The sequence below is a fragment of the Neophocaena asiaeorientalis genome, unplaced genomic scaffold (assembly GCF_003031525.2).
Source record: "Neophocaena asiaeorientalis asiaeorientalis breed wild unplaced genomic scaffold, Neophocaena_asiaeorientalis_V1.1 scaffold171, whole genome shotgun sequence".
NCBI lineage: Eukaryota > Metazoa > Chordata > Mammalia > Artiodactyla > Phocoenidae > Neophocaena > Neophocaena asiaeorientalis.
This window is the reverse complement of record NW_020174013.1, coordinates 11,228,800-11,358,394: the sequence shown is the minus strand read 5'-3', so window position 1 is coordinate 11,358,394 and position 129,595 is coordinate 11,228,800. Positions and strand designations below refer to the sequence as shown.

Here is a 129,595-nt window from a genome sequence, read left to right as displayed (position 1 = left end):
ATTTGTAATAAAGTAATATGTATTTCAATATGGAAAAGCTTGGGCCCAGCTACCTTAGAAGATAAGGTGAAGGAGACAAATGTAATTATTCATACATTCACCATGAACGGGACAGCTATAAACGTAGATCAATACAATTGTGTCATGTTGCATATAATTAGTGCTGTGAACAAATCCTAGTAAAGGTCCAAAAAACAAAGTACAAGATTTCTTTGTTTCACATGGCAGTTGCATTCCTGGAAAATTAAGTGTGTCTGAAACCATGCAAATTATACATTTTATCTATACGTAAAATATAGTTATGTTTGAGGCACAGGTAATTATAAACGTTGTTGTCATTTTAATTCTGCATGAACATCTATGACAGCACATCCCAGGCTCTTATCTACTAAATACAAGTAGTGTCATTTATTGTGACAGCAAAAAAGTACAACCAGCCCCACCCCTCAAAATTTCCAAATGCCTACTGTGCCCTTCATCCCATAGAAAGTCATCCCCATAGCAATTACAGTTAGCCTCTACTAACAGAGTCAAGTGACAGTCGTTAAACAACATAGGGGTTTGTTTTTCTCTCAGGTAAAATAAATCTGGAAGCAGGCAGGCTTGGGCTGGTTTTTCCAAATCTCCTATCCTTTCTGCTCTAACATGCCTAGTACTGATTTCCATCCTTAATTTCATGGTCACAAGATGGCTGCTGGAGCTCCAGCTACTGTATCTGTGACCTAGGTAACAAGAAGAGAGAAGGGAGGAAGTCATGAAGAACAAAACCACATAGTAGATGAATAGGGCTCCTTTAGGAGTGTTCCTGGAAGTCTCACCCAACAACTCCCTTTATATCTCATTGGCTACCCCTGTCCTCAAAGCAGGCCTAGAAATGTAATTTTTTAATTAGGTACTTTGCTGTCTCTAATAATAATGGGTTCCATAGTGAAGAAGCAGGAGTGAATGGACACTGGGTAGGCATCCAGTCATCTCCACCATATAGCTTCACCCACTGACAACGTCCAGAGAACGTGCCGAAGCCCCGAATGCAGATTCAACATACAAGTGCTAAGGGAGATATGCAATCTTTTGGGTTGCTTGGCTCAGGGTCTCAAGCTTAATGTGGGCTTCAATATTTGTCTGCTATTCCACATAAGGGAGCAGAGTGAAACTTCATCACAGTCATCTAGTCTAACTAGATCCTGTTACTGAACAAATCTGGGTCAGAAGACCCATCTGAGAAGGGGCTCAAAACTCAATATCTGCCTGAGCTTCTAGTGTGAGAACTCAAGATGACAGCAGTTGAGCTTCTCACATTTGGCATTAGCCATTCAAATGTGTGTACACGTGTATGTTTTCCAGACTTTGTGCCAGCCCCTCTAGAATTTTCCTAGGGGGAGTTCTGTTCAGTTTTACAAACATGCATTGCATCTACTGCATGTTTCCTGTTGTGTGCCAGGGATGCAAGATGAAATAAACAAAGGCCGTTCCATGGAAAGCTTACATTCTGGGCATGGGGGCTGGAAGGCAGGGAAAGAAGGAAAGGGAGGGGGTAGCAGAGAGAGTCCACCGCGTGCTGAAGTGGTCAATGCTGTGGAATAGCACGTACTGGGCATCGTGTGCCCGCAACAGCCAGAACAGTGCCATTCCTCGTGGGTGCTCAGTAAAGTTAGCTGTATTCTTGACTTATAATTCTTCTCTGTGATGCCTAGAGAGGAATCTGTTCTCTTCCAAGCTGAGGCTTCCTGGGCTGTGGAGTTACTCATCGTGGCTGAATTGCTTTGTTTTCCATTCCATTTCATTCAGTCAACTATGTCCTAGAAAAAGTTCCCGAAATGTGTTTTAATTTTCAACCTTGCAGAAAGCCTTCTTGGTTGAAGCCACGCCAAAACTCTTGGAACTGGGAAATATCAGAGCTATACAAAGATAATAAAAATAATCTCTGTACTTGGAAATTCCTAATTCTTCCATAGTCTCCCTCCAGAGGGCAAGTTGGCAATTTTCAAAGTTTTAATAAAACATTCATACCCTTTAACAGCAATTCCTCTTCTAAGAACTTATACCAAGAAAATAATGAAGGAGGTACACGAAGATCCAAAAATATGGACATTTGTTAGAGTTTGGTTTATCATCATGAAAGATTGGAAACCACCTAGGTGTGGTTGTTTCCTATGTTTTCTAACCAATAACAGGAGATCAATGAATAAATATAGTACATTCCATACAACAACACATTAGAGCCACTTGAAATGATTCATTTAGCAATTGATTACCTGCTATGTGCTAGGCACTGTTGTAAATAGGATACATTAGTGAATAAAACAGACATTGTGGATCTCATTCTGGTTATGTGCCATAATTGTACTTATTAACATGAAAATATATTTAGCATATATTGCTAAATTAAAAAGGCAGGTTAGAATGTTAGTATTCTTATTAAGAAAAATAATAGCTAACACTTATATGGTATTTATTATGTGCCAAGAATTATGCTATTATATGCCAAACATCAAACATTTAATTTACATAAGAACCCAGTATGATCCAATACTTGTTTAAAAATATTTCTTATATTTGTTACCATTTTGTTGATTAAGATGGGCACAAGTGTGATAACAAAGCAACTGTTTTCCTTCTCCCACATTTACTTCAAACCTACTTTTTGGATTTGTCCTTTTCCTGTGCCTGGATGAAGTCTCAGGCAGGTCTCAAAGCTTTTATGATCCCTTTCAGTCAGTTGGGCGGTCTTAATTCGATAATTCAGTCCAATCTGAACTTTTCCACTTAAAGGGAATCTTCTCCTCCAGGCCAACCTGCTGCGAACTTGGACTCCTGGAAAGCTTAGTAGTGCTGTCTTCCCTCTCATAGCGCCTCATCTTCCCTTCAGCTCCAACCCCATCCAAGGCAGGGCCCTTGGGATGGCAGTGGGGGAAGGGCAGTCTTCCCTGGCAGGCTCATCCAGATCGTTCATTGGCTCCTGCGTGTGTGGTAGATGCACCTTGCAGCCTCTTTCTCTGGCACATGCCTTTGCAGGTTGCTCCCAAAATTCACTGTTAAGGATGCTGTCTCTCTTCCAGGTGGAAGCTTCCAGTTCTCCCCTCCACCCACGGGGTTTCCAGCCATCTCCCTTACACTAACCCTATCCTTTGGGCCCTTTGCCCTCCCACTCAGGTATCCTCTTAAGTGGTCCCCTTTTTATTATTCTTTCCAATTTTGGCTGTGACCCACAACATGCGGGATCTTATTTCCCCCACCAGGGATCGAACCCGCGTCCCCAGCAGTGGAAGCTTGGAGTCTTAACCACTGGACCGCCAGGAAAGTCCCTGTGGTCCCTTTTTTAAATAACTCAGGCTAGATCCCTCCTCGGATCCACATGGCCCTGGCAAAGCTCACACATCTTGGCCTGCCACCATGGCAGTGCAGCCCTTCTCTCTCCTTGCTGTCGTGTAGGTTTAGGTCCAGCCACAGTCTCTCATCTGCAGGCTTTTCTTGATAAAAGGCAGACACCAGTTCCCAAGCTCCAGAAGGACGTGTCTAGCTCTCTGAGTGGGTCTTGGAAGCCCCTCTCGCTTGGTTTTGGATGAGGGGATGTACTTCTCTCCCCGCTGGGAGGTGGGGTGGGACCCAGCCCACCAGCAAGGCCCTCCATGACATTTTCTCTCACTACTCTTCAACCCCTACTTTTTAGGCTGGTGGGGTGATTGCTCAATTCTGGCAGAACCTGTTTCATAATCTCTCAGTCTACCCTTGCCTAGGCATCACAGCACCTTAATTTGAATATTTAGGATGTGGAATTCTTGGGTACCTATTGTATTGTTATCCATCTGTTGGGCTTCAGCCAAAAGTAAGCAGAAAGAGTCCCTTTTTAACATCCTGTTATGTACATATATAGCACATATTTGAATGTTTACTTCAAAATGCTATCAATTCTCTTCGGATCATGGAGTTATTTTCCTCTTTTTTGTTTATCTGTACTTTATCTATACCTACTTTGAACATTGGAAGAAAAATGATTTTTTTCAAAAATTTTATTGGAGTATAGTTGATTTACAACGTTGTATTAATTTCTTCTGTATGGCAAAGTGACTCCGTTTTACATATATATTTTTTTCTTTTTCTTTTTTTAAAAATTATTTATTTATTTAATTTATTTTTGGCTGCGTTGGGTCTTTGTTGCTGTGCTCAGGCATTCTCTAGTTGTGGCGAGCAGGGGCTACTCTTCATTGCGGTGTGCAGACTTCTCATTGTGGTGACTTCTCTTTGTTGCAGAGCACGGGCTTCAGTAGTTGTGGCACACGGGCTCAGTAGTTGTGGCTCGCAGGCTCTAGAGTGCAGGCTCAGTAGTTGTGGCACGTGGGCTTAGTTGCTCTGCAGCATGTGGGATCTTCCCGGACCAGGGCTCAAACCCGTGTCCCCTGCATTGGCAGGCAGATTCTTAACCACTGGCCACCAGGGAAGCCCTTCATATTTTTTTCTATTGTGGCTTGTCACAGGATATTTAATATAGTTCCCTGTGTTGTACAGTAGGACCTTGTTGTTTATCCATCCCATATGTAACAGTTTGCCTCTGCTAACCCCAGACTCCCACTCCTTCCCTCCTCTACCCCCTCTCTCCCTTGTAACCACAAGTCTGGTCTCTATGTCTGTGAGTCTCTTTATATTTTGTAGATATGTTGATTTGTATTGTATTTTAGATTCCACATATAAGTGATATCATATGGTATTTGTCTTTCTCTGACTTCACTTACTATGATAATCTCTAGGTCCATCCATGTTGCTGCAAATGGCATTATTTCATTCTTTTTGATGCTGAGTAATATTCCATTGTATATATATACCACATCTAGAAGAAAAATGATTCTTAAAAGGAAAATATTTTTCCACATGTAAAAAAAACAGAATCTGGACACAGACCTTACACACTTCACAAAAGGGGTCACAGACCTAAATGTAAAGCACAAAACTGTTAACTCCTAGAAAATAACAGGAGAAAATCTAGATGACCTTGGGTGTAGTGATGACTTTTTAGATACAATACCAAAGGCATGATCCATGAAATAATTGATAAACTGGACTTTGTTAAAATTAAATCTTTCTGCCCTGCGAAAGACAAGGGTGAGAGAATGAGAAGACAAGCCATAGACTGGGAGAAAATATTTGCAAAAGACACATCTGATAAAAGACAGTTATCCAAAATATGCAAAGAACTCTTAAAGCTCAACAATAAGAAAACAAACAACCCAATTTAAAAATGGGCCAAAGACTTTAACAGATACTGCACCAAAGAAGATATACAGATGATAAAAAAGAATATGAAAAGATGCTCCACATCATATATCATCAGGAAAATGTAAATTAAAACAAAGATGTACCACTACACTCCTATTAGCATGGACAAAATCCAGAACACTGACAATACCAAATGCTAGTGAGGATATTGAGCTACAGAAACACTCAGTCATTGCTACTGGAAATGTAAAGTGGTACAGCAACTTCAGAAGACAGTTGGCAGCTTCTTACAAAACTAAATGTACTCTTGCCATACAATCCAGCAGTTGAACTCCTTGATATTTACCCAAAGGAGCCGAAAACTTATGTCCACAAAAAACTTCACGCAGATGTTTACAGCAGCTTTATTCATAACTGCCAAAATTTAGAAGCAACCAAGATGTCCTTCAATAGGTAAATGGGTAAATCAACTGTGATACAGCTAGACAGTGGAATATTATTCAGCGCTAAAAAGAAAGGAGTTCTCAACCTATGAAAAGACATGGAGGAAGTTTAAATGCATACTGCTAAGTGTAAGAAGCCAATCTGAAAAGGCTATGTATCCTATGATTCCAACCATAATACATTCTGGAAAAGGCAAAACTATGGAGACAGTAAAAAGATTGGTGGTTGGCAGGGTTTGGTGTTGGAGAAGGGCATTGATAGGCAGAGTGCAGAGGATTTTAAGGGCAGTGAAGAAACTCTCTATGATTCTATAATTATGGAGATATGTCATTATAAATTTGTCCAAACCCATAGAACGTACAACACCAGAAGTAAAGCCCAAGGTAAACCATGGACTTTGGGTGATTATGATGTGTCAATGTAAGTTCATCAACTGTAACAAATGTACCACTCTGGAGGATGTTGATAATGGGGGAGGCTATGCATATGCCAGGGCAGGAGGTATGGGAAATCACTGTCACTTCCTCTCAATTTTGCAGTGAACCTAAAACTGTTCTAAAAACATCGTTTTTAAAAAAGGGAAAATATTCTTCCTGAAAAAAATATGTACACACATTTATTTTCTATTTTCTTCTTGAATCAGCTTTGGTTTTGGGTCTTCCTAGGAATGCATCCATTTCATCTAAGTTATCTAATTTACAGACATGCTGTTGCTCAAGTGTTTCTTTATAATTCCTTTAATTTCTGTAAGATTGGTAGCAATATCCTATTTTATTCCTTATATGAGTAATTTGTGTCTTCTCTCTCTATATATATTTTTTTCTTGGTCAGTCGAGCTAAAATTTGTCTGTTTTCTTGATCTTTTCAAATAACCAACTTTTTATTTCATTACTTTTCTTTATTGGTTTTCTATTTTATTTATTTCCATTTTAATCTTCATTATTTCTTTTCTTCTGCTTCATTTGGATTTAGTTTTCTCTTCTTTTTCTAGTTTCTTAAGGGAGAAGATTAGGTTATTGATTTGACATCTTTCTTCATGTCTAAAATAGGCATTTAGCTATAAATTTTTCTCTTAGTACTGCTGTAGCTGCATCCTGTAAGTTTTGGTACATTGAATTTTTTTTTATGTATTTATTTTCCTACTTTTCTTATAAATTTCACTTTTAAGAGTGTTTAGTTGATCAGACTCAAATTAATGAAGCTGGAGGCTATTCTATATTCAATCCACCCTGTAATGCCCTTTAGACAGTGTTCTACCCGGTTATGATATTTTGGCTGTTCAGTCTCCCCTTGGGATTGGTTTGAACAGTGAATGCTGTTTTACATATCCATTTGCTGCTTTAAATTGCTCTCAGGGCTTCAAAGGCCCTTCTGTTCACTGGTTCACATGGCTATAGCCAGCTACTTCTTCAAAACTTAAAATACAGACAAATCTCCCCTATAACAAGAGCTTTAAAAACTTATTCTTTTATTTTACCCTTTTATTCTTTCAACAAAAATTTATAGAGCACCTGTCATAAGCCAAATATTGAACCAATCCCTAGAGACACAAAAGTCTTAAGACAGTTTTGGGGGCTTCCCTGGTGGTGCAGTGGTTAAGAATCTGCCTGCCGATGCAAGGGACATGGGTTCGAGCCCTGGTCCAGGAAGATCCCTCATGTCACAGAGCAACTAAGCCCGTGTGCCACAACTACTGAGCCTGAGCTCTAGAGCCCGCAAGCCACAACTATGAGCCCATGTGCCATAACTACTGAAGCCTGTGCCTAGAGCCCGTGCTCCGCAACAAGAGAAGCCAGGACAATGAGAAGCCTGCGCACTGCAACAAAGAGTAGTCCCCGCTCACCGCAACTAGAGAAAGCCCGCGCACAGCAATGAAGACCCAACACAGCCAAAAATAAATACATAAATAAATAAATAAATTTATATATATATAAAAAGACGGTTTTGGGTTTATGGCCCTGATGAACCTGTTTACTTCCGAACAAGATCTGACTTTATTTTTTAAACCTCAGTATAGTCCTCAAATATATGAGCACCAACATGTTGAAGACATATTTTTTTTTTTTTGAGGACAGATTTAACAATACTAGATAAGGCATGTAACAAGTCAGTGGAAATGATCTTTGCCCCCTACGTGTTTGCGAGCTAAATTAACTTCACATTGACTTAATTATAGGGAAATCTGGTCACACTTTTAACTAGATTATGAATTGGTTAGTTATTTGAGTCTCAGTTTCCTCAACTGCAAAATGAGTCTTGTACTAGTTAACTTGCAAGCGTCTTACAATTCTAATGGATTATATATAATTCTCCTATTGGAGTCCCCCAAGTGAATACCATTAATTAATTATGCAAAGATATATGTGCATTTACTATGTGCCAGGCACTGAGAGAGAAAACATGGTACCGACTGTCCTCATGAAACTCACTTAATAAGTGTCTGCTAATTGATTTATTATCTGACTAAAATAATAATAATAATAAAGATTTCTGTTCTTTAGACCCACTCACCTGCGGTCAATTAATCTTCAACAAAGGAGGCAAGAATATACAATGGGGAAAAGACAGTCTCTTCAGCAAGTGGTGTTGGGAAAGTTAGACAGTTGCATATGAATCAAAGAAGTTAGAACATACACTCACTGCATACACAAAAATAAATTCCAAATGGCTTAAAAACTTAAATATAAGACATGACACCATAAAATTCCTAGAAGAGAATATAGGCAAAACATTCTCTGACATAAATTATAACAATGTTTTCTTAGATCAGTCTCCCAAGGCAATAGACATAAAAGCAAAAATAAACAAGTGGGACCTAATCAAACTTACAAGCTCTTGCACAGCAGAGGAAACCATAAACAAAACGAAGACAACATGTGGTCTGGGAGAAAATCCTGCCACTATGGACAACAGTATGGAGGTTTCTCAAAAAAATAAAAAGAGAGTTGCCATATGATCCAGCAATCCCACTCCTGGGCATATATCTGGACAGAACTATAATTCGAAAAGATGTATGCACCCCTATGTTCATAGCAGCACTATTTACAATAACCAAGACATGGAAACAACCTAAATGTCCATCGATAGATCAAGAAGATTAGGTATATATATACAATGGAATATTACTCAGCCATAAAAAAGAATGGAATAATGCCATTTGAAGCTACATGGATGGACCTAGAGATTATCATACTAAGTGAAGTAAGATAAAAAGAGAAAGACAAATACCATATGATATCACTTATATGTGGAATCTAAAATACAACACAAATGAACTTAACTATGAAACAAAAACTGACTCACATAGAGAACAGACTTGTGGTTGCCAAGGGTGTGTTGTGGGGAAGAGTTGGAGTGGGAGTTTGGGGTTAGCAGATGCAAACTATTACATATAGGATGGATAAACAACAAGGTCCTATTGCACAGCACAGGGAACTATATTCAATATCCTGTGATAAACCATAATGGAAAAGAATATATTGATATATATGTATAAACAAATCACTTTGCTATATAGCAGAAACTATAACATTGTAAATCACACAACATTGTAAATCAACTATACTTCAATTAAAAAAAACTTTCTCTTCTTAAGGAAATCGTTATACTGTATAACTGGGGGCAGAAAAAAAAGGTAAACAATTAGGGCTCTCAAATTAACAAAAAAACAGTTTCATGAGAGAAATTCTAAAAGAATATGCTTTTTGGGAAACAAACCAAACAGTCTGAGCAAGATGATTCTGGAAATCCAGTTTGGAAACAATATCGCCAGTCCACACCTGGGTCTGTCCAGCCCTGTGCTAAATTCTCTAGCAGAGTCAAGTGCAAAAGAGGAGGGACAATCTTGCAGAACTTTCTGACTGCTTGGAAAACTAAGATATACTTGCAAGGCCCCCTACCTGAGAACTCATACAACAACTTTGTGCAAATTAGGAAAAAGCACTACTCCAGGCAGACAAATTACAAAATGGCATCAGGGCGACAAATCAGTTAAAGACACATTTCTTGAGAATACCTGAACGAGGGTGTGTGCGGACGTATGGAGCATAGGCTGACTTCAGCTCCACTCACCCCCTAACTCTGTGTTGGACACAGACCATACACCTGTGTGACAGCCCAGCTTATGGGGAGCAAGAAAATAATGGGTCTAAAGACACCAAGGAGATAATCATGAGTTAAATCATGACCCTTGTGAAAAAGAGGTTTTAAAAATTTCCAAATTTACCGGTCTTTTCAAACCAAGTAAGGTCCTTAGTCTAAATAGAAAGTTTCCTCTCATGGCCTTTAGAAAGATAGCTTAAAAAAAAAAAGCTGCATTATTCATACTAAGCCATTTGTCTAGAGATTATTGCCATATCAGCAACAAGAAACCCTGACAGTGTGAGGGTTAAATGTTTGAAAATTCTCTTCCACTGAAGGCTGATCTTGTTGCCTAGTGACTGATGCATCGCTTGCTGCTGTCACTCACCTTTTCTCCAGAGAGTTATCCCACAGTCTCATAAGGAAGGTTATGATTGGACAAAGGTGACATCATAGCACAGAGAGGAATGGCATCTCTTTGTCAAGACAGCACCAATAAGATGACTCAAGAGTTGGTGGCCAAGTGTTTTGGTTCCTTTGTTTTTGTTTCTTTAATATAGAGCTAACAAATTTGCTGAAACATTTTCTTCTTTTCTTGCCGAGCCAATTTTGCAGGTGTTAGTAGTAGTGAATTTTTGCCCATAAAAATATTCCTAGACAGCATATGGATTATCTTCCCACCCATTTAATCAACACTATCCTTGCCAAAGCCTTTCCCCCGCCCCGCTCAAGCACTTGGTCAGCACTTGAGAAGCTGAATAGATTACAGGCAGAAAATGACTACCCCAGAGCTCATTATCACACTACTGGTTGCAGAGTGGAATTTCATACAAGGCAGGTTCTTCTGGGTGCTTATCTGAGAAGTACCTAAAGTGGTTCCAAAGCATCAGTTTCAAGGACAGCACTGTAATAAGCCTTCAGCGCACATACATAAGGCATCAAAAAAGTTTTTAAAAAACTAAAGTTGAAAGCACACCTATTTTTAAAATCAAGCAGTTGGAAAAATCTCACGCATTTTAGATAATAAACAAACATAAGCTCTTCGATTACTTTTAAAATTTACATCACACATGTTTGCTCTGCTTTGAAAATCAAGCCTGATAGTCTTTATTTTTTGTTTTGTTTGTTTATTTTTTGCCCTGACTTCAGCTACACATGTACTCTTGAATATTTCAGGCATTGAAGACATTAGCTATGTGATTGGAGTGTCCGTTGCAGGTTCATTATGCCAGTCTGCTATATTAAATCATCTGTTGAATGTGCTCTTTTCTTGGTAAAAATTGGGTATACAGCATAGTCACAGCTGGTATAATTGGATAATTGCTTCCAATTAACGCTCTATTTCGAAAGCTGCAACTCCATATAAAGCTTAGAGTTAAGCTTTAACAAAGGAAACCCCCAAGGGGAAACAGAAGAGAGTGAGAATTCCTTTCTGCAATTCTACTGGAAAGCAATTAGAGAGAGAGAGTACTAATAAATTATATATGGTCCTGCTTTTACCTGCACTGGTAAAGAACCTGTAGTGTGTCAGCTGAAATGTGTAAATACACCACTGCCTCTCCAAAGAGCTGGCTGCAAGTGTTTGAATGTTGCAATTTCTCATTTGAATAATCAACATTTTTCTTAAAGTGAATTCAAGCTGACCATACATTTCCTGGGGAGAATTCATCTAAAAGAAGGGAGAGATAGTATTTACACAGAATCAAGTTACAAGGAAATATTTAGTCTCAGAATTATCATCAAACACTGATTTTCAGGAAAAACCAATTTCATTTGTAATACAATTTCCTTTAAGAATTCAGATTGGTGTGTAAGTGAAAGCAGAAAGTGGGTGGGAGTTCTTTTAAATGGAATCTTAATAGATGTAAGGGGCAAATTCTGCTGCAACATGGTTCTTGCTCATTTGACTAGAAAGATACCAAACATCTTGGTTCTTAAAGTGTTTACTTGGTAACAGTGAATTAGGCTCTTGTAGAACTGACATTGCTATAATTTGATCAAGATTCAGTTTTATATTTACTTTTACTCTACTTATTAAGAGATTTAATGCTGTAAACAAGATCTTAAGGGAATGCTTGAATTACTTAATGAAACCTCTCAGATAGGCTAATTATAAAATTATTCCTCTCTATTCCCTTAATGCCATAAAAAACTTGGGTGGCTTAGATCCAATTATATTTAAAAGTAATAATGATGTATTTTAATAGACTTTGCAGTAATGTAGCCTTATAATAATGAGAAGAGGTAAGATTTTTACCCTATGAAACAACTTGTTAATAAGATACAGTAATATATGTGCCAGTTTAGAGAAACACCACTACTATCTTTTTTTTTTTTTCACCACTACTATCTTAACTTCCTGGATTTACATACATTTCTTGGTTTTGGAGTTATTTTGGCTTGAAGGGTAACTGTAACAGGTGATCATGTAGAGGATGCCCTGTTTTGTCAGAAGGTATTTAATTAAGATTTTGGATTTAAGCTTTGCTATGGACAATCTCTAAATCTCAAGGTGTGGTAGCGACCCTTAGAAAAATATCAATAATTTGATTACATTAGGCGCAGATCTGGGATTCTAAGCTCTTACTGTGGTGGCCACAGAACTCTGCAAGACATGGCCCCTGGTACCTGAATACTTCACAGGCCTCAGCTCCTACCAGTCTTTCCTTTGCTCTGGATGCTCCAGGCAAATAGCCATTCCTCTTGCTAATGCTGTAAAAACATTAAATAGCTGCAGCCTCTACTTTAACCTTCACTGTTCCCTTCCTCTGGGTATTTGTGTATGTTGCTCCCGCACATCATTCTAATCCCTGCTCAGAGCCACCTAGGTAAGAGGTCCTCCCCATCTAAAACAGCAACTGTTAGGCTGCACCCCGCAGGCCTGCAAGCCCTGTACTTGCCTAGTTTCAAGATCGGAGAAAGAGCCTGGAGTCAGCAACAGAGACATCTATGGTTTAATGGATTGGGGAGCTTACACGTCTGAAACAAGGTCCTGGAGCAACGCCCCACCGTGTGCAGCAGACAGTTGGCAGGACATGGCGGCAGTCTCCGCTCTTGGTGGGAGGGGGAGGTTACCAGTTATAGGGGAAATGACATCATGTTTGCTCATTGGTTACTAGGGAAACTAGCAGAGGGGGATGCCCTTCATCACCCCTTTGATAAGTTATCCCAGTGGAGACGGTCTGATCTAAAGTTAGAACAATCACTAGCTGGGCCCAGGGCGAGTATGTAGGAAGACCAGTCATGTGACTAGGATATAGGTGAAGAACACACTGCTTGAGCAGGGGATGTGCAGAGAGCAAGAGAACAGCCATCTTGGGTGGCCTGACCACACAGTAGCTGTCACCTCTCCTCTTCCTCCCGTTTTTCTTCATAGCACTACCATTTCCGGTATTCTGTTTCAAATTTTTATTTTGCCAGTCTCCTCCCACTAGAACGTAAGCTCCATGAGGGCAGAGACTTTCATCTGTTTTGCTCACTGCAGATCCACGAGGGCCTCGGCAAAAATTTGTTGAATAAATGAATAAAACGCCAATCATTCTTCTTGTGCTTGGTTGGTCCTATAAACTAGAGGCAGAAAAGCCGGGTAGTTAAAGCACAAATTTAGGAACCAGGCTTGGGTTTTTTTAACCATCTACTAGATGGTGTAACTATTGGCAATTTAAGCTCCTTGAGTGTGGATTTCTTTGTCTATAAATAACATTTACCTCATTAACCTCAAAGAGTTGATGTGAGGATTAAATGAAATAACAAACAATATCTAAATGCTTGGCTTAGTACTTGCCATGCCTGTCAAGTAGAAAACACTCATTAAGTAGTAGTTATAGCATTCCAGATAATACCCTTCATAGATGACTAAATCAGATTCAGGTAGTTCTTAATTTAATTAAAATTTAAAAACCATTGAACTCCCAGCAACTGATTTTCCACACCCACCCAACCCTCCTCAGAGAATATTTATTTCTCTCTGATCCATCTCATACTTTGTATGGGAGCCATCCGTCTGACTTGAGGTGACTTTATTCAACTCTCAGCTCTGAAAGTAATAGAATCTGTTGAATGTATTTCAGCTTCTCATCTGTTCCTTACTAACGAATTTTTATTAACTCCTTTACTCTGCAGTTCAAATAGGACAACTTATTTTTGGTTTGCTAAAATGAGTTAGGTCAAGGAGCTTTTCTCCCCAATGTCTGTGTGTTTTAGCTCTCACTCCACCCACCCTGCCCACACCTCTATCTTGGACTTCTTACCTCCAGAACTGTGAGAAAATAAATGTATGTTTCTTAAGCCATCCAGTCAGTGGCAGTTTATTGTAGCAAACAGCCCTAATAGACTAGTACACTGGGCTATATAGTAAGTGTATGTTTAACTTTATAAGAAACTGCCAAACTGTTTTTAAAGTGTCTGTGTTACTTTATATTCCCACCAGCAACCATGAGATTTATAATTGCTTCACATTTTTAAATTCACTTGTATTGTCAATCCTTCTAATTTTAGACAGTCTATTGGATGTGTAGTAGTATCTCATTGGGGTTTTAGTATGCGTTTCTCTGATGACTAATGATGTTGAGCAACTTTCTGTGGTCTATCTGCCATTCATATATATTTTGCTATTTTTCTGCTATTCATATATATTTTGGGTTAACAGTCTGTTCAAATCTTTACCTGTTTTTTTTTTTTTTTTTTTTTTTTTTTTTTGTGCGGTACGCGGGCCTCTCACTGTTGTGGCCTCTCCCGTTGTGGAGCACATCCTCCGGACGCGCAGGCTCAGTGGCCACGGCTCACGGGCCTAGCCACTCCGTGGCATGTGGGATCCTCCCGGACCGGGGCACGAACCCATGTCCCCTGCATCGGCAGGCAGACTCCCAACCACTGCGCCACCAGGGAAGCCCTCTTTACCTGTTTTTTACTCGGTTTATGTCTCTTTAATATTGACTTGTAGGAGTATTTTTAATATTCTGAATACAATCCTTTGTCAGATATACATGTGAATATTTTCTCCCAGTATGTTGTTTGCTCTTTCATTTTTTTTTTTTTTTTTTTTTTTGTACGTGGGCCTCTCACTGTTGTGGCCTCAGGCTCCGGACGCGCAGGCTCAGCGGCCATGGCTCATCGGCCCAGCCGCTCCGTGGTATGTGGGATCTTCCCGGACCGGGGCACGAACCCACTCTTTCATTTTCTTAATGGTGTCTTTCAGAGAGCAAGAGTTTTTAATTTTGATGAGGATCAGTTTATAAATTTTTTTCTCTTATGGTTTGTGTTTCGTGTGTTTTATCTAAGAAATCTTTGCTTGCTCTGAAGTCAAAAAGGTTTTCCTCTGTGTTTTCTTCTAAAAGTTTTACAATGTTAGTTTTAACATTTAGGTCAATGACATTGATTTTAAATAAATTTTCATGTATGGTGAGAGATAAGTCAAGACTCATCATTTTCCACATGTATATACGATTGTCCAGCACCATTAAAAAAAAAATTATCCCTAGTTCTTTGAATTAACTTGGCACCTTTGTCAAAAATCAACTGCTCATATATGTGTGGATTTTCTTTCTGGACTATTCTGTTTCATTGAAATATATGTATTAAACCATACTGTGTTTATTAACTTTATAGTGAAATTTGAAATCAGGTAGTATAAGCCATTCAACTCTTGTTTAAAAATGCTATTGGTTATTCTAAGTCATTTGCATTTCCATATAAATTTTAGAATCAGCATGCCAATTTCCTCAAAAGAACCTGCTAGATTTTGATTGGGACTGAATTGAATGTGTAGATAAATTTGGAGAGAATTGACATCTTAACAATATTTAAGTCTTTGGATCCATGAACACAGTGTATCTGTCCATTTATTTAGATGTTCTTAAGTTCTCTCAGCTAGGGTTTATACTTTTCATTGCACAGGTCTTGCACATGTTTTGTTAAATTTTCTCCTTTGTATTTCATTTCTTGCATACTAATGTAAATTGTATTTTAAAATATTTCATCTTCCAGAAGTTTGCTGCTACTATATTGGAGTACAATAGATTTTTATAAATCATTCGACCTAGTATCCTGTGGCCTTGTTAAATTTATTAGTTCTAGTAGCCTTTTGTAGATTTCTTAGGATTTTTTATATACACAATCATGTTGTCTGTAAATAAAGGTGACTTTATTTCTACCTTTCCAAGCTCTATGCCCTTTAGTTATCCCACCCCGCCCCTCCTCCCTCTATTTTATTTTTTGGCCTTACCAAAGTGGTGAGGAGGCCCAGTAAAATATACAAGGAATGAGAGGGGACACCCTTGGCTTATTCATAATTAAAGGGGAAGTGGTCAGCCTCTCACCATTCGATACGATGTTTGCTGTAGATTTTTCAGAGATGCCTTTTATCAGGCAGAAGAATGTCAAGAACTGTGAAGGATGTGAGCCTTTACAGTACTTTCAAGCTAACAAGCTTACCTGCTACAGTTTCATGGATGCTGGCAGAAAACATGAGACTCCTGGGTCAGAGACAAAGAAATTTATTACTTACAGTACAGCAAGCAACATGAGCTTCTCAGTCACTTTGGATTTCAGTTTTCCCATGGGGCTGTGCAGAGCAGCCCAGGTGGATGCTGCTTAGGAAACCCTAATATTTTATAAAGGCTGCAAGCAAATGTGTCTGACCTTTGCCCCAAAGTGAGCCATTCTCTTTATTATGCTGGACCGCTAACAAACTTGTCCTCTACTCTGAAGGTAGACACTATATCCATCTTCCACAGTCATCCACTATAAAAATATCCTTGAAAATATAGTTTTGAAGAAAAGATTGTCAGTGCCTCTGTTTGCAAGACATGGGAAAGTGTGAGACACCCTACTTCACCTCCATTAGGATGTTTTAGGATTACTATTATGAGAGAGAGAGGGAGAAAGGAAGAAAAGAACAAGTGTTGGAGGGGATATGGAAAAATCGGACCATTTGAGCATTGCTGTGGGAATGTAAAAGGGTACAGCTGCTGTAGAAAACAGTATCATGGTTCCACAAAAAAATTGAACACAGAATTATCATATCATCTGGTAATTCTACTTCTAGGTATATACCCATCAAAATTGAAAGTAGGTATTTAAACAGGTCCTTGTGCACCAATGTTCACAGCAGCATTATGCATAAGACCCAACAGGTAGAAACAACTCAAATGTTCATCAACAGATGAACAGGTAAACAAAATATGGTATGCATTATGGTATGTATATACATTGTATGTATATTATATTATATATTATTTATGGTAAGTTTATAGTGATACAAGCCTACCTCAACAAACAAACAAAAAACCTCATATAACCTAAACTTACACCTAAAGGAACTAGAAAAAGAACAAACAAAACCTAAAGTTAGAAGAAAAGAAGTAATAAAGATCATAGCACAAATAAGTGAAATAGAGACTAAAAGACAATAGAAAAGATGAAGAAAACTGAGATCTGGCTCTTTGAAAAGATAAACAAAATAGATAAACTTTTAGCCAGACTTATCAAGAAAAAAAGAGAACAGTCTCAAATAAATAAAATCAGAAATGAAAGGGAACTTACAACTGACACCACAGAAATATAAAGGATCATAAGCGATTACTATGAACAATTATACACCAATAAAATGGACAACCTAGAAGAAATGAACAGATTCCTAGAAATGCGTAACCTCCCAAGACTGAATCTGGAAGAAATAGAAAATATGAACAGACTGATTATCACTAAGGAAAGTGAATCAATAATTTAAACACTCCCAACAAGCAAACGTCCAGGACGTTTCGGATGGCTTCACAGGTGAATTCTACCAAATATTTAAAGGAGTTAACACCTATCCTTGTCAAACTGTTCCAAAAATTGAAGAGAAAGGAATGCTTCCAAACTCATTCTTTGAGGCCAACATCACTCTGATACCAAAACCAGACAAAGGAACTACAAAAAAAGAAAATTACAGGCCAACACAGGAACATAAATTCAAAAATACTCAACAAAGTATTAACAAACTGAACTCAACAATACATTAAAAGGATCCTACACCATGATCAAGTGGGATTTATCCCAGGAATGAAAGGATGGTTCAATATCTCAAATCAATCAATGTGATACACCATATTAACAAATTGAAGAATAAAAATTATATGATCATCTCAATAGATGCAGAAAACTTTTGACAAAATTCAATATCATTTATGATAAAAACTCTCAGTGAAGTGGGTGCAGAAGGAACATAACTGAACATATGACTTTTATTAAGTCATATATGACAAACCTACAGCCAACACTTACAACTACATCAAAAAGAATTAAGTACCTAGGAATAAATCTAACTAAGGAGGTAAAAGACCTGTACTGGGAAACTATGAGACATTGATGAAAGAAATTGAACATAACACAAACAAATATTCCATGCTCATGGACTGGAAGAATTAATATTGCTAAAATGACTGGATTCCCCAGGCAATTTTTCAGATTCTATGCAATTCTATCAAAATACCAATGCATTTTTCTCAGAACTAAAACAAGTACTTTGAACTGAAACACAAAAGACCCTGTATTACCAAAATAATCTTGAGAAAGAACAAATCTGGAAGTATTATGCTATTTGATTTCAAGGTATACTACAAAGTTACAGTAAATAAAACAGTATAGTACTGGCACAAAAACAGACATATACATCAGTGGAAGAGAACAGAGAGCCCAGAAATAAACCCATGCTTATAATATCAATTAATCTATGACAAAGAATCGAGAACACACAATGGGGAAAAGACAGCCTCTTCAATAAATGGTGCTGGGAAAACTGGGCAGCTACACGCAAAAGAATCAAACTGGACTACTTTCTCACACGATATACAAAGATAAACTCAAAATGGATTAAAGACTTAAATGTAAGACCTGAAGCCATAAAATTCTTAGAAGAAAACTTAGTAATATGCTCTTTGACATTTGTCTTAGCAATATTCTTCCCCTCAGGCAAGGGAAATAAGCACAAAAATAAACAAAAGGGACTACATCAAACTAAAAAGCTTTTGCACAGTGAAGAAACTATTAACAAATGAGAAAACAGCCTTTTGAATAGAAGAAAATATTTGCAGATGATATAACTGATAAGGGATTACTATCCAAAATGTAGAGGACTCATACAAGTCAACATCAAAAAAACAAACAACCTGATTGAAAAATGGGTAGAGGACCTGAATAGACATTTTCCCAAAGAAGACATACAGATGGCAACAGACACATGAGAAGGTGCTCAGCATCAATATCATAATGGAAATGCAAATCAAAACCACAGAGAGATACCACCTTACATCTGTCAGAAAAGCTACTATCAAAAAGACAATAAATGACAGGTGTTGGGAAGGATGTAGATGAAAGGAACCCTTGTGCTATTTGTGGGCATGTAAATTGGTACAGCCAATATGGAAAACAGTATGGAGATTCCTCAAAATATTAAAACTAGAACTACCATGATCCAGCATTTCCACTTCTGGGTATCTGAAGAAAACAAAAACACGAATTCAAAAACATATATTAATCTCTATTTTCATTGCAGCATTATTTAAAATAGCCAAGATATGGAAGCAACCTAAGTGTCCACTGATAGATGAATAAAGATGTGGAATATATACATACATACACACACACACACACACACACACACATAAATATCTACCTATCTATATATGCCATAAAAAATGAAATCTTGCAGCCTGTAACAATATGGGTGGACCTAAAGTGTATTATGCCAAATGAAATAAGACAAAGACAAATACAGTATGATTTCACTTACATGTGGAATCTAAAAATCAAAACAAATGTAACAAAACAGAAACAGATTCATAGATACGTATATAGAACAAACTGGTTGTTGCCAGAGGGGAGGTGGGATGGAATAAATGAGTGAAATAGGTGAGGGAGATTAAGAGGTACAAACTTTAGTTGTAAAATAAGTAAGTCACAGGGATGTAATGTACAGCATAGGGAATATAGTAATATCGTAATAACTTTGTATGGTGACAGATGGTAACTAGGCGTATCGTGGTAATCATTTTGTAATGTATAAAAATATTGAATCACCATGCTACGCTGTACACTTGAAACTAATATAATATTGTAAGTCAATTATACTTCAGAAAAATTTGTTCATTTCATCTAAGTTGAATGTATTGGCTTAACAGTCTTAATAGTACTCTTTTATTATCCTTTTAATACCTGTAGGATCTGTCCTTATGTCTCATTTCATTTCTGATTTTGCTAATTTGTGTCCTCTTTATTTTTCCCCATTAATTAATCTGGCTAGAATTGTATCACTCTTATTGACCGCGTCAAAAATATTTCATATATTTTGCCCAGTTTTCTGGTTGTTTACAGAGGAGCTTAAATCTGACCCTGTTACTTCATTATGGCTGCAAGTCAAAGTGGCAGGGTGAAATAACGAGGACCTATTGTATAGCACAGGGAACTGTATTCAAAATATTGTAATAACCTATAATGGAAAAGAATCTGAAAAGTGTGTGTGTATATATATATATATATATATATATATATATTCAGTTATATACATATAATTGAATCTCTTTACTATACACCTGAAACATTGTAAATCAACTATATTCCAATACAAAAAAAAAGGGGGGGGGGAGAAAACCAAGTCATGGAATAAAATTGGGGGAAAAAACCCATAAACAAATTGTTAGGGTGATTTCTTAAACCACATGCACCTTCATCGGCTTCCCTAGGTACTTAAAATAAAAGCCCAAATCTTTAATTTGACTCACGTGGCTTTGCAAAGTTTGGCCCCAGCTCTTTTGCTTTGTAAGACTAGCCTGTTACTTCACTGAAAATCTCATGTTTCCTCCAATCACAGGGCTCTTAGTGAATGCTATTAACCTTGCCCAGAAGAATTTGCCATGCTTTCATTCCCAAATTACCTGCTTCTTTCAGATTTCAGATTAAATTACATTCCTCAGGGTAACCTCCCCTGAAACCCCAGATTAAATGTTATATATTTTGAGAGCTCCTTATTTTCTTCTTTCATGGCAATCACCACAATTCACAATTGTGTTTACATTTTTGAGAGGGATTGTCTATTTTTCTTCTTAGTGTGTATTGTATGTCCAACACTTAAAACCCAGTGCTTGGGATTAAGCACTGAAATACTTCAGTGAAAAGATGTTCAGTTCACAAAGGGTGTGCAACTTCTTGTCAATTCGTCTCAATATACAGGATTATCATATGAATTTAGTTCCATGGCAGAGCACTTTATTTAGCCTCGCTTAAAACACCAAGTCCTAACCACTGGACCACAAGGGAATTCCCGACTGCAGAGTACTTTAATCTGGCTGCAGTCTCTATTTCAAATTCTCAACCAGCAGATAGCAATTTTGCTTCAGGTTCTTAAATCTCCCCTAAATTAATAATTTTTACAATCTTTCTTTCCTGAACAACTCCTAGTTTCCTCTATTATTAAAATTTCCCAACAAGGTGGATTTGTTAAGTATTTACTTGAACCAAAACCTCACGGTTAAGGAAAATCTATAATGGAAGAAAATCCACCTAAACAAAATTTCTGTGTAAGAATCATTTTCAGTTAAGAGGGGATTGTTGTTTATCCACTATATTATGAGGTACATAACTTGCCCTGAAGTTCACTGAAGAGTATTTCTAGTTTTCCAACAATCTTTGGAACACAAACTATCCTTAAATATAAGTTATATTCTCTGTGTAGCACATGGCTATTTTAATTTAGAGGATGACAGCGTCTAAACATTCCTCTACTTAAAATTTCATGGAGCATATTAATATGGCTATTTCTAAGATTAGTAATTATTTTCATTCTTAAAGATTCTCAACACTTTTATATCTAAATTTTTGTATTTTGCTAGCTTCATTTCCCAAAAAAAAACCCCAAAAAACAAAGATCCATGTCCTGAAATTCTTGAGGAAAAGACTAAACATGTTTTAACCTATATTTTAATATTTTTCTAAAAATGGTGTATAAAAATTATACTAGCTCAGAACTTGTATGAGTGAGAAAGTGGTGAATCTAATAGTGAGAATAAGATTCTCTTTAAAAGGACAAATACATGAATCCCAAATGGCTATTTTTAAATGAATCTGGATTTCAAAGGGAGTTTAAAATCAATATGGCTGTCTCACCAACTCATTTTGAATACACAACTCTAGGTAGATACTACCGTTTAAATGACCAGCACAGAACTTCAAAGAAGTGACAGGGGAAATTAAAATCAAAGTATTGGTTGTAGATTATTCCATTTTACAATGGATGCCCAGTTTTTAACAGGTGGTTATTATGGGTATTTTTGAAGTAAAACTACTGTACAGTTGACCCTTGAGTAAGGTGGGTTTGAACTTCGAGAGTCTACTCATACTTGGATATTTTTCAATAGTAAGTACTACAATACTACACAGTCCACGGTTGGTTGAATCTGCCTTTACGGAGGAACTGAAGATACAGAGGGCTGACTGTAAGTTATATGTGAATTAACCTCCACGTTGTTCAACGGTCAACTGTATTTAGAAATAGTCTTTTTTTTTGGCCGTGCCGTGTGGCTTGTGGGATCTTAGTTCCCTGACCAGGCACTGAACCCAGGCCCTCAGCAGTGAGAGTGCACAGTCCTAACCACTGGGCCACCAGGGAATTCTCAGAAATAACCTTAATAATTACATATTCTACTCAATTTTTCTTAGTTATATTTCAAAATATCTCATTATATATACGAACAGGAAAAGTTCAACTTCAGGAAGAGAATAATGTAATTCACACTATTTTAGCTTTCAATGATTAAGATGACATATAAAAACCAGGAAAAAGAATACTTTCAAAAAATAGCCTTTAAAAAATTCTGAAATTAAAACTTTTATTCTTCATCTGCATGACTCCAACTTTGTAACACTGGAATAGAAAGAGTGTGTCAGTGTAGGAGTATGAACCACCTACATCTATACTACCAACCCCCAAAGGAGAGAGAAAGTACAAGTATGTTATAAAACAAGGTTTATTCTGTAATACTTTATCATAATGAATTGCATCTCTTTGGTAAAAATAAACTTTATAAACAATTTAATAATCAGAGATTAGATACAAAAACTAAACATTTGTTAAGTTGTTTTTAATATGAGCAAAGACTGGCAACTGAGAAGTGGTTCACTTGGACTGGTCATCTACTTACTGGCAATTATAACTCAAACTCGGTAATTTTTATGCTACATTAGAAAAGAGGATAAGGACAGTTTAATAACTCAAATTTCTTGAATCAGAAAGCATTCTTTCACTTAAAAATAAATAATAGTTACAATGAATTGGCAATTGTACATTTTTATACACTATATAATGGCAACATAATACTTTAAAATTAAGCACTTAGTTTAATAAGAAATGTACAACAATTTTAAAAATAAGTTTTGACAATGGCACTGGCAGTTAGATGCAAAAAATGTGCTTTTAAAAAAATGGCAGGTATAACATTAAAATACTCTACTTTGTCTTTCAATAAATATTTTGACTACATCATTAACATACTAAAGCAAACTTTAAATCAAAGCTTATATAACATTTCAAACTAACAAAAAACTATAAAATATATGTAAACTAGAAAGCCTCAAAGTTTCTTAATTAAATGCTATGGTCTTCACAAAAGGTTGTTAAGTTACTGTAGTATTTAAGACAATAGTCTTCACAGCTTTGTGAAGTACTCACACCTGTTGCTTAAATTGCTGGGAAAGGCCTCCTGGTCTACCAAGACACACACATTCCCCCCTTAAAACTTTCTCTAGTTTTGAATTCATGCTAACATATATTTAACTGACGACCCAGTATGACACTTTACATAATGCCTCAGAAAGTAGCAAAAGAAAAAAAATATATATTCTAAACTTTACTATATACAAAGGAATCTGAATTAAGAGAAGTCACTGGTTACAAGGAGGACATGAAAGGCTCAAAGGTGGAAAAAAGGAGGTGATCCACCAATATTAGCTTCTCCATGTAATACTTTCTTTCTCTGAATTTGAAAAGTAAAATAAAACATGAACTAACTTAGTAATATATTGCACAAATAAATTTCAAAAATACATATTCATGAAACACTGATTCTATTTGGGATGTGAAAGATGAAGATTAACTGTTAAAACTTCTACTAGGGATCTATTATAAACTGGAATTGGTTTTAACAATTTATATTGATGCAAGGCAAATTATATGTTAGTTTAAGTCACAGTTTTAAAATATAAAATCTCTCCAGGATTGCCAAGTTGTTTTTATTATAGTAAAATTTGCTAGTAATATATTCTTAGAAATACAATTTCCAGTCCATAGGACTTGAAATGACTTTCCTTAACTGGGTGGTTATTAGCTATGTTTTTATCTCAACAAACCTGAGGAATGGGATGTCTATGGAAGTATTAATGGCGGACCATAATTAAAAAGGTTCTTCACCCTAAAAATAACTGCCTTGGTAAATCAGCACATGGAAAGTGATGCACTGAATTCTACATAAGAATTCAATATAAAATATCCTATAACTTCTTCCTGTTAGGTTTTAGTGTGAAAGTTTATTGACCTTGCTAGTGATGAATAGAACTTTTAACTTTTAAATTTGTGGGAAGAGTACAATGAAGAGGGAGAGAAAATCAAGTTTAAAGAGTTATTGTTATTTACATTAAGACAAAAATAACTTTGAAGATCTCTATTTGAACTGGGAAGGACTTTCCCCCTCATCTTATTTTCCTTTACTTCACAAATACTAATTATCTAACGGACTGGAACCAGACAGAACATTTGCGGTACAGAATTTCAGCTGAACAAGATAAATTGGAACCAGATCATTAAAACACTGTTAATAAGGTCTATACAGAGGGCCACAGTAAATAGCTTAAAAACATTTTGTTATTAAAATGATTTTTTAAATCTCGGTACTACTTATACCATGGTAACAATTTTTGGTGTTATAGGCACTGTCTACAGTAAAAGATGTTAACTTGGGTTAGCCATTTTCTGTAGCAGATGATGTGACATATACAAAGAACAAAAAAATCCAATACCTCATCCTGCACACTTATTCATTATCAACAAATTGAAAGATTACTATTTTTCAACAGCACCGATTCTATAAATGTGGCTATCCAGGTTCAATTACAATTAACATGGGAACAGGACAGGTAATATTAATGTTGTTATCCCTGGCTTAAAGTCTTGCCAACTGAAAAAAGACGTTTTCATTATGCTTCCCGTTTCAGTTTTGCCCAAATAAACTCTACAAGTTAAAAATATTTGTTTAAAACAAAATCCAAGAAAATGCTTTATTGTCATAGAAGTAGCTGAAAGTAACAAACCAAAATCGTGAGCTTATGTGTGTATGTACGTATATGTCTGTATGTATATGTATATATGAAATTATCAGAAAATGAAAACAAGGTCATTATCCATGAAACAGGATGTAGCATGAGATAAGACTGAACTTTTGGAAAGTTGCTTCTGCCGTTGTAAAAAAATATATAGTGAATAAGTTGAGTTTTATTAGTATCCCTTGTTCCTTTTGAATGATATAGTCACATTATATAAATGATATGAAAAAATGTATCATACAAGCAGATTTGTTCAAATACTGAAAAAGGCCTTGGTCAATACACATTTCGAACAGTAACAAAATCTTTTAGCATGGATTTAATGGCACATAATAGGTATTATACTGCCTCCTCAAAAGGATGTATTATATGAGATTTAATTTTATATGAATTTTGAAATCCACAAAGGCATTTTGTCTCTATAGTTTTGTTAAATCCTTTACCTTAACTGGGTGCACATACAAATTTAATTCATACAAAGTTTGGGCAGAATTTTTTTCCTAAATGATCTACCTTTATTTACGATAACATAAGTAATACGTATTCAAAATGTTTATATTAGATTACACTCCATTCGTACTACAAGATTCTCAGAATGCAGGACATTTAACAAGCAAATGAAAGATCCTCTTATTGCAGAAGTGTGCCAAAATGGGTGTTAACTTCCTAATACACTCTATGGCTATATCCTCTCATTGGATAGTTCCTCCTCAACAAAGACAGTTAGTGGCTAAAATTTAAACAATGGTTGCAAAGCACTTTGGGAAAGAAGAAATGGCTCCAATAAATGCTATGCAATATCTGGGAAGTTAAAAAATTTCAAAGATAATATGGTAATAGGAATTACAGGGTTCTTAAATGAAATTACATCACAAAATTGCCTTTTCTAAATCTTAGAATTTTTGCTGTACTGCCTATGTACCCAAAAGGAACTTTCTAGACATCTAGGATCTTTTCCAATTTATATTCAACTTTGTTCATGTGTCAACAAAAAATAATTAAAAACAAAAACTAAGACAAAATAAAAAATTGAAATCTCATCCTACTGGATTGCATTGTGTCAAGAGAGGAGTATGTGAGAAAGAAAGCAGCAAAATTTTTAGCTGGATCAGCAACTATAATTAATTACAGATTGGAAGAGAAAACGAAAAAAATGTTACAGAGTTGCCAATTCATTCATTTGCACACATTTTTTAGCTGGATCAGCAACTATAATTAATTACAGATTGGAAGAGAAAACGAAAAAAATGTTACAGAGTTGCCAATTCATACATTTGGACACATTAATAGAATAAATGATTTTCCCTACAAGTTTAAGACAGAGGCTGGGGATTTTTTTTTACATAATATTTCCAAATCTTATCACACTTATCACAGAAATTATGCTTTTAGGACTTCACATCATATTTATGATTGGGCATGATCCTAACAGCAATTATTTAATAAAAATTTAAAAAACAAAAATGTTTAGAAATAAACAGGTAATTAGCACCCCTCCCCCACCCTGAAACAAAAGAAGTCCATTATGGCTTTGATATCCCTTGTAAAGAATTAAGTAGAAGAGTATTGCCACATTTAAAAATAATTTCACACTAATAAGTATTTCTATTTTTTCCGCTGCTTTTGATTTTGTGTCTTTGCAGTACTTATTAGGGAACCTAGACATGTACGAATTCCAGCAAGGTGGAGCAGAGATCCAGCTGCCTCTTTGAGCTCCTCATCAATTTCTTGACACGACTGTTTTCGCATCTTTTTGTCTGGCTGCCCTTTTTCAGAGGTATCTGCACAAGCCTGTGATGCATAGCCACTGTCTCCAAGAGGATCATCTTCATAATCAACGTCTGTATCTTCTTCACTGTGAAATCCTTCACTGCCATCACTTCCTACATGGCTACTCTTTGGGATAAATTCATATACCTCATCCACAGAAGACAGGGAAGACACACTAGACCTGGATGCACAACGCTGTGCTGTCATGCTACTTGCACTGTAATTGTGGTCTTCTTTTGGATCAATGCTGGTGGCTAAAGAATCACTCTCGTGTAATCGCATAGCACTGGAATGATTAAATGCATTGCTATAACTCCTTTTTTTTTGCACTGCTGTTTTAAGAGGAAGCGGCTTCTCACCTGTGGAAAATAAAGCTTCCATCAATAAATCAAATGCATTTGATTGCAGAAACAGGCCATTTAAAACTACTACATCACTCCTGAATAAGTGCTTTAGATTGGTAATGTTTTGTGGATTTTTAAATTTTATGCAGACCATATCATCCTGTAGGTATTAATGTGAAACATTTTTAAACCACTTAATGGTATGTCTTGACCTTTCCATGGACAATATAATTACTTTGAGCTGCTTGCACAGAATGCCTCAATATCAATGTGCCACTGGTTAGCTAACCATTTACTTATTGATATTTAGGTTGTTGCCAGTTTTCCACTATTACAAATAATACTGCAATGAAAATCCATCCACAAGTCTTTTCTTACACATACGCAATATTTTTCTAGGAGAGGTAACAAGAAATACAATTAATAAGTAAAAGAATATATACATTTTAAGTTTTAATTGGTATTTCCAAACTGCCTTCCAAAATGGTTGTACCAATTTATATTCTACAGTGTATGACACTACCCATTTCCTATACTTAACCCCTAATATTATCAACCATTTTAATTTTTCATAATCTCATGGACAAAAAGATAGTATCTCAATATCGTTTCATTTTGTATCTCCCTGATTTCTAGAGAAGCCGCATCTTTTCAAACGTGTGTTGTCCATCTATATATTTCCTCCTCTGAGGCCCACCTATTCATATATTTTGCTGACTTTTCTGTTGAACTGTTTCCTTATTTCTTACTTATAAAATCTTTTTTATATACACATGTATACTCAATATTATTTCTTTGTCTGTATATAAAGTGAAGAAATATATTGTCCCAGTGTTATGCTTAAAGATATCTGCTGTTGTCAGAACTCTAAAATTTTGATGTTTAATTAAATTTACACAGCTTTTATGGATTTCGCATTTTGTATCTCACCTCAAAAAAGGCTTTTTCCATTTCAAGGTTATAAACATACTTTTCTATGTTTTCTTATTCATAGCTTTCATTTTTACTTTTAAATCTTCAAGCTTAATTTCTAAGTATGCTATTTATTTCTTCATTTCTTGGTCAATGTAACAATATCTATCACAGCATTAACCTCGATCTCTCAACTGCTCACATAAATTAAAAGAAATATAATAAAACAGAAACTAAGTTATTCAGATGAAAACACAATCTAGTTAGAAAGAAGTAATTCTGCCTGCAACACTGTAATATTTTGCATCCTAAATGACATTTGAGGGACTTCCCTGGTTAAGACTCTGTGCTCCCAATGCAGGGGGCCCGGGTTCTATCTCTGGTCAGGGAACTAGATCCCACATGCTGCAACTGAAAGACGCTGCATGCCACAACTAAAGAGCCCACATGCTGCAACTAAAAGAGCCTGCATGAAACAGCGAAGATCCCGTGTGCCGCAACTAAGACCTGGAGCAGCCAAATAAATAAATATTAAAAAAAAAAAAATAACATTTGAAAGGCACTCACAAAAAATGTATTTTAAAAAGAAAAGTGTGATTGCTTACATTCCAAAATTCCTTGTTCTATAGAAGTATTTAAAAGCATCATTGCAGTGGCAGCGTCAATATCAGATTCTGAAAAAGGAAAAGAGTGATAATATTCATGTTCTTTATAAAAGAGAGTCTACTATAAAGGAGAATTAAGAGGTACTAGAGATAAAGAAAGTTCTCTTCTTTAATTATTCACAATGAAAATAAGAACCTGACCTGCATTTCAATAAGGATTGCCCTTAAACAGATTAAATTAGCCAAGAAAACACAAAAATATTAATACTGTCTTTAGTCATAATTATATACAAGCCTACAAGTACTACAGATTTATATAATACTCAAGAGCTCAAACATAATTATGGATATTCCATAAGAAAAATGGGTTTTAAAAGAAAGGCTGGTAAAATCAGCAGGTTCTATTCCAGAGGTCATTATGCTCTCATACCTACTTCTGTACTAAAAGTTCACCCCTCTCCATCTTAGCCATCTCTGTTAGTCTGAACAATCGTGACTGAATAAAAGTAAAATGGTATAATCTAAAATGTGAAGGAAAAGTTAGAAAATGTTTATAAATTTTAGGTTATAAAGAATAAGTTTAAAACAAGACTGATATGAAACCCCCCATTTCTATATCTCAAAGCTGGAAAATTTTTATTACCCCAAAGTTTTGCATTTTACTTGTAATATCTAATTATAAAGTTATTTTTGATAATAAATTCATGAGGATAGTGACTTGCTTTCTCCTCATCTTGACCATAAACTCTGTGAAGGCAGGAAATGTTTTTGACCTTAATAAACAGGCTTAACTTATCAGAAGATTGTTGCTATGAAGGAGCACATAATACTATACTCTTTTCCCTTGAATAAAATGTGATCTTATGAATCAGAGTCTCTAGATGAATGTCTTTCCAATTAGACTGTCAGCTTCCTTAAGATAGGAATCATGACTTATCCTTTTTATGTTCCATAATGCCTGGAACAAATAGTGGTTCCTTGATAAATGTGTAAAGAATATATTACATCTTTGCCCTTCCTCCTTTCCTTAGATTAAGCTGATTATCACCAAATTACAGAGTCTTTGGCATGTTCTAAGTATTAGCAACTTAGAAAATGGACAAAGATGGGCCTCTAAGAACAATAGAGGTGGGATTTAAACCTGTGCAGTCTACCTCCAGAACCCAGGCCTTCAATTTGTACTCTATCATCATCCCTTAATACTTACTAAGCATCTATAATTAGAGTAGGAAATTTTGTAGAAAATTACCGAGTATACTGGAAATTCTCTATTCTGTTATTCATTCAATAGAGTGTCCTGTTATAAGGCTGACATCATTCCAGGCTGTGAGAATATAGCAGAAAACAAAACAGGAAAATCCCTAACCTCTCATAACACAAAGAAATACAGTATATCAGAGTGAAAAACACTAGGGAGAAGAATTAAGGGGGAAGGGAGACAGAGAATGAGGGGAAAGGTGGTTGCAATTTTAAGTAGAGGTTAGGGAAGGCCTCAAGGAGAGGAAACAGTTGAGCAAAAACCTCAGGGAGGTGAGGGAATGAAACCATGAAGACATCCAAAGGAAAAGCATTTCAGGCAGAAAAAAACAGCAAGTTAAAAAGAATTTGAATCAGTGATTCCCACATGCCACAGCCACAGAGGCTAGCAAAACAAAGACCTCTGCAATTCCTATCTTTCAGAATGAGACCTGACTACAATACGATCAGAGTTCAGTATTCTAACATGTCTTTGAAGAATAAAAGGTACAGCTATAGCTCATATTGTATCTCTGTGTGAACTGGAAAAAAAAAAACAACTTGCCTCCAGGTGAATGTTTCCCTATACCCAGGCACACAGCTTGGGGACTGGAGTGCTGGCTGATTTCAAAGCCCATTCACTGCCTCAGCCAGGTGTCCTTGTGCAGGGCACAACTTGCATGGCATTATACTAACAGAGAGACTCCTGCTCCATGAAATAATTAAATATATACCTTGTTGCCAACTTTATTAAAAAAAAAAAGGGAGTGGTAGTGAGGGAGAGAATCTAATACTGAAATGCATTCTAATGAGGAAACAATTCCAGGAAATTTATTAATCTTATAAATGAAGCACCTATAAAACATTCTTAATTTCTGAAATACAATACCTAAAACTAAAGAAAATTGATTAAGAGACTTATCCTGACAAAATAAGAAAGCTGCATGAATACCATTTCCTTTCTTAAAATAATAACAAAATTAGGTACTGTTTCTACAACAGTAGAATGATAGGAAAAGTGTTCCTTAAATACCCTTATTTCTTGTAGGAATTTGTTACAGGCAAATTAATTTGAATTTTCCCACATGAAATTACTTATTTGCAAAAACTTCTTTGCAAAAGGATTTTATCTACATCTGATTTGTTTGGTTCAGAACATTTGCTAAGTATGCTTCCCACAATGCCTTGCCAATTAACTAAAAAAAAGTTTAACTTCAGTGTTAAAATAAGCACCAGAGAAATGATAGCAGACACTCGGTAATCAAGAACACCTGGTTATCAATACAATCTTGAACTTCTTGGAACAAAAACTGTCTGTGTAGATTTTACAAACAATTTTTATTTATAGTACCAAATCAGTTTTGGTATTAAAATTAAACTTAAGACTTATTTGTTTATTGTCACAACTGAACATACTTCATAATGCTTTTTTTCATTAGTAAGTACTTCATGCTGTTTTAAAGATGGTGCTGTGGTTTTAACAAACATACTATTAGCTATATTATTTAACATATTCAGTTCATGAAGAATGAAAATTTGGTTCATTTATAAAGTCTTTTGTATATATTTTCTCTGACACTATTTAGTTTAATCCTATAATTCACTTCCAGTTTACAGTCATTTGTCGTTAGAGCCATGAGAGCCATCAAAACAGTGAATTAGACAATAACAACAACAACAACTTAGTTAAGTCATATTATTTCCCTTTTTATCCTTCATAGTTCTGACTGGGGTTCAAAATATGCTACTGATTTAATAACTGGTTCAAATAAATCTCTGTAAAAAGTGTTAATTTATGCCTCCTGGTTTATATTTTCTTAGCCTTGATGCTAAGAAATTATTAACAATAATTGAGAAAAAAATTTAAAAGACATCAGTCTTAACTATGTGAAAGTGAGGGTTATAATAAGACAAATAAGTTTCTATCATCTGATTCTCAGTCCATTTGCTTAAGGAATGATATGAGAACCAGAGGCAGAATTTAAATGGTTATAAGCTAAGTGATAAATATAATAGGACTTACTGCCTTTACCAAACCAATATACACATTTACAGAGCATCCAAACAGAGAACCTGTTTCTTGTGATTCTTTAAAGAAGTAGGAGAGCGATTTCAAAAAATTACTAAGACTTTAAGCTGCTTGGACCACCAGTTTACTTTCATTTCAATTAAGATAAAAATTATGCTAATTTGTAACCTGAAATTTGAACTTAGATATGCACTTAGCCCCTAACTTCATCATTAACTGTCTAAATTTCATATTTCCTTGTAGTATGCTAGTGCTTAAGTATAAATACTAAAATTTACTAACTAGAATATAGTTCCGTTTTTGTCTTCTTTGTTCACTGATATATCCTTGGTGCCTAGAACAGTGCCCGGCACACAAGTGCGCTCGATAAATATTTTTAAACAGATGAATTTACTCCAAACCCACACCAAATATTGACAAAAACAGCTTCTGTTTTGCTATCTCAGTATGAGATTCCTGTGCCTCCTGCTGCCCGCTATACAATACTGTAAAATAGTTATTGGCAAGATGAGCAAAAAAGATTAGACTTTAAAAAAGATAATTCTGTGAAGTGACAGATGAATCTTATATTGGATTCTAATACTGGAGCCAACAATGAAACTTCTGTGATCTTTACAAAACACAAAACTGACAATGTCATCTCATTCTTTAAAGACCTTCAGCAGTTCCTCCAACGCCTCATATCTGGTAGGAGTGCAGGCTTTGAAATCAGAGTTCCTTCTATACCATTTACTAGTTGTGTGACTTTGAGAAAGTTACTTAATCTCTCTGAAGTTCAGCTTCCTTATTTGTAAGAGAGGGTAACAATACCTCAAAGAGTTGCTGTAATGCATACGAAACACCACAGTCAGGAATTCAGTGCGAACTAATGTTATAGTTATAGGAAGAAGTTCAAACTCATTATGCTAAATAAGCTCTCCTTGATTTGGCTAATGCCTGCTTAAACTTCTTCATTTGCCTTGTCCACACTAAACGATCATATCTACAGCCACTGGACGGAGGCTACCTGGTCCTCTTCTACGCTCTTAGGTTTCAGCCACACTTACCCACCTGCAGTTCCCAGCAACTGTCCTCCACCAAACCTCTACCCAAAAATATCCTCCCAACTTCTGAGGCCCAGAGCTCAAGCATCACAGCTTCTTCTCTAAGAGGCCTTTCCTGACCCACCTCTAAGCTTAATTTGCCACCCACTTCCTTTTCTCCCAATGTACTCTGCATAATTCTAGTCAACCTTCTTCAGTTAAACTCTGTTTTCTGAGAGTAGGGCCTGGGTCTCTTTCATCTCTGCATATCCCAAAGCACCCAGTTCAATGCTTGGCACAATGGAGGAATTCAGCAAGTACTTGTAGAATAAACAGTTGAATGTTTAATCGATTTATCATTGTATTTTCAAACTTTACCCTAGAAATAATATCAAGAGTTATGAAAAAGCAAATTTCCTCAGAAGTCTATGAATATGTGCTAGAGCAACCTGACTTAATGATAAATTTTCTTAAGTTTTTGTGTGGTAGTACGTTTTCCTGTTAAAACTCAAGAGAATTGTGTATTCTGTTCCAGGACAGACTTGCAAAAACAGAATGCCAACCACCCTCCCCAAGTGAATTACTAGAAGGGGAATAGCCCTAAGACTCACAATGATAGAGATGGAGGGAAGTAAGGTGTTAGCAGTCATGGAGAGATGTAAACTCATTAGATGAAGAAGTACCTAGGCTCTAGTTGTGGAAGCTGCTCCCCAAAGGAAGAAGAATTTGGATGGAATAGAACAAGAGCAAGAAGAAATTCTAAATAAACCCCAGAATTCAAAAGAGAAAATGTTCTCAAAATGTGTATATGAACTAAGCTTAAAAGATTAAGGGTCAGAACTCACTGAGGCAATAAAAAGATAAAGGAAGTTTCAGCAATACCTAAATGTAAAGAGAGCACATTTACTCATGCAGGTAACAGGAAAATGGATACTTGCCTTATGTTAAGTAACAGCATATTTGAAGCAGACTCCCAATCCGCTTAACTTCTCTGCAGAGTCCTCTTAAGCTTTTTCACACTCTTTCCCTCCCTTATTTTTACAGACCACCATCATATTGTTTCCTAGGCTTGGCTTAGTGTAGTTCTAAAGAGCCTAAATATTTCTGATACAGAGAAAGGCTTTTAGTCTGAGAATTTCTATTTTTAAAGGTCATAGAAACATCTGTAGGCTCCAAAGCAACAATGCTAGGAAAACTTATGTTAATATATCACTAACCTGTAAGAGTAACTATGAGTAGGGGGGGAAAACTGCAATTTCAGAATTTTGACCTACGTTTTAAAAGTCTACAAAATTCTAAAAGTTAACATTGCTTTCTTCCTAAATTATAGTTCTTTACACTTAACCTATAAAAGAAATACGTAAAACCATCCCTAACTCAAAGGCCGTACAAAAACAGGTGGCAGGCCAGATTTGGCCCATTGGACATAGTTTGTCAACCTCTATTCTAGTCTGACAGACTTAAAAAGATAATTCTCTATTGCAGGCATTACTAAGAAATATTTCCCTATTTTCAAGGAAAAGTATACATAAAAGGAAATGAAAACAGGGATATAAAACAGTATACACAGTATAATCCCAGTGGAGAAAAAGTGTGTGTGGGAGGTGGTGGGTGTATGTGCATGTATGTGCATGCACGCAAACATATCTACTCATGTGAAAGGCATAAAAAGGACCAAAGCAATTATATTAAAATGTGAACAGCAGAGGTGCAAGATAGATAAGGGTAGGGGATTAAGAGGTACAAACTACTATGCATAAAAGAAATAAGCTTTAAGGATATATTGTACAACACAGGGAATAGTCAATATTTTATAATAACTATCTACGGAGTATACCTTAAAAAATCGTGAATCACTATGTTGTACACCTGAAACATATAATATCAAGTATACCTCAATTAAAAAGTTAACAGCAGAATAAAGGGTAAGTTTTAGTTTCTTTTTTATAAATGTTTTTATTTTCCAAAACTTCTACAATGAACATTTAATACTTTTATAATTTAAAAATAATTAAACAAAAATTCTGATTTTTGATCTGAGTTTTTATGATTTAAAATACTGATCTTCCACATACCTTTGAGAGTTCGCACCTGGTTCTGCTTGAGTACAGAGCTTAAGTAGTGAGGTGATAAAGAACCACTGAAAAATAAAGAGATAAGACAAGCGTACTTATAAAAGATCTTTATTTCACATTTTATAGAACTTAGTTACAAATACAACTAATTTGTACAATAAAAAACACAAACTATTTTTACCTTGTTTTCTTTGCTAATACTATTCAGTTTAGGAAGAGTCTGCCAAAGCAGAAAGAGCATAAGATCCAAGTTTAAATCACAACTATTTGGGTGTTCTTAGGCAAAATAATTAATCTTTTAGTTTCTTCATCTGTAAAACAGGAATAATTAAACCTCCCACGTAGGGTTGCTGTGATAATTAAATAAGAATAATGAATTTAAAATGCCTGGAACAATAGACAATACGTAATAGTTACTGTTTGATTTTGTATTGGATGCCTAAGTTTGATATGATATTAATACAGGTGTTAAAATACAAATAAAGTGTTTACCAAAACAATGTTTAAGGAAGACTGTATGGTGATGACAAAAAACAGATAAGCTCCTGATTTAATCAATAAATATCAGTATCAAATTAAACTTTCTATATTCATGAAAAAAGACCAGTAGTTTTTTTCTTGTTTTTGTTTTTTTAGTTCCAAAAATTAAGACATTTTTGGGACAAACTATTTCTCTTCTTTGGAATTTTTGATAGTATTTTTAAAAAATCTGCTTTTTGCTAACCAAATTGAAAGTCTAGGGCTTCCCTGGTGGCGTAGTGGTTGAGAGTCTGCCTGCCGATGCAGGGGACATGGGTTCGTGGCCTGGTCCGGGAAGATCCCAGATGCCGCGGAGCAGCTGGGCCCGTGAGCCATGGCCGCTGAGCCTGCGCGTCCGGACCCTGTGCTCCGCAACGGGAGAGACCACAACACTGAGAGGCCCACATACGGCCAAAAAAAAAAAAGTCTATTTCTTAGTCACAGTTTTACGTACTCTATAGATCATTCTCTTCCTCAGACTGACCAATTATGACATGAAAGGGCTACACAAAGTTGTGTCAGATGGAACTGTTATTTTGCCAAACAATGATAAAGAGAAAATGTTTCTAAAAATATTAAGGTAATGTTTTAAAGTCAAAGAGTATAATCTTTATGCTGTTGTTTTATCTACCTGTTTTTAAACCACAAAATCAGCTTTATTTAACATATAAATATAGGATAAAGCTAAGAGATATAAACATGAAAATGCATCATATCAAAGGCACAGGAAAGTGTATTTTTGATGGTATACAAAGTAGAGTGCCAATTCTCCCATTTAATTTTTAATAAAAAATAACATTGCTAAATAAAACATGAAAGGACCATCAGCAGAACTTACCATTCGCTTCTAAACTATTTTTTTTCTTTTTTTTTTTTGCGGTATGCGGGCCTCTCACTGTTGGTGGCCTCTCCTGTTGAGGAGCACAGGCTCCAGACGCGCAGGCTCAGTGGCCATGGCTCATGGGCCGCTCCGCGGCACGTGGGATCTTCCCGGACTGGGGCACAAACCCGTGTCCCTTGCATTGGCAGGCGGATCTCAACCACTGCGCCACCAGGGAAGCCCTAAACTATTATTTTTTTTAACTAGGACATCTCATAAGCACCAACATTAAAGAAGGTATCAACTCCCAAACAATGAGAATATGAAACTCTGATAACGTCTTTTCTAGGTTTCATTTCATAAGGATAAACCAGTTCTTGTTACAATGATCCTTCTAATCTACTAATATGGTAAATAAGCTTAAATCTCAATAAGTATATATGTATATATATTGCTGACATTTCAACTTTAGTCTTACTAATTTTTTTAACTGTATCTCAGCTATAACCGCTCCTCTAAAAGTCATCTAATAATACTTAAAGAAATTAAACACACGAAATGTTGATAACTGTTGCAAATGGGAGTTCACATTCTCCCTACTTTTGTGTATGTTTCAAAATTGCCCTGTATTATTTTATTAAAAAGCTTAAAAAACTTTTTATAGACTACCCTTAAAGGTATCTTGACAAAATCTGTCATTTTTAACTCAAATTAAGATATGTAATAGAATTTAAAAAAAAGATTCTGAAGGTTTCTTTAAGAAAAGGAAACAATCAGATTTAAGGACATCGTATCATTTTCAGATTTAACTTAAAATTGGAAAGCTATAAGATCAATTTGTTGATCACTGAGTTAGAAAACAGAAGCCAAGGAAAATCATTATATTTACCAGCAGAAACAAAACAAATAAAAAACTCCAAAGCATTATTTTACTTGACAACATTTAAAAATCTGAGACTTGAACATAATTTTCTAATATTAAACATATTGTGAAGGAAAAAAACTTAAAATAGAAAAAGAAATATAAATATGTATATAAAAATGCTGCAATGACAAATTTAATCACCTTATTTAAAAATTTTTAAATATACTTTTACTTTCCCATGTCTTCAGGTCAGCATTAGCACTGCAGACAATTTAAATGATTTAACCTTTACAAAAAGGTTTCAGGTGATACCTGAAATCATATTATCACTGTCTTTAGACTTTAGTTGGAATATTATTAACTACATTTTCCAGAATTTATGTTCTCACTTATCCAACATCCTGTTTCCTAATAAGTTAGACTATAAGTAAAAATGCCTTATGCTAATGTCTTATTCATAAATCTCTATATAATTAAAAAACACTACAACTCTAAGTTTCTCCATCTCATATAATGAAATCTTATCTATCACCACTGACATTTACATGTTAGATCCTGTACCTTTGTGGTGATGCAGGAGGGGTGTAAAATGTTGATTTTGAGGGAAAAGGTTGCTTCTTCAGTGCTTGCATAAGGTTGGGTTTATATTCTGGATCAACACACCATAAGGAGCCTTTTCCATTAACCTAGAATAAAATATACAAGAATTAGTAACCTGGAACTTTAAGACACACAAAATCAGTGTCTGAATGCTTTTAATAAATGTGTGTGGGGAAAAAAACCCAATAGTACCTTTTGAATACAAGGCAAAAGTTGAAGTAAATTTGCTAGGAATGGACTGTGTGACTAAAAGCCCCAGAGGCAGACTGCCTGGGTTCCTATCCCCTGCCCTGCCATTGACCCGCTGTGTAATTTTAGGAAGGTTAACTAACCTCTATTTCTTTGGGCCATTATTCCCTTATTTGTAAGGTATGGATAATAACAGTACCTACCTCATAGGTTTGTTCTATGTATTACATTATGCATAAAGTACTCTGCACATTGCATGGCACTAGGGCCACAGGACTGCACAACTCTAGGACATGGCATTCACATCACATTCTGTGAGAATGATACAACACCAAGCTGTGCAGAGAACAGCATGAAGGGCTGTACAAGGTGGTCCTCTACATGCTAAGATGTCAACAAATGTTACCCCTTATCATTACTGTTAAAGAAAGAAAAGATTAGGTAGTGTCATTCTCCCAAAAGTGCTAAACAATATATTAGGTGATGCATATAAAAATAACTTCATTTTTTATGGCATTAACACTAGTGTTTAGTTTCCCATTTAAACTGTTTAAATTCAAGGCAAACAATTTAATGAAAAGATGGCAAAAGTCTCAAAGAGTAGTTAAGTCAAAAACTGAGGCATGGAAAAGACTCCTGTAAAAGATAAAAAAGAGGGAGAAGTATCAACTCTTCCCTCAAGATGGTTAAGTTACAACATTCGAGGAACTTCTGGATAATATGGTAATGGCCACACAAGCCCAGATTTCATGGAAATAGTCACTAGAATCTAAAAATAATACAATTTGTATGATTTCTGGAAACTAGAGAAAATATAACAGAAGTGCCTGCTAAATTGCAAATGGGAGGTGCCTGAAAGACTGGCTTGCCTGCTCCACAATTCCGCTAATATGAAGGAACAGCTTACCAGGAAGGTAAGTAGACAACATACCTGAAGAATCTCACGAAAATGATCTAATGTGCAAGGGGAAAGGCCAGGCTATGAGATAATTCCTTCAAACAGGTTTGAAAAATGCTGAGTATTTTACCTCTTTCCTTCTTAGAAGGTTACATTACATACTAGCAGATTAAGGGTCCTAAACAGTCCTGCTTTAATTAAACCTGTTTTAAGAAGTTTCCCAAAGTTATTTGACACAGAACCTCTTTCTCCCAGGAAACATCTGAGGAGGCTAGTGTTCTGTGGAACACCTATGAAAAACACTGATGTGATTAATGAATTCTTGGAGAGTATACTTTCCAAATATTAACAGAAAAAACTACAAACATTGATTAGACCATGAAGAAAAATAAATTACCCTTTAAAGATCACTGTAGCGTAAAAAGAAAAAAAAAATATCCCAACAACAAAATTCTCTGACCACTTGGAAATTTATAAACACTCTTGTATTAAAAATATATCCAAACTACAATTATAGATTATCTAGTAAATAAAAGGTATAAGAAACAGTTATATAAAAACTAAGTGGGTGTGGTCAAATGCCACACACACTAGTTGAGCTAGTCAAACTAAATAACTGAAGGACTTCAGGAGCTGTAAGACCACCTGCAAACTCTTCCTTCAGGATGTATCTTTCCTACTTCTTTAGCTGAACATCCATCCCTACCTACACATCCTGAACAGTCTGACTAGATGCACATCCCTACAAATATACCACATTTACCTACAGCTTACATACAAAACCCTATAGCCATGCAAAGAGGAGGTCCAACTGCAAATTCATCCCACACTGCCCCAGAGCTAAACACTACTTGTACAGAAGTTAAGAGTACAAGCCTTGGAGGAAGAATACCTATTTTGGAATCCTGGCTCTGTCACTTAACAGCTGTGTAACCTGTAGAAAAATGTCTATGTTCTCTGTGTACTAGTATGCTCAAAATATATATAAAACAGTACCTACCAGACACAAAAGCACTCAAACATTGGCTACTACTATTGCTATATGTTATGTTCATTTTCTTTGTAGTTTTAAAAATTGTTTGTTTCTTCCAGTCTAATAGCATGCAAATTTGTTTTTCTGTTTCTATTCCGCTAGTTACTGATACTAAATTTTAATAAATATTTTTGAATATATTTAATCTTTTGAAGATACAAATGTCAAAAATTAAATATAAGGTATAACCTGACCCCTTCCCACCATGATGTACAAAACTTCCTCAGAACTAACTCACAAGATTAGTGAGATTCAAACTGTTACTATTTTTTTTTTTTTTTTTTTTTTTTTTACGGTATGAGGGCCTCTCATTGTTGTGGAGCACAGGCTCCGGACACGCAGGCTCAGCGGCCACGGCTCACGGGCCCAGCCCGGACCGGGGCACGAACCTGTGTCCCCTGCATCGGCAGGGGGACTCTCAACCACTGCGCCACCAGGAAAGCCCTGTTACTAATTTTTGTTTTTATGTTACACCTTTTCTATTTCAAAAACCCTTTCTTAAACTTTGAATTACACTTCATAACATTAACAATTATATAGACAACAATAAAACTGACCTGTGTCCTATTCCCCTGCTCCTTTCTGCTTGTATAAAATCCTATATGATGTACGCTATTATCATTGCTGAAGATTTAATGTGATAAATTCCAGGGTGCTTCCATTTCCTGAACTCTTTTTCAAGGTAACATTAGCCTATTACCGAGGCTTTTTTATCTCTAAATATCATGTCGTAACTATTATAGCAGAATGGCATAATGAAAGAATACTGTTTCACACGTTTTCAAACTGAGGTTCTAATCATTGCTTATTGATTGGCTACTTGATAGTGGACAAATCACTTAATCTCTAGGAGTCTGTCCTCTCATATTTTATCTGTAGAATTAAAAAAACAGGCCACTTCACTGAGTTGTGATGAGAGTCAAATAAGGTAATGTATATGCAAGCGACATAGAGCTGCAAACTAAGTGAATACTAAGAGATTATACTGAAATTGGCACATATCAATAGTAAGTGTATATGGCTTAATAACAATATATTCCTACTCCTAAGAGATGAGGGAGTTTTTAAAAACATCAACAATAGGAACAAAAATCAATTAATTCCGAAGAGACAAAAGTTAGAAAAAAAAGAGATGGATTAAATTGATAAAGGAAAAACATTCTTGTCTGAGGAAAAGTATGGTAATTGAGTATAAGGCAGTTTTTAACATCCTAGCAACTTAAATATATTGGAAAAGAAAAACCATGGGTGTCAAATCACACTGTAATATAGTAAGAAACATACCATACTATCAGGTGAAACCTTTTCTGGCCTACAGCAGCAAGATATCACATGAAGTACACTAAACAAGTGTTTGAAATTTTAATTTTTTTCCAAAGGAAGTCAAATTTTACAAATGTAGTTTTGAATTAAGTGATGGAACATCTTAAATTAGATATATTTTCAGTCGCTTGACCTAAGTGGTAAATGTGTTTTGAAGATTGGGAAATAAAACTTTAAAATGTTAGCACCCACAACATCCTTTGCCCCAAAACCACTTCAGTTTCATACAGAAAAGATATGCATGAATTATTTTTCATATATTGACTAAGACAATTATTTTAATAATTCTAACCATGTTCTACCTTGGTATTCCTGAGATTATACTCCTAGAAGCTGTTTAGTTCAAATCTACTTTTAAAATTCTCTTGTGAGAGAACTGCAAATAATTTTGATCTTTTAAGAACTGCTATTTCTTTGAAACAGCAAATTGGAAGAACTGGTACTGAAAACTTGTAGTTCAGGGCAGTTAAGTGTCTTGAGTAAGTTCTCCAAATAACAGTCTGGTTTATGTTACCATGGCAGCACTTCCGTTCCCTGGGTCTGTTCACAAACTATCAGTAACAAGATAAAATTATGTATTTGCTAATCTATGTTTCAGAGTCTAGAGCAAAAAACTTATTTGGAATCTAAGTCTCACTTAAAAACTTTGCTTCTTTATTAAGTTGTGCTTAGATGATGGAACACAAGTAATAAAGAGTTTTAGAAGTATTGTTTTAAATTTGCCTACTACAAGACACATTTTTTGTGCAATGGAAACAGGAAATGTGCATTCTCTCATGTACTATTTTGCATTTTGGAACTCTAAGGCTTCTGGACTTATTTGGTAAAGAACCACAGAAGCTTTGGAAGAAATGAGGAATATATATTAAGAATTGAACTTTAAAAAGATTTATCTTAATGGAAGTTGTAAAGAAAACTGGGAGAAGAAACAATGTTCCCTATTCCTGAAATGTTTTTATGTACCTGCCCTGTACATTTTAACAGTTTCCCCCCTTGACTACGTTTTTCAGTGGTTTTTAGAACCACTAAGTTTAAAAGGGCATTATTCATAATTCTTGCTTATAGTGTGAACTTTTATGGTGGCTTGCATGACTTCCTTTCTTGGGATTTAGCTATTGAAGCAAATCACAACTACGAAAACGTAGAGACTAAAATTGTACTAAACCAGGCAAAACTTCTAATTTCATGTTTCCCAGTTAAAATCTCCATTAACTGTTTTAGTTTGGCTTTTACAAAAGTTTGAAAAGCAGATTTAAGACTTCAGTGTTAACATTTAAAACATAAAAACAAATCAAAACAAAAAAAACACCATGTCTAGTTTTTGTAATTTTAAAATTCTGAGACAGATAAATGCCAAGCCAAGATTTTTAGACCCATCTCTTGAGAGTGGTAACTATGGTATGGATGAGGGTAGGAAACTAATCAACAGCGATACCAGCTGGCTGGGTATCAATATCAATTTGTAGTTTGACCTGGACCTTTGTCAATCTTGTCTTCTTTTTTGAGATTACCATCTCTAGATAACAGCTTTCATCAGAAAACTGCTTTCAAGGTTGCCAAATTCAGTTCCAGCATCTAATGGAAGTAAGTGTAACTTGCTTGCCTTTTGCCGACTGGAAGAGAAATACTGTCCTTTTGAGGCATTGATTCAAGAAGTATTTTATAAATTAAAAAAAAAAGAAATTCACAAGCCTTCCCAATCCCACTTGAATGTATCACTTTCTGTCCAAACTTCAGACATTTAAGTAAAGTGGTCCATTGATTTTCGTGAAGACCATCACCTACCAGTTCCTTCCCTCCCACCCCAACTTGTGGCAATAGCTGGCTAATTTTTATACCAATGTATTACAATTTCTGTATTTATTCTCATATTCTTTATTAGCTCATAAGATAATTTCTTTCTCTTTATCACACTCTCCCTGAAATCTGGACTGTACGTTTTCCCATTCACTAACTTCCACTTCCTTAATTCCTTTCTTTCTCTAAAGATTCAAAAATGCTCAGGTTAATTATATAAATAATGTATACAATTAAAAATTAGGGACAAGAACAAATCCCTTTTGATTACTAACACAAATTATACCACACTAGACATATTGTTCTAGAACTTTACCACAATGAATATTCTTATATATTGAATGCATCTCTGTGTGCAAGTATGAGTTTTACTTAAGGGGAGAAATCAGAATCTGATCCACTAGATCAAAGGATACGCACATTTCTAATTCTAATAACTACTGCCAAGTTGCCCTCATGAATGGTCATACTAATTTACACTCCTATTAACGGTGAGAAACTATTGATATTGATTTATTTCCCCATATCCTCAACTAATAAAACATTAAAAAATTTTGCAATCTAATGGGTAAAAACTGTTTTGTTCTTTTAATTTGTATGTCCCTGATTGCTAGAGAGGATGAACATCTCTGCATATGTTTATGGCCATGTGTATTTCCTCCTCTGTGAAGCCCCTGTTCATATTTTTGTTAATTTTCCTATCAGGTTTTCTTTTTCTTATTGGATTGTATGTGTTCCTTACATACAGCGGTGTGCTGCTGACTGTAAACATCCTCTATCCACTTCGCATTTAATGACATAATGTTGGTAGCTCGAAAGTGGCCACAATAGAAATAACCACTGTTCATATATTTTTTTTAAACTTTTTTTTTTTTTCGGTACGCGGGCCTCTCACCGTTGTGGTCTCTCCCGTTGCGGAGCACAGGCTCCGGACGCACAGGCTCAGCGGCCATGGCTCACGGGCCTAGCCGCTCTGCGGCATGCGGGATCTTCCCAGACCGGAGCACGAACCCATGTCCCCTGCATCGGCAGGCGGACTCTTAACCACTGTGCCACCAGGGAAGGCCCATATATTTTTAATTCTAATCTTTTGGCTGCTACTTGTCTCAATCACTTCTTAGCTCATCATTTTCAAGTTGTTTTTTTTTTTTTTTTTTTTTGCAGCATTTGACACTGTCGCTCATTCACACTTAAACTGACTCTCCCTGGCTTCCATTATACCATACTTTTCCTAGACTCTTCTACTGAAAATCAACGCTGAGGTCTTTAAACTTAGAGCTTTAATACCATAACATCACTACCATTCCTGTATCATATTTCTAAATATCTAGTAGACAGTTCCCCTTTTACATCCCATCATAAGCATAAACACAATAGGTCTAAAACTAGAAAAGAATTAAGGATACAGTTCAAAAAATAAAACCTAATAATGCACGGTGGAAAGGATACATCCAAAATTTCCAATGCTTTCAGTCGTCTGAAAGGAAAGTTTGACTGGGGCAGGGGGATCTGCTTCCAAAATGGCTCACTCATATGGCTATTGGAAGGAGGCCTCATTTCCATGCCACAGGGGCCTCTCCACAGGGCTATTTAAATAAGTGTCTGTATGATATAGCAGCTGACTTCCCATAGAGCTAATTAGCCAAGAATCCAAGATGGGAACCATAATGTCTTTTATAACCTGGATTCAAAAGGCACACTTCATCATTTCCACAATATCCTCTTGGTTACATGAGTCAGCCCTCTGCAGTATTGGAGGGGACTTCACAAGGGCACAAATACCAAAAGGTGGGGCTCATTTGGGGGCCATCTTGGAGGCTGGCTATAACAGAGACTGATCCTTTGAAATTGCTAAGGCTTTGTTTAATGGCCTAACCACATAGTTGCCCTCCATAAATGTTCCATGTGTAGTACAGAATGTGTTACACAGCAATTTATTACATAGCAATAGATAACTAATAAGCTCCTTTAAGTTAGTTATAAGACGATGATGTGTCCAAATGTCTTGCTACCCAGGGTGTGTCCATGGATTTAGAGGCATCAGGATGACCTGGGAGCCTGTTAGAAATGAAAGAGCCTCAGTCCCCATCCTAGATTTGCTGAAGCAGAATCAGTATTTTAACAAGATTCCCAGATGATCAGTAGGTACATTCAAGTTTGAACAGCACTGTCCTATAAAATCCTTCAGTTACCAAAAAATATAAGTACTTGTCCTTTTAACTTTTATTCTAAATAAGAATAGGAGATTTCTGCTACCACTTGGGGTATAGAAAGCCATAAAAGAACATCACTCCCAGCCTAACAAGAAAAAAACTGGACTTCCCTGGTGGCTCAGTGCTTAAGAATCCGCCTGCCAATGCAGGGGATATGGGTTCGAGCCTGGACCAGGAAGATCCCCATGCCGCGGAGCAACTAAGCCCGTGCGCCACAACTACTGAGCCTGTGTTCTAGAGTCTGCGAGCCACAGCTACTGAGCCGGTGTGCCACAACTTCTGAAGTCCGCAGGCCTAGAGCCCATGCTCCACAACAAGAGAAGCCACCACAATGAGAAGCCTGCACACTGCAACGAAGAGTAGCCCCCGCTTGCCGCAACTAGAGAAAGACCATGTGTAGCAATGAAGACCCAACACAGCCAGAACTAAATTATAAAAAAATTAATTTAAAAAAAAAAATTAAAAAACAAAATAGCCTACATAACCGTAATTTTTTATGAGCCTATCTGAGATCTAAGGCTGCAAGACAACAGAAATAATTGAATTTTGAAGTATGACAGGTCGTGTGAGGAGAGACAAAACATATGAACAGTTTCACATTTGGTAGACCATGGAAGAAGTGGCAGTCACAATAAAAGGCAAGAAAAAAAATACTCAAAACTGTAGGCAGGCAGGAGACCGAAGGAAGACACCCTTGGAGACGGAGATAGATGTGCAGAACCTACCACGGTCTGAGGCTGGAGCAAAGATATCAGGCAAAGCCCATTCATGCTCCAGGCCCTGAATGAGCAGAAGGTGAGATCAGGTGTCACTGTGGCAGAGGCACAAAACCTGCCTAAACCCTGGACAAAGCTCCATACCAAGCAAAAGCAGTCTGCCGCTGAGAAAGAGGCAAAGTATACTCCTCACCCCAGTCCCCGGGAAAGGATGGCTGCTATTGGGAGAAAAGTACAAAACCCAGCTATCTTCACATTTTACTGACACTAGGCAAGGTATTCAATACTACATGCCATTAGAAGGGCAGGAAATCTGTTCATGCCCAAATCCTTCAAAGATACAAAGCAGAGATCTGCTGCTGCTGGGAAATGGTCACTCACTTGAACCTAGAACTTCCCACTGATATTAGGCAACATCTACCCACCATGATAGGAATGAGAAAGAAATTGGCCTGAGTGCTGGAACAGTGCTGTCCAGTAGGAATTTATACAATGACAGAAATATCCTATTTTGTGCTATCCAATATGCCAACCACTAGCCATATGTAGGTAGTTGGCTATTGATGAGTGCAGCTCTAGACTCCACTCTGAGTAAATGGGAGAGACTGTCCGCTCATGCAGGAGACAAGGAAAGTCCCACTCTTGAGGCACAGGTGTACAGAGTCTGATTAAGACTAAAACTGGAGCAGAAAAACCAAGAAACCCACCCTGTTCACACTAAGAACTTTGCACCAAGTAACAAGCAAGAGCAATCTATTGCTAAGGAAGGGGCAAGAGTACAGAGAGAAATACTCAACTCCTCTCACCTCTAAATGTGTCACAAACTGAAAGATGGAGTTGGAGCAGAAATGCTGAGAAACATCACCTGACATTGCAGGCCGCACACTAAGTACAAAGCATCAACAGTCCATCTCTGTAGGAATGTGAAGACTATGGTACACTGAAGGTAACTATGACAACCACAAAACCCAAACCCAGCTCAATTATTTACTAGATTGACCAATACCTGTTCATACTAACAACGTGACAGAAGTAGAGGAATATCTATTTCTGGATAGAAATATTATTTACCTCAGTCTCTACCATTCTTTAACAAGCAATGGCTGCCACTTAATCCAAAATTATGCAACACACAAAAGCAGGAGATAAAACAATCAACAAAACCAGACCCAGAGATGGACCAGATATTGAAGTTATCAGACAAACACTATAACTATGATTAATATGCTTAAAGATCTAGCGGGAAATTTTAACAAAAATATGGTGACTACTTTTTAAAAGGCAAATGAAAATATTTAAAAAATATGAAGACTTTATCAGGCTAATCAGCAGAATGAACACAACAGAGGAAAGAATAAAACTATAGAAAGACTGGGAGATTGGGACTGACATATATACACTAACATGTATAAAATAGATAAACTAATAAGAACCTGCTGTATAAAAAATAAATAAAACAAAATTCAAATATTCAAAAAAAAAACCCCACAAACTATAGAAGGATCAATAGAAATTATCCAAACTGAAACAAAGAAAGAAAAGAGTAGGAAGAGAGACAGAGCAACCAAGAGGTGAGACAATAGCAAATGGTCTAATATATTTTTACTTGGAGCCCAGAAGTAGATGGTGAACCACAAGAAATATCTGAAGAGATAATGAGGAAAAAGAATTCTAAGTTTAATGAATGACAACAAACCACAGATCCAAGAACCTCTGAGAAACCAATGCAGGATAAAAATAAAGAAAAACACACCTAGGCACATCATAGTCTGCTGCTAAAAAGTAGTGATAAAGAGAAAAATCTTGAAGACAGATAGTAAGAAAAAAAAATTACAAACAGAACAACAAAGATAAGAATCGTAACAGACCTCTCTTCAGAAACTATGCAAGCCAGAAGAGAGTAATGTCTTTAAAGTACTTAAAAAAAAACCTGTCAACCTAGAATTCCATACCCATCCTCCACAAAAAGGTTAAAAAAATATTTCATTGCTAGTAGACCCAAACTATAAGAAATGTTAAATCAACTTCTTGGGAAAAAGGAATTGATCCAGATAGGGCATCAGGATTAGTCAACTTTTTCTGTAAAAGGCCAGATAATAAGTGAATTAAAATTATTTGAAGGTAGACTGTGATAAATTAAAAATATATACTGAAAACTGTATAGCAATGAGTTTTTAAAAAAAAGAGTAGCTAGTAAGCCAATAGAAGAGATAAAATTGAATCATAAAAAAATACTCAATTGACAAAAAGGCAGGAAAAGTGGAGAAAAGGGAACAGATACAGCAAATAGAAAAAAAATAATGTAATGACAGATTTAAATCCAACCATATCAGTTACATTAATGTAAATGATCCACACTCCAGTTATAAGGCAGAGATGGTCACATTGAATAAATAAGAATAATACATAAATATAGTGACAAGAACATTACAGAAACTAAGAATAGAAAGTTAGAACATTAAAAAAAACTAATTATAACTGAATCACTTTGCTGTACCCCTGAAACGAACACAACACTGTAAATTAACTATACTTCAATTATTAAAAATTTTTTAAAAAGAGAGAAAATAATAATAAATAAACCCTAATTTATGTACCTACAGTAGATTGAAAATAATTCTGCTAGGTTTATATCAATACTGAAGAAATTTTTAAACTTCTCAAATGAAAGCAAATGGTGAATATAATTAACCTCAAGCTGAAATAATCTGACTATTTTGTGTCTTCCTTTGATTTCCTCATATGTTACGATCTCCATGTTAATTCTCCCCCACCTCCCTAAATATAGCAATGTTCATAAACACTGACCTTGCCATGGCTTCTTTCCACTTTCTGAAAACATTTATTCAGGGATAGATTATGTCGAACAGAATTCTTCCAGCCTGTTGGTGCGGTTGCAAAATATGGGAAGCGGTTCAGTATCCAGCTATAAATTTCTTTGACAGGCAAACATTTATTTGGAGACTGTTCAATAGCCATATAAATGAGAAGACTAAAGGAGTATGGGGGTTTTGAAGTTGCTGATTTTTTTTCTGGGTTCTGATAGCACGACGGTCCTAAGGATGGCACATCATCTCCCTCTATGTCATACAATGGACTAACAATTGGAAGACCCTCACTTCCAAAGCTGAAGTTTGTTAGGAGATTAGTACTTTCGTGAAGCCAGTTCAAGTTTGTGAGTTCATCATCTGCTGACTCACTGTTCACTAGAGTGGCCTTTGGCCTGGCAGCATCAACAGCTTCAGGCAAGCTTCCCATTTTGTAAATCTGGCTTAATCCTGCAACCTTTTCAGCTCCTGGAGTTTCAGCTCTCTTTTCTGGAGTCATTCCAATTATTGGACCCATTTACTCTTACAGTTCTGCAACAAAAGAAACAATTATCAGTCAATGTAATACTTAAGATTCGTAAACTCATGGAAGAAAGAAATACATATTTAAATAGCCCCAAATCAGAGAAATTTTGCAATCAATATCCCACATAATATTTAAGCACAATATCTGTATAACAAAGATGCTAAAGGTTACTATACAAGGAACAGAACTTATTTCATGTTATTTGAAATGACGGCAAATAAAATGCAGCACTATAGCACAATATGTACAGGTGATATTAACAGAATTAAGTAATGTATTTTGAATACTTATTAAAGTCCCTAGGCTTTAGTAACTGCCTAATAAGTAATGTTTACTGTTATTAAAAATGAACAATTATTTCTTTGAATTATAAAACTCTATAATCTATTCATTTTATGGATCTATGACTTCACTGTAATTAACAGTCATACATATGGCTCAATACAAACAATAACCAAATTTAAAATAAAGCTCAAATAATAATTCCAAATAAACCCTTTCCTCAAATCTGAAATACTTACCATAAATAATTTCTAGTATTTTTTAGTATATCATACTAAAAAGATAATATTCCTTAGTAACAAACTAAATTCGTTACTAGCAAAATTATATTTACTATAAATTTATTATTTATTTGTAAATTCCAGTATTTTTTTTTTTTGCGGTACGCGGGCCTCTCACTGTTGTGGCCTCTCCCGTCGCGGAGCACAGGCTCTGGATGCGCAGGCTCAGCAGCCATGGCTCACAGGCCCAGCCGCTCCGCGGCATGTGGGATCTTCCCAGACCAGGGCACGAACCCGTGTCCCTTGCATCAGCAGACGGACTCTCAACCACTGCGCCACCAGGGAAGCCCCAGCTTACATATTTTATTATAGAGAAATAGCTAAGTAAAAGTACATGTATTTAATATTTAGTAGTCGTTAAAAATGACTGTCTTGAAGATTGTGAAGTAAACAAAAAAGCTTATTAAAAACTGGTGAAAAAGTAGAAAATATACAGAAAGCTAACAGTGCCTTATATTAGTAACTTGGTAATTTTTTTCTCTGTTATATTTTCCGGTTTTTCTTTAAGGTGTTTATTATTTTTATAGTTTAAAGTTAAAACAATATACTCAAGGGGGAGAAGACTGTGTTAAACTATTTTTTAGTTGTAGTATTTCCATTTCACAAGAAACAAAATCACAAAAAGGTCACAGACTGATCAAAGACCTCTAGTCAAAAACAGAAGCCACCTCTCATTCTTAGTACAGTTTATTTTGTTATTAAGCTTTTCTGTAACACAAATTAGTTCACTGGTAAGTAGGGGAAAGATTTTAGTACAATGTGAAAGTCACATTGGTTTGTACATGATTTTTCCCAGCCTATGTCTTTGCACTACTAAATAGTAAGAGCTGAACCCCAAACAAGCTAACACAGTGGAAAGCAGCAAGCTGCTGAAAATACAGTACTGTACACAATTCTCATTCAACCCATGTTCTTCCTCTTGGCACAGTCTGGTCACACGCATTGTCTTGAAAATACTTAATGAAGTCTTCTCTGCAAATCTTTATGCATTTCACTCTGGCCTCCATAACCCTGTAGCTTCAACCCTTCCTTGCACACCCTTCCACCAGGCTACCTTCATCTCTTGTTTTTTAACCTTAAGTGGACTGTAGTATTTCTTTATATGTAACAGAGTTAATATAGTGTTCTTATTAAGACTTATTTTTATTAGTGTTCTGATTACAAAGCTTTGCATGTTTTGGGTGCGAACCATCAGCTCTGCACAATTTCAGTGTTCTCAGAAATACATAATATGTAACATTACAACAGAAAGGTCTGTATATTTTACACCAAAATCAAGAAAAGTTTGTTTTAAATTTTTATGAAACTACTTCTTAAAATGAACTGAAAGCATTCGATAGCAGATAATTAATAATGTGCATGGAAGTTTGCTTCATAAAGCAAAATAAGTAAAGAAATAAAAGGAAATCTGGGCTACTGATGTATTGATAACACTTCCTTTTAGTGATCTTTTAAGAACAATACTTCAACAAACCAAGTTTAACTGTTACACATAATAAATGTCACTCAAAATAGGCACTTAAGGCCTAGAAAATAAAATGTGGGATATGAAAATGTATCCTAATTTCTTAGGTGTATAAATAACATAACCCAAATAATGAATACATCCACTACAAACAGATTTCCAAAACCAAGACATTGGTACAAAAAAAAGGCATGTAAATGTACAAGACGATTTAGCAAAGTACACATTTGTGTTAAGACTCCAAATCTACATTTCAGGAAAGGACAGAATTTCCTCTCACAAGGAGAATTTTCAAAGTGGAGAGTTCAAATAAACCCAGTACAATCACTCTGGAGCCCCTGTCTAGAGCTTCACTGTATGACGGCCATGGCAGCATCTTGAGAAGACAGCTCAGGATTAAAATGCACCATTTTTTCCCACAGCTATGCAGCTCATGCATCTCCAAAGCTGTCCAACAGAGAACTGCATGTCTGCATATTATGTTCAATGCTACAATGACACTCAACTCCAGGGCAAGAAAAACATAATAAGATTCCATATTGGAATTCTCAGATCACTTCTCAAAAGGTCAGAGGAGAGCACTTTTGCTTAGGTTTGTATTAACACTGGTCTGAGAGGAAATGCTTGACAGAGAGTAAGTAAGAGAAGGGAAACTAAGGCAGCAGAGAATTTTCAGTGTCATCTAAGGTACAAGGTGCCAAATTACAAGGTATTAGAGGTGTCACAGTGATAGCTTTTTTTAACCTGAAATAATTAAGGAACCTCCTAAACACAAAATGTTGGTTAAAACCACATAGATTTTATGACTTAATTTATCCACATTTTTAATTGATTGTATCAAAGATTAAGCAAACAAATTTTAGTTAGAATCCTTAAATATTATATTATTTAGCCTCTAAGTTTTTCACACATCTCGTAAAATTGAGTTGTACTGAAACTCGTTTTTCCCCCCACCAAATTCATTAACATTATTGCAGCAGTAATTCATTCTTTTTACAGATGACTTATATTCTACTTTATGAACATACCACAATTTATTATACTCTTAAGAACATTTATTTATGTTTATGTTTGGGGCTATTACAAGTAGTATTGTTATGGACATCCTTGTTCATATCCCTTGGAACACAACTGTAAATAAATTTTCTGAAATTCTAAAAGCAGAATATATGTGAAGGAGTGGACTTATTGGGTCACAGAGTATTCTTTTCTTCAATTTTAACTGATAATGACAAATTGCTACCAGGAATGTATGTGTATTTTGTTTGCTCCATGTACTCATCAAAAAAAAATTTTTTGCCAACCTGATGACTATGAAATTGTAACTCCTTGTGGTTTAATTTGCATCTCCCATATAAGTAATGGGGTTGAATATCTCTTCATATACAAAAGAAACATAAAAGTCAAGTGTATATATATGGCAAACATATATATATATATTTGCTATTTAGATTCCCTCTTCTATTAAGTGTCTGTTGAAGTCATTTGTATTGTTTGGATACCAATCCTTATATGTGATGCAAATATCTTTCCCTATTTAGGTGGCTTGTCTTTTTATTAGTTGCCTATTAATGAAAAAGTTCTTAACTTTAATAGGGTGCATTAACCCTTTTCTTTATGGTTACCATAGTTTATTTCTCATTTAAGAATTCCTTCTGGGGACTTCCCTGGTGGTGTAGTGGTTAAGAATCCGCCTGCCAGTGCAGGGGACACGGGTTCAAGCACTGGTCTGGGAAGATCCCACATGCCGCGGAACAACTAAGCCCATGCACCACAACTACTGAGCCTGAGCTCTAGAGCCCACGAGCCATAACTACTGAGCCCACGTGCCACAACTACTGAAGCCTGCATGCCTAGAGCCCATGTTCCGCAACAAGAGAAGCCACCGCAATGAGAAGCCCGCGCACTGCAACGAATAGTAGCCCCCGCTCACAGCAACTAGAGAAAGCCCACACGCAGCACGAAGACCCAACACAGCCAAAATTAAATAAATAAAATTTATTTTTAAAAAAATAATTCCTTCTGTACACCAAATTCATAGAGCTTTTATCCCATACTGTCTTCTAAATGTATTATAGCTTTTACCTTTCACAGTAGGTCTTCAATTCATAAAAAAAGTTATGTACATATTTTTTACTCAATTTCATTTTTTTACATATGGATACACATCTGTTCCAGCATTATTTGTTAAAAATTTTCTCTTTCCTGCTGGAAGAACCAATTCATCATTGGCCCTTAGCATCTCTAACATTCTCACCAGGTATGCCAAGACTGAAAGGCCTTTATGTGGGCCATTTCTCAGGGTTGTGTTTGCCACAAACAAAACTGAGGGATGACCTAACATCTCCCAGACAAAGGGCAGTCCAAGCTCCATTAACATTTCTTCTTTCATACATGAGTTATTTAGACGAATATATCTTAATTTCCATGTGATTTTTCTTCTTACTGATTTCTAACTTAAATGAATTGATCTATAGGATACGAATCCTTTGAAATCTGTTGAAACTTACTAGATGGTCCAGTATGTGGTTGACTTTCATGATGATTCAGCTGATGTTTCCACAGTGACTGGGTGCAATATATGTCCGTTGGATCATGCTTGTTAATTACATTAAGTTTTCTATATTCCTGATTTTTTTTTTTTTGGTCTGCTCTCTTTACCAATTAATGAGGAAGATATATTACAATCTCCCACTATACTGGTGAAATTTATCAATTTTTCCTGGTAGTTGTATTAATTTTTGCTTTATTTGTGGTTTTGGTTATTAGTTGCATACAATTAAAACTTCTAAACATTCGTGGCGAAATGAAACATTTTCCATTACATATCAATTCTTCCTCTCCCATTGCGGAGCACAGGCTCCGGACGCGCTCAACAGCCATGGCTCACGGGCCCAGTTGCTCCGCGGCATATGGGATCTTCCCAGACCGGGGCACGAATCCGTGTCCCCTGCATCGGCAGGTGGACTCTCAACCACTGCGCCACCAGGGAAGCCCTCAATTCTTTTTTTTATCTCTAGTAATTCTACTTGTCTTAAAATCTATTTCAAATGATATCCCAGCTTTCATTCCATTAACATTTGCCTGGTATATCTTTTTCCATCATTTTACTTACAACATGTTTTCCTTTTGTTTCTTTGTAGTCTGGACTAAACCCCATATAGCTGAACATTTTAAAATATAAGGTATAGATATATTTGGATTTACTTCTATCATCTTATCTGTTGTTCCACACTGTGTCTTTCTCTCTTTTCTTGCCTCCTTTGGGATTATTTTTTTCTGGTTCCATTTTTTATCATCTACTAGTTTGGAAGTTATATATTTATTTCTATTACTAAAGTGTTACCATAACATTTTTTTTTTCCTGCGGTACACGGGGCCTCTCGCTGTTGTGGCCTCTCCCCTTGTGGAGCACAGGCTCCGGATGCGCAGGCTCAGCGGCCATGGCTCACAGGCCTAGCCACTCAGCAGCATGCAGGATCTTCCCGGACCGGGGCACAAACCCGTGTCCCCTGCATCAGCAGGCGGACTCTCAACCACTGCGCCACCAGGGAAGCCCATTACCATAACATTTTTATCACACATACTCATCAAAATCCAAAGTTACTTTTAATCTTCTCCGGAGTAACAAAAAGATCTTTTGGATACTAGTTCCAATCACCTCTCCCCAGTTTATAAAATAAACTGACAATTAGTAAATAACTAAAACAACTGCTATTTCAGTTTTTTTAATCCCATAAGACACTATTATTATTGTTTATACAGTTTTTAAAAAATTAACTTACACTTTATTAACATACGCTTACCACTGTCTTTGATCATCATTCCTTTTTGAATCTCAGACTTTCAATGACCATTTTCCTTCTACTTAAAATGGTCTGCTAGGGGGATGGGGGAGCAATGGAGTGGGAGTTTGGGGTTAGCAGATGCAAAGTATTATATACAGAATGGATAAACAACAAGGTCCTACTATATAGCACAGGGAACTATATTCAATATCCTGTGATAAACCATAATGGAAAAGAATATGAAAAAGAATACATGTAACTGAATCACTTTGCTAAAAAGCAGAAATTAACACAACACTGTAAATCAACTATACTTCAGTTAAAAAAAAAAGTGGTCTGCTAGTGAACTTTCGGATTTCTCTGAGCATGTCTTTATTTTGCCCTTGTTCTTGAAAGTTATTTTTTGCTAGCTGTAGAATTCTGGGTTGAACTAGAGTAGGTCACAGCTTCTAGATTTATTTTCACTGAGTACATCATTTCATGATCTCTATTTCCATTATGTTATTGAAACCTAATAATCCTTTGAAAGTGTTCTGTGTTTTCTCTTAAAAATTTTCCCTTTATTAACCTCTTTTATATTTTCCACTTTATTGTCTGCATTTCCACTTTATTGTACTGCATTCTGAATCTCTTCAGGTTTATCTTTTTTTTTTTAACTGATGTAATTGGAATGTTTATTTATTTAAATTCATTTAAATTTATTTACTTATTTATTTTATTTTTGGCTGTGTTGGGTCCTCATTGCTGCGCAGGCTTTCTCTTGTTGTGGCGAGCAGGGGCTACTCTGAGTTGCGGTGCACAGGCTTCTTACTGCAGTGGCTTCTCTTATTGTGGAACACGGGCTCTAGGCACGCAGGCTTCAGTAGTTGTGGCTCATGGGCTCTAGAGTGCAGGCTAAGCAGTTGTGGTGCATGAGCTTAGTTGCTCCACAGCATGTGGGATCTTCCCAAACCAGGGTTCAAACCCACGTCCCCTGCACTGGCAGGTGGATTCTTAACCACTGCGTCACCAGGGAAGTCCCACGTTTATCGTATCATTTTTTCTTCAATGGGGTCTATTTGCTTTTACCTATTCCTTGAATTCTAATTTCAGTTACTGTATATTTTCATTTCTAGAACTTCTGATTCTTCTACAAAATGTATGTTTGCTCTTTTCCTCATTTTTAAGCTTTCACTGAACATATTAAATATAATTATTTTCTATTTTACACCTGATAATTCCAAGATGTGAACCATTTGTAGGTCTGATTCTACTGATTCTCTTACATTGTGCCCTGTTTCCTTAGATGGCTTGTAAATTTTTATTTTAAGCAACTCATTTTCATTGTAACTTTACCAACAGGAATTCTCTGACAACGATGATTTGTGCTGCTTCTGTCAGGCCCCTGGGAGTAGTAACAATCCAGGATCATTTAAAATTCTTATAACAGAATTCAAATGCGAAGTATAGAAAGTGAGGAAGTGGAAAAAGGTAAGAAAAGCAAAGAGAGAAAAGAATACGGCAGAGGGGACTTCCCTGGTGGTCCAGTGGTTAAGAATCCACCTTCCAATGCAGGGGATGCAGGTTCAATCCCTGGTCAGGGAACTAAGATCCTATATACCACGGCGCAACTAAGCCTGTGTGCCACAACTGGAGAGCCTGTGTGCTGCAACTACAGAGTCCACGTGCTCTGGAACCCACGTGTCACAATTAGAGAGAAGCCTGCTCGCTGCAACGAAGGATCCCCCATGCTGCAACGAAGACCCAAAGTAGCCAAAAATAAATAAATATTAAAACAAAACAAAACAAACAAAAAATAAAATAAAATAAAATTCTTAGCTTGAGGTCTAGTGTGAATTCAGGCTGCAAACCAGTGTGAGGGCTGGATTGTGGTAACAAATTTTCAGTAGAGATTTTTTATTTTTCCTGTTAGCAGCAATATTATAGAAAGATAATTTTCTTTGTTGGGAAAGAATTTCTAGATCACTCTTACACCTAGAAGGTATATACCCCTATGGAAAAAGGGCTATTACTGGAGAAGACTGCTAAATGTTTTACTCTGGTGGCTCTGGGCTTTGCCTCCTGATCCCTGAGCCCCCAAAAGGCCAGGAAAACAGAAGCTCACTTGATTTGGTAAATACCCTCAAGGAAATAGCCAGCTTCAGTACTCAGCTTACCTCACTGGGTTTCCAATTAGTGTTCAGTCTAAATATTCTTTACTTTTGTGCCAGAGCACTGATGCATTTTGTCCAGCATTTTAGGTTGTTTTCAGCAGAAAGACTAGTCCGGGTACTTAGTTCCCCATGCCGCTGGAAACGGATGTTTACATTAGTTTCTGATGGCAATATCTCTAAAGAACATTATCCCCTATTTTAGAGCACTGGTTCTTCTCTAACTTACATTATCCCGTATTTTAGAGCGCTGGTTCTTAAGTTTCTTCTGCCTCCACACACTTGAGGAATTTCACTTACTCCTATCACTAAGAGTTGCTTGTTATGACAGTGATTCCCAACTGGCAGTAGGTAGAAGACATTTCCTTGGAGGTGAAAGGTGGTAATCAAAAACTGTGTGTACATTTTTTTCCCCAAGAGGTTACTTCTTCTCATCCCTTTAAAAAATCATACTTTAAATAAAGGAAAGGTATTTTAACCCCTTAACTATGATTCAAGCTATTATAAACAAAGATTTGGTAAAGAATAATACTTATAGGGATTGCTCAAGTATATAGGACTATTTGCCACTTTCTCAGTGTTTCTCAATAAGTGTGTGCCATGGATAAACTCTGGGGGCCACAAATTTGCAAATTTTCATTTTGTGTTTTCATTTCAATAACAATATAAAGAGAAAAACGAAAGACTTAAAAATAAACTTACTTCAGAAACTAAAGTCAGTGATTCTAAAAATGGGATATATAATTATTTTCTTTAAAAGGGATCCATATATTATTCCAGTTACAAATACTGCTTCACACTCAAAGGTCTCACATTTGTTATGCTTGAGTTACTGGATTAATCTTCCTAGTTCTATATCCTAGTCCTCAGTTGTACTGTAGTCACTGTACCTGACTATACAGGTATATGATCCCTTACTTAAAATCCTTGAGGGCAGATATATTTCAGAATTCAGAATATTCTGGATGTTAGAAAGGGACTACAATGCACACGTGATATGTTATACAGTGTGTCAGTGAGGTCTGAGGCAGGACCCCATAATAAAAATGTTAATGTTTCTGCAGAAAAATGTATATTCACAGTAAGAAGGGAGTAAATAAAGACCATCAATAGTCTTATATCAGTTCAGATCATGTTTTAACACTACATGGGTTAAGAGAAAACTTTTGGCTTTCGGAGCACTTTGGATTTCTAAAACATGGAAATACAATTATAGAAGCATTATCTGCTATAGACTGGAAATCCAGATAAATTTCATTAGAATTTCATATAAGATATGATAATGCACCTTAAGGTGCATGAATTTAATGCATCAACTTTGTAATTTTTTCCCCCAAATACTTAGGAACCCCTTTTTGTCTAGTTGTAGTTTAATAGTTGAGGATACAGAACAAGCAATTTCCTGACAATATTATATTATAAATTCTAAAATGTCAGAAATATCTAAATGTATATAGGAATTTAAAATATATTCCAAAGCTAACATATAAACTCTATTGGATTATGATTATAATATCTCTACATCTGGTAATGTGGATAAAAGATAGAGAAAGCAAAGTATAAGAGATACACTATTCAGAATAATCTCTCCTTGTCCTTTTCTAAGATGCTTCAAGAAGAAACCTTTTACTCCTACTATACTCATGGCTCCGTTGTCATAGGTGTTAGATTCTATGGTAAAACAGTGTACAACTATAAAATGAAAGGCTTCTTCCTTGAGAAAGGAATATATATATGTAATACTAGAAGGTACTAAACAGAAAGTTGGGGAGGCAGTACATTTGAAGTTAAAATTGTGAAAGATAAGGCAATTTCATATTATAAAGTCATAAAAGTGAAATCTAAATCATTATTATTAACATTAGAATCACATCTGGTGGCAGTGAAGCAGAGGGTTAAAGAGCATGAGCTGTGAAGAGATATTGCCTGGGTTCAAATTCCAGGTCTGCCATTCAACAGGCTATAAGACCTATCAACGAAGAATTCTAACAGTACCTACTTTCATAAGATTGTTAGTACAAATTAAATGAGAATAAATATAAAGGACTTAGAACAAAGGTAGAGAGTAAGTACACAATAAATACTAGCTATAGAGATGGTAATTATTATTACTGTTATTAATTTTTAAATTATTATTAGCTTTCTTCCTAAAGTAGTAGATTTATATATGTTATATCTCTCGAACACAAAAAAATTAGGGTATAAAATCAGTAACTATACTTTGTGTTTTGAAGAAATTAAAAAAAAATTCTAGTATTAAGGATGGGCCTCCTTTATGACCAGTGACACCCTCTGGTGAGGCAGAAATTAGGACTTCTCAGAAGAGTGCTGCAATAACAGTTTTATCATTTTCTTTATGATGCGACTTTCACTTCCTTATTCTGTTTCCATGAACTTTATGTATGTCAGTCTTTTACCAATCATACCACATGACAGAACCTTTCTTCAAATCTTTCTAGTTTAATAATCTAAAAGCATTTAAATCATATAAACTTTCAGAACTATTTTTGGTTTTTTGTTATTAATGGCCCCAAAAGATTTTAAGTTCCTTTATTAATAGCTGCCTAATGCTAACATTCTAACAAAAGAATTTATATAAAAAAAAAACTACATTACCTCTGAAATAAAATATGTTGAGTTTTCACTAGTAATGACATTCTCAATAACAAAAAGATACAGTGGCAAATATAATGCTATAATCAAAACAGCACAGGAATATAAATACCTACATATATAGTTATATTTATTTGTATCTGACTAGTTCAGAATCTATCATGAATCTACCGAATTCTTACCAAGTTAAAATATTCAAAATAATTTCTTTAAGATATTACTTATATTACTTATACTGTAAATTTCAGGATAACATCTATAGTACCTTAAAAATAGACTCATGTATATAAAATTTAACAACCCAAAAAAATCAGGCTCTCAGCCCAGCAATTCTCATGAACATAAAAGTTTTTTAATGTATACCTTAGTAATATAAATCCATAGCAAATAAGAAATAATTGCAATTAATTCAGTTCTACTGTGTTTAATACTTTTAAAAAGTGCTTTTCAAATTATATTATTGAATTTCATGTTACAGTTTTCAACTTTAATTAAGTTTTTATCTTACCTATATCATAGTTCTTAAGAACCCTAAATCCGTAAGTTATTGTTTGCAAGATACTTTTTTAATTGTTACAAATTTAGATTTAATCCATAATATTATTTAAGAATTCATTTTAGGAAATGAAAAATAGCACTGAAAAAAGACATCAAAATAAAATAATAGTTAATTTTTGATATCCCAAAGGAAATTTATTCCAATTTATTTCTTCCCTGCACCCTTGAGCCAATCATTGAATATTTCTGTCCTCATTACACAGAAAGGATAAATGAGGAAAATCAATTTTGCTGTTTCTAAAAAAATTTTACTACACTGGACTAAAAAGGAAGCATGCCATCTGTTATGTTCTACTAGAACTGGAAAGAAGTTGAAACCAGCTCTTGAGCAATCGTACTGAGAAGCCCCGAAGAAGACTTAAAGCACGGGATGATTAATCTGGAACTATGCGGCAGCATCTGACCTACAGATACAGTTGTTTCTCACCGTCTTCACCCTACTAGTCTAGCTTCCTATTTAAAATCAGTCTCATTATAAATACTTTAAACATCTAAATTCCTGAAGCATGTGACAAATGAGTATGATATTTGGTTGTATTTAATTATACATATTTACAATTTCTAATTATGCTTTTTTACATGGTCTTAAGACATCTGGAAACTTTATTTCTATTGACTTGCTATTTTACCTCTCACCAAGAACTTAATGTCATCAGTAAATTAAATAATCTTAGAAGTGTGAAAAGAGTAACCAGAGAGTAGGCCCCTTCTCAGATTTGTGGCTTTCCCATCCAATCACTTTAAAGTAACCAATATAAAAAACCATTTGACAGTCTAAGACAACCCTAGCAAGGGGAAATAGGCTGTCATTCACTTAGCTCACATGACTAAACAATGTTTTCCATAGGAAAAAAAAATCTACTACAGAGTTAAGGCATACACAGAAATCGCAAATGTTTGTGAATTTTATCAGAACTGCCTGGCAATTACTTCAATTCTTTACTGTAATTTAAGCTTTGTCTCTGATTAAGATTTACGATATAATAAAAGGAATTTCCATTCAATTTCCCGCTCCTTTCCTCACCTTCACCTCCTTAGGAATAAACCATTTTTATTAATTAATTATAAAACATACCATAACTCAAGACTGGAAGCCACAGTACTATATTTCCTAGATTTATTCAGCAGTATAATAAGCTTATAATAAGCTCAACATAAAATATTTTAGCAGTTTACAGATACTAATTATTTTCAAAATCTTAAGAGTTCCTCATTTTTAAATAAGGAAAACAATTTTCTTGTTAATTTATCACATTGGTAGTGATAATAGTGTAACACTTATCGAGCACATACTATTTGCAAGGCTTTGTGTAACAAATTTAATGCTAGAACTTTATAAAGATATTCTATTAACTCAAATTATCTGATAACTTTGGTAACCCTGAGGTAAGAAAATTAAGCCATATAAAAGGAACTCACAACCTTTTCTACAATACATTCTTTGTTTTAAGGTTCTCTATCATAAATACTGTCCATCGCATAAAATCCAATATTGAGATTAGAGGGTAGATTCAAATCCCAAAAGTACTACTGCAAAAAGACGTATGTTTGATTATAATGCTACATGATGTCATGTATCCAGGACAACTGAAGCATTATGATCTCTTAGGGATAAAACTGCCTCTTGGTCATAGATTTAGGTGACACAGCATGTGATCCATTCATGTCTCTAAACAAAAAATGTGTGCAGCTGCATTTTCCTGTCAAGAAAGGGAAAGGGAGGGAAGGACGCAGAATACAAAAGGGTCAAAGATTTGTCTCATAGAGAAACAGTTTTTCAAATAGGGGTAAAAAAAGAAATAAAATTGAGAGGGGGTGCTTCCCTGGTGGCGCAGTGGTTGAGAGTCCGCCTGCCGATGCAGGGGACACGGGTTCATGCCCCGGTCCGGGAAGATCCTGCGGAGCGGCTAGGCCCATGAGCCACGGCCGCTGAGCCTGCGCGTCCGGAGCCTGTGCTCCGCAATGGGAGAGGCCACAACAGTGAGAGGCCCGCAAACTGCAAAAAAAAAAAAAAATTGAGTGGGGGAAAAAACCTTTCCCCAACTCGTGCTAAAAGCAGAGAACACTAAAATTGGGGAGGGGAGTGGGATCTGTTGTGGTAATCTTCCACTGAATCCACTTTTCTCCTAAGTTAACTTGCCCAAATACATCGTGTAACCATGGTTCAAATGCCCTGTCTACCTAAACAACTTTGTGCTACTTGTATACAGTATATAGAGGTTCCCTACACATTGTCACAGCACTTGTCTCCCCCCACGCGCCAAAAAAGTCTCAGTTGTTCATTTGTTTCTTGGAGAAGTTAATATGAAGCAATAGCTTTATAAGTTAAAAAAAAAAACTGCTTCTAACCAGTAAACAAACATGATATTTTCCATATAAAGACCAAATATATATATATATTTTAACAATGAATCCCTAGCGCATAACCCTGCCTTTCACACAGAGAAATACTGGTTTCAAAAAAATAGTACCATAAGAGATCTAAATTGAGTGAAAATTGTTTTCTCTGTCGAGAAAAATAGCTATTTCTAATAAATGTTTTTAAAAAGTTCATGACAAAATAATTTGTAAACTTCTATTAGTATCTAAAACATAGCACTAGTTTACCTTACATGTTACTAAACATAGTGATAGAAAAAAAGCGCTTACTAGCTTTCAGAGTAAATCTAGCTGAGAAAACCCATCTTCTCAATCTTTGGGACTACAATCAATGCCATATCTGAACCAAAATGCGTTAAAGGCTGAAAAAAACTGACAGTACAGAAAAACAAACAAACAAACCACAAATGGAGAGAAATATCCTTACCATCTAGAATTAGAAGTAATGTCACCTGTGCTACAAACCATTCGCGGTGCGCGGGCCTCTCACTATCTCGGCCTCTCTTGTTGCCGAGCACAGGCTCCAGACACGCAGGCTCAATAGTTGTGGCTCACGGGCCTAGTTGCTCCGCAGCATGTGGGATCCTCCCAGACCAGGGCTCGAACCCATGTCCCCTGCATTAGCAAGCAGATTCTCAACCACTGCGCCACCAGGGAAGCCCAGCACTTTGGTTTTTTGATAGCCTTGTAACTGTACTTGAAAAGTTATTTTGAAAGGAACAAAGTTACAGAAACCTGAAAATCAACAGATCTAATGTCCTAAAGTACAAAGATAAATTTGGTTGGCATGTGAATACAAACAGGTGGTATTTTTTATCACCAAAATTTATTTATGTGTAATATGGTTTTCAGTGCCTTGAATATAAGCTATAATTAGTCAGCCATGCAGTAAAACTACAGTGAATTGTTCCACTGAAAATAAGCATCTTTTAAAAGCACACTCATGATCAAAATAAATTTAATAAAGGCAGACAATGATATCTTACCTTACTAATAACCCCCATATCAAATTTGGAAACCAAGATTAAAACTTAAGACTGTATACTGGTTGACTTAATATACTGATTTTATATGTAATTCTAAAAACAACACAAAAGCATGATTAACTTAACACAGAATTAAGCCCTCTTTAAAATAGGACTAAACTAACCCTATATGAACCTTACTTAAGTAAAATATATTTATGCTAAAAATTATTAAAGGTATATATTATTGGTATTTCCCTGGTGGCACAGTGGTTAAGAATCTGCCTGCCAATGCAGGGAACATGGGTTCGAGCCCTGGTCCAGGAAGATCCCACATGGCGCGGAGCAACTAAGCCCGTGTGCCACAACTACTGAGCCTGCGCTCTACAGCCTGCAAGCCACAACTACTGAGCCCACGTGCCACAACTACTGAAGCCCGTGCGCCTACAGCCCGTGCTCTGCAACGAGAAGCCACCGCAACAAGAGAAGTCCCCGCTTGCCGTAACCAGAGGAAGCCCACCCGCAGCAAAGAAGACCCAACACAGCCAAAAATAAATAAATAAATAAATTTACTTTTTAGAAAGTATATGTTACTAAATAGACTAACTCCAGAGCATTTTAGAAAGTAGTAATACTTAACTGTAATAATCATTCAAGTTTCTAAATAAACTTATATGGAATATAAAACCCGAATTCTAAGTAGCCATATCAACTGCAGCTATTTACAGCTAGTTGTCACTACTAGTAGATAGAATCAGCAACTGAGTGGATGTTAGTTCCATTTGATAATACTATATAGAGAATACTGAAAGAGAATATGGCTGTTTTTCTTCTTGGAGGTAGATCAATGTTGGTGGTGGTGGTGGTGGTGGTGGTGGTGGTGGTGTGTGTATGTGTGTGTGTGTGTATTTTTTGTTTTGACCAGTTGAGCTTCAGATACCTGTGAGATACTTAAGTAGAGTGGGCATTTGGGATATATGAGATCTAAAGTTCAGGAGAGAGGTTTGGTCTGGAGATAGATTTTGGAGTCGTTAAACCTGAAATCTGCCCATCTTTCTCCACTTTCACAGTCACAACTATAGTCCAGGTCAACATCATCTCTCATCTAGACCACTACAATGGTAGTCTACATGAATGGTACCCCCTACGGTTTGTGTTCTGCACAAACATATGCAGTGGCTCTGATAATATCTTCCTAAATTAGTCCCCCTGCATCTATGCCTGATGCTCCTAATTTGTTTTCTATAATATAGCATAATCTTATAAAATGCAAAACTGAAAATGTCCCTTTCTTGCTTAACCCATCAAAGGGACCCTTAGGTCAAAGTCCAAAGGCCTTAACATGGTGTATGAGACTCTGCATAACTTAGCCCCTGTCTAACATCTCTGGCCTTATCTTTTGTCACTCTCCCTTGTTCTCCCCACTTGAGATGTCTGAATAGGCCATGCTTTCTCCTCCTTCCTCAGGGTCTTTACAAATGCTACTATCTTTGCCTAAAATACTCTTCTTCTCATTCTTACTTGTATGTACATTTCACCTAGCCCTAACGGCTTTCATTCGTATTTCAGCTTAAAAATCTTAAGAGAGACTTCCTCTAACATCCCAGACTACAGAGGGCCCCAAGTTCATTTCTTCCATAATTGCCTATACTTTTTAATAACATTTGGCACACCTGAGATGGCTCAATACATATCTTTCCTAACTGACTGAAAGCTCCATAATGGCAGACAAAACAGTTGTCTGTTTTGTTTACTGCTCAAATATTTATTGTCTGACAGATCTTGGTTCCAGCTCTGCTACTACATAACTGTGACATCTATAAACTGAGATGGTTGAACTTTTGTTCTACAATAATCTAAGTGCTATTAAAAACTGAAATTCAGGGCTTCCCTGGTGGCACAGTGGTTGAGAGTCCGCCTGCCGATGCAGGGGACATGGGTTCATGCCCCGGTCCGGGAAGATCCCACATGCCGCGGAGCGGCTGGGCCTGTGAGCCATGGCCGCTAAGCCTGCGCGTCCAGAGCCTGTGCTCCGCAACGGGAGAGGCCACAACAGTGAGAGGCCGGCGTACCGCAAAAACAAAACTGAAATTCAAATATTACTAGCTTTCCTGTAGATATATACATGGTAAGACCTACCTTTCCTACTTGTATGTACATTTCCAACATGTGTGAGTGTGTGTATAAATTATGTACACATAATTTATGTAAATGAGAGCTAGTACTTTCTTACATAAAAAAATTCATTGAATGCTTATTGATACCTGGTGTTTTACTTGTATTAACTCTTTTAATCTTTGTAACAACTCTACCAGGCAACTGCTATTATGTCTATTTTATGAGGAAACAGATGCAGAGAGATTAAACAGTGTGCCCACATCACAAATCATGAAGTGGCACAACTGTGATATAAGCTCAGGGAATAACATGACTCCAGAGCTCATGCTCTTCACTAGTATACTAGTTGTCATCCTACCTAGATTGCTTCATAGGAATAACAACAAAAAAGCTACATACTATCATCAATATATCTGACTCAGTATCTATCAATACATCCTCAACCTAATGCTCTTCCATATGAAGTTAGTCCAAACTAGACAAACCTGTTCAAATACTTCCTGTACATTTCTTTATATGCTTCCTCCTGCTATTCTAAACATCAGGGTTGTCTACTCTCCCTACCACCAATCAGTCAAAACCCTAATACTTAAGGCCTCACTTAATGACAACTCATCCATGTAATTCCCACCTGGACTTCTCTTAGGGATTTTCAATCTCTCTCACAATGTTCCAATTGCATTTATATGTCCTCTTTTTACAGTAGTTATTTGTGTCAACAGCTCAAAAGAAACAATTGACATGAAATCACTTTATAAACACTAAAGTTCTATATTATAAAGTATTTAATCCAGACTAAATAAAAAACCAGAGGAGACTAGGAAACAATGGGTTCAACACACCTAAGCAGAATACTTCAAGCAAGTACAACCTGACTCTAACTTGCTGCCAACTAGACAAGAAACACAAAGGTAAAATTATACTCAAATTATACTGCATGATAAGTTTTTTCAATTAAACAAAGGAGACATTTTTTTTTCAAAGGAGACATTTTAATCAAACTACATGGAACAAAAAGTTGAAGGGTGAAATATGATATTCATTAAAAACAAATTTACTGAGCATTAACTTTCAAGTAAAGAATATTATGTTAGATACTATGTTCCATTCTGCTCTGTGATCTTTTCACTTCCTAAATTTCAGTTCTCTACTTAAGAAATATTTGGAAAATAGTTTTATCACAAAAGGAAACTTTTAAACATCAATTATTTTAATTCCATCTGAACAACATGCTCTTTTGAAGTTGCAATTAAAGAAAGCCTAATGCTAATCCACGTGTATGAAGAACTACTAAAGGAAAAGTTTGAAAAAAACAGAGATAATGAGTTGTTAAAGGTACTGACACACCATTAATAAGCCTCCATTATGACTATAAAATCCACCTCACTCAATCCCACTCATTGGGGAAAGTTCCTACTCTGTGTTCCCACAGTACTAGAACCCATGTCTAGAAGGGTATGTCTCACACTGCAATTATTTACTTTCATGCATCGGATCCTTGTTATTAAACCCAATTTTTTCTCCATGATTTAAGAATGGTCCTAGGTGTACACAATGTAGGTTAGCTTTTGAATATTGGAAAAAGCCAAAGCATTAAAAGTCAAAGCACTAACACTTGTATATGTGCAACAGAAAGACAATCCCATGACCCTTTCACAATTTCCCAAAGGATCTTTAATAGATTCTTAAAGGCTCTCTTAACTATGAAGAAATAATCAGGGCAAAACAACAGGTTCAGAATTTTGTGACATCTATATACAATCAGTGGACGGCATTAAGTGGCAATAATTTCAGAAGAAATGAAAGTTTTTTGTCAAGATTTTAGGAAAAAAAGACATGACCACTCCCTGAATTTAAATTACCAGGAAGATGATTTTGGGAAGATGGCAGCTGTCGTGGCAGCAAATTTTTTTTTATTTCTTTAAATTTTTTTATTTTTATTTTTTGCTGTACACGGGCCTCTCACTGTTGTGGCCTCTCCTGTTGCGGAGCACAGGCTCCGGACGCGCAGGCTCAGCGGCCATGGCTCACGGGACCAGCCGCTCCGCGGCACATGGGATCTTCCCGGACTGGGGCACGAGCCCATGGCCCCTGCATCAGCAGGCGGACTCTCAACCACTGCGCCACCAGGGAAGCCCGGCAGCAAATTTTTGATTCCTTGCAAATCTTCACATAAAAACAGGCAGAGCAGCTATAGAGCAAACCCCAAACCCATGGGTAATAACTACAATAAAACTATTTAACAAAGTCTCCCTGCAAACCTCAAAATACAAGGACATAAACAAACCACCAAACAGCCCACAGACTTATTTTCTATCAGTGTCTAAGTGAGAGAAAATAGAGGGAAGCAATGAGGTGTCTGAGGAACTTGAGAAGAGAAGCACAAAACAGCCAAAAGGTATTCCCTGGAAAGTACTGAGAGACAGTTTGTGAACAGAAGCTGAAGCTATTCCAAAAGTGGGTAAGTGCAAGGGGTCTACAGTAAGGCCTACAGGCATGGAACAATCTAGTCCCTTTGAGCTCTCAAAACTTGACCTTTGGGGCTCTCTTCCAAGACAGACCCTAGACTTAAGAGGAAGTACTGGGAATAGAAACAAAATTGAGCAGGACAGGGAAAAACAAGATTAAGGAAAGAGGGTCCGGACATAAGTGCCAGAGTAGAAAGAGCCAGAAAATCTCTGAAAGCCATCCACCATTTTTTAAACAATGGAAAAAACAAAAAACAGAGGACTGTGAAGTTAAAAGAGCTATCGGAACCAAGCCTCCTCCTACAAGTTCAAGAAAACTAGTTTCATAAAAAGAAATGATGAAAAGTGTTGAGGGTTGAATATCATACAAAGTTACAATAAGGAAAGAGAAACAAAAATAGTTAAACTTGGGACTTCCCCAGTGGTCCAGTGGATAAGAACCCACGCTCCCAATGCAGGGGGCCTGGGTTCGATCCCTGGCCAGGGAACTAGATCCCGCATGCATGCCGCAACTAAGAGTTCTCATGCTATAACTAAGAAGCCCGCATGCCTCAACTAAGAAGTCCGCATGCCGCAACTGAAGAAGCCTGTGTGTTGCAACAAGGATCCTGCGTGCTACAGCCAAGACCCAGTACAGCCTAAATAAATAAATAAAATAAATATTAAAAGAAAAAAAAAGAAAAATAGTTAAATGCAGAGAAGCAGGGCAGAGGGGGAAATGGGAGTTGTTCCATGGGTAAAAGTTTCCATTTCACGAGGTGAATATGTTTTAGAAATCTGCTGTACAACACATTTCCTATAGTTAACAATACTGTATTGTACACTTAAAATTTTAAGAGGGTAGACCTCGTGTTAAATGTTCTTACCACAGTAAAAATAAATAAGTAAATAAAATAAAGATATAAAAGAAAAAACAGGGAATAAAATTATATCCTACAATGAAAGCATGCCAGAAAGATATGCTCACAGGAGAGACAAAAATGAGCTTCTATTTCAAAAAGAGCTTAAAAAAATTACGTAAGACATGAAAAAAAAATCAGAACTAGAAAAGCTCAGGAAAGTGGGGTGTGTGTGTGTGTGTGTGTGTGTGATGGTGGTGGTGTGATGAATTGGGAGATTGGGATTGACATGTATACACTAATACATATAAAATAGATAACTAATAAGAACCTGCTGTATAATAAAATTTTTAAATTAAAAAAAAAGAGAAGCTCAGAAATAAAGTGACAGAGCTCAAGAAAGAATCTGAAATAAAAGGAAAAAGAAAACCACTTCAGAAATGAAGACTTAAAGGAATACAAGGAAAAATAAACATATAAGATAAAGCCTTAAGAGAAAAAAAGGGTAAAAAGGAAGAAAACTTAATCAGAAAGAAATAAAGAGGAAGGGAGAGAGGAGGGGTGCAAGCAGGCTAACCACACTGTCTAAGGACACATACTTGGGTAATAAAGCCAAAAAGAAACTTAAGGGATTTTCAAAAAAGTTAGAATAGTGGTTAGTTTTTTTTTTTTTTCTTGCGGTACGCAGGCCTCTCATTGTTGTGGCCTCTCCCGTTGCGGAGCACAGGCTCTGGACATGCAGGCTCAGCGGCCATGGCTCACGGGCCCAGCCACTCCGTGGCATGTGGGATCTTCCCAGACCGGGGCACGAACCCGTGTCCCCTGCATCGGCAGGCGGACTCTAAACCACTGTGCCACCAGGGAAGCCCAGTGGTTAGTTTTTGAAGGAAGGGAGTTATGTTTTGGAAGAGGCACTCGAAAGGGCTTCTAAGGTGGCTGGCAAAATTCTATTCCTTAACCTTGAAGATGGTTACATGAGGGTTGGCCTTAGAATAATTCACTAAGCTGCACATTTCTTGTGTGGTTTTCTGCATCTACATTTTATTTTACAGTAAAAAGCATTTAAAAAATTTAGAAAATAAAAAACCATAAATGGTATTAATTTAAAACTTCTAGCTATCAGTAGAAAACATAGTAACAAAAAACTCTTGGAATAATCTTCAAAATGACTTAAAAAAATTACACGGCAAACCGAGAGACAAGTTTCCCACAGTGTTTCATCATGATGCCTGGCAAACAGGACAATGAATTAAAACTCCACCATCTTATTATACAGAACCTACCTGTTCTGTTTTTCACATGTAACACATAGTTTAAAAGTGTTTGACATTTACTCATTCTTAGAATAAATTTCAACTGATACTTAAAATTTGTAAAAGATTTTTTCAGTTAAGAGGTACTCTAAAACTGTGAAGAAAACTCACCTTTGAGACAAACACGGTCTTCTTAAAAATAAGTATAATTAAATTCAACAAACATTCATTGAGCACATGTACGAGGTGTTTACAATTTAGTTGAAGAGATATGTAACACATATAAGAGGAAGCTATATATATAGTAAGTGCTTTGAGAAAGGTAAAAGTAATATGGGTTCAGAAGAAAAGGGCATCCCACCTGCATTACAATTCGAACCAGACACATCTCATATTCCTCCAATCCATCTTCTACAATACTGGCAGAATGATCTTTCAAAGACCCCAAGTCCCCTTTTTAAAACACTTCACAAAATAACAGTACACAGCAGGCAATTCAAAAGCCTTACAAGAAACAACAAACAAGTGAAGCTGGTCTTCTGTAAGACAACAGAGAATTATGGAGACCGCCAAAAGGGGGCAGCTGCTTATAAGCTTCACCGAACCAACCCATGAAACCAATGCTGCCACGATGTTCAATTTTCCAAGGGACAAAAGAACTCTAGATTTTTGTGTGAAATGTACCAATATTTAAGTGTTGACAAATATGCAAAAAAAATTTTTTTTAATATTCCTGGCCAAACAAAACACAGCTGTAGGTAAAGGTTGCAAACCGTGGCTTACAGAAATGGGTCTGATATTAATATTCCAATAGAGGGTCCCTACTGTCCTCAAAATTGAATAATGGCTGTCTTCCAATTCAAAGGGAAAAAAATGAACAATTTTCTCTTATAAAGTTTTCTTCAAACTTTAGCATCTGCTACCATTAGTCTGCTAGCAATAGCAAAAATGCAAGAAAAAGTAGAAAAGGAACATTTGATTGTAGCCTCAAAACGGTTTAATCTTTTTTTGGTTGTGATTGTTTTTATCAAAAGTTGTGCTCATACCCACCATTTTATACTACATAAAGTGTTATATGGTCAAATTTTCTATTCCTAAAATTGTTTCTAGATTGTATGATACAATCAAATATACAAATGTATCTGTTCTTTAGCAAAAGAATGCCATGAGACTCCAGAAAAACCATGGGCCTAATAAAATCTACAATCTTTAATACGGTGGCCTACAAATTCCATAAAAAATCTGGTTCCTGTTTGCACCTATTTCACACCACCCCAAGCTTCCGGAATATACAATGCTCTTTAACTTCTTCATGCTTTTAGATGTATTTTAGGCTCTCCACCCCATGTTTCAGAGAGACTCAAAGTCATCTCTCTAGGAGCCTTCCTTGAATTATACAATTTTTTCCAATTATGCTTCCTTAGCATCCTATTTAGAGCCCTATTATAGAACTTACTTGCTATTTCTGATTATTCATAATTATTTGCTTATTTTTCCAACTCAGCCACTAGACCAGTAGTTTTCAAACTTTTAATGCTATCCCACAATAAGAAGTATATTTTTATAAGAGATCCATGATACTTACATATGTAACGGAAACAAAATGAAATAGCACTTTTACCCTTACCACATACAACACACTGAAATTTTCTATTTGATTGTATTTAAGATATGTTGGTCACAATTTACTATATTGATTCTCTATCCTCCATTTAAGAAATATTGTACTAGAATATAAATCCTTGTAGGCAGAACAAAAATACATTCATTTTTATGCTCTACCACAGACCATGACATTTAGTAAGCAAATGTTTAAATGAATGAAAATAGCAGCATCCTGTACTAGAAAAGTAAAAGACTAATAATAAGGTTTTGAAGTCAAGCAGACCCATCACCTACCAACTTTCTTATGCTATCTCTGACAAATGACCTAACCCCCTTACATCCAAGGAATAACACCACTTACTTAATTCACTATGACAATAAAGTAGTGGCACTCATGTCACAGAATAGGCATTCTATAAATATTAGTTTGCTCTCTTTACCCTGTATTCTTCCTTACTTTTTCCTGGGAAAGAAGTATCTCATCCTGGCAAATATCCATTTTTTCAAAGACTTCAGGTCACAGTACAAAGAATATGAAATTTTAAAATCTGACAGACCTGGGCTCAAACACCCAGGGCTGCATTTACATAACTTCTGTTTCTTTATGATAAAATATGTCCTGCACAGTTGTTTTGGAGAATTAAATTATATACTCATGTGTCTAGCATAATGCCACACCAGAACATAGTAGGCACCTGATAAAAGGTAGTAATTGTTGCCATGATTATTAATAAATGTTGCTCAATCAGCATAGAGGTAGAATTTAAATTGAACTTTTAAGGATGGAGGAGTTGGACAGAGGCATAGGGCAGGCAGAAGGAACAGTAAAATCTCAATTTACAAGAAATCTCTTCCTGTTTTCCTGTATTTCCTCTTTTAAGATAAACCACAAGGATGTAAGTTTATCAATTTCCTCAATTCTCTACCTCCAAGGTTATATAAAAACTCAAAATAACTGTTCTCTGTGTCAAAATTCTAAGTTAAATATTAAATTATGCTCAGTGGGCTGAACACTATAAAATGTGAAAAGTGTAAATGTATTAATAATACATTTTAGGGAGAATTTCAATAAGAGTCCAAAGTAACAGTGCTTTTAGTTAACCCAGGTAAGGAGAAAAAATTAACTGCAATTCTTATTCAACACGTCTTTCAAACCACTTCTTAGAAAAAACCGCTAAGTAGCAAAAGCACCAAATGCCTCTGAAATACAATCAAGAAGCCAAGAATTTTCTTATACAACCTGCAGTTTATAAGATACGAAGATAATTAACAATAATTAAACTATTCTGCTAATTAAACAGTAATACACCTACTTGGAGAGAATCAAAGTAATTTTCCCTTATCCATGTTGGTAGCAAAAAGATGGTTATTTTAATGATATATATATTTAATCTTTTTGATAACAGCGTATTTTCTAAATGGCTACTTAAGAACTTTATTTAGCCTTTTAGGCTTACAGTAATACTATGCTTACAACTGTCAGTGAAATAAGACCTATGTAGGTGAGGGGATAAATTCTATTTACTTTATGTTCACATCAGGCAGACTCCAAAAGAGTAGAAATGATGTCTCTTGCTCACCACTATATCCTTAGCACTTAAATACAGAAGATGCTCAATGAATATTTGTCTAAGTTTAATGTTTATTTATGGACAAGAAAATTAGATTGAGGGAAATAAAAATATACATAAATTAAAATTAGGTCAAGGCCTTGAGCATGAGCTATGCTTGGAAACTTGATTCCAAAGAGTATGATTGGGTGGGGAGTGAAACCCAACAAAGACCTCAAACAGGTGATCAACATTTGTCAACGTTGTATCAATTTTATGTTCTTAGTATATACCCTAATAAGCTGTGAAGAAAATGGCACTTCACCTCTGTTGTCTTCCTCCCTAAAACTCTAACCCCAGTCTAATCATGAGGAAAATGTTAGATAAATCTCAACTGAGGGACATTCTATAAGATTTCTGACTAGTACTCCTAAAAACTGTCACAATCATCAGCAATAAGAAAAATTTGAGAAACCAGAATTCTGGAACAGAAAAAGGACACTAGGGGAAAACTAATGAAATCTGAATAAAGTATGTAATTTAGTTAATAGTAAAGTAGCAATTTTGTTTCCTTAGTTGTGACAACTGTACCACTGTAATGTAAGATGTTAACAATACGGTAAACTGGGTGAGGTATACTGTACTATCTTGCTATTTTTCTGTAACTGTAAAACTATTCTAAAATTAAATGTTTATTTAAATTTAAAAAGTTAGGGTAAGGGGAATAAGAAATATATGAATCAAAATCCTTTGGAAGTGAATGATGATAAACATTCTTTTGGTTCCTATATATTTGGTAGCACTCTCATAGAGTGGAAATTAAGTTACTGAACAAGTCTACAGTATTAATTATGAAGTCACATATGACCAAAGCAGATGCCCCTTATTCTTGTTTCCCAAAGCATCATTCTTAGGCCTCAACACTTCAATTACTAACTCTATAACAAAAAATTGTAATATAGCTGTCACCTCTATATTGAATGGATTATCTCACAGCTCTAATCTCTAGTCATTAAAGGTTATATTCACCTTGATATCTCCCACTCACCTAACACTCCAACTAAACTCACCATCTTCTTGACTATGCTCCCCTTCCAAACCTCCTTCTCAAAGTTACTAATTTGTCCTTTAATAGATCTCTTTCCTTCCCATAGTCAATAATTAGTCCTGCACGCTGCTGTCAAATGAACCTTCCTCAAATAAGGATTTTATCCTATCATGCCAAGCTTAAATGCCACTTTTTTTTTTTGGCATTAAACCATGCTTAAATTCAAAAGTGATGTTTTCAAGCCCATCCATAATTGGTTATTCCTTTGTACCCTTCACTTATAAAAGAAAGACCTTCCCATCCATCTCTCTACCTCATAAGTGCTGCCTTTCCTTTACTCAGAAAATAATCAAATACTCACTAAGCATATAACATATACCTGAGGTGGGGGTAAAAAGACTCCTCTGGGTGGTCAAAGACTATAATTTTCTTGGGGTGATAAAACCTAAAAAGATAACAAAGAATATGGGCATTTGTCTTATTCAAGGCTGTAGCCTCAGTTACTGTAACAGTGCCTGGCACATGGTAGGTGCTCAAAAAATATTTTTTAAATAAAAACAAGGCAGTATAGAATGCTACAACCCAACAGAATAATATGCTATTAGAGAAAAGAATTTCAGTTGGAGAGGTGGAAGACAGGTCTAAAATTCTATGATTCTAAGGCTAGCAGGGCAATCAAGATTTTAACCAAGCCTCGAGTTTGAGAAGATCTTCATCAGTTAAGAGGATGCGTGCAGGTGCATTTCCAACAGAAAAATGTTGTATCAGCAAACGTAAAAAGTAGTAAATTGTTATACCATGTTGAAGTAGTGAATAATGAACAGTTCCTGTACGTCAGTGGAAGATAAGAAGGGAGAAGACTGGGACCAAAGTTTGAAAAATCTTGAGAAGAAATTTGGTATTATGCTTGATATAAGGTGTTTTGGTTGTTAAAGTGATATAACCTTTAGGAAAATTAATCTAATGGGAGTAACATGAAGGTTAGACTTTTGAAAACAAAAGCCTTACTTTCTTCAAGAAGCCTCCCCTATCTATATCATCTCACATTGTAAACTTTTTTTCACATATATTAATCATGTCTCTTCAACCCAAGAATAGGGATCAAATATTAGAACACTTTTTCTTCCCTAAGAAATCAGCAAAGGGACTTCCCTGGTGGTCCAGTGGTAAAGAATCTGCCTTCCAATGCAGGGGACCCAGGTTTGATCCCTGGTCAGGGAACTAAGATCTCACATGCCGTGGGGTAACTAAGCCAGTGTGCCACAACTAGAGAGAGAAAACCCGAACACCACAACTAGAGAGAAGCCTGCGGGCTGCAACGAAGACCTCACACAGCCAAAAATTAAAAATTAAAAAAAAAAAAAATCAGCAAAGAATTGGGCCCTCAAAACTTTGTTTTTGGAGGACCTTTTTACATTTATGCAAAACCCACTTACTAAAATGACAACAATCTAAAAGCAAGGCACACACATATAAGCTGCCATAAGAACAAGATTAATCCTTGTTTGGATGGCACTTTTTAAAGTTTTATTTGATAGCCGGATTCCATAACTAATTATGTAGCTATCTCCCAGCATATGTTTTCAGTGCTTCCTGCTTTATATAAGTATTTCTTCACCTCATTTAGTTTTCTTTCTCAACTATGCACTGCTCTCAGCGGTGCATAATTTCTCAATTTCATTATCTTTTCCGCACCTAAGCCTCTCCAATCTTTTTAACTACTAGCTTCACTGAATTAGAATTAGAATTAAAATTCTAATGGTACTACTGTTAACTTCTCCACACAGTTCTTTTAAACATTCTAAGTGTTTTCTGTGGTTTAGCATTCTTCAAGTAAAACTGATTCAAATAAAAACATGTTACAGAGATAATTCAAATTCACCAAAACATTTTACAAAATGAAACATGATGCACTAGTAACCAAGGATTGTATGTAATTCTTAAATTCTATAAATTCCAAACTCTCCAAAAGTTTATCTTCAACCTGTTTTTTACCTTACTTTAGAATAATTTATTTAAAATTATTTCATTTTATTTGTTTTACTTTTTATTAATTTTTTGCTCTTCAGCCCTTGACCTTTTACTTTTATATATTCTAAAACTTTAATTTCATTCCCTTAATATCTGTTGATGTTAACATTTATATAAACTGTTAATACTTTTCCTTAAAAAAGCTTAAGAAAGTGCCCATGCACAAATCAAACAAGTACTTATTTTATCCCTAAACAAGTGTTTTCACTGGTAATATATTTATATCTTTTCAGATCACAATTTTTATGTAAAAAGAGAAAAACTGAGATTTTTATGAAAACTATTCTGCAGAAATCCTGCAGAATGTGATTATTTCTGATTACATAGAAACTCTCATTAACGACTCTGAAATTCAAACGGTTTTTTTCCAAAGTTGAGAAACTCCGTAATGTACTCTTCTATTCCCCATCACTCCTTAATGGTACCTAACACTGCTGCTTAGATTTTAAAGATAAATCATCAAAACAGCAGAAAGCAAAAATGTCAATATATACGTTACAAGGACTGCTAGAAAACAGTCTTCCATTCGGTTGGAACAGAGATAGACATGAACGGTTCAGCTTTTTCTACTTCCATCTCAGAAAACACCAAAATACAGGTGGATGCAAAGCTACCGCATGGTTACAAAGCCCCCTGGCTACCAGTGAAGCCTCAGCCCTGGCTGCGCTAGGGCGCTCAGTTACACTCAACCGGCCACGTGGCTGTCACAATCAGAAGACAAGATTAACAGCGTAAACTAACCTGAAAATAATAACCTCCTCCCACAACCTCGGAGTTGGGGTAGAAGAAATAAAGTATGTGTCATTTCTTTGCACGCTAAGACTTTTTTCCTGTAAGGAGAAAACCAAGTACAGAGGCTGCTTTAAAGAGGCTTTAAAGCAGAAATCAGGTCCAGGAAGATCCCGAGAGTGTGCCCCCAGTGAATTAAGACACGCCAACTCCCGTGAGCTGCGATGGGGAAAGAGGTACTCTGCAAAGGGGCAATGGGGTGGAGTTGAGTAAGACGGAGCACTACGCACATGGGCCGCTTTCCCCTGACTCCCACCGTCCTCCCGGGTTCCAGCCTCGCTGCTGTTGCGATGGGGCGAACTCAGAAGGCTTAAGGGCCTCGCACACGCCCACACGACCTCTCACCTTCCCGGTAAGGGCAGAGATAACCAAGGGCCCAAGAGTAGCGGCGAACAGGAAGTGTCCATATTGCAGCGCTGAAACACTGACTCCCATCCCACCAAGACAGCCACCCTCGCAGGCCCCCCGGGCGCCCGCTGGAGGAGGGGCTCTCCCGACGGGCTTGGGGCGCTTCCCCCAACAGAAGATTCGTCCCGAGTCGAGCCCTAAGCGTCCTCGGGGCCACCTCCAAGCCTTTCTGAAGAGCCGGCAGCCCTCGCCGCGGTTTCCGCCGCGCGACACCCGCTCCCGGGCGGTCATTACACCCCTCAGGAAAAACTCCTAACTCCTCACGGGGCCGCACTATCCTCAGTTTGCCAACCCCCCGGGAGCCCACACGCCACCCAAGGCGCGCGCAGGGGAGACCCCCGCGCCAGCGCCAATCCCTCACGGGACAAAAATGTCCGGGCCCGTCACGGGACAGCCGCCTCCGCGCCCCACGCCCGGCGCCCGCTCTGCCCGGAGCGCGGACGCCGGGCGGCGCCTGCTGAGGAGGGCGCCGCTCCTCCCGGGACTCACCGTCAGCTCGGCCGCCACAGCGGAGGGGTGAGGAACGAGCAGGGGAAGACACAATATGGCAGAGCACCGCAGCTGCTCCCGGCGGCTTCCAGTAGCCGCCTCCGGGAAGACGCGGCAACGAGCAGGCAGCGGCAGCTGCGGTGGCGGCCGCGGCAGTACCACATCCCCCTCCGGCTCTCTTCCTCCCCTCCCTCCGCCCTCCCCCGCTGCCATGGCAACGCGGCGCCAAGGAGATGAGCCCCGCCCCTCCCTCCGGTCCCCGCCTCCAGCGACCCCTTGGGAGGGGGGCTCCTCCCGTCCCTCCCTGTTCCCTCCCACCTCCTACCGGGGGGCCAGGACTGGGACCCGGCGGGCTGCCCAGGCGGCGGGTGTGGGAGGAAGGGGGATGCGGTGTCCGGAAGGGCGGGGCTCGCACGGAAGCAGGGCGGAGACGTTGTGGGCCAGTCGGGTTTCGGGCTGAGGAGGGGCTGGGGAAGGCGGGAAAATGGAAAGGCCTCGCTTGCCCCGCGAAGGACCTATAGGAATGCGGCGGGGCGCGGCGCGGCCGCTGAGTGGCCGAGATGGGGCGGAGGCGGGGCGCGGCTGGGCGGAGCGACGGGTGGCCGCCCGGCTGGTCCGTCTGCGGAGCCTGTGCTGGGACTGCAGCGACGGCCCTCAAAAGTCGGAGCTTTTGTGGGTTTCCTCAGGAGCTTTCCGGCATTGGCCAGGCTTTGAAAGAGCTTTAGGAACGATAAAGAACTAATAGAAACTTAAAGTAGTATCACCCTCGCTTGACTGAAATTTTGTGTGGAAACTAAGCTCAACGTGTCTGAGGTAAAAAAGAAGAAAAAAAAAAGACAGGAATCAGATCCAAAATTTAATAAGCATTTACTGGGCGCTCACTAAGTGATACGGGTTGGGCTAAATTCTTTACATGTATTGTCGTAACCGTAGTGCTAAAATAGCATTGCCAGATAAAATACAGGTGTGCCCAGCTAAATCTGAATTTCAGCATAAGAATGTACCATTTGGGAAATAATTCCTAGTTTATTTTGTTTGTTTGTTTGTTTTTTGCTAAATCTGCCAACCCTATCCTAACTCTTACTAATTCCAACTTTACAGATAAGGAAACTGAGGCATAGAAAAATAACGTGTCAAATAGAGGGTAAGTGACAAAACTAAGCCTCCATTTTACTGCTATCATTTTGATCCTGATAATTAAATCTCTGAATTCCTATATCTACATCTTCAAAAACTAGAGTAGTGATATCTATCTCACAAATGTGTTGAATGGATTTTTTTTTTAAAGGGTATATGAAAGAGACCTGGACAGTGACTGAGGCATAGTAGGTGCTAACAAAAGTTCATTTCCTTCCTGAAAAATGAATGTTAACTGTATATGTGCCAGGCTGTAAGTATAAAGTGGGCAGAATGTGAAACAAGCTGCCTACTGACAACTAAACAAGTCAAGCTGTGGGGGTGACAGAGATACAGAAGAATTATAGGAATCACAATATATAATAACAAAAATGGAAGTTTCATCCCCTCATTCCACAGATGAAAACACTGTTTATACGATTTGTCCAGTCATCTACTAGTTCCATTTGTTTTTCATTACACTGTCCTGGAGGGCCTCGTAGCTGCATTCAGAGTAAGAGACCACAAGGCAAATGTACAATGTGCTTCAGTTGAAGCAACAGTTGCTTCATTTGAAGCAAGAGTTGCTTCACTTTCTCCCTTAAGCTCAATCACTGTTACCCCCTCATGTGGACAAAGTCAAGGAAGTTTCTAGAGGAATAGTGTAGCAGAAAGGGAGAAGAGGTAAGAAGGAAGAAAGTTTGAGAGAAGGTGGCTTCTGGAGAGCGACAGTCTCCTCAGACCTCAGTCTTGTTTTATCTCTGCTGGTCATTGTCATGGTGACCACTAACATAGGTCTTCATCTCCTTATAGATTATTGCACTAGTGTCTTACTTGATATATGGAACTTTAGTTTCTGTTTTTCCTTCTAATCTATTTTAAACTCAGGTAACAAAACAATCCTCCTCAATTCCAGAAGAATTGCAGAATTTGAGAACTGGAAGTTATATATACTTTAGAGATATATCATCTAGGAGCCCAATCTATCATGGATGGGAAAACAAACCCAGAAAAGTGATGTAACTTGTCCATGGTCAAATAATGAACCTACTGCATCCGCATCCACTAAGCTTTCTCTGCTGGTCCTCTCTACTGACTGATTCACCCCAGAGAGGCTGGCACATTTAAATAATCTCTGTGGGTAAGGCTCAGGTCTCTTAGGAAATCTGTCACACAGTTCAGAGTCCAGGGACACTTTTATACTTAGAGGCTATTTTAGAGGGCTTTGAATACCTACCAAGGAAAAGCTCTGATTAAAAATAATAATGTTTCAGAGTGAGTAGCTTTTTCCCAGGAGTTTACAAGAGTAAAAAGTCTAGGAAACCAGAGCCTAACTCTTTAGGAAAAAAAGGATCCTGGCATTTAAGATCTCCTGCAAAGCTTGTATTCTTTTTTTTTTTAATAAATTTATTTATTATTTGTTTTTGGCTGCATTGGGTCTTCGTTGCTGTGCACGGGCTTTCTCTAGTTGTGGCGAGCGAGGGCTACTCTTCGTTGTGGTGTGTGGGCTTCTCATTGTGGAGGCTTCTCTTTTTGCCAAGCACGGGCTCTAGGCACGTGGGCTTCAGTAGTTGAGGCATGAAGGCTCAGTAGTTGTGGCTTGCGGGCTCTAGAGCACAGGCTCAGTAGTTGTGGCACACGGGCTTAGTTGCTCCACAGCATGTGGGATCTTCCCGGACCAGGGCTGGAACCTGTGTGCCCTGCATTGGCAGGTGGATTCTTAACCACTGCACCACCAGGGAAGTCCCGAAGCTTGTATTCTTCTTTCTCCAAAATACTTAAAAAGAACGTACTCATTAGTAAACTTTACTAGAAGACAAATGCATTAGAAAATATATTGTTTAAAATGCCCTCATGTTTAGGTTGAAAAGTGATAGGAACTCAAATATACATGTTTAAATTTTAAATGTATTTATCATTGTATCATGTGTATTTAACAAAAGACTGTTTGATCATGAATTGATGCGTCCAAAAGTAACCAGTTTACCAACACGGAATCTAGACTTCAAGCCCCTTGAGGTCAGTGATCATGTCTTTTTCATCCTTATAATGTAATTTCTTAGAATAGCTTTCAGAACAAAGATGATGTTCAATGGTATTTGTCAATAAAAGAAGTAACTTTCCTCACATGATATCAGAATTTGGATACAACATTCTTAAATACTGAGCTGCCACTTGGACTCAAAAGATTGTGAATGAAAGTTAATTCTTTTTTCTTTTAAGGATTGTTTTCAAAGTCCTTCTTCAAAACAACCACCTATGTTTAATCATAGCTACATTTGTATAAGCCCTGGTATTGGGATTAATTTGGACCAATCCTCCTATTGAGGAGACTAGAAAAACTCAACAAAATATTAAAAAATCAATTCAAAGACATCAGAGAGTTAATAAGATAGGAATTACCAGGCCATGGATCTGAGGAATGATGGAGGCCCAGGGACGTCCATTTATGCATTCCATAGAAGGTTGCTGAGAGGATGAGCAGGGATGAGGGACAATGATTGGAATTCAGGGTGTGCTAAGGAGGCAGGAGGAGAGCTCTGTTGAAACTCCCTTGCTTTGTACTAGGAATCCAAATGGCTACATCCTAGAAGTAAATAGGTGACATCTCATTTTCAAAACATCTCAACCCTGAGAGTGGATTAGGATAATTCCCTTGAGCTGATACCCACAAGACTTTGGTGGAGGCAAACTAAAATCCTTCCTGGAGTAAAGTAATATCATGCTAGGCCTGAAGTCATTTCTACTAATAATTTTGCAAATACAAAGTCTAGTGTACAATTAAAAGTAAGTCATACAAGGAAAAAAAATCAGCAGAAACAACAGAAAACAAAAACAGACCCAAATGGAGTTCAGAGAGTGAAATTATCAAACATAGATTTTAAAATAACAATGCTTACTATATATAAATAAATAAAACACAAGATTAATAATTTAGGCAGATAACTAGAAACTTGAAAAGAGAATCAGATGAAAATTTTAGAACCAAAAAGTTCACTAACTGAAAGTAACTCAGTGATGGGTATAATAACATATTAGACACGGATATAAAGTTAGGGAACTAGACGATAAGTCAGAAAAAAATACTCAGAATGAAGCACAAAGAATAAAAAGGATGGAAAACACAGAACACAGGGAAAGCATGTAGAAGATACAGTGATAAAGTTTAATATGCACGTGAATGGAATTCCAGAAGGAAAGAAAAGACAGTATTGGGCAGAAATAATATTTGAATGAATGAATCCCTAGCAGGATAAAAACAATTTTTCAATCAACACAATTGACACATAAATACATTATGAAAAAACTGCTAAAATCCAAAGACAAAGAAAAATCTTAAGAGCAGCTAGAGAAAATAAGAATTGATCTTTAAAGAAACAAAAATTAGACTGACAACTAATTTTTAAAAAAATATTTATTTATTTATTTGGCTGTGCTGAGTCTTAGTTGTGGGATCCTCGTTGCAGCATGCAGGATCTTTGGTGCGGCATGCAGGATCTTTGTTGTGGCATGCAGGATCTTTTAGTTGCAGCATGCAGTTTCTAGTTCCCTGACCAGAGATTGAACTTGGGCCCCCTGCTTTGGGAGTGTGGAGTCTTAACCACTGGACCACCAGGGAAGTCCCACAACTTACTTTATAACAGAACTATCTTAAGCCAGAAAATGATAGAGTGATAACTTCAAAGGACTAAATATTTCTAAAATATTTTAAAAATGAAGGTAAAATTTTCAAAATAGAGTATTTGTCACCAGCAGATTGATAGTGGCATTCTTTAGGCAGAAGGAAATTATCCTAATTGTTAAATCAGAGATACATGAGGAGGGCTTCCCTGGTTGTGCAGTGGTTAAGAATCTGCCTGACAATGCAGGGGACACAGATTCGAGCCCTAATCTGGGAAGATCCCATATGTCGTGGAGTAACTAAGCCCATGCACCACAACTACTGAGCCTGTGCTCAAGAGCCCGTGAGCCACAACTACTGAGCCTGCACTCTAGAGCCCACGAGCCACAACTGTTGAGCCCGCATGCCACAGCTACTGAAGCCTGCGTGCCTAGAGCCCATGCTCCGCAACAAGAGAAGCCACCGCAATGAGCAGCCCATGCTCTCTGCAGCTAGAGAAAGCCCGCACGCAGCAATGAAGACCCAACACAGCCATAAATAAATAAATAAATAAATTTATTATTTAAAAAGACAGGAAATAAAGATCAATCAAAATAATAAATATGTGGATGATTCTACATGACTATTGATATTAACTATTTAAGTCAATAGTAGTAATGTCTTCTGTATTTAAAAATACACAACTGTATATATGTCAGGAGAGGGGAAGGAATCCGGTGTTCTAAAATCTGCATTGTCTAGGAAAACGGAAAAAGTTACAATTAATAATAGACTCTAAGTCAAGAATACAATTTTGTAATCTCTACAAAAATCACTAAAGGAATGATATAAGACTATGTGTATTAGTCAAGGTTCTCCAGAGAAAAAGAACTAACAGCGTGTGTGTGTATGTGTGTGTGTGTGTGTGTAGAGTGAGAGCAAGAGCTAGAGCGAGAGAGAGAGATAGAGAGAAAGACACTTATTTTAAGGAATTGGCTCAAGTGATTATGGAGGGGCTTGGAAGTCCAAAATCTACAGGGTAGTCTGACAAGCTGGAAGCCCAAGGAAGAATTGCAGTTTGAGTCCAAAATCAGTTGTCTGGCAGAATTCCTTCTTGCTCAGGGGAGATCAGTCTTTGTTTTATTAAGGCCTTCAACTAAATGGATGAAGCTCACCCATGTAATGGAGGGTAATCTGCTTCACTCAAAGTACACTAATTTTAATGTTGATCTCATCCAATAAACATTTTCACAGAAACATCTAGAATAATGTTTGACTAAATATTTGGGCACTGTAGCACAGCCAAATGACATATAAAATTAACCATCACATCATACAATTTCCAATCTAAAAGGAGAGAAGTAATGGAGTAATAAAAGGTAATCAATCTAAGTATAAGATAGGACAAAACTAACACTATACAACAGGCAAGACAAATAGGAAGTACTTAATAAGATGGTAGATTTAAATCCAAATATATCGCTAATTACATTAAGTGAAAACAGATGCTAATTTAATGAAAAAGATTTTCTTGGTTGCCTATTAAATCTTTATTGCAGTATAATTGCTTTACAATGGTGTGTTAGTTTCTGCTTTATAACAAAGTGAATCAGCTATACATCTACATATATAACCATATCTCCACCCTCTTGGTCGCCCTCCCACCCTCCCTATCCCACCCCTCTAGGTGGTCACAAAGCAGTGAGCTGATCTCCCTGTGCTATGTGGCTGCTTCCCACTAGCTATCTATTTTACATTTGGTACTATATATATGTCCATGCCACTCTCTCACTTCGTCCCAGTTTACGCTTTCCCCACCCCATTTCCTCAATTCCACTCTCTATGTCTGCATCGTGATTCCTGTCCTGCCCCTAGGTTCTTCAGAATCTTTTTTTTTTTTTTTGTCTCCATATATGTGTTAGCATACGGTATTTGTTTTTCTCTTTCTGACTTACTTCACTCTGCAGGGCAGACTCTATCCATCAACCTCACTGCAAATAACTCAATTTCGTTTCTTTTTATGGCTGAGTAATATTCTATTGTGTATATGTGCCACATCTTCTTTATCCATTCATCTGTCGATGGACACTTAGGTTGCTTCCATGTCCTGGCTATTGTAAATAGTGCTGCAATGAACATTATGGTACATGACTCTTTTTGAATTATGGTTTTCTCAGGGTATATGCCCAGTAGTGGGATTGTTGGGTCATATGGTACTTCTGTTTTTAGGTTTATAAGGAAACTCCATAGTGTTTTCCATAGTGGCTATATCACTTTACATTCCCATCAACAGTGCAAGAGGGTTCCCTTTTCTCCACACCCTCTCCAACATTAATTGTTTGTAGAGTTTTTCATGATGGCCATTCTGACTGGTGTAAGGTGATACGTCATTGTAGTTTTGATTTGCATTTCTCTAATGATTAGTGATGTTGAGCATCCTTTTATGTGTTTGTTGGCAATCTGTATATCTTCTTGGAGAAATGGCTATTAAGGTCTTCTGCCCATTTTTGGATTGGGTTGTTTGTTTTTATGATATTGAGCTGCATGTAAATTTTGGAGATTAATCCTTTGTCAGTTGCTTCATTTGCAAATATTCTCTCCCATTCTGAGGGTTGTCTTTTTGTCTTCTTTATGTTTTCCTTTGCTGTGCAAAAGCTTTTAAGTTTTATTAGGTCACATTTGTTTATTTTTGTTTTTATTTCCATTACTCTAGGAGGTGGGTCAAAAAGGATCTTGCTGTTATTTATGTCATAGAGTGTTCTGCCTATGTTTTCCTCTAAGAGTTTTATAGTGTCTGGCCTTACATTTAGGTCTTTGATCCATTTTGAGTTTATTTTTGTGTATGCTGTTAGGGAGTGTTCTAATTTCATTCTTTTACATGTAGCTGTCCAGTTTTCCCAGCACCACTTATTGAAGAGGCTGTCTTCTTTCCATTGTATACTCTTGCCTCCTTTATCAAAAATAAGGTGACCATATGTGTGTGGGTTTATCTCTGGGCTTTCTATCCTGTTCCATTGATCTATATTTCTGTTTTTGTGCCAATACCATACTGTCTTGATTACTGTAGCTTTGTAATATAGTCTGAAGTCAGGGAGCCTGTTTCCTCCAGCTACGTATTTCTTTCTCAAGATTGCTTTGGTCCTTTGGGGTCTTTTGTGTTTCCATACAAATTGTGAAATTTTTTGTTCTACTCCTGTGGAAAATGCCATTGGTAGTTTGATAGGGATTGCATTGAATCTGTAGATTGCTTTGAGTAGTATAGTCATTTTCACAATGTTGATTCTTCCACTCCAAGAACGTGGTATATCTCTCCATCTGTTTGTATCATCTTTAATTTCTTTCATCAGTGTCTTATAATTTTCTGCATATCTCCTTAGGTAGGTTTATTACTAGGTATTTTATTCTTTTTGTTGCATTGGTAAATTGGAGTGTTTCCTTAATTTCTCTTTCAGGTTTTTCATCATTAGTGTATAGGAAGGCAAGAGATTTCTGTGCATTAATTTTGTATCCTGCTACTTTACCAAATTCATTGATTAGCTCTAGTAGTTTTCTGGTGGCATCTTTAGGAATCTCTATGTATAGTATCATGTCATCTGCAAACAGTGACAGCTTTCTTCTTTTCCTATTTGCATTCTTTTTATTTCTTTTTCTTCTCTGATTGCTGTGGCTAAAACTTCCAAAACTATGTTGAATAATAGTGGTGAGAGTGGAATAACTTGTCTTATTCCTGATCTTAGAGGAAATAGTTTCAGTTTGTCCACCATTGAGAATGATGTTGGCTGTGGGTTTGTCATATATGGGCTTTATTATTTTGAGGTAAGTTCCATCTATGCCTACTTTCTAAATGGTTTTTATCATAAATGGGTGTTGAATTTTGTCGAAAGCTTTTTCTGCATCTACTGGGATGATCATATGGTTTTTCTCCTTCAGTTTGTTAATATGGTTTATCACATTGATTGATTTGCGTATATTGAAGAATCCTTGCATTCCTGGGATAAACCCCACTTGATCATGGTGTATGATCCTTTTAATGTGCTGTTGGATTCTGTTTGCTAGTATTTTGTTGAGGATTTTTGCATCTATGTTCATCAGTGATATTGGCCTGTAGTTTTCTTTCTTTGTGACATCTTTGTCTGGTTTTGGTATCAGGGTGATGGTGGCCTCATAGAATGAGTTTGGGAGTGTTCCTCCCTCTGCTATATTTTGGAAGAGTTTGAGAAGGATAGGTGTTAGCTCTTCTCTAAATGTTTGATAGAATTCACCTGTGAAGCCATCTGGTCCTGGGCTTTTGTTTGTTGGAAGATTTTTAATCACAGTCGCAATTTCAGTTCTTGTGAATGGTCTGATTATATTTTCTATTTCTTCCTGGTTCAGTCTTGGAAGCTTGTGCTTTTCTAAGAATTTGTCCATTTCTTCCAGGTTGTCTATTTTATTGGCATATAGTTGCTTGTAGTAATCTCTCAAGATCCTTTGTATTTCTTCAGTGTCAGTTGTTACTTCTCCTTTTTCATTTCTAATTCTATTGATTAGAGTCTTCTCCCTTTTCTTCTTGATGAGTCTGGCTAATGGTTTATCAATTTTTTTTATCTTCTCAAAGAACCAGCATTTCGTTTTATTGATCTTTGCCATTGTTTCCTTCAATTCTCTTTCCCTTATTTCTGATTTGATCTTTATGATTTCTTTCCTTCCTCTAACTTTGGGGGTTTTTTGTTCTTCTTTCTCTAATTGCTTTAGGTGTAAGGTTAGGTTGTTTATTTGAAATGTTTCTTGTTTCTTGAGGTAGGATTGTATTGCTATAAACTTCCCTCTTAGAACTGCTTTTGCTGCATCCCATAGGTTTTGGGTCATCGTGTTTTCATTGTCATTTGTTTCTAGGTAACTTTTGATTCCTCTTTGATTTCTTCAGTGATCTCTTGGTTATTTAGTAATGTATTGTTTAGCCTCCATGTGTCTGTGTTTTTTACAGATTTTTTCCTGTAATTGATATCTAGTCTCATAGCGTAGTGGTCAGAAAACATACATGATACAATCTCAATTATTGTAAATTTACCAAAGCTTGATTTGTGACCCAAGATATGATCTATCCTGGAAAATGTTCCATGAGCACTTGAAAAGAAAGTGTATTCTGTGGTTTTTGGATGGAATGTCCTATAAATATCAATTAAGTCCATCTTGTTTAATGTATCATTTAAAGCTTGTGTTTCCTTATTTATTTTCATTTTGGATGATCTGTCCACTGGTGAAAGTGGGGTGTTAAAGTCCCCTACTATGATTGTGTTACTGTCGATTTCCCCTTTTATGGCTGTTAGCATTTGCCTTATGTATTGAGGTGCTCCTATGTTGGGTGCATAAATATTTATAATTGTTATATCTTCTTCTTGGATTGATCCCTTGCTCATAATGTAGTGTCCTTCTTTGTGTCTTATAATAGTCTTTATTTTAAAGTCTGTTTTGTCTGATATGAGAATTGCTACTCCAGCTTTCTTTTGATTTCCATTTGCATGGAATATTTTTTCCATCCCCTCACTTTCAATCTGTATGTGTCCCTAGGTCTGAAGTGGGTCTCTTGTAGACAGCATATATCTGGGTCTTGTTTTTGTATCCATTCAGGCAGTCTACGTCTTTTGGTTGGAACATTTAATCCATTTACATTTAAGATAATTATTGATACGTATATTCGTATAACCATTTTCTTAATTGTTTTGGGTTTGTTATTGTAAGTCTTTTCCTTTTTTTGTGTTTCCTGCCTAGAGAAGTTCCTTTAGCATTTGTTGTAAAGCTGGTTTGGTGGTGCTGAATTCTCTTAGCTTTTGCTTGTCTCTGAAGGTTTTAATATCTCTGTCGAATCTGAATGAGGTCCTTGCTGAGTAGAGTAATCTTGGCTGTAGGTTTTTCCCTTTCATCACTTTAAGTATGTCCTGCCACACCCTTCTGACTTGCAGAGTTTCTGCTGAATATCAGCTGTTAACCTTATGGGGATTCCCTTGTATGTTATTTGTTGTTTTTCCCTTGCTGCTTTTGATATTTTTTCTTTGTATTTAATTTTTGGTAGTTTGATTAATACGTGTCTTGGTGTGTTTCTCTTTGGATTTATCCTGTATGGGACTCTCTGCGCTTCCTGGACTTGATTGACTATTTCCTTTCCCATATTAGGGACGTTTTCAACTATAATATCTTCAAATATTTTCTCAGTCCCTTTCTTTTTCTCTTCTTCTGGGACCCCTATAATTCAACTGTTGGTGCATTTAATGTTGTCCCAGAGGTCTCTGAGACTGTCCTCAATTCTTTTCATTCTTTTTTCTTTATTCTGCTCTGCAGTAGTTATTTCCACTATGTTATCTTCCAGGCCACTCAGCCGTTCTTCTGCCTCAGTTATTCTGCTATTGATTCCTTCTAGAGAATTCTTAATTTCATTTATTGTGTTGTTCATCATTGTTTATTTGCTCTTTAGTTCTTCTAGGTCCTGGTTAAATGTTTCCTGTATTTTCTTCATTCTGTTTCTAAGATTTTGGATCATTTTTACTATCATTACTCTGAATTCTCTTTCAGGTAGACTGCCTATTTCCTCTTCACTTGTTTGATCTGCTGGGTTTTTACCTTGGTCCTTCATCTGCTGTGTGCTTCTCTGTCTTCTCATTTTGCTTAACTTACTGTGTTTGGGGTCTCCTTTTCGCAGGCTGCAGGTTCGTAGTTCCCATTGTTTTTTCTCTCTGCCCCAGTGGCTAACGTTGGTTCAGTGGGTTATGTAGGCTTCCTGGTGGAGGGGACTGGTGCCTGTGTTCTGGGTGATGAGGCTGGATTTTGTCTTTCTGGTGGGCAAGACTGCATCTGGTGGTGTGTTTTGGGGTATCTGTGACCTTATTATGATTTTAGGCAGACTGTCTGCTAATGGCTGGTGGTGTGTTCCTGTCTTGCTAGTTGTTTGGCATAGGGTGTCCAGCACAGTAGCTTGCTGGTTGTTGAGTGAAGCTGGGTCTTAGCATTGAGATGGAGATCCCTGGGAGAGCTTTTGCCATTTGAGGTCTTTGGTGGACCAGTGTCCTGAACTGGTGGGGCCCGGTGGTCTTTGGTGGACCAGTGTCCTGAATTCGACTCTCCCACCTCAGAGGCACAGGGCTGACACCCAGCTGGAGCACCAAGACCCTGTCAGCCACATGGCTCAGAAGTAAAGGGAGAAAAAAAGAAAGAGAGAAAGAAAAAAATAAAATAAATTAAAGTTGTTTAAAAAATTTTTTTTAAATAAAAAAAATTTAAAGTAATAAAAAGAAAACAAGGAAGAAAAAAAGAAGAGAGCAACCAAACCAAAAAAGAAATCCACCAATGATAAACAGCACTAAAACTATACTAAAACAAACAAACAAAAAACAGACAGACAGAACCCTAGGAGAAATGGTAAAAGCAAAGCTATAACAGATAAAATCACACAAAGAAGCATACACATACACACTCACAAAAAGAGAAAAAGGAAAATATACATATATCTATACATAAAGAAAAAAAGAGAGCGACCAAATCAATAAACAAATCTACCAATGATAGTAAACTCTAAATACTAAAGTAAGATAAACGTAAAACCAAACACAAATTAGTTGCAGAAAGCAAACCCCACGTCTACAGCTGCTCCCAAAGTCCACCACCTCAATTTTGGGATGATTCCTTGTCTATTCAGGTATTCCAGAGATGCAGGGTACATCAAGTTGATTGTGGGGATTTAATCTGCTGCTCCTGAGGCTGCTGGGAGACATTTCCCTTTCTCTTCTTTGTTCTCACAGCTCCTGGGGTTCAGCTTTGGACTTGGCCCCGCCTCTGCATGTAGGTCTCCTGAGGGCGTCTGTTCTTCTCTCAGACAGGACACGGTTAAAGGAACAGCTGATTAGGGGGCTCTGGCTCACTCAATCTGGGGGGAGGGAGGGATACAGAATGTGGGGTGAGCCTGCGGCAGCAGAGGCAGACATGACATTGCAACAGCCTGAGGCGCGCTTGTGTTCTCCCAGGGAAGTTGTCCCTGGATGATAGGACCCTGGCAGTGGTGGGTACACAGGCTCCTGGGAGTGGAGGTGTGGAGAGTGACCTGTGCTTGCACACAGGCTTCTTAGTGGCTGCACCAGCAGCCTTAGCGTTTCATGCCCATCTCTGGGGTCCATGCTGATAGCTGTGGCTCATGCCCGTCTAACTCGTTTAGGTGATGCTCTGAATCTGCTCTCCTTGTGTATCCTGAAACAATGGTCTCTTGCCTCTTAGGCAGGTCCAGACGTTTTTCCGGACTCCCTCCCAGCTAGCTGTGGTGCACCAGCCCCCTTCAGGCTGTGTTGACACAGCCAACCCCAGTCCTCTCCCTGGGATCTGACCTCCGAAGCCAGAGCCTCAGCTCCCAGCCACCACCCATCTGGGCGGGTGAGCAGACAAGCCTCTCGGTCTGGTGAGTGCTGGTTGGCACCGATCTTCTGTGCAGGAATCTCTCTGCTTTGCCCTCTGCACCTCTATTGCTGTGCTCTCCTCCATAGTTCCAAAGCTTCCCTGCCGCCACCCCTCATCTCCACAAGTTAAGGGGCTTCCTAGTGTGTGGAAACTTTTCCTCCTTCATAGCTCACTCCCAGAGGTTCAGGTCCCATCCCTATTCCTTTGTCTCTGTTTTCTTTTGCCCTACCCAGGTACGTGGGGAGTTTCTTGCCTTTTGGGAAGTCTCAGGTCTTCTGCCAGCATTCAATAGGTGTTTTGTAGGAGTTGTTCCACATGTAGATGTTTTTCTGATGTATTTGTGGGGAGGAAGGTGATCTCCACATATTACTCCTCCACCATCTTAAAGGTCTCCCTTGGTTACCTATTACTGTGCAACAAACTGCCCCCAAATTTAGTAACTTTACCACCATTTTACCAATATTTCATGATTCTATGGGTCAGGAACTTGGATAGGACACAAAGGGAATGGCTTATCTCTGGGTGATTTTCTGCTGGGGCTAAAGCATCCCAGATAGCTTTACTCTCATGTCTGGCACATCAGTTAGCATGGCTCCAATGGTGAGTGTTAGCTGGACCAGCGTGACTGAGATCATATGTATAGGGCATTGGTTCTCACCGTTGATTTGATTTTTGTGCAAATAGTTTCATGACTTCTTCCTTTCCATATGCCTCTCCATGTAGTCTCTCCAGGGAGATAGGCAGACTTCTTATATACAAACTCAGGGCTTCCAAAAGGGTTAGGCTTGGAAATAGCACATTGTCACTTCTGCCACATTCTACTGGAAAGCAAATTACAGGTCCATCCCAGAGTCAAGGGGAGGGAACTATTTAAGGACATAAATATTAGGAGGTGTGATGAACCTGGGGCCACTGGCGCATGTAACCAGCTAGCACAGACTGTCAGACTGGACAAAAATTCAAAATCCAACTACATGCTGTTTATAAGGGATATATCTAAACTATAAAAATGTAGAAAGTTCAAAAGAAAAGGGATGGAAAAAACTAAACCATGCAATACTACCAAAAGAAAGCTGGAATAGATTAAGTAGACTCTAAAACAAAAAGTAGTGCTAGAGATAAAGGGAGACTCTTCATAATGGTAAAGATTTAATTGGCCAGGAAGATTTTTTAAATTCTAAATTTGTATTGTTCTAATAACGTAACCTCATGGTACATAAAGCAAAAATTACAGAATGACAAGGAAGAAAAAAAATGACAATTTTAGTGGGAGATGTTAACATATTCAGTTACTGATAAAATAGGCAGAGAAAAATTTCAGTAAGAATATAGGTTTGAACAACACTTTTAATGAGGTTGAATATAATGGCATATTGAGTCCTTTTCTATAATCCTTTACATATGAATAAATTCATCACTTATTTTATTTCTGTTTGGGCTCATGAAGCTGGAAGAGACATCCAAGGATCCCTTTTGGAACATATCACCTGTTTGGAACACATCTGTATTTTACAGATCTGTTTACCAATGGGTACCTTTACTTCATTCATTAAGTAAGCATAGTCAGTTCCTACTATGTGCCAGGCACTGTACTTAGCACAGAGATGAAAGTTATAGTTAGCATTACAGACCAGAGAGGGCAGACAGCAGAAGCAAGAAGAACTACAGTCCAGCAGGCTGTTGAACAAAAACCACATTCACAGAAAGATAGACAAGATGAAAAGGCAAAGGTCTATGTACCAGATGAAGTAATAAGATAAAACTCCAGAAAAACAACTAAATGAAATGGAGATAGGCAATCTTCCAGAAAAAGAATTCACAATAATTATAATGAAGATGATCCAGGACCTCGGAAAAAGAATGGAGGCAAAGATCGAGAAGATGCAAGAAATGTTTAACACAGATCTAGAAGAATTAAAGAACAAACAAACAGAGATGAACAATACAATAGCTGCAATGAAAACTACACTAGAAGGAATCAATAGCAGAATAACTGAGGCAGAAGAATGGATAAGTGACCTGGAAGACAGAATGGTGGAATTCACTGCTGCAAAACAGAATAAAGAAAAAAGAATGAAAAGAAATGAAGACAGCCTAAGAGATCTCTGGGACAACATTAAACGCAACAACATTCGCATTACAGGGGTCCCAGAAGGAGAAGAGAGAAAGGACCAGAGAAAATATTTGAAGAGATTATAGTCGAAAACTTCTCTAACATGGGAAAAGAAATAGCCACCCAAGTCCAGGAAGTGCAGAGAGTCCCATACAGGATAAACCCAAGGAGAGACATGTCGAGACATATAGTATTCAAATTGGCAAAAATTAAAGACAAATAAAAATTATTGAAAGCAGCAAGGGAAAAACGACAAATAACATACAAGGGAACTCTCATAAGGTTTACAGGTGATTTCTCAGCAGAAATTCTACAAGCCAGAAGGGAGTAGCATGATATAATTAAAGTGATGAAAGGGAAGAACCTACAACCAAGATTACTCTACCCAGCAAGGATCTCATTCAGATTCGATGGAGAAATCAAAAGCTTTACAGACAAGCAAGAGCTAAGAGAATTGAGCACCACCAAACCAGCTCCACAACAAATGCTAAAGGAACTTCTCTAAGTGGGAAACACAAAAGAAGAAAAGAACCTACAAAAACAAACCCAAAACAATTAAGAAAATGGTCATAGGAACATACATATCAATAATTACCTTAAACGTGAATGGAGTAAATGCTCCAACCAAAAGACACAGGCGTGCTGAATGGATACAAAAACAAGACCCATATATATGCTGTCTACAAGAGACCCACTTCAGACCTAGGGACACATACGGACTGAAAGTGAAGGGATGGAAAAAGATATTCCATGCAAATGAAAATCAAAAGAAAACCGGAGTAGCAATACTCATATCAGATAAAATAGACTTTAATATAAAGAATGTTACAAGAGACAAGGAAGGACACTACATAATAATCAAGGGATCAATCCAAGAAGAAGATATAACAATTATAAACATATATGCACCCAACATAGGAGCACCTCAATACATAAGGCCACTGCTAACAGCTCTGAAAGACGAAATCGACAGTAACACAATCATAGTGGGGGGCTTTAACACCTCACTTACACCAATGGACAGATCATCCAAACAGAAAATTAATAAGGAAACAGAAGCTTTAAATGATACAATAGACCAGATAGACTTAATTGATATTTATAGGACATTCCATCCAGAAACAGCAGATTACACTTTCTTCTCAAGTGCACATGGAACATTCTCCAGGAAAGATCACATCTTGGGTCACAAATCAAGCCTCAGTAAATTTAAGAAAATTGAAATCATATCAAGCGTCTTTTCTGACCACAACGCTATGAGATTAGAAATTAATTACAGGGAAAAAAACGTAAAAGACACAAACACATGGAGGCTAAACAATACGTTACTAAATAACCAAGAGATCACTGAAGAAATCAAAGAGGAAATCAAAAAATACCTAGAGACAAATGATAATGAAAACACGACGATCCAAAACCTATGAGATGCAGAAAAGCAGTTCTAAGAGGGAAGTTTATAGCTATAAAGCCTACCTCAAGAAACAAGAAAAATCTCAAAGAAACAATCTAACCTTACACCTAAAAGAACTAGAGAAAGAGGAACAAACAAAACCCAAAGTTAGCAGAAGGAAAGAAATCATAAACATTAGAGCAGAAATAAATGAAGTACAAATAAAGAAAACAATAGCAAAGATCAATAAAACTAAAAACTGGTTCATTGAGAAGATAAACAAAATTGATAAACCATTAGCCAGATTCATCAAGAAAAAGAGGGAGAGGACTCAAATCAATAAAATTAGAAATGAAAAAGGAGAAGTTACAATATTAAAAGGATCATACACCATGATCAAGTGGGATTTATCCAAGGAATGCAAAAATTCTTCAATATACGCAAATCAATCAATGTGATACACCATATTAACAAACTGGAGAATAAAAACCGTATGATCATCTCCATAGATGCAGAAAAATCTTTTAACAAAATTCAATACCCACTTATGATAAAAACTCTCTGGAAAGTGGGCATAGAGGGAAACTACTTCAACATAATAAAGGCCATATACAACAAACCCACAGCAAACATCATTCTCAATGGTGAAAAACTGAAAGCATTTCCTCTAGGATCAGGAACAAGACAAGGATGTCCACTCTTGCCACTATTATTCAACATAGTTTTGGAAGTCCTAGCCATGGCAACCAGAGAAGAAAAAGAAATAAAAGGAGTACAAATTGGAAAAGAAGAATTAAAACTGTCACTGTTTGCAGATGACATGATACTATACATAGAGAATGCTAGAGATGCCACCAGAAAACTACTAGAGCTAATCAGTGAATGTGGTAAAGTTGCAGGCTACAAAATTAATGCACAGAAATCTCTTGCATTCCTATATACTAATGATTAAAAATCTGAAAGAGAAATTAAGGAAACACTCCCAGTTACCATTGCAACACAAAGAATAAAATACCTAGGAATAAACCTACCTAGGGAGACAAAAGACCTGTATGCAGAAAACTATAAGACACTGATGAAAGAAATTAAAGATGATACCAACAGATGGAGAGATATACCATGTTCTTGGAGTGGAAGAATCAATATTGTGAAAATGACTATACTACCCAAAGAAATCTACAGATTCAATGCAATCCCTATCAAATTACCAATGTCATTTTTTACAGAGCTAGAACAAAAAATTTTTTTAATTGTATGGAAACACAAAAGACCCCAAAAAGCCAAAGCAGTCTTGAGGGAGAAAAGCGGAGCTGGAGGATTCATGCTCCCTGACTTCAGACTATACTACGAAGCTACAGTAATCAAGACAATATGGTACTGGCACAAAAACAGAAATATACATCAATGGAACAGGATAGAAAGCCCAGAAATAAACCCACACACATATGGTTAACTAATCTATGACAAAGGAGGCAAGGACGTACAATGGAAAAAAGACAGTCTCTTCAATAAGTGGTTCTGGGAAAACTGGACAGCAAATGTAAAAGAATGAAATTAGAACACTCCCTAACAGCATACACAAAAATTAACTCAAAATTGATTAGAGACCTAAATATAAGACCAGACACCAGAAAACTCTTAGAGGAAAACATAGGAAGAACACTCTTTGACATAAATCACAGCAAGATCTTTTTTGATCCACCTCCTAGAGTAATGGAAATAAAAACAAAAATAAACAAACGGGACCTAATGAAACTTAAAAGCTTTTGCAAAGCAAAGTAAACTACAAACGAGATGAAAAGACAACCATCAGAATGGGAAAAAATATTTGCAAATGAATCAATGGACAAAGGATTAATCTCCAAAATATATAAACAGCTCATGCAGCTCAATATTTAAAAAACAAACAACCTAAGGACTTCTCTGGTGGCGCAGTGGTTAAGAATCCGCTTGCCAATGCAGGGGACATGGGTTTGAGCCCTCGTCCAGGAATATTCCACATGCCGTGGAGCAACTAAGCCTGTGCACCACAACTACTGAGCCTGCTCTCTACAGCCCTGAGCCACAACTACTGAAGCCTGCGTGCCTAGAGCCCGTGCTCCGCAACAAGAGAAGCCACCGCAATGAGAAGCCTATTTACCGCAACAAAGAGTAGCCCCACTCGACACAACCAGAGAAAAGCCCGTGCATAGCAACAAAGACCCAATGCAGCCAAACATAAATAAATAAATTAGAAAAACAAACAAAAAAAACAACCCAATCAAAAATGGGCAGAAGACCTAAATAGACATTTCTCTAAAGAGGACATACAGATGGCCAAGAAGCACATGAAAAGCTGCTCAACATCACTAATTATTAGAGAAACTACAATCAAAACTACAATGAGGTATCACCTCACACCACTTAGAATGGGCATCATCAGAAAATCTACAAACAACAAATGCTGGAGAGGGTGTGGAGAAAAGGGAACCCTCTTGCACTGTTGGTGGGAATGTAAATTGATACAGCCACTATGGAGAACAGTATGGAGGTTCCCTAGAAAACTAAAAATAGAATTACCATATGACCTAGCAATCCCACTACTGGGCATATACCCAGAGAAAACCATAATTCAAAGAGACACACGCACTCCAATGTTCATTGCAACACTATTTACAATAGCCAGGTCATGGAAGCAACCTAAATGCCCATCGATAGACGAATGGATAAAGAATTGGTGGTACATATATACAATGGAATATTACTCAGATATAAAAAGGAATGAAATTGGGTCATATGTAGAGATGTGGATGGATCTAGAGACTGTCATACAGAGTGAAGTAAGTCAGAAAGAGAAAAACAAATATCGTATATTAATGAATATATGTGGAACCTAGAAAATGGTACAGATGATCTGGTTTGCAGAGCAAAAATTGAGACATAGAAGTAGAGAACAAATGTATGGACACCAAGGGGGGAAAGTGGTGGAGGGGTGGAGGTGGTGGTGTGATGAATTGGGCGATTGGGATTGACATGTATACACTGATGTGTATAAAATGGATGACTAATAAGAAAAAAAATGAATAAATACATTTTGTGAGGATGGCCAAAAAAAAAAAATATTACAGACCAGCAAATCAGAAAATATAATGTGGTATTTGTAAGTACAGTGATAGAGCTTTACATAAGGAGCAGTGGGAACTGAGTCCTAACTCAGCCACAGATGATGCCTGAGCAAAATATGACAAAAGAAAAGACTATAGAATAGAAGTGGCAGTGTGGGGGTGGGCAGTGGCCCTGCACCTAGCAAAGCCTGGTTGTGTGAGAGGTGACTGTTCAAGTCCGAGAATTGCCAGTTATTTGGAATGCCTAGAGTATAAAAGGTTGATCGAGTTTGGGGTTATCTAGTTGCAAGAAACAGAATTCATGCCTGCTGGCTAAAGGGAAGGAGGAACGAATGTAAAAATAGGCAGGGATTACATGAGACAACTGTGGGAAGCACAGCCAACTTTACAAGAACTCCCCTTCCCCCACTTCTCTCTCTCATCTTATGGTCTCTAGTCTTGGTGTTTCTTCATATGCCTGCTTCGTTCTCTCTGCAGATTGGCTTTTCTGCTTGTTTTTTGCTTGCATGTGGCCTATGAGTGTCCCAAATAGTGATCCCAGCTATCCACCACTGGCCCCCACCCAGTTTGCCCAACTTTCCTGCTTAGCAACCCACAGTTATTCCTTAACTCAGCCTCAGGGTCGCAATTCCAAATTCCCAGGGGTTGTAGTCTGACTGGTACTATTTCAACAAGCATGTAGATCAGGGGTCAGCAAACTACAGCCTGGGAGCAGGGTGGTGTGGGGGGAATCTGGCCTGACTTCCACTTCTATAAATAAAGTTATAACAGAACACAGCCAAATACATTCATTTACATATTGTCTATGGCTGCTTTGGCATTTACAAGGACAGAGTTGAGTAGTTGCAGCTGAGAACCTATGGACTGCAAATCCCAAAATATGTACTATCTAGATCTTTCAAGAAAAAGTTTGCTGACCCCTGCATCAGGCAGTTGGATATGGAGTCATAGGGCTGTGTAGAGGCTTGAGAAGGGCAGGGCGGAGGGTCAGCTCTGGTAACAAAGTTCCGAGAGGGTATAACCATGCCCCGCCCCGCTGCAGAAAAAGGATAATGTGGAGCAAAGGCAGCCTAGGAAGTATTTTGAGAAAAGAACTCTTTGAATGTTCTAACACAGGAAAGAAGATAATCAGTCTATGTATGCGCTAAATTTTTTACACAAAGGGTGGGAGAGTGCAAGACAGTTACTCCTTAATCTGGAGAAGTTCATTAAGATGCTAAATTTAGGAGAGCATGTCACAGAAACTACCTATAAATAACTCGCTTGTGGCAAATTTCCCTGACCCTCCACAGTTAGCTCTTGCTGAGATGAACTGGCTGAGGCACAATGTTCACTGTACAAACAAAGATTTTTAAATGCGTGTCCAGAAGGTTAAACATTTACCCTTCAAAAGAGGGAGAGAGGGCTTCCCTGATGGCGCAGTGGTTGGGAGTCCTCCTGCCGATGCGGGGGGCGCGGGTTTGTGCCTCAGTCCGGGAGGATCCCATGTGCTGCTGAGCGGCTGGGCCTGTGGGCCATGGCCGCTGGGCCTGCGCGTCTGGAGCCTGTGCTCCGCGGCTGGAGAGGCCACGGCAGTGGGAGGCCCGCGTACCAAAAAAAAAAAAAGAGAGAGAGAGAGAAGAGGCACTGAGAAAATGAGACAGATAGATCACTCTGGGGAAGACCTTTCATAAGCAGTCTTTTGGGTTGAGTAGAAAAACTATTAAAGTTTAAACAATCTTACAGATCATTCTAGGCCTTGCTACTCAAAGTGTGAGCTGAGCTCACTCAGTAGCACTGGCATCACCAGGGAGTTTATTAGAAATTCAGACTCTCAGGCCCCACCCCAGACCCACTGATTAAGAATCTGCATTTTTAAAGATTGCACAGATGATTCATCCACACATTAAAGTATGAGAAGCACTGAATTAGAACAGTAGTTTTCAGACCATTCTAAGTAGAACAGTCGTGGTTTTCTTTTATTTTAGTGAAATCTTATATGTAGCTCAACTCTATCAATCAAAGTGGACCTTCTCTGGTTGAAGATGGGTGGATACTGACAGGCAGAGAAGCACTGGAAAAGCCCAGGCATTTCCATCCAATGTTCCTCCAGAACACAATTTGAAAACCACTGATTTAACAGAACGAGTGGAAGTAAAATTAGAATCTTCAGGGCCAGACTCTGTCAAACTTCCAGGCCCTCTTCCACTTCTACCTCACTGAGAATGTCTACTACAATGAATCCCTGTTAGTGATAGGATATGTCCTGCCTTGAGAGAGCTGGAATTTTTAAAGACTTGAAAATCACTCATCTAGATCCCTTCTCTCAGCTTAAAGATGGGGAAACTCAGGTTCAGAATGTGACCAATGAAACTCCATTAAAATATGGCCACATTTAAAACTACACTGATTGCTAACGAAAGAGGCTGCTATGGGCTGATGTCTGTGTCCCCCCAATTCATCTCTTTGACCCCTAATGCCCAATGTGATGGTTTTAGGAGGTGGTTTTAGGAGGTGAGAAATTTGACATGTGATTAGGTCATGAGAGTAGAACCCTAAGGAATGGGATTAAGTACCCTTATAAAAGACCCCTCAGAGCTCCCTTGCCCCTTCTGCCATGTCAGATTACAGTGAGAAGATGGTAGTCTGTGAACCAGGATTCTCACCAGACACCGAATTGTGTGACTTCCCCAACTCCAGAACCGTGAGAAGTAAATGTTGTTTTGTAAGCCACCCAGTCTATCATATTTTGTTGTTGCAGCTGAAATGAACTAAGACAGAGGCAAATCTGAAGCTTCAGTAATTCTCAGGAACAAGAAAGTGCTAAAATGCCATTTTCCTTTTTATTTACCAGTGAAGTGGAGAGACAGTGTGTGCAGTTTTTAAAAGCCCTAGATTTAGACAGGCTCAGGTTTGAATCCTGGCTCTGCTACTTCCCAACCCACGCAAAATAGTTCAACATTTTCTAAACCTCTTCATGTCTAATATTATTTTTAAATAAACAACTGAAAAGTCAACCTACTTCAATTTTAGAAATTGCCTAAAAGGATTGCATGTGTGAAGCTAGAGAAAACTGTTTTCTTTTCCACTGCTGGAAGAGTAAAACAAATTTATCTGCAGCAACAGGCTATCTAATAAATAGTTTCTTCAAAATTAAATACCGCAGTTATGAAAATGGTTCTTGATAAATGAGGCAAATGTTTAGGGAAGGCAGAGAGTATTAAGGAGATTCCAAATTATATTATAGCAAATGCAACTTTTTGATCCACAGCAGTGTTGCATTTGGAGTCAGGCATTTTTAGTAACTATGGTCCATTGCCTCACTCTGTCTTTCTGATTGTGCAACTCCCAAACCTTGGAGTCATCCTTGGCACCTCTGTTTCTCTCATAACTTCAAAATATATCTAGAATCTGACCCCTTCTCCCTACCTCTACTGCCACCACCTTGATCAAGACCTCAGTCATCCCTCACTGAATGACTTTAATAGCCTCCCAACTCCCTGCATCTACTCTTGCCCCCATGCAGTATCTTCTTACCACAGCAGTCAGAGTGATCCTCTTAAAATCCGTCAGTTCATGTTACTCCTTAGCTCAAAACTAATCACTGGCTTCCCCATTTCACTCAGAATAATGCTGAAGTCCTTATAGCCCGCAAAGTCTTTCGTAATCTAACCCTACCACTACCACCACCATTGGCCTCCCTGCTCTTTCTTTACAATGCCAGGTACATCCCTGCCCTATGACCATTGCTCTTTGCCTGGAATGTTCTTCTCCCAGATATCTGCTTAGCTAACTCTCCCACCTCCTTTAAGTTTTTGCTTAAATTTTACTTTCTCAGTGAGGCTTGCCTTGACCTCCTAATTTTATACTGAAAATTCCCCCAACCATATCCCACGAATCCCAATCCTCTTTCCCTTATACTTTATTTTACAACACACTAGATAGCTTATTTATTTTATTTTGCTTAAGTCTGCACCCCCACCCCCACCCCCACACATACCAGAATGTAAGCTTCAGAGGGGCATCAGTCTGTGTTTTGTTCACTGATGTATTCTAAGCATCTAGAACACTGCTTGGCATATAGTACACACTCAACAAATATTTGTTGAATTAATTTGTTTTGTGGTTACTAGCTTTGTGTGTGTTTGTTGCACTGTCTTATTTGGACAAAGACTAAACTAAATTGACAGTAATTTAATAAATCTAATTGCATGTGTTGCAGGTTTCCCGTTTTCTTTTTACTTCTCTTTGTTTTCAATTTCTTCTTCATGCTACTATAAAATCCCCAAATATCTCAATACAACTCTATTTTAAGCTGACATTCATATTTCCTCACCTAAGAACCCCTGTTCCTCATGTCATTTAATATATATCTATGCCATTTCCATTTCATTTCTAGTACTCAGCCATACCCTATCTATGCACAGAACAGAACGTATATGTCCAAAAATTCATTATTTTTAGGGCTGCCTAGTCTTATGTATTGGCTGAGTGACACTCACCCTGAGGCCAGTAGTCTGGATTGGGATTATTGCTGTAAAGAACGGAGAGAATAGGAGCAGTGGTGCATAGAGGAAGATCTGGGGGTTGGCCCTTCATGTGAAAAGGTTGACTCTCTGTTACCCCTTTCCCCGTGGGACAAGGGAAAGAAGACAAATTGGAATGGGGACATTAATAAAATTGTGTGCTATACACCGTGGTATATAAAGCCCTCCCTTGGCACCTTTACAAATTTTTCAGTAGAATCTACATTGCTTATAAGTATTTGAAGTGTGGGTTTTCCTTGGAAGGGACTTGAATATGTTCTGATTCCTACTTCAAGGTTGACATGGGGCCAAAATGGAGGCTTCCATGGCAGGCCTACATAAGGAAAATTTTAGGTGTAGGATTAGCAGAACTAATAAAGACCTATTCAAGTAACTAAGAGAAGTGTTAGGAAAAGAACCAAAAATGGCAAAAATTCATACAATTAGAGCCCTCCTTTTGGTTTAGGAGTCTGTCTCCCCAAAATATCTGTTTTAAATGTTTAAATGTTGCCTAGGCAAGGAGATTTTGGTAGGGTCCATCCCATTTTTCATTAACACACTTGTTGAGATTAATTAGCTTCTTTGATAAAAAGTGAACAGAGCCTTGAAATAAAAGGCAAAAGGAAAATATTCATAGTTATGATGACCTGCCCTCCTCTTTGCCCTTACCTAGAGTGGCAGCTGGGTCATGGGGAAATGATGGAAGTTACATTCTACCAGCACGCACCTGCAACATCTTGGAGCAGGCATGACAGTGGCCACCCTTGCTCCAGGCTGGCAGCACCACAGTGCATTTGGTGGGTGTGTTGGCAAGGGCAAGCTCTCAGTACCCCCATCAAGGTACCAAGTGCCTCTTGGAGTGGAGGTTGCAATCCTTTGGGGATTGCCCGTCTGCCACGGGTTAAGGTGGTGGGCCATGGGAAGGGAGGTTGACTTCTTGTCCCTGTCCAGGGCACAGTGCATAGGTCCTGCAGCTGGCAAGAGGTGAACTTGCTCTTAGAGAAAAACATAGGCAGAACACTCCATGACATAAATCACAGCAAGATCCTTTTTGACCAACCTCCTACAGAAATGGAAATAAAAACAAAAATAAACAAATGGAATGTAATGAAACTTAAAATCTTTTGCACAGCAAAGGAAAACATAAATAAGACAAAAAGACAACCCTCAGAATGGGAGAAAATATTTGCAAATGAAGCAACTGACAAAGGATTCATCTCCAAAATTTACAAGCAGCTCATGCAGCTCAATATCAAAAAAACAAACAACCCAATCCCTAAATAGACATTTCTCCAAAGAAATACAGATTGCCAACAAACACATGAAAAAATGTCAACATCATTAATCATTAGAGAAATGCAAATCAAAACTACAATGAGATATTACCTCACACCTGTCAGAATGGCCATAATCAAAAAATCTACAAACAATAAATGCTGGAGAGGGTGTGGAGAAAAGGGAACCCTCTTGCACTGTTGGTGGGAATGTAAATTGATACAGTCACTGTGGAGAACAGTATGGAGGTTCCTTAAAAAACTACAAATAGAACTACCATATGACCCAGCAATCCCACTACTGGACATATACCCTGAGAAAACCATAATTCAAAAAGAGTCATGTACCACAATGTTCATTGCAGCACTATTTACAATAGCCAGGACATGGAAGCAACCTAAGTGTCCATCGGCAGATGAATGGATAAAGAAGATGTGGCACATAGATAAAATGGGATATTACTCAGCCATAAAGAGAAACGAAATTGAGTTATTTGTAGTGAGGTGGATAGACCTCGAGTCTGTCATACAGAGTGAAGTAAGTCAGAACGAGAAAAACAAATACCGTATGCTAACACATATGTATTCAATCTAAAAAAAAAAAAAAGGTCACAAAGATCCTAGGGGCAAGATGGGAATAAAGACGCAGACCTACTGGAGAATGGACTTGAAGACTCGGGGAGGGGGACGGGTAAGCTGGGACAAAGTGAGAGAGTGGCATGGACATATATACACTACCGAATGTAAAATAGATAGCTAGTAGGAAGCAGCTGCATAGCACAGGGAGATCAGCTCGGTGCTTTGTGACCACCTAGAGGGGTGGGATAGGGAGGGTGTGAGGAAGACGCAAGAGGGAGGAGATATGGGGATATATGTATATGTATAGCTGATTCACTTTGTTATAAAGCAGAAACCAACACACCATTGTAAAGCAATTATACTCCAATAAAGCTGTTAAAAAAAAAAAGAGGTGAACTTGGCAGCTGGTGGATGGTGGGTGCACACATTTGTGGAATGGCGCCCCGGGGTGCCTTTGAGAGGCACCTTGAAAGTATCCCCGGGCAAGGGAACAGGACATTAAGTAGCAAATACAAAACACCATGATGAGTTGAGAGAGAAGAAGAAAGAAGAATGTGTTATATTTTGGTATCTTTAATATTACAGTACTTTGGCAATTTTTCTGCTTTTTGAACAAGGCACTATATTTTCATTTTTTACTGGGCCCTGCAGATAATGTGGCCAGTCCTGTCTGTATGCATTCCACTTCTTTTCCTTTCTAAGTAACAGGTTATAACATCAGACATGGTGATGTGTCTTTAATTCATGAAAATAAGCCAATTTTTACAACACATATTATTAATCTTCAGTTACCTTTGATGGGTTTAGCAAAGGGGAATCAGTTTTTCCCATAGCCATAAGAATCACCGTATTGTTAAATTCACTTTATTGAATGATTTAAAATTAATAAGCAGGGAAGAAAATTTAGTAGTTGTCAGTAATATTTCATTTTAAATTGCAGTAATTTCTTTTCTGGATGTTCTTGTTATCCAGCAACCATGATATAAAATGTTGCTTCTGTATAGATATTATATGACATAGGAGAATTTATTTTCAGTTCTGAGGCATACAAGTCTTCTAAGAATAAAATAAGCATTAAAAATAATTGAGGGGACTTCCCTGGTGGAGCAGTGGTTAGGAGTCTCCTTGCCAATTCAGGGGACACAGGTTCGATCCCTGGTCCGGGAGGATCCCACATGATGCGGAGCAACTAAGCCCACAACTACTGAGTCTGTGCACCACAACTACTGAAGCCCGTGCGCTAGAGCCCATGCTCTGCAACAACAGAAGCCACTGCAATAAGAAGCCCACGCACCAGAACGAAGAGTATCCCCTGCTCGCTGCAACTAGAGAAAGTCCACGTGCAGCAACAGACCCAACGCGGAGGAAAAAAAAAAAAATTGAATCTTTGAAATATGCATTTGCTGTCTCTTCTTTTGTTAGGGAAGTGGTATAGCTTAGTAGAAAGAACCCAGGATTCTGAGATAGAAGAAGAAAATGGACACGTTATTTAACTTTTCTGGTTCCTAGTTTTATGTTTGTTAAATAAAGACCTTCAAGTAACTAGAAAATTTCTCAGGTTTCTTCCAACCCTGGAATCCAATGAAGTTTGAATAGCATGCTTTAAACACACACATACAAACACACACACACACTTTATTTATTTGAATGAATACTACTACTATTAAACAATTTTTTTTTTTTTTTCCGGTTCGCGGGCCTCTCACTGTTGCGGCCCCTCCCGCTGCGGAGCACAGGCTCCGGACGCGCAGGCCCAGCGGCCATGGCTCATGGGCCCAGCCGCTCCGCGGCATGTGGGATCCTCCTGGACCGGGGCACGAACCCGTGTCCCCTGCATCGGCAGACGGACTCTCAACCACTGTGCCACCAGGGAAGCCCTAAACTATTTTTAATAACTATGGGTCTTGGAGCATATTTGCATGAAATGAATAGAAACGTACTGAATTTACTCAAGTAAAAATTCTCTTTTCTTTTTGAGAAGTTGTGTCATGTAGAACAAGAATGTAAAAAATATACATGTATGAATACATATTAAAAATAACTGTAAAGTAACCACCACCCAGACTAAGAAATAGAAAACTGCTATATACCTTAGAAGCCCCTTGTTTGCACCTCTCTGAACACATCTCTCTCCCTCGCCTACAGAGGTAACTGTTATACTGCTTTTTTGAGAAAATCATTCTCTTGTTATTCTTTACAGATTTTACCATCTATATAGGTGGTGTTAAATCATATGTTATTTTTAAAAGAGTTGTATTATAAAAATAACATTTTGCAGTTCCCAAAGAAACCAGGAACAACTAAGCCATAGGAAGGACAGGAATCAATACATTTTGGCACTCTCAGTATCAAGATTTAGAGACCTTTGTTCTAGTGCTCTACCAATTAATGTGCCTCAGCTATTAAAGTATTGAAATAGAAAATCTTATTAGCTGAAATGGCTTTTTTCTCCTTTCAGATGTCTACCTCTGATCCAATCAGCTGAGGCTGGGGAGATGGCAACATAGTAGAAAAAGGGCAGCCACAGTAGTCCCAGTCATTTATTCAAAGGTTATATACACTGTTCAGGAAATAGCTAGATACAATGAATAATTCAGTCAATGATGATGTCACTTTATTTATTTATTTATTATTTATTTTTTGCCTGTGTTGGGTCTTCATTGCTGTGCGCGGGCTTTCTCTAGTTGCAGCAAGCGGGGGCTACTCTTCGTTGCAGTGCGTGGGCTTCTCATTGCAGTGGCTCCTCTTGTTGCGGAGCACAGGCTCTAGGCGCGCAGGTGTCAGTAGTCGCAGCATACAGGCTCAGTGCATGGGCTCTAGGGCGTGTGGGCTTCAGTAGTTGTGGCTCGCGAGCTCTAGAGCGCAGGCTCAGTAGCTGTGGCACATGGGCTTAATTGCTCCGCGGCACACGGGGTCTTCCTGGACCGGGGATTGAACTTGTGTCCCCTGCATTGGCAGGCAGATTCTTCACCACTGTACCACCAGGGAAGTCCCGATGTCACTTTAAACAAGTCTGAACTACCATTGGCTTTATTTTCTCATCAATAAATACTGTATTTCACATTCTGTTATAAAATATCTTCAGATCTCTAAGAGAAAAAAATGCTAACCCTAATTCTGTTAATTTGGCATAGGAAATAATTTTCCTTCTTATTATTTTATTTAATTATTACTAGATGTTTCTTGGGTGTCTGTGTTGCCCCTTAATGGAGAAATTCATTGAATCTCACCCAGTGCTGCTCTGCACTGGGCTTGTGCTCTCTAGCCAGGCCCATATCTTCTTCTTTTCCCAAACCAATTAAGAATATCAAATGCCACTTGTTCAATAACAAATGTGATGGAATTAAATGCAATCTTTTCTTTTTACCATATAATTTTAAACATAAATTGTGTATTAAGGATGCAGATCATTGATTCTACCCATCCTCTATTTCTAAAAGATTCTGACTCTTGCCTCCATCACAATAGAGCCCTTGCTGGCCTGTTTGTACAATGTGATCCCACCCCTCCCCTGGACTTAGGCAAGTAAGCAAAGGGCAGACACTTGGCTGGCCCAAGGAGGTGCACCCTATTTTGTAGCTAAACCAATCAAATCCTCCTTTTTGAACATTTGAGAAAGGAGACACAGAAACCTAGGGAGTGGTTAGCTGCATCATTTTCATAGGGGAGCTGGAAAAGGTGACTGCCCTGTTCCCACCCTTGCTTTCTCCTTGAATTCTGTAAGATCAGTATTTCTTAAATCACAGATCAAGAGTATAATAAACACTTGAACTAATTTGAGTAGGTTACTTGAAATAAAACTTGTTCTAAAACAAATAGAAAAAAATTTTAAATACTTTTTCCTTTTAAAAAAACTAAGTTATTTCCTAAAACAGTAGTTCTCAAATTTGAGCGTGCATCAGAATCAGCTGGAGGCTTGTTAAAGCACAGATTGCTGGGTCCCATCCCAGAATTTCTGATTCAATATATCTGGGATGGGGGTGGGGCGTATAATTCACATTTCTAACAAGCTCCCAGATGATGCTGATATTCCTGGTCCAAGGACCACTCCTTGAGAAACAGTGCCCTAGAAATAATCATCTAAGATGACCATAGCTAACAAGACTTTTTTTTTTAAACCAAAAATTAAGATTCTTCAGAAGAGTGCAATAGTTATGAGTTCATACCCTGGATGAAGCCAGATAACCTAGATGCAAATCCTGGCTCTGCCACTTACAAAGTGGGTAAACTTGGGCAAGATACTTAACCTTTCTCTGCCTCTTCATCTGTAAAGTAGATAGTCTAATAGATAATACCATTAGACAGCCTAGCACTATACAATTCCAGGAATCCCATTCATATAGACTACAACATGAATAGCATCACCTAGAATTGTGCAAAGGGGTCATCCTGTTAGGAGTACTTACCTCATGGAGTTGTGATGATTAAGATCATTGTGAGGATTAAAAGAAGCGGAATGCATATGAAGGGTTTAGAACAGTGCCAGCACATGGTAAGGATTCATTAGGTACTAACTATTAGAAAATGGTCCACATTTTGGCTATGCAAAGAAAATACTGAACACATTGTCATGGTAACTGTATCTTTAGTTAAGAATTAAAGGAGTTCAGGTACCACTGTGCAGGTGTAGTAGATTAAAAAAAATTTTTTTTAAGAGTCGTGTGCTTTGGAGAGCAATTAAGTGGCAAAAGAATGACCCTGATTCTTCCAGGACACAAAACTATCTTTTACCCTCTACACATAACTAGCATAAAATAAAAGTAAACAAATAGTCACTGCTATCCCTAAATTATATTTTAATTCCTGAAACATTAATTCTCTGATTATCAAGAGGTAGTTAGTATAGATTGGACCCTAATGGTTTTAAAAATTAAGTCAATTCATTTCTCCAACATACTGTGTTCTGACTTAAAATATTACTGAAGGGCATAGGTGATAAAGTGCACAATTTTATTTGATAAGATAAGAAACTGCTTTAAGCAAGGAAATTTTTAAAAAAACAAAGTTGTATTTGGAACTGTAGGAATAGTACAAGCCAGGTGAACTTGGTGCCATAAGAAAAGTCCTTTTTATTTATTATTTTTATTTAAAAAATTTTTGGGCTGTTCCGTATGGCATGCAGGATCTTAGTTCCCTGACCAGGGATTGAACCCCTGCCCCCTGCAGTGGAAGTGCAAAGTCTTCACCACTGGACCGCCAGGGAAGTCCCTAAGAAAAGTCCTTTGAGACATGCATGTGAATGTTCATGGCAATATTATTCATAAGAGCCAAAACCTAGAAACAATCCAAATGTCCATCAACTGGTGAATGGATAAACAAAATGTGATATATTGGTTATCTATTGCTATGACCAAATCACCCCAAAACGTAGTGGCTAAAAACAACAAATGTTTATTTTCTCACCATTCTTGTGAGAAATCAAAGGGTCAGGAATCTGGATCTTGCTTTGTTGGTAACTCTAGCTTAGTCTCTCCTAAGGTTGCAGTCAAGGTGCTGGCCAGGGTTGCAGTCTCATCTGAAGACTCAGCTGCAGAGGAGGGGTATCTGCTTCCATGCTCACTCATGTGGTGTTAGCAGGCCACAGGTTCTCATTGGCTATTGGCCAGAAACATCAGTTCCTTGCTATGTGGACCTCTCTATAGAGCTGCTCACAACATGGCAGCTCAGAATGAGGGATTCAAGAAAGAGAGAATGAGAGCCCCCAAGATGGAAACCATAGTCTTTTTATTTTAAATTCTAACCTAATTAGATTTTAACCTAATCTCAGGAGTGACAGCCCACTACATTCTGTTCATTAGGAGTGAGTTACTAGGTCCAGCCCATACTCAATGGGAAAGAATTACACAGGGGCATGCAAACCAGGAGGCAGGGATCATTGAGGGCCATCTTAGAAGCTGCAACCAATGTGGTACATCCATACAATGGTACTATTCAGCAATAAAAAGGAACAAACTACAGGGATATGCTACAAATGGATGAACCTCAAACATTTTAGGCTAAGTATAAGAAGTCAGGCATAAAAGACCACATTCTGTATGTTTCTATTATTTGACATTCTGAAAACACAAAATTATAGAAACAGAAAGTAGGTTAGTGGTTACTTAAGGCTGTGGGGGTGGGGAGAAGGGAATTTTTGGTGGGTGATGGACATATTATTAAAATGGATTGTAGTGATGGCTACACAACTCTGTATATTTACTAAAAATCATTAAATAAATACTTACAAAAAAGATGGCATGGGATACAAAACAACTAGCCTGTACGTTTCCAAAAATGTCAATATCATGAAAGGCAGAAGGTATTATGTCAGATTAGAAGAAACTAAAAAGTCATGACAACCAACTGTAATGCATGATCCTAGATTGGATCCTGAATGTGGCAGTGGAGGGCATGGGAGAGATGCCATAAGGACATAAGGAAAATTGGAGAAATTACATATGGCCTGTAGATTAGATAAGAGTATTGTATCAATATTAAACGTTCCAAATAATTGTCCTGTGGTTATGTAGGAGAATGCCCTTGTTCTTAATAAATACATGCTCTTTAGGGTGAAGTTGCATGTTTTCTGCAACTACCTCTCAACTGGTTCAGGAAAAAAAATTGTATGTATAAAGAGAATGTGGAAGAGTGAGAGCAGGGGCTTCCCTGGTGGCACAGTGGTTAAGAATCTGCCTGCCAATGCAGGGGACACAGGTTCGATCCCTGGTCCGGGAAGATCCCACATGCCGCGGGGCAACTAAACCCGTGCACCACAACGACTGAACCCGCACTCTAGAGCCCACGAGCCACAGCTACTGAAACCTGCACACCAAGATCCCGTGCTCCGCAACAAGGGAAGCCACTGCAATAAGAAGCCCGGGCGCCACAACAAAGAGTAGCCCCCACTTGCCGCAACTAGAGAAAGCCCGTGGCAGCAACGAACACCCAATGCAGCCAAAAATAAATAAATAAATATTTTTTAAAAATGAGAGCAAATGTAATTAATTGTTAACAATTGGTGAATCTGGGTGAAGGGTACATGAGAATTCTTTGTACTCCTTTTGCAACTCTTTTGTAAATTTAAAATTATTTCAAAATAAGAAGTTAAATAAAACAAATCTTTGAATGAAATTCTCCCTCTGTCCCTTAGCTTCCAGCCAGGATCAAATACAATTACCAGTACAAACAGAAAAATCAACAGAAGAAAAAAGAAAACAAATGATTTTTGACCTATTACTTATCAGGTACTATTTTTCTTTGTTTTATTTAATTCTTCTAATGCACTTGGAGCAGTGGTTCTTGGCCTCATCTGTACATTACAATCACCTAGGGATTTTAAAACTCCCTGTACCCTGGCAAAAACCACACCGATGAGGTTAAAAGCTCTGGGGGGGCTTCCCTGGTGGTGCAGTGGTTGAGAGTCCGCCTGCCGATGCAGGGGACACGGTTCGTGCCCCGTCCGGGAGGATCCCACATGCCGCGGAGCGGCTGGGCGCATGAGCCATGGCCGCTGAGCCTGCATGTCCGGAGCCTGTGCTCCGCAACGGAAGCTCTGGGGATCGGACCCCGTCATCAGTATTTTTAAAGTTCTCCAGGTGATTCCATTGTGCAGCCAAGGTTCAGACCACTGTCTTGGACATAAAGCTTTATCATCTCCCTCTTAGAATCGTAAAAGTTGAGGCCCAGGGAGATTTTGTAACTTGCCCAGCTTGCAAAAGTGGAAGAGAGGGTAGATGGACATGGGTACACAGAAAAGAAGCGGCATCCATGTGACCCCATTTTCAGGTTCTTACCACCTCACCTTCTGGCCCTCTTGGGTCTTTACCTGGCTTTCCCAAGTGTGGTCTTCAGACAAGGAGCTGAGTTGAATGCTGCAAAATACAATCAGACTTGCTGTGGATTTTAAGGAACTTATAAAATGAACACAAATATATAAAAGGTAGTTAATATTTATAGAAAAATTGTATAAAAGCACATAACTGCTTTGTGAGAGGGTGAAATCTGGTGATGAGAGTAAATTCAATCCAGAAAGTCTTCTTTGATAAGTGGTCAAGAAAGAGAAATTTACATCTCTAGACATTCCTTCTCATGATAACATATCTCCTTTCAAAACAGACAAAACAGACCTTTTTATTTTAATTGTTAAATAAGAAATTTCGAAAAGACTTCACTCCAAATTTAGAATAGTTACATATGCTTCCTTTAAGCCATGCTTCTCAATAACCTGTAAATCACTAGAAAGAATTATGTCTCATTTTAATTTAGTCCCATCTATTAATTTTTCATATCGCTGAACAGATAATATTCTTGTAATAAACCTTAATTGTTGCTTCTCCTAGGTTTCCCAAACATTTAGAAAATAAGCCTTTTCAAGTGCTATTTAAGCTGAAGAGGAGGAAATTTGACCCACAGTTTATCACTTAGCTCTTTAGCATACTAATACGACTACAATTTGCATTTGACTAGGGGGTTGTTTTTTCACTCTTGTAATCTTGTTGGCAGAATACCACAATTTTTGGTTGACTTTTAAAACAAATTGTCTATCTACTCTAGGGAAATAAGGTGGTGTTAATACAAGAAGCTTGGAAGTTAATTAATTGCTCTGAAACAATTCCATGTTGGTTTAGCCTCTTAGGTGGTGTTATTTGCACAGCTCTCGCTAATGCTAATGATCAATTCACATTGGCATTTAAACAAAATCAACCCTAAGACATTTCTCACACTTCCTAATGAATGATTCTTTTTTTCTTAGTCTCAAGTTATCTAGTCCTGTGGCGATCTAGGATAGCTCTTTTACTTTGATAAGTAAAGTGTGGCTGAGACTTTCCAATAGCTTTTTCAGGTAACTAATTCAGAATGAACTAGCTCTTTTCTAGCTGCTTACCCTTCAAAGAATTTACTTTATGGATACACATAGGAAGGAAATTAACTGCACTGTGTTGAGGCAATCTTACTGGTATCAAGATTTTTTTTTTAATATATTTATTATTTATTTATTTACTTTTGGCTTCATTGGGTCTTCATTGCTGCGCGTGGGCTTTCTCTAGTTGAGGTGAGCGGGAGCTACTCTTCACTGTGGTGCGTGGGCTTCTCCTTGCGATGGCTTCTCTTGTTGCGGAACATGAGCTCTAGGAGCGCGGGCTTCAGTAGTTGCAGCATGTGGGCTCGGTAGTTGTGGCTCGTGGGCTCTAGAGCGCAGGCTCAGTCATTGTGGTGCACGGGCTTAGTTGCTCCATGGCCTGTGGGATCTTTCCAGACCAGGGCTCGAACCCATGTCCCTCGTATTGGCAGGTGGATTCTTAACCACTGCGCCACCAGGGAAGTCCCTCGAGATTTTTATTATTAAAAAAAGTAATTAAATATTCTAAGTAATAACATGTTATTCTAAAATAGTCTAAAAATATTTTAGAAATCCTGTAGTAAAAAGCACATTAACTGTAGAGAGAGGCAGGATATCTCTGGTGTAATGATGCCATTACTTTTTTTTTTTTTTTTTGCCATTACTTTTTGTATGTGGTAAAGACTGAATGTTTGTGTCCCCTGAAAATTCATACACTGAAAGCTCATCTCCAGTATGATGGTATTTTGGAGGTGGGGACTCAGGGAGGTAATTAGGTCATGAGGGTGAAGCCCTCATTAATGGGATTAGTGCCCTTATAAAAGAGACCTCCAGAGGGCTGCCTACCCTCTTTGGCCATGTGAGGACACAGCAATCATAATATGGTGGTCTATGAGACAGGAAGTGGGCTCTTACCAGACACTGAATCTGCTAGCACCTAGATTTTGGAATTCCCAGCCTTCAGAACCATGAGAAATACATTTCTGTTGTTCAAGCTACCCAGTCTATGGTATTCTGTTATACCTGCTTGAATGAACTAAGACAGTATGTGTACAAGAAAACCAGTGTAAGGAGATAGATATAGATATATAGATGTAGGTATAAATATGTATAGGTATATTTATTGGACAATTGTATATATTTACTGGAAATTATATATATAATACATATGTGTAAAATATACATGGAGAGAAACATTTATTTCCTTTTAGGAGACAAGCAAATATTCATTAGGTCCCTGAGCCCAGCTGGTAAGATTGTTTTGGTTAGATGAAAGAGTGTCCATTTCAGTGCCCCACTATATACCTGGGTAACAGGTTTGCATCAGATTTCTCTCTCCTGGGACAAAGTGCCTAATACACTCCTTTACAGTGGACAAAGGACTTAAAATATCTGTCAGTTAGGAGTCTAAAATAATTAATTAGTAGTGATAGAATTTCTGGAATGCAGACAAGAGGGAGGAAGGAGAATAAGAAGAATGACACTAAGAGTTACCAAGCACCTACTATATGCAGGACACTATGGTAAACACACTTAACCTATGTTGTCCTATTTCATCCTCTCAGCAGCTGTGAGACAGAGGTACCAACTTCCCCACCTGAAAAATGGTGGAGGTTTAATAACTTTCTGAACATGATAAAGTGATAGAGTGGAGATTCACTTGTACAAAGGATTTGAAGAGTTCTATCCATTTCAAAGTCTGCTTTCTTTTCACTTACATCATGCTGCTTTCAGAGTGAAAGAAGGTTCAGGGACTCTCCTGGCAGTCCAGCAGTTAAGACTCTTCACTTCCACCACAGGGGGCACAGGTTCTACCCCGGTAGGGGAACTAAGATCCCACATCCTGCATGATGTGGCCAAAAAAAGTAAAAACAAAACAAAAACAAAAAAAACAAAGGTTCAGTAAATTCTGATAAAAAAACAAATCTAAAAATTTGATACCCTGTGGAGGGAAACACAACAAGTTTTGGGAGTAGATATGGCAAAAAAGGCATATTGCTCAGGACATGGGAGGAGAAGACTAGAAGATAGCTAGAAATAGAGAACAGAAGGAGAGTGAAGACTTTTCAAGGACCCAGGACGAAGAATCGAATGTGCTTGGGTAACTGACTAGGCTAAAAACTCTCAGTATAGATTTCTTCTAAGTTGAACAAAGATGAACTGTGAACCTGTATATGCTTACCTCTATGCAGCTATGGTTTTCAAAGAATAGTTTATCACTTGTAGTGGATTCAAGAAGATTAGCCTGTATTTGTTGCTGTCATTGAGAATTTAGTAAGAGGAGGAATGTAAGAAAAATGAGGGCATTTCTCTAAGATATACACAGGGGAATGAAATTATTGGAGCCACAGGTGTGTGGATCTGCATCTTAACTGGTTATTACCAAAGTTGGGGAGGATAGCTTTTCCTAGAAAGTCACTCCAAGAATATATTCTGACCTCTCTAGGGGAGGAAAAGTGTTATTCAACCCAAGTTCATGTGCCCAACATATGGTGAGGCCAAACCAACCAAAACATCGAAGTTTGGAGCAGAGAAAGGTTTATTGCAAGGGGAACAGGCTGCTTATGCTCAAAAAGCCCAAACTCCATGACGGTCTTTGGGGGAGAGTTTTTATAGGCAAAATTTGCAGGGAGGACTACAGGGTGTATGACCTTCCTCTGATTGGTTGGTGGTAAGTTAACAGGGTGGTGTTCCAAGAATCTCAATCATCAGCCTTCTGATTCCAACCAGTCTGGATTCCCTGTGCTTATGCTCAGCCTGAAGTTACCATCCTCCACCTGGGGGCCTTAGTTCCTATAGGAACTCAGAGATAAATATCAGATTGCTATACATATCCCCCAAGGAGGAACCAGAACCCTGCCCCATAGCTGCACTATTGTTTCTTGACTGCCTTTCTTTTGTTTCTTCATTCCCTCACTTTCCTAATTAGTAACCATTTGAATCTGCCCTTTGGAACTCAGGGAAGGCCTAGGAGGCTGGAAGCCTTTTTCCCACAAACAAGAAATGTTGGACACAGAAAGTCTTTTGTACCAGGTAGGGCCCCACAGGGTCCTGCTTGGTTTCAAAAGGAAACTGACTTCAGTCTAACAACAATTCACCAATCTCTTCAAGAACCCATTATGAATGTGGCATTGGATTCTGGAAGGTGCCGATAAATCTTCAGAATGTCTCCTGCCTTTGAGGAGCTGATTATATGATGTGGAGCTAGAGCATAGACCTCTGAAACACTAAATACCCATCATAGATGCTGAGTATATGTGAGGGGCTGCCTCGGGAAGTCAGGGGTTGGAGAGGGGTGTTGATAAGGAAGGCCTCCTGAGGGACTGGAGCAGGGCCTTGAAGGCCAGGGAGGTGAGAGAAATTTGGTCAGGGCAAAGAAGAGAAGGAAAGAGAACCAGGTGGGAATATCCAGGCTTGGATCTTCTGAGTCCTGATACATACATATGATATCCACACCGATATATATACAATATGTGCATGAGTGTGAGTATGGCTATATTTCTTTACACTTTAAGAGTACATTACACTTATATTAGTGATAGGTATAAGTTAATACAACCACTCTGAAGAGCCATTTGGTAATATCCAGATAATTTGCAGCCTTTGTTCCAACAATTTTATTCCTAGGTATATATCCCAGAGAAAGTCCCCCTTATGTGCTCAGGGGGATATGAATAGAATGGTCATTGCATGTTTTTAACAACAAGATATTAGAGCCAACTTACACGTCAATTTATAGGAAAATGAGTAAAAATAATGCAGCATATTCATCCACTGGAATATCTATGATACAACAGTTAAAATCAATGAAATGGAGCTATATACACAAACATGAATAAAACTCAAAAACAATGATAAGGGATAAAAGCAAATTGCAGAGTATATTCAGAATGATATTCATATAAAGTTTTAAAAACATGCAAAACAGTCCTATATGTCACATATATGTAGTAAAAATATACTACACTACTACCTGTCAGTGTGGTAAAAAATAAAAATAACCTTCGTGGTAGTGGTAACCCCTGACAGTGACAAAGTTTAATACAACTGGGAAAGGGCCTTCACCAATTTGTGTAATAATTTATTTTTTAAACGGTGTAATAGGTCCATGGGTGCTTATTTTGTTGATCTCTAACATTTTGTATGCCTGTAATGTTTCAACTTAAAAACATTAGAAGAGGTAAAAAGAAGACCAAAAAGATACACAGTGAAATGCTTAATAGTATTTGTTGAGATTATAATGCAGATTAAATTTTCTTCTTCATTTTCTATATTTTTTAAAATAAATATATCATTTTTATTTAAAGTTTTTAGATGAAAACAACTTTTAAAAACAGATGCATTACAGAGCCATGCCATTTTGCAAGGGCCTAGAATAGTGACCGGTGTATATTAAAGTCTCAATAAATATTTACTGAATGAATGAATGAATGAAATGAATGGATGAATAATTGAGACCTTAGCAATACAGGCCGGTAGGGAGGAAGAGAAAGTAGGAATGGTGGAGGCAGGCAAGTGCCTGAGGCAGATCCTATATGGTACAACGTACAGTGGCCATATTCCTATTCCTAAGGAGTAGAAGCAATTCAGGTATAATGAGGTTGGGCAGAGGCAGAAATGTTAACCTGATCACTTTTCCCCACTCTCAACTAACTATTCCTACCTTCCTTCTCTTTCTCACCTACCTGTGTTGCTGAGATTCATTCCTAGCACCTAAGCCTACCTATCACCATCTGTAGGACAAGTGGGAATGTTTGTATATAAATGGCATCCATGGTCTAAACAGCTAGCCTAGGTAACCTGGGTTGTATCTAGACATGGAATGGATAAAAGCCAGTTAATTTGCACTAGTATTGTCTCTGTTTGGGCCGCTATAACAAAGTATCAAGGATTGGGTGACTTATAAACAACAGAAATTTATTTCTCACAGTTTTGGAGGCTGGAACTCCAAGATCAGGGTGCCAGCATGGACAGGTTCTGGTGAGAGCCCTCTTCTGGGTTGCAGACTGCTGACTTCTTATTGCATCTTCATACAGCAGAAGGGGCAAGGGAGCTCTTTGGGGTCCCTTTTATAAGGGCACTGATCCCATTCATGAAAGCTCCACCCTCATGACCTAATTATCTCCCAAAGGTCCCACTGGCTAATGTTGTTACTTTAGGAGTTAGAATTTCAACATGAATTTTGGGGGGACACAAACATTCAGTCCATAATAAGCATCAAACCCTCAAAATATTATCTCAAATATTTCATTAAGCTGGGGCTGAGGCACCATAGAGAGATTATATGGATTCAGTAATACATTCCCTTGCTTTAAATGAGTCCATATTTTTATTTGTACCAAAGTTCTTATACACCCAAGCAGAATTATATACCACTTGGTAAGAGTCTGCTTATTAAACTGATGAACAAGGTAATTCTTTGGGCTTAGGCTATCTGAGGAAAATACAACATGAATCTGCACAGAAAATAGCAGTAATCTTCTAAGTACAGACAAGTCAATTGTATTTGTTGTGCGCTAACAGAAAGACTCCTGGGTTTTAGTAGATAGCCCACTATATAATCATCCTGGCTGAATAGGCTCAGATACTTTGTTTTGAAGGGAGTGCAGAAATCCTGCAGGTTTAATTGCCAATAAATCAGCATGACCTCCACTCCCTGGCACTCCTTTTCTACAATGATCTTTTCAACCAGGAAATGAAGAGATGGATTTTACAGTGTGTGTGTGTACTGCCTATGGTAAGATAACAGAATTATACTTGCCATTTTCTCCATTACAGGCTATGCTAGATAATGAAGGACTCTATTAATGACATGTTCTGTTTGCTTTAGGTTATTTTCATCTTGTATTGTAGTTACTTCTTTTTGTTATTATGGAGAGCTGTCTTTCTTTTTAAAAAAAGAAACTTCTATCATTAATTCAATATTTTACCATCACCAGAGATTTTATTCCCCAGTTAATTCACAAGAATTTGCATTAAAATATTCTGGATCACTCAAAAAGCTATTCACGAACTGATTGAATTGGATGTTACTCTTAGCTGTTTTTCAGATTTGGTTTAAATAGCTATTTTAAATTAATATTTCCAATTCACGACTATAACCAATACAGACATTTTAACACTCATCCATACCCAATGTAACATAAACCTGCTGTTTGCACTGTTGAATTGTTTGTATGTTGACGTTTATTTTAGTTTGAATGAATAATATTCTGTGGTAGATATTTATTTAGATTTTTATACGAACACTATAAGAAAACATCAACATTTAAAACTATTAAATAGTAGGTTCCACTTTGTGCTTAATTTCGGAGTGCTACTGCTACCTATTCTGAATTTAGGATGATGCTTTTCTTGCCTGACCACAGGGTGTTGGACCAGATGATTCCTTGAAGCTCTGTCTAGCTCTAAGATCTCTGATGCAACCTGCTGGGTCAGGACACCACCTTATTATGGGCTGTGTGCTGGACAATATTGTTGTGCTTTAAATATACATTTAAAAATGTTTTAAGGGGCTTCCCTGGTGGCGCAGTGGTTGAGAGTCCGCCTGCCAATGCAGGGGACACGGGTTCATGCCCTGGTCTGGGAAGATCCCACATGCCACGGAGCAGCTGGGCCCGTGAGCCATGACCGCTGAGCCTGCGCGTCTGGAGCCTGTGCTCCGCAACGGGAGAGGCCACAACAGTGAGAGGCCCGCGTACCACAAAAAAAAAAAAAAAAGTTTTAAGAGTGAGAAGATTCTGGGATGATGGCAGCAGTGACATAGTTTTTTAATCTTTCCAAATCCCCATATTACAATACCTAGAGCCACTAGATAGCAAAACCAAAAACATTTGTCATAAAATTAGATGATAAGGTATCCCCAGAAAACCCAAACTACAAGCAAATGAGAACAAGCCACTAAAATCCACAAGACCTTCCATTTGTGTGGGAGAAAGCATAGGAAAGCAATAGGACCTCTGATGCACCTGAAAACAGAGTAGAAAAAATAGCCAATAGATATTTACTGGAAAGGCAAAAGACCAATTTGTGAATAGCAGTTGAAATTGGGAGGTGTTTCCCCTACTCCAATGGCAGATGAATGTGAGAGGCCTACAGGGAGGATGGAAGGGACTAGAACAAATTGGTCTCAATAAGCTTATGAAATTACCAGCTAGGGCTCCCTTCCAGAATAGAGCCTGACCCAGCCTTCTGAGAGTAGAATCAAAATTAATCAAGATAAAGGCAATATAGACAAAGGAAAGAGAAGAACCACAGGCAGGACATCTCAGGAAGCAAGCAGTTAACACTTTTTAACCCTTCATGGAAACAAAAGAGGGAGCTCTGTGAGGTTAGCAAAGCTACCCTGAACCATGCCTCCTTCTAAAAATTCAGAAATCTCTTTTCACATAAAAATCGGCAATAAATTAGTTACTATACCAAAAAAAGGGGGAGGGGAAAATAAGGAGCAGAATGACATCACTTCCAACAGTGAAAGGACATCAGAAACATGTGTCCACAGAATACATCGAGACCATAAGCTTTAATTTGACAATAATCTAAAAGGTATTAAGAAAAACAATCTAAATGATATTGACATGAAAAAAACATATCACATTTTATTTTAAATGTAAAATTAAAAATAAAAAATCATTTTAGAAATGAAGTCTTAACTAAAAAGAACACAAGAGAACATATAAATAATATCTTAAGGGAAATAAAAGATGAAAAGAGTAAGAATTTTTCAAATGAAAAAGAAGTTAAAAGATTTGGAAACAAGTCAAGAGAAAGTGACAAATTAAAGGCAACAAAGATCCAACATATAGATAAAAGGAAGTCCTCAAAAAAGAAATCAAAGTGAAGGAACAAGTCAAATACTAAAAAACATAATTCAAGAAAACTTTGCTGAAATAATAAAGAAAAAATAACTTAAATTACATGTTGAAAGAGTACACCATGTATCTGAGAGTATTCACCAGGACAACCCCAAGACATAATTTAGTAAAATTAATGGACTTTAAGGAAAAAAGGAAAAAATCCTTTAGATATATAGGCAAAAGGAACATGGGATTTATATGACAAACACAATGAGATTATCATCAGACTTGTCAACACTTTATGCCAGACAGAAATGGAGTAACATATTTAAGGCACTCAAAGAAAACAAATGAGAATCAAGGATAAACTGCAAAGCTGACCATCAAGTATAAAAAGCACAGACAAGTCTTTATCAACATGCAAGAACTCTGAGAATATCACTCTCATTTTCTCACTGAGGAGTCTATTAGACAACAACCTTTGGACAATCAAACTGACTAAAGAGACATTGCTATTAGGCCTGCTAATGAGCATTAAACAAATAATTACGTGTACGACTAGGATTAAATAAGGATTAAAAGGGATAGTATGGTATGTAATGGCTCTCTGACAATGTAGATACAGTACAACTACTAAAACTGGGAGGAGAATGGGGAGAGGAATATGGGAAAAATTTTTGTCTGTTCTCAGTAATTCTATTTGTATTTTTCTGAGCCTGTGATGTATATAAAGCAGGGTAATATAAATAGCAGTTATGGAATATTTGAATTTTATCTTACCCTCTGCCCTTGAGTACCAGCATTTTCAGTGTGGAAGACTAAATATAGGAGGGGTTACATAGAAAAACCTACTGTCCTGAATTTGAATTGAAAATATCAATATTAACTTAGAGGTATTTTATGTTTAAAATGTATGTTTTTCTGTAGCTGTGTGTTGTTTTATAATAGAAAGGTTTTTCATGTCTCCATCCACTGAAGAGGCCTAGAAACAGTGACAAATCCTGTAGTCATGAGCATACCTAGCAGCCAGATTGTGATCTTGAAAATATCATTTCTCCCTAAAAGAAACCTGTGCTTCTCGGGGAAATGGGTGCTTTCAGCTCTTGGGTAGTGTATTAGTTTGCTAGGGCTGCTGTAACAAAATACCACAATTGAGTGACTTAAACAAGAGAAATTTATTGTCTCACAGTTCTGGAGGCTAGAAATCCGAAATCAAGGTATTGGCAGGGTTGGTTCCTTCTGAGGGTCATGAGGGAAGGATCTATTCCAGGCCTCCCCTCTTGGCTTGTCATCTTTTCCCTATGTTTCTTCACATTGTCTTACCTCTATATGTGTCTCTCTGTCCAAATTTCCCCCTTTTTTCATAAGGACACTAGTTAGATTAGATTAGATTAAGGCCCACTCTAATGACCTCACTTTAGCTTAATCACCTCCGTAAAGACCATATCTCCAAATAAAGTCACATTCTGAGGTACTGGGGTTAGGACTTCAACATAAAAAATGGGGGAGGGGGTGCAGTACAATTCAACCTATAGTAGGCAGTAAATATACAGGATAAACTTCAAGTGCCTTGTTATACTAGATAGTGAGGAAGTTATTAAGATTTACTGGGGTCATAGCCAAAGGCCTAGGAGCCAACCTAAAGAAAAGACAGGACAGTTACAATTTGAAGACAATTACAAATTTACAATAAAATTACAATTTTTAATATCTATTAAAGTAGTCAACCTCCTTAAAGTAGAGGTCAATAGAGAGCTAATTCACTCTTGAAAACTGACAGTGCAAAAGAATCAACTATTTATCCTACTTTTCCTATATGAACAGTGCCATTGTGTCTCTTAATAGTAAATGAGGGGAAGCATCTTTTTATAAAAGCATTCGGGCTAATAATTTTAAAAGAAATAACAGATTTAGAGTATCACCATTTTTCAACCCTCAACAAATTAATGGTATAGTCACTGAGCATCAACATGCTGCTGACATCACAAAAGGAGAGACAACCAGATGTGTGCCTCCCAGTGAAAGAAAACGTCATCAGCTATTGTCTTAGTCCCCTGGGGCTAATATAACAAGATACCACAGACTGGGTGGCTTATAAACAGCATAAATTTAGTGCTTACAATTCTGGAGGCTGCTAGCATGGTCGGGTGAGAACCCTCTTCTGGGTTGCAGACTTATCATTGTATCCTCATGTGATGGAAGGCCCTAGGGAGCTCTGTGGGATCTCTTTGATAAGAGTTCTAATCCCATTCATGAAGGCTCCTCCCTCATGACCTAATCACCTCCCTAAGGCCCCACCTATTAATACCATCATTTTGGAGGGTTAGGATTTCAACATATGAATTTAGGGGGGACACAAACATTCAGACCACAGCACCTAGTCTTCCCAGAGGAAGACTTGAATCTAATCATGCCTCTGGACCCAGCAAACAATATAAAGGAAATGAAGACAGAGAAACTTGTTGAACCATGGGTGTACAGTCAGCAGCATTTAGAGTGTAGGAGAGTGTACAGGTTAAGTGATCTGTGTTCTTTAACAGGGTGTAAAGAAAAGTATTGGAGGAGGAACCTATAGATTAAAAGAGACTTAAAAGAAAACATTGCTTAGCAGATAAGACTAAATAATAGTCCAGGAATGTACACTTGGATGTCTTATTACACTTGGGTGATAATACTGTAAAGAAAGCCATGATTGCTATAATGCTCAGAATGGTGGCTACTTTTGTGGAGAGAGGAGGTTATCATTGGAATGAGTATATGGAGGGGCTTTTGGGTGGGGGTGAGGGTTGGCAGAGCTCTATTTCTTGGCTTGGATGGTGATTACAAAAGTGTTTGCTTTGTAATAACTCATTAAGCTACATATTTGTTTTGTGTGTTTTTCTGTACCTGTTTTATTTTTTCAGTAAAAAGTTTGTCTTCTTTTTGTTTTCGTTTTGTTTTGTTTTAAGAGCAGTGCAAAACATAAAGAGCTTTAGTAGAGACTTGTGCTGTATGTTGATTTCATTTCAGGACACTTCTCAGTGTCTTCCAAAAAACCTAGTGTGACCACATTTTCCCATTAAATTTAGCAAAGCCTGTTCTTGGCTTAATAGACAAGCATACATTTCCGTCTACAACCTGATTTAATAAAAGCATAGAAAGAAAGCAGTGAGAGGCCAGCAAAGTAAAAAAAAAACAAACATGTTTTACCATCCAACCATATTTCTGCAAAAAGTAATGTTAAGCAAAATTGGGAAAGCATAGGTAGGTATAAGTATGGCAGCATTAGTAGGGTGGTATCATAAAATGTCCCTGAGAAGCTGTAGAATCCCATATTGTTCAAGTTTACAGCTTCACTCCATTCAATTAGACAAACAAAATGGCTTTTATCCGTTTGATCCATTGATCTTTTGACTTTAAGCTACAAAGGAGACAAGTTTACAGGCCTTAAAGACAAATCAGTCTTTAAGTTGTCAGCAAAGATCTCTGAAAGCTAACTTTCCTGAAGTACTAATTAAAGCAAAGAACGAGAGTCCATTGTGTAACCAATTACACATTCCCTGTGACGAGTGATAAGAGGGCCATGATATCCGTATCAGACAGTGTGCAAGTATGTATTGAGCACAGGTTTTCCTATGGAGTCTCAGTTTCACATACGGGGTTGGAGCTCCAAATATATGGTCACCATACTTATTTTACAAAATCGTCCTTTGTCTTCTTTCCTCTAATCTTAATGAAAGCAGGGCTGTACTTGCAAGTAGACCTGACAGATGAATTTAACACATTCTTACAAATTTAAGTTATTTTAACCAGCCCAAGGGAGTTCCCTGGAGGTCCAGTGGTTAAGACTCCATGCTTCCACTGCAGGGGGCATGGGTTCGATCCCTGGTTGGAGAACTAGGATCCCACGAGCTGCGCAGCGTGGCAAATAAATAAATGAATGAATAAATGAATAAATAAACGAACCAGCCCAAGAGGTTCTAAGGATGTGCCTCAAAACCCCCCAAGATGCCAATGGAGTTGGGGGGGGAGGTTAGTAAGCAGGCAGTTATTTAAATCCTATCAATTATTTGAGGCCCTGCTCAGCATCATCTCTCTGTTTTCCAAGCCATTTAAGAGCATTATAGACTGAACCACTCATAACCTAACTTTCAAGATTATTTTGTCAAAACAATAGTGGTTTTATTGCTACTATCGCGTATTGTCCTCCAACTACTTTATGATTGTTAATTTTGTGTCCCTATCTGGTTACAAGGCTTCCTAAAGGCAGCAATTATGTCTTATAATTTCCTGTATTCTCCACTGCATATAGAAAACACTCAATACTCATTGATCTCATTCACTAATCCTTTAATTCATCCATTTATTCAATTAACAATATTTTTTCAGGGCCAACTATGTGCTGTCCTTTCTGCCAGGTTTATAGCTATGAGCAAGTTTGTGCTCTTATGAAACTTCCATTTTAATAGTTGGCATAAGGAAAACCCGAGGTACTTTTTTCCCTCCCAGACTTTGGACTCTAAAATGACTAACTTTCCAGCAGTAGCAGGGGCTAAACTGCCATTTGTCTAAAAAGAATTCCCAGCCCATTCTGCTGCTTAGTGGTAGGCAAACTAAAAGAAAGGAAAAAACAAAGCAGGTTCAGCATGTGTGAGTTCTTTCTGATTGCTCTCCCCTTCACTGAGGTGGATTCTTCAAAAGCCAAGTAGAACCTTTCAAAATCCTGGGGTGGGAGGGGTTTTACATAGTTTCTCTTTGACTCCTGTACTTTTCCCCATTACTTTCCCTCAGATATACACTATTTTATATATTTATGTACATATGTAGGCATATACACATATGTGTATGTGTATGTATGTACACGTGTGTGTATGTGCATAATAAGGTTTGTCTCTCGTCCCCCCTTCTCTAGAGATGCTTTTAATTTTAAAGTAGTAATCACCCTAGTGCCCTTTGCCCTCTAGAGTGATTTCTCAAAGGCAGGGCAGTGCCAAAGCTGTAAACCTTTGCCTTGCCTTTGTGGTTCTCTTTTTGATGTTGGAGCTTTCTCACCACCTGCTCTTTTTGTCTAAGCAATTCCCAGGCTTCTATAATTCTGGGAATTTGGCTACTACTTAACCATTGTTATTTATTTCATCAATAGTGTTAAAGTGGCAAATTTTATAGTACTGTGACAACAGTAACATTGATTCTCAAAGAAGGTGTTTTCCTGGCTTTATTTGTTTTGATAAAATAATCTTGGACTGAAAAGAGAACTAAATACATTTGCCTCAGGCCAAATGTCCAAGCTTTATAATGCATAAAGCATAAAAATGATAAAACTCTGCCCTTAAAAAGTAATTATAGTGCAAATTGGTGCCATGCTGCAGATAGTGGTAAAAATTAATTAATTAATAGATAGATACAAGTACTTTCTGAAGGAGGGAAAAAGTGAAAAAGTCACAGTGTCTAACTTCAATAAATATAAAATCACCCCTGTATCCCAGTGCTGCTACCAGAACAACATATAGTGAGCACAATAATACTTGTTGAATGAGTGAATTCAGTTCACTTCTTTTATCTACCACTCTCAGATTCCTAATACTTAAAGAGTGGATTATCTATGAGGATAAGGAAACGTGTTATGAATATAAATAATAATAGGATTATAACAAATCCTGTGTCCTTTTAAACCAGTACCTCTATGGTCAAAACTTAGTGCTGTAAGCCAGGGCTCATGTAAATAATTGTTTACCCACTCTTTGTACATCATTTGAGTAATCCAATTACAGACAGATGGGAAGATGAAAGTCTCCAAAAAAGGAACCAGGAGTATTTTTCTTGTGAAAATGCACAGACATTCTAAATACTTCCAAGGTTGTCAGATGTCTTACTGTTCCGAGGTGGGGCTAAGTGTCTTTGAAGAAATATGAATTAATGGGTTTTCATGTGGGGTGATTGTTTTTATTTGTCCAAGTAGAAAGGGCACGTGGGAAGCAGATGGTTGTCATTGGCACAGAATGGCTCTAGATGACTGTACTGTTCCCAAGTTGAGCTATGAGGAAGCTCAGACCAATTTGGCTGTGGACAGACAATCAGTGAAACTTGTGGGTAACTGTGGAGAGTCTTTCCTACATGTACTCTGACCTGAACTTTATGCTGCCAGGTTCTCTGTGTAGAGAGATTTGTTTACCTCTCAAGAGACTTTTGAAATGATTCAAAGTCCTGAAGGACTAAAGGATTCTAGTTAAATAAGTACAGTTTGTGTCCCTTTTTCATACCAGAAGTGACAGAAAAGATATCAAAATTCTTTAGGTTTCCTCTTTATTTGTACACATGGAATGACAGTAATACAGTGACCCTGTAGAGCCTTAGGCTGAGTGAAGCAGTTTGTCTTATCAAAGCAGTTTCTCTAACAGTAGGTCACGGGGAGCAGGGGAGTGTATTTCTACCCCTGAAAGATATAGCTTACAATCCTCGAAGTAAGTATAGGACAATTAATTCTATGTTAATATGTTGTTACTGACCTATGAACTCAAGCTATAATTTTCTCATATAACATATTTGAAACAGCCAGCTTGCCTATTTCCATAACCCACAAAGCTAAAATATTCTTTCTAATTTGTCTAACAAGTGAGTGGAACTCAAAGTTTGGGGACAAGAATTTGCAGCCTGGTGAGCTGCATAATGCACATTGACGACTGAAATATCACGCAAATCAGTGAAAAACTCTGTAAACCAAAAGTGTTTAACTTGAGAAATAAATCTGTGTGTATACTTAAATAATAGGTTTCTCTATATTTACCCCGACTTGTTGAGCTATGTTTAGTCATATTCATTCATTTATTTAACAAATATTTATCAAGCTCCTTCTATGTGCTGAGCTCTGATGTAGGCACTAGGAACATCATAGTAATTGAAACAGATAAAAACCGTGACGCTTATACTCTAGGGTGTTTCAGGATAATGATTCAGTGTATGAGCCACATTTACAGAATTGATTCCAAGATTGTTCCAACTGACCCGTTTTATTTTAGTCTGTCTCTGACCACTCTTGGCTCTCAATTGTTCTTCAGTTTCTTTTCTGCCTAATCACTTTAGTTTGGCACATTGATTGACAAACTTCCACTTTGTCCTTCATATTCTTCGCTTTGTTCTTAGTCTTTCAAAAACTGTCTTTCCCTTCTGATGTGTCTCCCCTGAGAACAAATGACCCAGTGATAAGCCTCCTGGTGTGCAACTCCCAGAGCCCATCACATTTGTGTACAGCTCATACCAGAGATGGCCTGGGCCATGAGCAGATGCTAGACAGCGGACCTGTGTTTTGGTCTAAGTTACAGAGTGCATAGTTGTGCACAGTAAGGAATATTTCTGAGCAGAGCTTCTACTTAACCCGGTGGAAACTGAAAACAAACAAGGTAGTACCCAGGCAAAATTAAGAAGCAGAAAAAGATGAATCCACTCTCTTACACTCCTGTTTTCTTTCCCTTTTTCCACTTAGTAAACTTTTTCTATCTTTTAACATACTGCTTTAGTCACTTTAGGAGCCAGCCAAAAAGAATGTCTCTTCTCTAATCTGTCCCTCCTGCTCTCACAGAAGGAACCCTGGCTGCAGCAGTTTAACGACTGACCCCTAAGAGCTACTAGGAGTGGGAAAATGTGCCTCAGGGGTTCCTTCCCTGCACCGTTAACTTTAAGTCTTCATTCATTATGTTAAGCCTTAAGTGTCCCAGACACCAAGATCTACAGCAACTACCCTATGTTTCTGCAGAATAGTGATAACTAGATTGGTTGTGTGCTTACCACATGCTAGGCTCACACTAAGCACTTTACATGTATTACCCTGCTCAGTCCTCCCAACCTGATCATATAGGTACTGTTAATACCACAGAGTAAGCTCTAAGTGGACGTTTCTTTTTACTGCTAGGCAGGAATATAGCACAGAGTTTTGACTATGGGGGCTCAGGTTCAAGAGAGAGAAAGCGTATGGTATTAGTTATGTATTGCTATATACCACACCCCCCAAGTTACCTCAAACTTAGCAGCTGAAAACAATAAACATTTATTATCTCATACTTTCTGAGGGTCAGGAATCTGGGCAGCTTCAAGGGATGGTTCTGATTAGGTTCTCTCATGAGGTTGCCGTCTAGATGTTGGCTGGGGCTGCAGTCATCTGAAGGCTTGACCAGGACTGGAGGATCCACTTCCAAGATGGCTGACATACATGGCTCTTGGCAAGAAGCCTCAGTTCCTTACCTTATCAGTCTCTTCACATGGCTGCCTCAAGCCATGGTGGCTGGCATCCACTGATCCAAGAGAGAGCAAGGCAAAAGCCACATTTTTTTATAACCTAGCCTCAAGAGTGACATTCCATCACTTCTGCTGTCAATTCATCACATAGACCAACTCTGATGCAAAGTAGGAAAGAATTACACAAGGGC

General features: G+C 37.5%; 1 protein-coding gene and 1 long non-coding RNA gene across 5 annotated transcripts; one reads left to right on the top strand and one right to left on the bottom strand.

The window, feature by feature from the left end:
• Positions 1 to 26,279: 26,279 nt before the first annotated feature.
• On the bottom strand, positions 26,280 to 78,863 carry FOXN2 (forkhead box N2). Of its 4 annotated transcripts, none has more exons than XM_024753469.1 (6): positions 78,808 to 78,863; positions 48,858 to 49,408; positions 37,842 to 37,966; positions 35,077 to 35,141; positions 28,715 to 28,783; positions 26,280 to 27,212 (listed from the first exon to the last, which is right to left on the bottom strand). In XM_024753469.1, the coding sequence occupies exons 2-6, from the start codon at positions 49,392 to 49,394 to the stop codon at positions 26,689 to 26,691; spliced, it is 1,320 nt and encodes a 439-aa protein (XP_024609237.1). In that variant the 5' UTR covers positions 49,395 to 49,408; positions 78,808 to 78,863; the 3' UTR covers positions 26,280 to 26,688. The 4 variants fall into 4 exon arrangements, with proteins under 4 accessions (XP_024609237.1, XP_024609236.1, XP_024609239.1 ...); XM_024753468.1 differs by lacking the exon at positions 78,808 to 78,863 and adding an exon at positions 78,483 to 78,651; XM_024753471.1 differs by lacking the exon at positions 78,808 to 78,863 and adding an exon at positions 77,931 to 77,991.
• Positions 78,864 to 79,149: 286 nt separating this feature from the next.
• On the top strand, positions 79,150 to 111,791 carry LOC112405155 (uncharacterized). Its single transcript, XR_003004277.1, has 3 exons — positions 79,150 to 79,295; positions 79,584 to 79,626; positions 111,712 to 111,791. It is a non-coding gene; the product is annotated as an uncharacterized LOC112405155 (long non-coding RNA).
• The last annotated feature ends 17,804 nt before the right edge of the window (positions 111,792 to 129,595 follow it).

Coding starts and splice junctions, on each gene's coding strand:
- FOXN2 (XM_024753469.1), bottom strand. CDS start 49,394: ATGGGTCCAATAATTGGAATGACTCCAGAAAAGAGAGCTGAAACTCCA. Junction 37,967..48,857: donor TGGAAAGAAGCCATGGCAAG/GTCAGTGTTTAT, acceptor ATTTTATTCTAG/GTTAATGGAAAAGGCTCCTT. Junction 35,142..37,841: donor CCTCCTGCATCACCACAAAG/GTACAGGATCTA, acceptor TTTATTTTTCAG/TGGTTCTTTATCACCTCACT.